The 140,744-nt window shown below is 33.1% G+C and overlaps 14 protein-coding genes, 1 long non-coding RNA gene and 2 pseudogenes across 22 annotated transcripts; 11 read left to right on the forward strand and 6 right to left on the reverse strand.

Moving 5' to 3' along the window:
* Nucleotides 1–19,260: 19,260 nt before the first annotated feature.
* Nucleotides 19,261–21,031, forward strand: LOC105770879 (2-oxoglutarate-dependent dioxygenase 19). Its single transcript, XM_012592240.2, has 4 exons — nt 19,261–19,562; nt 19,676–19,911; nt 20,007–20,340; nt 20,439–21,031. Exons 1-4 carry the CDS (start codon nt 19,341–19,343, stop codon nt 20,685–20,687), a joined length of 1,041 nt encoding a protein of 346 aa, XP_012447694.1. The 5' UTR covers nt 19,261–19,340; the 3' UTR covers nt 20,688–21,031.
* Nucleotides 21,032–21,931: 900 nt separating this feature from the next.
* LOC105770881 (putative clathrin assembly protein At4g40080) lies at nt 21,932–23,490 on the forward strand. Its single transcript, XM_012592241.2, has one exon. The coding sequence runs from the start codon at nt 22,261–22,263 to the stop codon at nt 23,227–23,229; it is 969 nt and encodes a 322-aa protein (XP_012447695.1). The 5' UTR covers nt 21,932–22,260; the 3' UTR covers nt 23,230–23,490.
* Nucleotides 23,491–24,565: 1,075 nt separating this feature from the next.
* On the reverse strand, nt 24,566–25,365 carry LOC128041326 (uncharacterized). The gene is made up of 2 exons (XR_008196146.1): nt 25,118–25,365; nt 24,566–24,848 (listed from the first exon to the last, which is right to left on the reverse strand). It is a non-coding gene; the product is annotated as an uncharacterized LOC128041326 (long non-coding RNA).
* Nucleotides 25,366–35,249: 9,884 nt separating this feature from the next.
* LOC105770908 (transcription factor bHLH96) lies at nt 35,250–37,458 on the forward strand. Its single transcript, XM_012592274.2, has 3 exons — nt 35,250–36,246; nt 36,551–36,958; nt 37,068–37,458. Exons 1-3 carry the CDS (start codon nt 35,737–35,739, stop codon nt 37,161–37,163), a joined length of 1,014 nt encoding a protein of 337 aa, XP_012447728.1. The 5' UTR covers nt 35,250–35,736; the 3' UTR covers nt 37,164–37,458.
* A 6,723-nt stretch (nt 37,459–44,181) lies between these two features.
* On the reverse strand, nt 44,182–45,634 carry LOC105771066 (RING-H2 finger protein ATL54). The gene has a single exon (XM_012592472.2). It carries the CDS (start codon nt 45,614–45,616, stop codon nt 44,387–44,389), a length of 1,230 nt encoding a protein of 409 aa, XP_012447926.1. The 5' UTR covers nt 45,617–45,634; the 3' UTR covers nt 44,182–44,386.
* A 5,972-nt stretch (nt 45,635–51,606) lies between these two features.
* Nucleotides 51,607–53,065, forward strand: LOC128041340 (uncharacterized). Its single transcript, XM_052631516.1, has 4 exons — nt 51,607–52,061; nt 52,153–52,235; nt 52,328–52,527; nt 52,801–53,065. Exons 1-4 carry the CDS (start codon nt 51,793–51,795, stop codon nt 52,915–52,917), a joined length of 669 nt encoding a protein of 222 aa, XP_052487476.1. The 5' UTR covers nt 51,607–51,792; the 3' UTR covers nt 52,918–53,065.
* A 2,185-nt stretch (nt 53,066–55,250) lies between these two features.
* Nucleotides 55,251–58,608, forward strand: LOC105766846 (uncharacterized). 2 transcript variants are annotated; one of them, XM_052631518.1, is made up of 5 exons: nt 55,251–55,556; nt 55,645–55,728; nt 55,820–55,902; nt 55,984–56,186; nt 58,341–58,608. In XM_052631518.1, the coding sequence occupies exons 1-5, from the start codon at nt 55,354–55,356 to the stop codon at nt 58,425–58,427; spliced, it is 660 nt and encodes a 219-aa protein (XP_052487478.1). In that variant the 5' UTR covers nt 55,251–55,353; the 3' UTR covers nt 58,428–58,608. The 2 variants fall into 2 exon arrangements, with proteins under 2 accessions (XP_052487478.1, XP_012441855.2); XM_012586401.2 differs by having other exon boundaries at nt 55,259–55,556; nt 55,639–55,728.
* Nucleotides 58,609–59,194: 586 nt separating this feature from the next.
* On the forward strand, nt 59,195–61,346 carry LOC105770539 (spindle pole body protein pcp1). Of its 2 annotated transcripts, XM_012591784.2 has the most exons (6): nt 59,196–59,656; nt 59,753–60,025; nt 60,405–60,562; nt 60,642–60,747; nt 60,834–60,959; nt 61,052–61,346. In XM_012591784.2, exons 1-6 carry the CDS (start codon nt 59,465–59,467, stop codon nt 61,169–61,171), a joined length of 975 nt encoding a protein of 324 aa, XP_012447238.1. In that variant the 5' UTR covers nt 59,196–59,464; the 3' UTR covers nt 61,172–61,346. The 2 variants fall into 2 exon arrangements, with proteins under 2 accessions (XP_052485962.1, XP_012447238.1); XM_052630002.1 differs by lacking the exon at nt 59,753–60,025 and having other exon boundaries at nt 59,195–59,656.
* A 364-nt stretch (nt 61,347–61,710) lies between these two features.
* On the forward strand, nt 61,711–65,820 carry LOC128040996 (GLABROUS1 enhancer-binding protein-like; annotated as a pseudogene).
* A 3,042-nt stretch (nt 65,821–68,862) lies between these two features.
* Nucleotides 68,863–69,828, forward strand: LOC105770962 (blue copper protein). The gene is made up of 2 exons (XM_012592343.2): nt 68,863–69,090; nt 69,171–69,828. Exons 1-2 carry the CDS (start codon nt 68,925–68,927, stop codon nt 69,569–69,571), a joined length of 567 nt encoding a protein of 188 aa, XP_012447797.1. The 5' UTR covers nt 68,863–68,924; the 3' UTR covers nt 69,572–69,828.
* An 817-nt stretch (nt 69,829–70,645) lies between these two features.
* LOC105770808 (uncharacterized) lies at nt 70,646–72,377 on the reverse strand. Its single transcript, XM_012592152.2, has 2 exons — nt 71,998–72,377; nt 70,646–71,043 (listed from the first exon to the last, which is right to left on the reverse strand). Exons 1-2 carry the CDS (start codon nt 72,318–72,320, stop codon nt 71,034–71,036), a joined length of 333 nt encoding a protein of 110 aa, XP_012447606.1. The 5' UTR covers nt 72,321–72,377; the 3' UTR covers nt 70,646–71,033.
* A 9,501-nt stretch (nt 72,378–81,878) lies between these two features.
* On the reverse strand, nt 81,879–92,733 carry LOC105769570 (isoamylase 3, chloroplastic). Of its 5 annotated transcripts, XM_012590283.2 has the most exons (24): nt 92,183–92,727; nt 91,813–91,870; nt 91,652–91,720; nt 91,073–91,230; nt 90,613–90,706; nt 90,203–90,439; nt 89,798–89,902; nt 89,088–89,192; nt 88,525–88,659; nt 88,307–88,393; nt 88,124–88,181; nt 87,291–87,354; nt 86,573–86,672; nt 86,127–86,227; nt 85,527–85,578; nt 84,436–84,498; nt 83,850–83,939; nt 83,677–83,749; nt 83,381–83,460; nt 83,052–83,156; nt 82,878–82,976; nt 82,733–82,794; nt 82,382–82,490; nt 81,879–82,147 (listed from the first exon to the last, which is right to left on the reverse strand). In XM_012590283.2, exons 1-24 carry the CDS (start codon nt 92,290–92,292, stop codon nt 82,037–82,039), a joined length of 2,325 nt encoding a protein of 774 aa, XP_012445737.1. In that variant the 5' UTR covers nt 92,293–92,727; the 3' UTR covers nt 81,879–82,036. The 5 variants fall into 5 exon arrangements, with proteins under 5 accessions (XP_012445737.1, XP_052487285.1, XP_052487284.1 ...); XM_052631325.1 differs by lacking the exon at nt 83,052–83,156 and having other exon boundaries at nt 92,183–92,729; XM_052631324.1 differs by having other exon boundaries at nt 82,878–83,156; nt 92,183–92,729.
* A 7,340-nt stretch (nt 92,734–100,073) lies between these two features.
* LOC105770322 (homeobox-leucine zipper protein ATHB-6) lies at nt 100,074–101,684 on the forward strand. The gene is made up of 3 exons (XM_012591468.2): nt 100,074–100,485; nt 100,578–100,951; nt 101,043–101,684. The coding sequence occupies exons 1-3, from the start codon at nt 100,425–100,427 to the stop codon at nt 101,439–101,441; spliced, it is 834 nt and encodes a 277-aa protein (XP_012446922.1). The 5' UTR covers nt 100,074–100,424; the 3' UTR covers nt 101,442–101,684.
* Nucleotides 101,685–119,053: 17,369 nt separating this feature from the next.
* Nucleotides 119,054–120,873, forward strand: LOC105769507 (uncharacterized; annotated as a pseudogene).
* A 196-nt stretch (nt 120,874–121,069) lies between these two features.
* LOC105769505 (serine--tRNA ligase, chloroplastic/mitochondrial) lies at nt 121,070–124,710 on the reverse strand. 2 transcript variants are annotated; one of them, XM_012590191.2, is made up of 10 exons: nt 124,145–124,710; nt 123,917–124,065; nt 123,709–123,802; nt 123,441–123,589; nt 123,252–123,344; nt 122,656–122,835; nt 122,186–122,352; nt 121,915–122,049; nt 121,744–121,837; nt 121,070–121,555 (listed from the first exon to the last, which is right to left on the reverse strand). In XM_012590191.2, exons 1-10 carry the CDS (start codon nt 124,377–124,379, stop codon nt 121,280–121,282), a joined length of 1,572 nt encoding a protein of 523 aa, XP_012445645.1. In that variant the 5' UTR covers nt 124,380–124,710; the 3' UTR covers nt 121,070–121,279. The 2 variants fall into 2 exon arrangements, with proteins under 2 accessions (XP_012445645.1, XP_052487162.1); XM_052631202.1 differs by lacking the exon at nt 124,145–124,710 and having other exon boundaries at nt 123,709–123,809; nt 123,917–124,064.
* Nucleotides 124,711–124,859: 149 nt separating this feature from the next.
* LOC105769506 (histone H3.3) lies at nt 124,860–125,966 on the forward strand. Its single transcript, XM_012590192.2, has 5 exons — nt 124,860–125,006; nt 125,143–125,214; nt 125,319–125,395; nt 125,468–125,558; nt 125,663–125,966. The coding sequence occupies exons 2-5, from the start codon at nt 125,143–125,145 to the stop codon at nt 125,831–125,833; spliced, it is 411 nt and encodes a 136-aa protein (XP_012445646.1). The 5' UTR covers nt 124,860–125,006; the 3' UTR covers nt 125,834–125,966.
* Nucleotides 125,967–128,395: 2,429 nt separating this feature from the next.
* On the reverse strand, nt 128,396–131,879 carry LOC105770052 (cytochrome c oxidase subunit 6b-1). Its single transcript, XM_012591090.2, has 5 exons — nt 131,711–131,879; nt 130,521–130,796; nt 130,309–130,391; nt 130,125–130,206; nt 128,396–128,717 (listed from the first exon to the last, which is right to left on the reverse strand). Exons 1-5 carry the CDS (start codon nt 131,750–131,752, stop codon nt 128,664–128,666), a joined length of 537 nt encoding a protein of 178 aa, XP_012446544.1. The 5' UTR covers nt 131,753–131,879; the 3' UTR covers nt 128,396–128,663.
* Between the last annotated feature and the right edge of the window lie 8,865 nt (nt 131,880–140,744).

The raw sequence follows: 140,744 nt of genomic DNA on the forward strand, positions 1-140,744 counted from the left end.
TAACTTCATCTTATTAAACTCAAGCATGCACGATATAACATATTCAATATTTGTAAAATAAAATTTCAACATTCCAATTTCTACTTGTATATCCGGTTAACAATATGAAAATAACAAAGCTAATTCAACTTATTAAACTTAAAACATACATTCGGCTAACAATTTATATAATTCATAAAATCAAATTTAGCTTATAGAACATAAAATTCAGCTTATAGAACATATATATATTCTAATTTAATGACATACATTTGCTATTAGACTTATTTCGGATATCAGCGGACACGATCGACTATTCGATTACTTTCGTTTTTCCCCGATCCAAATTCGTTTTCTTCGTTTCTTGATCTAAACATAATCAAATTTAACCTTTTATTCATCAAAACATTCAATTAAGTTCAAAATACATAAATGGTAAAATTACCATTTTGCCCCTAACATTTTACACTTTTTGCAATTTAGTCCTTTTTGCACAAAACACAAAATACACAAAATTTGCCCATACCACACAAGGGCTAAATATTCATGGTTCTCATACAAGTCCACACATTGCATTTATTTCACACTTTAGTCCCCCAAAAATTTAATTTCACAATTTAACCCTAATTACTCAATTTCATCAAAAATTCAAAAACAATACATGTTAATCTAACAAATATATTTCATATTTCACCTACTAGCATCATAAAATTCAAGCATTCATCAATGGCACATTTCAAAATTATTCACAATTCACAAAATTAAGACATGGGTTTTGAAGAACACGAAACAACGATCTTAAAACGTAAAAATTTTTAAAACCCAACAAAATACATACCTAAATTAAGGATTACAAGTGCGAACCAAGCTTTCTTTTTTTTTCTTTGTCTTTTGAAGTTTCGCTAAAATGATGAACCTTTTGCATGTTTCTTTTATTTTTATGTTTTATTATAACATATATTATCAAAATTTTTAGTTTACCAATTTAACCTTAAATAATTAATATACAAAACATATAATATAAGGTCATTCTTGACCATTGGCATCCACTAACTTATATAGTGGGCTAATTGCATCATAGAACCTCCAAATTATAAAGACAACAACAATTAAACACTTTCATATTTAACCACTAAATTTTCATTTTACGCGATTTAATCTTTTTTATTTAATTAGACACTCAAATGACAAAATTAAAACACGAAAATTTCACACAATTAAATTCACACATAATAAACACACAAAATAATATTAAAATATTTTTTTAACTCGGACTTGTGGTCCCGAAACCACTATGTCCAATTAGAGTCGAAATCGGGCTGTTACAGATACTTCGACTTCGAGTCGTTGAGACACTGAGTGTCAAATTATTACTTCGGATAAATTCGATGAGGTAATGGGTACCAATTTACTTCGGCATGGCCGATGAGACACTGAGTGTCAACTTATTACTTCGAATTATCCGATGAGGCACTGAGTGCCAAACTGGTGTGTTTTGGTTGGATCCGTGTATCCGTCCGAGTCCGTGTCATGTTAATAGGGGTTATTGAATAAAATAGTGTTATGATTGATATTGAGTGGTGATTTGAGATATGGTTAGAGACATATGATTTGTGTATTTATGAATTGAATATGAATTAACAATATTGTTGTTCAAATGATTTGTGTTCATATTGTGAAAAGCTATCTGGGATAGCAAATGATAAAAATTGAATGTGTTAAAAATACCTTATTTATGAAATGAATAATTGTATGAGTACAGTTATTGTATGTTATATTATTTCACTTTTAAGCATTCAGATTATAGAAATATCACTGAGTTTATACTCAGCGTAAGGTTTGTTTTCCGTGCGCAGGTTAGGTTAAAGTCAGATTGTTGATTCAGCATCCATCAACAATCCCGAACTCAAAACGTGGTGATGTATATTTTTTTTGTGTCGGCATGTACCTAGGATGTCTTATGCTTGTCATTTTAGGATGTGAATGTAAATGATGTTATTAGATGATACTGGTTACTTGTATACATGATCATACCTGTTAAGTTGAGGTTTAATATGACATGTTTAAGTTGATGCATAAGTGAGAGTGATATAGGCAAATTTGGGTTGAAATTCGTATGAATTTAGAATTAACTTAAATGGTGTTTTATTTGATTGTTTTGATAATATATGTGAAGTACCTATGAGGGTACATTGGTTAGGAAACTAGGGTGATTGTTTTGACATGTTTTAAAGGTATTAAATCATGTTTTAAAGTGATTGATCAATTGGTTTTTGAGTTGATTGGTGTTCAAGGTTGTAGGGACGGTAAACTTGATTTTTAAGGTTCATTTTGAGTCCACACGGCCAGACACACGGACATGTGACTGGATCGTGAGAGACACATGACTAACACATGGGCGTGTGTCCCATGTACCTAGGAAAATTTTTAAAATTTTACGAAAAATTCCTAGAGTATCGATTTTGTTCCGATTTGTTTCTAACACATTTTTTGAGCCTCGGGGCTCATAAAAAGGGACAACATGATTAAATTATGATGTGTATGCTAGATGATTATATAATGTTCATATTTGATCTGAAAAGTCTGGTACTGCTCCGTAACCTTATTTCGGCGACGGATAAGGGTTAGGGGGTGTTACAAAATTGATGTTAAATTTATTTATATAGATCTGGATAGATCAAATAAGGAGTTAGATCGAGAAATGGAAAAAGTGTCAGGTTAGTAGAGTTCCATATACGGGTAAGTGACGAGGTAAGTTTGTGTAACCAATTTGTGTATATTTATATGTTTGAATTGAATGTTGTGTACATGTGAATGTATAAATTCTATGAAAATATGAAATTGATTACATGTTCAATAATGCCCGATAAGTAATAAGTCCCGTTTGAATAAATGAAATTCGATGGATACAGGATTTCCGTATTAGTTTTGGTTCTGGATATGTTGCGAACACACCATAGCTCGAAAGAACATCCTGTTATAAGTCCTCTCGAGCATCCTATTACATGGTTACTGCAAGCATCCTAATCGGTATTAATCCTGCATATGTTGCAGACATACCATAGCTCTTTGTGAACGTCCTGTTATATGATCGGTATTGATCCTGCATATATTACGGACATACCGCAGCTCTTTATAAGCGTCCTGATATATGGCTACCCGGAGCTTCCTGATAATAGCTCTTCAGAGTTACTTGTTAAGCTCACATGAGCTTTCTGTTTCAATCTCTTATGATTTTCCTGTTATAGCCCGGATAAGCTTCCTGTTACATAGCTCATATCGAGAAGGTCGGAACTTGGTCGGAGACACATCACACTATCCCTCGGACTTCTCGGTATATAAAGCAAGCTAAATTTTGGTATAATGGCATGTATAAGCTAAGTTAGGTATAATGATGAAATATTTTGGTTGTAACTAGCCATTGGAATGACTAGTGTAAGGCATATTTTAATGTAATTATATAAAGCCTTATCAAGTTTGATGTGTGATAAAATTGTGAGATGATGGGAAGTATACAAACCTATTGATGAATGGTTTTGAATTATCATAATTGATAAAGTATACTTATAAGGATTAATGTGTTTTTGGTAAGTTTAAACACTTGCACATATGAGATAATATGTCATGCATAAAACTTGGTATTGGCATTGATTTGAGGGTTATGAATTGGCTTGTGAATATGTTTGGATGATGTTGTTGGTGAAAGGCAATTTGGGTGAGAAAAGTGGCCAGAAAATGGCCTATTTTTCGTCCACACAGACAGAGACACGGGCGTGTGTCTCAGCTGTGTGTGATACACGACCATGCGTATGGGCGTGTGGTTAGGCCATATGTCCCCTGCACCTAATTTTCAAAAATTAAATTGTCTACACAGCCTAGCACATGGGCATGTGGTTGGCTGTGTGACCCAAGTCAGAGAGTTATACGGGTTTGGACACGGGCTGGGACATGGCCATGTGCCTCACATTGAATGTCAGCACGGCCTAGGATACAGGCGTGTCACTTAGCCGTGTGAGCCACACGGGTATGTGTCCCCTGCACCTAAGGAAAATTTTTAAAATTTTGCGAAAAATTATCTGAGTTCTCGATCTAGTCCTGAATTATTTCTAATGCATAAATTGGGTTTCGAAGGCCCATATAAGAGACATTATGATTGATTGAGTTAGATTCTGGATATGAATATTAAATGATACGATTTAATTATATTTGATGTGTAAACTCTGATAATGCTTCGAATTTGTGTTAGGGATGTTACAAAGTGATCTCTTGACAATAGCCTCGAATAAAACCCAGGAGTTCCTGCATGGAGAACATAAGACCTTCATGTATCATTTTATTCTTTCGATGCCATAAAGCCCATAAAAAAGTAATTAAAACCTGTTTGTTGTTTTCAGCTGCTGCATGAAAAGTGTTTACTAACCAGTCTTTGCAATTCGAGGTAATCCCAACTGGAGCCATTGTGATATTTAAAGAAGCCTAGAGCTATTGTAAAACACCACAGGACCACATCAAGTGGTTAGAATCCTCCGGAGCCTCCTTACATAGTGGACAAACTACATCAACATTTAATCTTTGCTGAAAAAGATTGCTAAAATAAGGCACATAATTATTGAATAGCCTCCACATATGTACTTTTACTTTAATTGGTATGTGCATAGTCCAAAGTGTGTTGCAAAAATCCTTGTATTTGTCTACTGTAGACAAATTCTAGTCATTGTTCTGTAATTTTTCTGTAACTAAAGCTCGATACCTACTCTTCACGGAATACTCCCCAGTAGCCTCGTGTTTCCAAACCAACATATCGTGAGATCTGGAGCTGGCAAGAGGGAATGGTAAAAATTCGGTTCGCTTGGTCTTATCAACGAGTCTGCTGATCACCTCTTTATTCCAGGTATTTGTCTCAACATCAGTTAACTGGTTCACTGTAATCTAGGAAAGATTTATGCTCTGAACTGATAACCTACTATTTCCTGGACCAGGCAGCCATGGATCATTCTACATATTCACACTACCACTGCTACCAATACACCGAAGTAACCATTCTGCAACCATATCCCTGACACTACAAATACTCCTCCAAGTAAATGAAGGGTAAGAACCAACCTTAGCTGATAAAATATCTATGAATGGATAATAACGAGCTTTTAAAACCTTCGATAACAGGCAATTGGGAAAGGAAAAAATACGTCAAGCTTGTTTTGCTAATAAAGCTTTATTAAACAAAAACAGATTCCAAAATCCCAGCCCACCAACAAACTTAGGTTTACACAACGCATTCCAATTACTCCAATGAATGGCTTTTGCTGATTTATTATTAGACCACCAGAATTTATTCAAAATACCCTCTAACTTGCGACATAAAGTTTTTGGCAAAGCAAAACACTGCATAACATATACAGGGATTGCTTGTAGAACTGACTTAATGAATACTTCTTTTCCTCCAATCGAAAGATAACGCAAACTCCACCCATCAATTCTTTTCTTGAAATGGTCAACAAAATTAGCAAAAGCCCACCTCTTCTTTCTTCCAACCATCATTGATAATCCCAAGTACTTCTCAAGGTTTGTAGTTACACGAACACCTAAAATGTCGGTAACTGTCTCTCATACATTAGATGCCACATTTGCACCAAAATAGATAAGCGATTTATTGAAATTCACCCGTTGCCCTGAATATTGTTTCGAACAGCATTTGCTCCCTCACGCGAGGCATCCCAAAAAAGAATACAGTCATTTGCAAAGAACAAATGGTTAATTAAGAGTCTTTCCCTTCCAATTGGACCACCCCGAATTAGACCTTTCTATTTAGCCTCATAGAGTAGAGTAGAAAAACCCTCTACACATATTAAAAATAGATAAGGGCTGAGCAGATCACCCTACATCAATCCTCTTGAAGGTGAAAATCACTCACTAGTATCCCCATTGAGACCCGCAGTATAGGAGACAAAACAAACACACCTCATAATGAGAATGACCCAATCAGTATGAAAACCCAATCGGATCATCATTCCAGCTAAAAAATCCCACTGAACATGATCATACGCTTTACTCATATCGAGTTTAAGCGCAAAATTCCCTTTCCACTTCTCTTTCTTATTTTAAGGGAATGTAAAACCTTATATCCGATTAACACATTATCCGAAATATGTCTTCCTGGGATAAAAGCCCCTTGAGCTTCATTAATACAACATCCCAATATTGCACTCATACGCTCTTACAAGACTTTCGCAATAATTTTGTAAACCACATTACAAAGACTTATAGGTCTGAATTGTGAAAGATTTTTTGGTTTCTCAACTTTATGAATCAAAACGATATGGTTTTTCTTAATTTCAACCATTTTAATTTCAACTTTAAAAGCAACTAAATAGTAGCTAGAAATTTCAGGTCTAACAATATGCAAGTACTTTTGGTAAAATATTACTTAAAAACCATCAATCCCGGGGCCTTCAGGGGTGTCATCGTTTTAACAACATGCCCAATGTCCTCAGTGAAAGGTTTGAACAGCTCGTTATTCATACTCGTAGTGATCCGTTGCTTCATTAACCCAAACAACCATTCATCATCACCTGTCTCAGAGGTCGAAAATAAATTGTTGAAATACTTCAAGGCAAGCTGTAGCATCTTAGCTTTCGTTGAAAACCAACGTCCATCCTCCACTTTCAAACCAGTTATCCGGCTACGATTTTGGCGATGAACAGCGACTTTATAAAAAAAAGCTTGTATTTTGATCCCTATTTTTCAACCAGTTGATACGAGCTCGTTGTTTCCAAACAATTTCCTCTTTATCAACCTTCAAACTAAGGTCTAACTGAACATATTTAATTTCAGCCAAAACCTCATCAGATGGATCCCTACTATAAAGCTCAAGTAGTCGTTCTTCTAAATCCAAACAAGTTTTCCTTTGCTCCCTGTTCCGTAAACAACTCCATTGTTGGAATTGCTGCCCCATTTTCGTAAGCTTAACCGAGATACTTCTAGCCAAATCATCTCAATTTCTTTTTACCTCCTCAAAGGGATGTTCTAAACACCATCTGGCCTCAAAACGAAAAAGCTTAGCACCATATCATTGAGCATCTCTTCGCATACTTGTCGTGTCCAAAAGAATCGGTAGTGGTTCGAAAAAGTACGACTCAAATGCTCTACTTGGTATCCTGAAAAGAGATTCATCCAATCCAACGACGAAACTCCCTTATCAAGTCTTTCCCGTATATTAGTTGACAAAAATCTTCTTCTCTCCCACTTAAACCACCTACCGATGAAACCCAAATCATTAAACTCGCAATCATCCAACACGCTTTAAAACTCAATCATCTGTCGTTTTGATCTAAGACGTCCACCCTTCTTCTCAACAGAATTCATGATCTCATTGAAATCCCTAATCACAAGCCAATAGATCATTTGATCATGTCCCAAATGTCTAAGCAGCTCCCATGACCCATGCTTACTCCGTTCATCAGGATTCCCATAAAACCCTGTTAAACACCAAGCTTCTCCACATTCATTGTCATGAATATTACCATCAATATGATAATAAGAATAGCTCTTAAGCCAAATCAACGAATTCCCTTTCCAACCCAAGGATAAACCACCTTTTGAACCTATCGCCCCAATATCAATACCGTTTTCAAAACCACATTTCAACCTAACCATTTTCATCTTTTTTTAACTTAATTTTGTTTCTATGAGAAACAAAATCTTGGGATTAATGGCCCTCAATTTTTTTTGAGCCTACTAACAATCTGTGGTCTCCCCAAACCACGAACATTCCAACTTAGGATTTTCATTGCATTCAGCTACTCTGCCCTGCAGAGCTAGCCGTTAAATCGAAAGAACCTCCTTCAATATTATTCCACGAAGAATTTATTGAAACACCCACTATCCGTTGTCGTTTCTTTCCTTCCAAAGAAATTAGAGGATCATTTTCCTCAGTCAACACCACATCCATGGGCTCACCAGCACTAACGACCCCATTCAAATCCCTACTGCCCATGTTACGCCAACTGTCATTCCCCCTAAGTAAAATATGTTCAACAGATTCTAAAGGAATAAAAATGGGATTTAGAGACGTTTTCTCCATAACACCCATTGTATTACGCCCAACATCATGCTCCTCCCCTGAATTTCTATTTTTATTATCTCTTTCCATATCCACCCTACTGCACTCTGAACCGTCTGCTTCACGGAGCCATTTACTCATGACTGTATTTTGTCAGCGCACCACTGCACGCAAAGAAATATCCTATCAAAATACTATTTTTTATTGTTCAATTAGGGTCCGAAACAGGTAAAAACTCTCCCCATAACTCAGTTTACCACAAATGAAGCAAAATAAACTCAGTTTCTCGTACTGAAAACGAGCATAGACAGTCCTCTCCTTTTCGATTAGAATTTTTTTCTTTCTTTTCAACGAAAGTGACACATCCAAGCGAACCCGAATGCATATAAATTTTTTAATTTCTGTTGTCAGAATAGAAGTATCATACTCAAGAAACTGTCCCAAAAAATTACCAAATTGCTTGGCCATCGTTTCCTTCATCAAACCTGGAGGCAAATAATGTATTTGGACCCAAAACTCAGATAAATATAACAGAACTACTAACAGATCTTCTTCCATTTGGATTTTGTGAAGAATAACCAAATGATTATTGAAAAACTATGGGGGTACCAAAAAGCACTCTTTGAACATCAAAATCATGGAAAAATTGAAAAAGAAACCTTTTGTCCCCTAAATCCAAAATGCAAATCCCCCCAATAGGATGCCAAAGATCAGCCATGGTATTGCATAATGAAGGAAAATGAACAACACTATCAGTTAAACATCGCCCTACCAAACAAAATTGATAATTCTGATCCACCACCGTAGCCTCCTCATGAAACGCATCCTCTTCCTCATCAAGTAAATTCAGATTGGCTAATCCCTCCTCCATCACTCAAAAACAAAGAAACTACCACACCAAAACTAAGAAAATTCAAAGGCAAAAAAAAAAGAAGGAAAAGAATAACCCCGTGTCAAAAGAAAAACAAAACCCCGTGTCAAAAGATAGAATTTTTAAAAAAAATAGATAAGATTTTAATTATTCAGGAGGTTACACATTTCATGCATGTGTGTAAAAGAAAGAAAAGGTGGATGACAATAAAGATTGATATTGAGAAGGCCTATAATCGAGTAGAGGGAAACTTTATGGCGGATACTCTACTTTTTTTGGAGACTCCTACTCGTTTATTTAGGCTTATGAATTGTATTTCTTCGTTGACTATGCAAATTTTATCGAATGGGGAACCGTCAAATGTGTTTCTTCCAAGTAGGGGCTTACAGTAAGATGATCCTTTTTTTCATATCTGTTTGTTTTGGAAATGGAAAGGCTTGGCCATATGATTGATAAGGAAGTACCTGGGAAATCGATTCAATTTAGATAAAATGGACTAAGCTCATCACATTTGTTCTTTGCAAATGATTTAATTTTATCTTGCCAATTTGAACTAGATTAGATGGCATTAGTTAACAATGTATTGAGTGAGTTTAGTGTTTTTTCTAGTCATAAAGTTAATGCTATGGAAACTCAGGTGTTTTTTTCGAGTAATATTGTCAACGAAGTGGCGAAATCTCTTGCCCAAATGCTCGATTTCTAAAAGTTTAATGATTTGGCAAGTTACTTGGGAATGTCTTTGTTCCATAAACATGTCACTAGAAAAACCTTTCAGTTTGTTATTGATAAAGTGAGGAACCATTTAAATGGTTGGGATGCAAAACTCTTGTTAATGGCTAGTAGGGTCACTTTAGCTAAATCAGTTCTGATGGTTATCCTTAATTATTTCATGCGAATAACTTTGATATTTGTTGGAGTTTGTAACGATATTGAAAAGGTTTTTAGGAATTTCATTTGGAGTGCAATGAACCGAGAAAAAGAGGTGGCTCTTGTCAGGTGAAAATATTTATGCCAAGCAATTGATAGAGGTAGTTTAGGCTTCCGTTCTGTAGTCTTACAGAATCAAACATTTCTTTTAAAATTGGGTTTCCATCTTCTAAAAAATGCAAATGAGTTTTAGGTTAAAGTTTTGTACTCCAAGTATGGAGTCACAGAGGAAGTTCCTTTGTCTATTGAACGATCAAATTGCTAATTCATTTGGAAATCAATTGTAAAATTTTGGTCCATGTGTTTCGTGATTGCCCAAGTGTTGGGTAAATTTTGAGTAGATTAATCCGAGGTGAACAAGCTAAAAATTTCTTCAATCTTCCTATCCAAGATTTGCTAGCTGTAAACTCAACTAATAGATTAGAGGTAAAAGTGGATGTGGTTGAGTGAATTACCTTGTTTGGGATGTTTTTTTGGCTTATTTGGAAGCATCGTAATCAACTGGTTTTTAATGGTTTAAACTTTAGCTGTGATGATATTTATGCTAAAGGTACGGCGTGGGTGAAGCATGTGATGGAAGCAAAATTGTATAACGAGGTGCGGAATCCCTCGATGTCGAAACATTTAGTTTGGATGGCACCAAATGAGGGGTGGGTTAAGCGATGGTTCGGTCAGGGAGGAATCAGGACATGCGACAATGGGAGGTGTGATACGGGATCAAGTTGGTAACTGGCTATTAGGCTACTCTAGGCACTTGGGATCATGCTCTATTCTTGAAGCCGAATTATGGGGGATTTTTGAAGGGGTTAATATGGCTTGGAGTTTGGGTGTTCGTCGAATAGAGGTGGAATGTGACAGCAAAATGGCTTTACAGCTTGTTGCAGATTAGCAGCGAAACAAGAGCAGCAACAATAGCAGTTTGTGATTGGTATAAGATATGGTCTCGATGTGTGATCCGCCTTGAGAAGTATCCGTTAAACATGGGTATCGAATGACGAATCAGCTTGCAGACGGCATGATGAAGTTGGCTTATGGTCAACCCTTGTGGGTGGAACAGTTTGGAAGTCCTCTGGAACATCTATAGAGAATTTTTCTTAATGACACCACGTGTATTATAAATGTTGTTGATGGTAGCTAATATTTTCTGTTACGTGCTTCTATTACGAAAAAGAATAGTTGTAAACTAAACTGAGCCTCTAAAATTTCACTTGAAGTCTTAAAAAAAAAACTCAAATAATTAATCACTGCACATTTTGGCTATTTTACCAAAATAATCTAAAAAAAATTATATTTACAAAAATAACGCAGGTTTAAAAATAATTACCAAAATAACCTAAAATGAACAGTAAAATGGGGTGGTGGCCTGTCAATGGCCGGCACCACCTGGTATTTTGGACCCATGATTGCTTGATAGTTGTGTCAGACTTAAAAAAATAATTTTTTTGTGTATTTTTTTTAAAAATCGTATCATACTGGTATACAGGGAAAAAAAAAGGAAAATTTTTTTTGGGTGCTGGCCTATCAATGGCCGGCACCACCTTTACGGGAAAAAATAATATTTTTTTACATTTTGGGGTGTCATTGGCCGGCACCAGTATACAAAAAAATTAAAAAAAAAATTTTGGTGGTGGCCTGCCAATGGCCGGCACCACCTTTATGTAAAAAAAAAATTATATTTTAGGGTGTCATTGGCCGGCACCAGTATACGAAATTTTTTTAAAAAAATTTTACTTTTTTGGTGGTGGCCTGCCAATGGTTGGCACCACCTTTATGTAAAATTTTTTATTTTTTTTACATTTTGGAGTGTCATTAGCCAGCACCGGTATACGAAAAAATTAAAAAAAATTTGGTGGTGGCCTGCCAATGGCCGGCACCACCTTTATGTAAAACAATTTTTTTTTACATTTTGAGGTGTCATTGGTCGGCACCAATATACAAAAAAATAAAAAAAATTTGGTGGTGGCCTGCCAATGGCCAGCACCACCTTTATATAATTTTTTTTTTTTACATTTTGGGGTGTCATTGGCAGGCCATCACCAAATTTTTTTTTTATTTTTTCGTATACTGGTGTCGGCCAATGACACCTCAAAATGTAACATAAAGGTGATGCTGGCCATTGGCAGGCCACCACCAATTTTTTTTTAATTTTTTTTTAATTTTTTCATATTCTAGTGCTGGCCAATGACACTCGAAAATGTAAAAAAAAAAAATTACATAAAGGTGGTGCCGCCATTGACAGGCCACCACCAAAAAAAATTTAAAATTTTTTCGTATACTGGTGCCGGCCAATGACACCCCAAAATGTAAAAAAAAAATTCCTGTAAAGGTGGTGCTGGCCATTGACAGGCCAACACCCAAATTTTTATTTTTATTTTTTTTCCCTGTATACCAGTATGATACGATTTTAAAAAAATACACTGGTTCAGGCCATTGACAAGCCAAAACCAAAAAAATCATTTTTTTTAAGTCTGACACAATTATAAAACAATCATAGGTCCAAAATACCAGGTGGTGCCGGCCATTGAGACCCCAAGAAAATGTCATTGTCTTTCAAAATTAAATCAAAGATACAAAGAGGGTTTTAGATGGGGAGGAAGACATGGTCCAACATTAAAAAATGGACCCTCGGAATAAATTTCAGTCATATTTTCATGATCTCTTTGTTGTGACTTTTTTATCAGCGTGGCACTCGTGGAAAACTAATGTACTAACTGTTACAAAACTCTCCACCGCCAAAATAATCAGCTGTGATGTCAAAATCAAGTACAAATTATTATTTGTCCTTTTTAAAGCAAAAGTACCAATTATTACATACATATATATATATATATATATATATATATAAATTGTAAAGCACACCTAATTATTTATGGTTTTTCGAGACTCGAGTTGATGTGATATATTATAAGAGTAAAGTCACTAATTTTTTAGGAAGATCGAAATTAAATTATAATATTTATAATAGTAAAAAAATAATTTTACAATTTTAATAGTCTCTATATTTATAATTTTTAAAGGATTAAATTAAATTTTTATCATTTTTAGGGGGTCAAAGTACAATTTTATCTTTACTAATTTAAAATTTTAAAATAAATGGCCTAAATGAAAATTTTTTTCATTTTAGGAGGGTCGGGGTCTCTACCTGCCCCTGGTTTCGCCCCTAACTTATGATGAATTTGACGTGTTTAGTAGAAGTTTTTTCCACGAAAAATGACAATAAACATTTTTAAATTTAAAAATTTAACTCCAATTGTTATTTTTGTATTAAATTTATTGACCTAATATTCTAAAATTTAAAAAAATCAAATTTAATGTCATATTTCACATTAAAATCATCAGATCAAAATCAAAATTCATAGAACATATATTTAGAAAGCAGTTTTGAAATATACCACCAATTTTTATTTAAATAAATTCAATATTAATTACTCCTTAAAGAAACATTAAACTTGCAAATACTGTTTCATGTCATATTTAAGGGTAAATATTTTATTAAATTCTAAAATGAGATAAAATATTTTAAAATGCTCATTTTAATTTGTAATTTTTGCCTATATTTTAATATAGTTATTTAATTAAATCTCACTAAATCAAACATTTTGAAATAATAAAATTTCTATATCATTTTGAAAGAGTTTGCACACAAATAACGAATATTTATTTTACAAATATTATTTCCAAAATAAAAAGTATAAATATTAAATTATCAAATTAGTGCATTGTACAAGTATACAAACTAGTATTATATATTTCAAGGTCTTAGATTCCGGGAGATATGGAGGCTTAATTTATTAACTCGTGACATCACACACTTTGCTATAAATGGGTTCTATAAAATTGATAAAATTTTAACAATTTAAAACATCATATGAATGGATTAAATTTTAATTTTATAAAACTATTAAATATTTGAAACAATATTATTTCAAAGATATATATTATTTATAAATTTAAAATAATTAGTTTTATTATTAGTTAAAATTATGTAAGTGAAGATATCAAAACAGAAATTATTATTTAATTATAAATTAAATCCAAATTTTAAATAATAATAATTAAAATCAAATCTTAATTACATATATTGTCATCATTAGAGGATTACTTTCTTAAATTAATGGTTCGTTCTATATAAATTATTTATTTCAATCACAAACATTGTACTCATTTATTTAAATGAATGAACTTGTTTTTAATTTTTTGTTAAATTAATAAATGTAAAATTATACTTTGGCTCCCTTAAAAATATAAAAATTTGATTTAATTTTTTTTTAAAATATAAAGATATAAAATATAATTTAAATTCAACCCAAAACTTTTAAGTAATTGAAGTATGCGTAAAACGCGTGATATGCGCGGAACAATAAAGGAATGAGGTTGTAGTTTGAGTAATTGAAAAATGCGTGAAACGCGTGATATGTGTGGAACAATAAAGGAATGAGGTTGTAGTCACAGACACGAGCATTTAGAAAAAGGAAACTCTAAATATGGGTCCATTGACCAAATTGTTGGTCCTTCATGGCAGCAACATAACCATAAATTTGTGGGTCCATTTTGATTTTGAGGACTCCTAGAGGGAATTCCCGCATTTAAAATTGAGGACGGTTAATTTGTAAACATTTATATTGTGACAAAAATAGTGTAAAAGAAAGGACAAAACCGAAATGCCGAGAAAAACCTTAAAGAATGGACGGAGACAAAATTGGGCAGTATCAAGTATCAACCTTAAACTAACAATAGAAATTGGGATACCAATGAAAAATAAGTGATAAAATATATTTTGGTGGTTAAAAATATTTTTATGAATGTTAATTAAAGGATTGATTTACAAGGGTTTAATTGGGTGTAAGTTTTTCATTAGTGTTTAATTGATTTTTATTTTTCTATTTATTACTATTAAGTAAATATGTATATCAATCAAACACCATTAATTTAAAAAAACACACACACATTCATTAATTACATTAGTATTATTGTTATACTCTTATTCCAATAATTATTTAATGGTGTCGATATTTATGAAATAGTGTCAAACTTAAGTAAAAATCGATACCATTTTAGCATTCTGCTTATTTTTAAAATTGTTCATTTGGTCTATTATCGATACCAAATGCCATTGTATTGATACTTTTCTTAGAAATGGTAAAATCTCACCTCATCAATATCCAATTCACATCAAACTCACCTGCTATGATAGGCATTAATAACACACATTCAAACAATTAATATCTAACCAATGTGTCTTTATTGACACCACAAGTTAACTACCAAATCATTAACATTCAAACCAAGTCCAACTTATTTCAACTCAAGCAATCAACAAATTATTACTTAGTTACTTCCATACCATCACATTTGACTATTCTTAGCAAACATATAAGTTAACACTTACCATTTGATACATATAACCATCACTTGAACCTAGATAGACACCATCAAAGCATGCATCAAAGTTTAAACTACAACTATGTATAAGTAAGCTATCTACACAAACAAGCCATTAAATCATCACTACACACAACTTAAACTCCTATTACATGCCATATAAGCCAAGATGTTTACAAAGTCTACCAAAAGAGTTTCTGAATAGTGTGATTTCTCGAGTTGACCCAATCTCTCGATTCCACAAAATGTATTCTACAAAGAAAACAAGAACATGAGTAAGCCTACATAAAACTTAGTAAGTTCGTCGATAAAACGATATAACTTACTGAATTTAAACACAATAATTCAAATAATAGATTAATGAATAGAGTTCTAGTCACAAGACTAATAACAAAATTCCTGTTAATCACAGTTAACAATAGGTAAAAACTACTCAAACGTTAAAATGAATTAATAATCAATGCCCGATGAACTATACACGGATAAGAGTACACGGTTAACCACCCGAGAACACGCCAAACGCTCATATGAGCTAGTCCAACTGATAACACAACTTGGCACCAAGTGCTTAGCCCGTAGGCTAATGTCCGCCCCCAGTAACACACCAGAAAAACACTGAAATATAACACGATAGTCCGCAACAAATGCAGGACTTCGATATATTCAGTAAACAGAAGATATACAGAGTCATTATCACATCTCATATCAATCCCGTACCGTGATCTCATATTCATACATAACAGTAATATCCAAGTCGCAACAAATTAATTCATCCAAAAATGCAATTAAAAATATTAGTTTTAAACTGAGCGAACTTACAAGACTAATCCACAATGACAACGAAGGTGTAAAGACTATTCCACTATTTTCTCTTTTTCGCCGATCCCAACCCGTTCTTGATATAGAATAATAATTTCATTCAATTAACTATATCAGCAGAAAAAATTAAATCATTTCATGCAATTAAGTTCTTTTTGATATTTTATAAATTTACCCTCAACATTTCATTTTTATTCAATTTAGTCCCTAGGCCATAAACATGCAAATTAACCATTTTTATTTTAAACCCACCTTGACCGAATCTCTTAGGGCCTCTCTACAAATCCTATTTGCTGTTATTTCACAACAAATCCTTGTAATTAATTACCTTTAATAATTTAGTCTTTTAACGTTAAAATCATCAAAAAAATACTTTATAAAATAGTTCAATCTAACACCAAAGCTTAATAATCTTCCACAAACATTCAAGAAAAAATTCAACTCTTCAATGGAAAAAGTTATAATGTTTGATAGTTTTACGAATTGGTCCTCGGGTTAGCTAGATTAAGCTAATACAAGCTCAAAAACATAAAAATTACTAAAAACGATGAAATTTCACTTACCAAAAGGAGATTAAAGCTTGACCGAAGCTTTCCCAACCCTAAAATTGGCTATTTGGGTTTTCTTCCACGAAGAAGAACAGAAAATGTTCATATTATCATTTAATTTCTTTAATTTTAACTTAAATTTAACTATTTACTAAATTACCCTTTTTATTACAACTTATAAAATTACTAAATCATGTCCATAATATAAGTATATGGTTTAATTAGCATCTAAGGAGGGTTTAATTGTGCAATTAGTCCTTCAATTATTTTAAATTATTAGTTAATTAAACTTTATTTTAATTTAACCCTAAACTAATTAGGACTAAATGAGCAAATAGCCCAAAAGCTAGTGGATTATCATATCCACCACCGCTTGGACTTCTTGACCATGGTTTAATCATCATTTTGATCTCTTTACTTTTTTAAATCTATAGCGATTACATTTTGCCTCTTTTACAATTTAATCCTTTTACCTTAATTAAGCAACTAATCGTCAAAATTACCGTACCAAACTTCAATTCACCTATAATACGACTCTGTAAATATTTAATAAAAAAATGCACGAGCTCGGTTTATAGAAACGAGGTCCCAATAATTTATTTTTCGAAACCACTTGACTTCCGGAACAACCATTCATACTAACCATTAATTCAATTAGTTAAAATTCATTAAATCAAAATTCAATATAAATTTATTATTTACTCATGTAATTTAAATGCTAATTATATGAACTTATTCGTCAGATTTATGATTTTAGAATCACTATTTCTGATACCATTGAAAAACGAATTGTTACATAGTTACCTTCAATCTACAATAACATAGGCTACCCATGGAACCAGTGTGCTATTTCAAAGTTCTGGTGGACATTGGACAACCTTTAGTACTAAATCTTACTTCAAAAAAATCGACCAAGAGATGAAAGCATCTAGATGATTCTTTCCGGCGGGCAAAACCTTAACTTTAAAGAAGACGAAGAAATCGTGAGAAAAGAAATTACTCAAATTCAACATTTTTACATGATGATTTCACGTAGGTTAATGAGATGGAAAAAATTTGCAACTTGGCAAGATTTTATTAGTCCAATTTTTTTTAAAAAAAGGATTTATAATTTGAACAAAAATAAATTTTAAAAAATTAAAGCGAAAAAACAATATACTTTAAATACCGATTTATACATTAAGCCTCTTCCAACCCAACACAGTGCGCTACAATCAATTTTATGAGATTCGGTTCAGTCTTTCTTTTCATTTTTCTTAATATATTTCACTTCCTTTGTTTACAATGTTTTCTCTCCACCTAAGAATTGCAAAGATAAACCACAACCCAAGTTGGATTATAATATATGCTCATATCATCATTAGCCTTATCTATGAAAAGCAAGGCAGTCCAATTTCGTACCCCAAAACTATTCATTTGTGAAAAAAGTAATACTATCTATCTATTATCATTACAATACGAATTTTGTAAAATGCAATAATTTTTTTTAGAGTATTGACTCCCCAATACAATTTACAAAACAAGTCTCATTTCTCTTATTTTCTTAAGCGTCTATATAGACTCATAATTCATTTGTAGTTTATTTTTAGACAATGTGGGATTACTTACTTTTTTAACTAACAACATAAAATTAAATGCTATACTTGATTCTTAAAATTAAAGACAAAACTTTGTACAACATTAAACTTAATTCTTAAAAATTAAATGTTATTCTTTTGTTTGAGATTGTTCGATTACAATTTGAGGAGGTTGGTCATTAGACACTAATTATTATCTTTAAATTATTTTTTTGGTAATTCGGTAAAGAATATATGTTATTTATTTTATAATTTTTTATTTTCTTTCATTTTTATCGTGAAAATTTTATACATTTATATCGCATTTGTGTTATTTTTCGTTTTATAATCATGTATTAATTTATATTTAAAATATTATTTGCACTTGCAAGTTTTTTATATTTTTTACAAATAAGAAAAATAAAAATATTCTCATAATAAAATATATTTTTTCAAATATGTAAAATTATTTAAGTAATTTTCTTGATTGATTTAGTCTCAACTCGACACTAGATAATAATGTAAATTCTTTGTTATCAAATTATTTATTAACTAATGTACTTTTTATTTTTAGAAATATAGAGAAATGTAAAATAAACATATTAGGTTAATACAATAATATCTATAATTATTGACAAAATAATATCTATATTTAACATATTCAAAAATAAAAATAAAATATGCATCACTATATTATCTCGTATAAAAATAATGTAGAGTATTTAATGTACTCTCGTACAAGTTTTATACGCTATTAATGAATAATAACGTAATACCATCATTAAATAAAATAAAAAATAGTGTAGGACTTATAAATAAATACTGATAACTTTTTTAAATATAATTAATTATAAATAGATGCTAAATCTTGAAGCCCTAAACTATAAACTCTTAAACTTAATATTCTAAACTCGAGAGTTATTAATATTTATTTTTAATAGTTGTAATTAATATTAAATTATATTTAAATAAATTTATTAGTATTTATTTAATTATTCATTCATTTGATGATAAACTTACCCTTAAAATGGGGTAGGAGATAAGGTTTCTCTGACTTGATTTTTATCAAGTCACTACCAAGTACCAACATCTTTTGATGGTCTATATAAGAAGCCAAACGGGAAGTGAATCACTCACAAAATACAAACTTATCTCAGCCTTCAGATTTTTAGTTATATCAACTCATCTGAAACTGGAAAATGTTTTCTGTAAAAGAACTAGTTGAATCAGTTCCCCTCACTTCACTTCCTTCCAACTATATCTTCGGTAATACAGAATCTAATCGTCATTGTTTGCTCATGGAACCAGAAGAAACAGTCCCCATCATAGATTTCTCTCTGCTCACATCTCATGATCCTCATCAACGATCCAAAACCATTACTCAACTCGGCAATGCATGCTTGAACTGGGGATTCTTCATGGTAAACTGATCGGTTCAATTACATATATATACATATAAATATGTATGTATGTATGTTTTCTCTTACGCACTGATGAAAGGTCTTAGCGTGGGTTATCTTGTTGTTTTGAGCAGGTAATAAATCATGGAGTGGCGGAGACATTGAGAGACGAAATGGTAAGGGAAACCGAAAGTTTCTTCGATTTAAGAGGGGAGGAAAAGAAACAGTATGCAGGGAAGAAGCTGTTTGATCCCATAAGGTGTGGAACCAGTTTCAATGCTAATGTGGATAAGACTCTTCTTTGGAGGGATTATCTCAAGATTCACGTTCATCCCCATTTCAATGCTCCTGCCAAACCTTCTGGCTTCAGGTACTTCATGCTCCATTACTTTTTTTGTTTTTTAATGATTTCTTTGCCAACTCATGAACCGGGAGATGTTTCTTTTTGCTTGCTTTGCTTAACAGCAAGGTTCTGCAGGAATACTGCGAAAAGACTGGAGAAATGGCAAATGAGCTGCTTAGAGGGATATCTGAAAGCCTGGGACTGGAAGAAAGGTACATAAATGAGAAACTGGGAGTGGAATCTTCGGAGTCTCATCAGCTGTTCGTTGCGAATATGTATCCGCCTTGCCCACAACCTGAGCTTGCAATGGGTCTACCCCCGCACTCGGATCACGGGCTCCTCACAATCCTCATGCAAAATGGGATTCAAGGCCTTCAAGTGATGCACAAAGGAAAATGGGTTCTTATCAATCCCCTTCCCAACTCTTTCCTCGTCAACACAGGCGATCACATGGAGGTACTTATGGGTTTCCTTTCTTGTATGATTTTTGATAGTTGATTAAGACGTTATTGGTTGAAAAATGGATCCCAACCCTTTTGCAATGTTGATTTCAGATACTGACCAACGGCAAGTATAAAAGCGTGTTGCACAGAGCTGTGGTGAACAACAAAGCCACGAGGATATCCATTGGAACTGCACATGGCCCACCGCTTGACACCCTCGTAAGCCCAGCAAAGGAGCTGGTGGCGGACGACGCCGGCCAAGCATATCTAGGTATCACGTATAGGAACTACTTGGAGCTACAACAGAGCAAAAGTCTCAGTGGAAAATCCTGCTTGGATCGCCTCCGCTTTTCGATGTGATCTCGTTCTAGTCACTGTGTTCATCATTTCGTCACTTAATATCAGGTGTGCCATATTTTAATCATAGAAAAAGGAAAAAGTTGATTGGTGTGGAGCTACAACAGAGTAAAAGTCTCAGTGGAAAATCCAGCTTGGATCGCCTCTGCCTTTGAATATGATCTCGGTCTAGTCACCGTGTTCATCAATTCGTCACTTAATATCACGTGTGCCTTATTTTAATTCATAAAAAAGGGAAAAAGTTAATTGGTGCTATGTTGCTCGAGTCAACCATGGTAACATGTACCTAAATGATTGTGCAAAAAACAATTATCCTGCTATATCACTTGCAAAAATTATTGTCTTCATATAGATGGTATATAATATTTTGTTGAACCATGCTTTTGTGACTAAATTGTTGGATAAGGATCATCAAAAAGTAATCATGATTATTTTCAATTATGCCCTAAAATCAATAACTATATACAGAACACAGAAACAAGCATCGCTATGGCAGTAAGAACAAATAACCATAAGGGGACATGATGCAAAACACATAAGTAAATCATAAGCAAACAAAATTCACCAACAAACCTTGAACATCGAAGTTCTGTCAACGCATGCCTTGGCCAAAGCATCAGCCCAACAATTCATCTCTCTTGGTATATAACAGAACTGAACAGATGAAATGGCAACCAACACTTCCCTCAGTTTCTAAGGTCGAACTCGAGATGCCGGATTATGACACCATGATACCGTCGTAATTTGAGAATCTGATTCAAGTAACACCCTCACATCATCTTTCCAATCAGCAAGCGAGCCAAGTTCCAATGCCACCTTAATAGCTTCAAGTTCTGCATCAATAGTTTCCAACATTCCTAAAGGCCCTGAGAAAAGAATCTTCACTCTACGGTTATCATCCCTCAGAACTCCCCCATAAGCACCAGTAAGCTTCAGTGAAGCGAGTTTAATTAACTCCTCTAACTGGACTGGTGAAGACGTTTACTTCTAGTTCACGATTAGGTAGTAAATAATATTGTCGAATATTAAGTGATTGAGTTTATATCATTAGCCAATTAAATATAAATTTCAATTGGATAATAATAAAAATATTCTTATTTTACAAAATAAATTATATTATTTTAAGAAATATAATTTTTTTATTTTATATCACGCAAGCCTGATAACTTTAAACATTTATACTTTATTATTTATATTAATTTTTTCATACATATAGAATTATAGAATTTTGTTGTTTACTCGCTATAACCTAGTACAGAATTAGCAGATTGGACTTTTCTACCCAAAAATGAAAAAAGTTGATTGGATTTAATGAATGCCGGTGCAAGAAACACGGGGATACCAGTCTATCCAGTTACCGAGAGACTTTCCTTTTCGGGAAAATGACGGATAATTACCGACCAAATGCCAAATATAGTTCATTTTAGTAGCGAAAAGCTTGATAGTTGACAAAAGAACCGTTGGTTTTTTTACTTTATCCATTCGTAACTGCATAAATTAACCTCCTTTTCCATGAAAGCTAACTGTTATCTTATCCTCTTATCTCTTCCATTCTTGTTATTTTTTCTTGAATTCAATGGGGTATCGGAAAAACCTAAGAATAGTGTGCGGTAACCTGAAAGATAAGGGTTCATTGATCAAGACCGTCTTATCATCAAAGCCCCACAAATCTGCCGTTCGTTGCGTGATCCTACGCGCCACCACCCACGGCTCCTCCTCCCCACCATCAAATCATCGAATTGCCGCCGTCATCTCCCTTGGCCTTGAATCAAAAACCGAAGCATGTTCTTGTATCCAAGCTCTCATGGATCGACTGCATAGCACGAGCAATGCGTTGGTTGCACTGAAATGCCTCTACACCATCCATAACATCATAGGGAAAGGGTTCTTCATCTTGAAAGACCAGCTCTCAATGTACGAATACTTTGGGGGTCGAAATTTCCTCAAGTTGTTGACGTTTCGAGACGATTTGGATCCAGAAACAAGGGAAATGTCCAAATGGGTTCGATGGTACGCAGCCATCTTGGAACAAAACTTGCTGGTTTCCAAGGTCTTAGGCTGTCACCTTTACAGTAAACGTGCCAAGAATGTTATCGGTAAGGAAAAAGACAATTTCTCGAGTTCGTTGAACTCCGATTTACTAAATGATATCGATGCTCTCGTTGAGTTCGCATGCCAGGTAGGTGACCTTCCCGATTCGCTTCATCTTCAACGAAAAAGTTTGGTGTACGAGATTGTAAGATCCGTCGGCGAAGATTACAGATTGGTCCAACGTGAAATCGGTACTCGAGTTGCGGAACTCGAAGCGCGAATGATGAGTTTGAGTTCTAGCGAGTGGACTCAGTTCCTGAATTCGTTAACCAAGTTCGAGGATTGTAAGGAGGGAATATCTTTGTTGTTTAGAAACAGAAACAGGAACGATGAGTTGTGGGATTTAGTGAAGGAAACAAAGGCAAAGCTTGTGGCAGTGATGAAAGAGAGAGGAAATGACGGCAAAAGGACGTTAGTGGTTAGATTCTTACAACGAACGAGTGGAGCGAGTTGACTAGGTTTACTTAACCGGTTGGCATATGGTGTAGAACCGAGTGGTGGTTGGGTGGGGTTTATTTGACCGGTTCCTATAACTCCACTTACAATGATTTTCTTTTAAGGACATATACATTGTGTGGTTTTCTCTTTGTTGGGTACATGTGTGGCATTTATTATTTTTGTTGACTTGAAAAAATAATAATGTTGAGTGAGGGTTGTTTATTTTGTTTTTTAATTGTATAGTCAATATAAGGAAATCAATTATTGCTATTGATAATGGATTGGTTACAATCTAAATTTTTTGAATTTTTTTATTAGTTACGAGATTTGATTGTTTTAGTGCACAATTTTAATATACTAGTTTCTAATATACGTTTAATTTTTTATTTGAATTATTAAATATAATTAAAATATATTAATTTAATTAACAAATCACCTACACCATATAAATTACAAACAAATAAATAAAAACAGTTCCATCCCAACCTAAATTTAAAAAAATAATATCATAATATTATTACCTCATCTCTCTCCGGTGTGATTGGTTTTCCGAATGTGATTCAATACCGTCTCTTCCAATAACCATGGTTTTAATGTTCAATTCTTTTTATATAATTCTAACTTATGCTAATTTTTACTTGATTGACTGTGCTTAACTATCAAATGTTACTTATAAAGCTAAACTTAATTTTAATTGATATACAATTCTAATCTTAATTAAGCGATTTACCATTCTATTCAAGTTGTTTCAATAATACCAATTCTAGAAATGAAACTTAATTTAAATGCGAATAAAAGAAATTAGTTTGATTAAGACAAGTCACCTATAATTTATAAAGTATATTAAACCAACCATTCATTTACAATTATTTAATCGTATCATTCTCGAATCTTATATTATAATCTAAGTAATGTGACAAAATGGAAATTTTGATAAGTGGATCTGTTGATTTTAGTATAATTGCAAATGACAACAATCACAATTAAAATATAATAAAATTCAACACAGCTCGCACGTCCCATTGAAAATTTGAAGTATTTCTATTCCACTCAAGCCCAACATTTCGGAATGCTCGGCTCGTAAGCAACACCCAATCGGGCTCATCTATTTAATTATAACTTCACTGCTTCTGGGCCATATGGGCCCTTCTTTTTGCACCTACAAAACTTAAAACGCTATCATTCAACTATAATTTTAAAAATATGATCACGCAAAACAAACATATTCTTTCAAATTTGTTTTTTAAAAAATTAACAAGAAAATAACACAGCAAATTAATTTATAAAATATTAAAATTTAATAAATTACCTTAAATTTTTTATAAAACAAACTTGAAAAGCAGAAAAACAAATACAAAAATAGTTTTTTTCCTTTATAAAGTAATTGTTTTTATTAATTTTAAATATTATTGTAATAGCCAATCAAATCCAATAAAACTTGGGTCAATCCTGACCCAATTGCATTTGGCCCAATAAGGCCCAAGTGTGCTAACCCTAGCCTAACCCTAAGCAGCAGTTAGCAGTAGCCACCCCACGTCGCAGCAACCTCCAGTGCCGTGCACGCCCCACGTTCGGCAGCCTCCCAAACTGTCCCACATCTTCGCTGGCACGTCCACTCGCACAACGCTCACACATCTGCAAGCCATAAACAACACTAATAGGATATACACACAGCAAAACAGTTGTAAAAGGATTTAGGGAGGGCTATATAAAGGCCAATCATTTTCTGTAACTGGGTTAGCAAAAATTTTGTATGAAAATTAACAAGAAATACAAGAGAAAGAAAACGATTTTGGAAGGTAACAGATTTTGTTCTGTTCTTTTACTGTTTTCACTTTATTTTGTTTTTCTTTTGTTAGCCTAAAACAAAAATAAATAAAAAGAAGAAGGAAAGGGGTTTTTACCGGTGGTGGCGCGCCGTCGTGGCGCCGTCGTCGTCGTTGTGGCCGGTAAAAAATGGGTCTGAAATGGTGGAAGGGAGGCTGCGGCAAATACAAAAATGGCAGAGAAAGGGTTTTGAAATGGGATTTTATAAGGGTTCAAAAGGGGCCATTTGCGCGATTGGTCCTTTTCTTTTTGGGGTTGTTTAAATTAAATTTATTATTTCTTTTAAATTTTACTGCATATTTTAATATTGTTTCAATCCGGTCCTCATTGCTGTGCAGTGTTTAGGAGGTTTGGGTAAATTTCTTTTTAGGTCTTCCTCATGTTACGCGCGTTTTAATTTGCTCCTTTTCACGTTTTCAATTTTCGAATTTAGCCTTTAAATTCTATTTATTTTCAATATTAATCCTTCATTTGTCATTTTAAGGTTTTTTTTTTATAAATACTGTTAGATTGTTATTATTAGTGTATTATTATTAGTATTATTTAATATTATATTAAATATTAATATTATTATGCCTATATGTATATACGCATATGTATGTTAATATATATGTACATACTTTAAATGGCTTTAAAATATATAAACGTGTCTTGTATATTTTATTATTACTATATTTTTCTTAGTTTTATATGCATTCGTACATATACATATGTTTTATGAATTTTATATCATTTTCCTTTTTCCTTTTTTAATTCTATATATATATATTTCTTTTATAATGTACATATTTATACACTATTCAAAGTTATAATAAAATATTTTTCGCATTTTATATATATATTCATATTTTCATAATTTGCTAATATATTATGTTTATACATTTTATGTTTATTATTTTTAAAATACATGTATATTTTATTATTGATTCATTTTCGTGATTTTTGTATACGATATATGCACGAGCATTTTATCATGTTTTTAAAGAAAATATATATATTGGTTCCATCAAAGTATTAAAATCATTTTTAAAAATTTAAATATTTGGCAATCCTAACTTACTGGATCATGATCATTTTTCGATGAATTTAGAAAGCTAAGTATTTATTTTACAATAAATTCGTAATTTTCAAATAAAAGCTTATTCTCGGGAATCAAAAATGTCGGGTCCTAACTTACTGGTCGTGACATTTCGTCATCTCGAAATAAGAATTTTTAAAACGAAAGGTGCTATTCGGTATTTGAAATTCTGAGAAATTGTGCCCTAATTTACTGGGTTTCGATTTTTCTTTATTTGATCTAAATAATCGAATACCCTTTTAGATTTAATTGTGTGAGTTTTAAAATTAAAAGACAAACTTAATTTTAAAGATTTAAAGGTATTGTGCCCTAACTAACTGGGTGTGATATTTTATTTCTTTGAAATAGGAATGTTTATCTTTTTAATTCATCCTCGAGTTAAAAATTTTTATTTAAACTCTTTTCAAATTTTCGACATCAAGACATAAAATAATCAAATTTGGTACCGATTTTTGGGCGTTACGAGGGTGCTAACCCTTCCTCGTGCGTAACTGACTCCCGAACCTGTTTTCTCAAATTTTACAGACCAGAATTGTTTTTATGGTGAGCCGATCACACCTTAATAAAGGATCGGTGGCGACTCCAATTTTTGTTTTTAAAGTCAATAACTTATTTTTGTTTTCAAAAAAATGGTTTCGACAATTATATTAATTTATTATTATTAAATGTTAAATAAATTATTGAAAACATCTTCTTCTTTTTTTACTAAGTTTGGTCTTCAAAATATTTTAAATTAAACTTATATAACAAAATTCAATCAAAAGTCAAAACTTAGTGATAAATCTCAAAATCCACTTACAGTACCGTCAAGTTCATTTTTCTATCGAAAGGGCATGGACAATATCAAAATCAAAACAAATACAATTCAAAATTATTAAATATTATTACAAACATTATAAAATATTATGGATTATGCCTCACATTTCGGTCAAATTAAAACACAAACAGATAGCAACATCGCGACGACAAAAACAAGGAAGAAGCAAAAATGACGTCGCAATGTCATGATAGGGGATGTCACGACATGGCGACATGTCATGTAATTTTCTCGGTTTTCTTCTTTCAGTCAAATATTGATTATTAGTCTCAGTCGAACTCTAATTAATGTCGATTATTTTAAGAATATTTGACCTATGAAATTAGCTTACAAATAGACCTTCTACAACCTTAGAAAAGAAAACCATGACACTTTTAGGTATTAGCTTTCACAAGCTTTCAAAGAATTTTGTGTTTACGTTTTTCGGGTTTCAAGGTTTAGTTTTTATCTCCATCTTTGTACTCTTCATTTTTGCCAATTTAGTGAAATTATCTTTGCCCGTGGTTTTTTATCCTCTTCGAAGGATTTTCCATGAAATATTTGTGTTCGATCTTTTCCACTTTCATGTTATTTTACTTATTCATTGTTTACACGGGTTTATCCCCAATAATTTGATATCAAAGCTAGTTCAATTTTCGCATTCAACTCATTTAGAGATGGCAGGAACAATGTTTGACGTTAAGAAGTTCGATGCCATCAAAACTTTCAATCTGTGGCAAGTTCGGATGACAACAATACTGGTCCAAAATGGTTTGAAAAAGGTCATTACAAGGAAAAAGGTCGCAAATATGGAACAATTAGAATGGGAAGAGCTTGACGAGAAGGTCTTATCTGCAATTCAATTGTGCCTCACGAATAATTTATTGCAGGAGGTGTAGATGGAAAAAACGGTATCCACATTGTGGACAACGTTAGAAAATCTTTATGTGACAATGTCTCTGGTTAACCGGTTGGTCTTGAAACAACATCTATACACATTTCGCATGGACAAAAGTTAGCACCTTAGAAATCATACTAGTCAATTTATTACTCTTTTGAATGATTTAAAGAATGTTGAGGTTCAGATTGACGACGAAAGATCAGACTATACTATTATTGTGCTCTGTACCCATTCCATACAAGTCTCTCAGGGGGACATTGGTTTATGGTAGAGATAAACTCTCGTTCGGTGATGTAAAGGATCATCTATTGAACAAATACAAACTCGACAATGAGTTTAGTTCGAATAGCAAGTTAGATACGCAAGCCTCAGTTTTGGTAGTATCAAGGAAGCGAGACAAGAGATGTTACTATTGTAAGAAGTTAGGTCATGTTAAGGTAGATTGTTACAAACTGCGAAATAAAAGGGTTGTTGGGAGCAATGAGAAAGATTTAGTTGGTGCGAATTTAGCCGATGAAAAGAGTGATGATTTCTTGTTGGTGTCAACAAGCGAAAGCTCCAAGCTTAAGTCCAAGTGGATCCTCGATTTGGGGTGTTGTTTCCACATGTCTCCCAACAGGGACTAGTCCTCCACATACAGTTCAGTTGAAGGTGGAGTTGTGCTTATTAGGAATGATTCACCCAATAAGGTAATTGATATTGGTATTGTTCAGATCAGGATGCACGACGAGACAATCAAGAGACTGTCAAGTGTCGGGTATGTACATGATTTAAAGAGAAATCTCATCTCCTTACGAAATTTAGACTCGAAGGGTTCAAGAATTAAATTCGAGTCAATCAGTATTGAGGTATCTCGTGGGGCTCTCATTTTGATGAAAGGTAAAAAAATGACAATCTTTATGTTCTGGAAGGATTAACGGTGATTGGTGAAATAGGACGTCCATCGTCTGTTAAGGAGTTGAAGTCGACTCGTTTGAAGCGGAGGCAACTTGGTCATCGTAGGAAAAATGTATGACCATGTTGTATAAGAGAGGTTCTCTTTTTGGTGTAGGTTTTGAAAAGATACGACATTTCATTCGTGTAAATTAGACATAGGTCAATTTTGATTTGGCAGTGCACAAGTCGAAGATTAGAAGTCTTCTAGCTTCAAAGTTCAAGCACAACTTTGACTCAATTAATATCCTACAAAGTTCCAGATAGGTTTGTGAAGGGCTTTGGCAAAGAAGGCATTGTAGAAATACGAGTCAAGATGGAGATTTGTGGAGTATGCCTCGTATTTCAGTCAAATTAAGGCACAAACAGATAGTGACATTGTGATGATGAAAATAGGGAGAAGTAGAAATGACGTCACGATGACACGATAGGGGACGTGGTGACGTGTCATGCAATTTTCTCAATTTTCTTCTTCTAGTCAAATTCTTATTATTTGTCCTAACCGAACTCTGATTAATGCAATTTTTAGAATATTTAACCTATGAAATTAGCTTATAAATAGGCATTGTATAACCCTAGAAAAGATAACCCATAACACTTTTAGGTATTAACTTTTACAAGCTTTCAAGGAATTTTGTGTTTAAGTTTTTTGGGTTTTGGAGTTTTATTTTTATCTCCATCTTTATTCTCTTTGTTTTTGCTGATTTAGGGAAATTATCTTTACTCATAGTTTTTTATTCTCTTCAAATGAAATTTTCCTGTTCAATTTTTTTTTAATTTCTACGTTATTTTACTTATTCATTATTTTCTCGGGTTTATCCCAACAAATCCAAATAAAAAAAGAATGGAGCATATATTCCTACAATTGAAGAAGTGGAAATAAAACCTAGTATTTAACATCGAATTTATCGACAAAATATAATATAGACCGACAAACATTAAAAATAAAAAAAATGAAAGGAACAAATTTGTGGGATTGGTAATCGTGTGGAATGCAATCGGTGATGTTGTAATAAGAAGGTGAAGATTGAGGCGGTAGCCCCTGGTTTTAGGTAGGGACCGCGGTTACAACAGCTCTGACAAGAATCATGTGGTTGGGCTTTGGACCACGTGTACGGCTCCTATTTACCCCCACAACTTGTTCCTTGTTCCATTCGAATCAGACGATTTCGATATTCATCATCCCTCGTTTCCTATCATTTTCTGTTGACTCTGGTTGTACTACCACTCTCACATAATATTCCCACGTTATTTTTTTCTTACAGGAATATAGAGTAGGGATATACAGTAACCCTAGATTTCATTTTAATAATTTAGTTTAATATGTACGTCATAGTATTGATTTTGCATGCTTTCACTTGCAGATAAGTTCATGTGATTTTCTTTAAAATTTTACAAAAATATAATCTGTTTAATTCTCAAAATTCATACATAGAAACTTCAATTTTTGTCAGACTTATATGTGAGTTTTATTTTTTAGATTTAATTTCTAAATTGAGTTGAATGTAAGTGGGGTTAAATTATTGGATGCTCTGTAAATGGTACAATCCAGCAAATTATAAGTAATCGAGCTTACAAGTTGTTCTAAGCTGATACCCTAGGTGGAGGACATCATACAGATCATTATAACAGGGGTATCGATTTAATAATCTTGCAATGAAGTGCATCAAATTAATATTCCAGCCGTAACATGCTTCTTTTTTTATTTGTCAGGTATTATATATTTAAACAAATTTTAATCTATTGATATTTTGCTATTATTTCTTTAAGTGTTTACATCACATTTATTTTTATCGTGTTTCATTTTCATGCATGCAAGAGATTTGTCAAATGGGTAGAAGCCTTAAATGTGTCATCTTCTTCGGCCCATACATACAATGGGCTATAACACTCTAATAATTTGTCATTTTATAACAAAAAGAAAAAGAAAATTAAAGCTATGAGAATAATAATATCATTTTATCAAAAAAAAACAAACAAGCACCAACAATTGAACATTATTTTTTATTAGCTAACAACCACCTAAAAATGGAAGAAAAATAATTGGGGGGAGTAGGGGGTCTAAATCTTAGGCTGAGGCCATGGCAACAAAAGACGACAATAAGGTGCTGCTGTTTCCCAGAATTTGAGGTCCCTGGTTCCTTGAACCCATATATACTTCTCTAATTACCGTCCTCATTTTAATTAAAATTAAGTTGAGATTCTGATCAATGCTTAAACTTGTTAAAAACATAATTATGATTAATCCAGTTGGAATAATGGTGGCAACCATGTAATTCCCACATGCGTCATGGTAAGAATTTTTGGAAGCGAGCTTTGCGCTTGAAACACACACACACACACATATTATATATATGTGACGAAAACCAAGAACAAAGTAATTAATTAATTCAGTAGCTAAGCCTATGTTTGATTTTTTTTTTGGTGTTTTCTTAGGTAATGAGCTGTATTTATGAGTATCTCCGTACGGTTTGCTTAGTTTTCCTGCTTAATTATTAAAAAAAAACCCTAGCTAGTTAATTTGAATCGTAAACTCTATAGTTTAGCTGTTGAAGCACGTATTCGTGGTTTGGTTTTTACATTGTTAGTTGCGTTAAGCAAATGAAATCAGAAAGAAGCAATATTTAATGTATCATGGTGTACGATCAAAATATTCACCTCACGTTTTTCTTCAAACTCTCAAGTCAAAACAATGATCTTAATTATAAAATCAATAAATGCTTGGTGGATGGATTCCATATATCAACCAAAATCAAAGACCAGTGGTGGCATTTAAAAAAGGTTGCATATAAAATATTTAGTTGTGCTGATGATGGTAATGGAGGTTGGTGTCGATAGTTTGTTTAAAGTTATTTTGATGAGTTCAGAGAAGAATGAAAGGTTTGGGAAAGTGGTGGTTTGGAGTCAGTGGAGAAGGCTTATATAGTCAATAGGCTTGCTTGATGTGAGTTCCCTAGACGTGTGTCTTGTTAATAGAGCTAGTAGCTGAGTTATGGTGAACTTTCTGCATTTATACTTGGATGTGATTGGAGTAATTGTAGTCCCTGTTATAGAACGCAGGAGACAAGTACTGGTGAAGAACATAGCCTAGCCATTGAGAGCTTGAAGCATCAGGCAGGATGGTGTCTGGTGATAAGGTCTTGTAGGCGAGGTAACATATTGGCCATAATTGGGTCAAAACTTGAAGGGTGCATCACTCTTTGACTATTGATCTTCAATGCAACAACACCTAACATAAGCAATATTCTTGTGTATATATATTAACATCATATGCTTTATCAAGTTGTATATAATAAATTTTATATTAAAATGTAAATTTTATTTCATGTATACTAAATGTAAAATTCAAAATATAAGAAAATTTAATTAAGTATTATATGTTGAATATATGATGGTTTATTGAATGCTTTTTTAGGAACTTTTAATTACAGATTTGTTGAATAGGATATATAATTGTTGTTTTTTCAGAATAGGAGATATATATATATATATATATATATATATATATATATATATATATATATTAAGTAACCTTGTATAACAACATTTCACATTAAATTCAATAAATTAAGTTCTACTATTTTCAAATTCTTATATCACAAACATATTATCATATGTGTGATGTCCTGTTACCTTATTATTTCCACATATTCCTCACATTTACTTCAAGACTAAAATTTCAAAATTTGAAAAGTACAGGATTGAAAATGATCAAAATGTAAAACATGGACCAAGAGTGAATCTATAAAATTTTTAGGAGGGACCAAAATTGAATTATAAATTTTAGGGATCAAGGTCAAAATATAATTTTATCATATATTAGTTTATGATTTCATCAATTTTGAAAAGGACTAAAAATTTATTTTTTTCATTTTGGGGTTCAAAGTGGAAATTACCGTATATAAATTTAATAATTCAATAATTTTCAAGACTAATAGTAGAATTTAACTATTATCGTTTGAGTCATGAATAAAAACTAAGATTAACCGATTCATAAAATAAATAAAAACTCAAATTTACCAATTAAAGTATATAAATACAAATACTAATAGTATAATTTAGCCATATTTTATCCTACTTATTAAATATTATTTTAGATAATTTCTATTTTCATTTTCCTTCTAACCACCATAAAGTCGCGAACATCCTTTTTAAGAAAATATTAATTTTCGTTCAACATCTTTATTCTGTCTTTTCCTTGGTTTTTATGTTGATTACTCGATACATTCAACACTCCTACCTAACAACTTAAGTTATTGATTTTCCAATAATAGTTATTTCATATTGAAAATTGAGACGAGGTGTTTTAAAAATAAGATTGATGTACGATGGATCATGATTTTGTCAACTTCAAGGTTAGTTTATTATATATTATTAAACTTTTAACTTCTCATCTATCTTTATTTATCTCTTGAAATATATCGTGTTGTTAGAACGAAAGTATTGTTTTCTTTAGGTATTATTACGGTCAAGAGCAACGCACATTCAAGATTTTATCCTCCAATTCAAAAGAGAACCTAGGCCGCTTCTTTGAAAACATTGAAGAATGAGAATCTTACCATCGAAGAATCAAAACATAGCGAAAATCCATAGCATAACAAGGCATTAATCAAACCTATACCTTTGGACTCCTTTTAGAGTTGAGGGACAAAACTTTAAGGTGATGTTTGGTTCCAGTAATTTTACATTTATGTAGTAATGTAAGATCTTGGAATAACATTCCTCTCTTTGGATTTCAAAGATTACCTTAACCTCGTAATTTTATATTTCCATTAGTGTCAACATTCCGAAATTTACATAATAATTTCAATGTATCTCTTCCTTAGGTAATTTAAGATTGATTTATCATTTTACCTTCTTTTTTTTAATGTTTTTGATTCATTTTACTTAAACTGAAACAAAATAATACTAACTAATGAATTAAATTCTTCAACTCGCAAATATATTTTTCAAGTAACATTTAAACTATTTATAATTTTGGTCAAATTTGTCCTTGACAAATATCTTGTTTTAAAATGTAATTTTCTTTGTTTTTCTTTTCCTATCACAAGCCCTAGTAGGGATATAAAATTAATTTATTAATAAAATAAAATATTATAAGCTTAAATTATTGTGTAGTAAAAAAATAAAAAAAATAAAAGCAAATTATATGGAGATGTGTTTAATAAAATGTATTTGTAAGTAATGAATGAAATAGAATAATGTAATTATAGTTTAAACTTTATGATAAAAAAAAGAAAAAGAAAAAAGAGTAGGACTTAGAAAAAGCGGAAAATAGGAAGATAGACTGTGAAACGGCGCCTTGCTTGCGTGTTGTGAAGGTCAAAAATAGTTAAACGGCAACATGTCTTGTTTGTAAACAACAAATTGCAATAAAATTATGAAGTGATTAGTTTAGAAGGAGAGGAAGGCAAATTGTATATTGTTAATGTGATAAAATTAAAAGAATGCCAGTTGTTCCATTGGGAATACAGACTTAAATTCCGACAGTAGAAGATTAGAATATTGAGATGGAGTTAACAATATTCCATGGGTAAATGAGGGGAAAGGAACCATAAAGAATTAATGTCTTATTGAAATTGATGTGCCTACCTACCTACCTCATTAATATGTGTTTTATAAAAAAAACCTCCCATTCTTGTGCAAAAATGGACACATTTTTACTTGTGCACTAAAAGGAATATGATGAATTCATCAAATCTATTTGCGGCTTTTCATTTTACTAATATAAAACCTATAAATATTGTGCTTAATCTTTAAAACTTCATAAATTTTCAAATTTAAGGAATTTAAAGATTGAGGTCGATGAGAAAGGGTTCTAAAAGGCCAAAAAAACATAATGCAAAGTTTCAATTTATAATTGGAAATTAACATTAGGAAGTAGAGAATTTTTTGGGAAGAGAGAGAGAGGAGAAGCATGGGTTTTTTTGTTTTAGGTTAAAAGCGTAGTCTTGGTCGTAGATGATTATAGAGTGGCTCTTTGTATGGTCACATGGATTCCTCTGGACATTTACCAGACACCTGAAATATATTTAAAATTAAAATTAAGATAAAACGATAAGCTGTTTTTATTAGGGGTTTTATTTTTTTATATATATAGATCTTTGATCAGAATCTCTGGTTTATCGTCAGCTTTTTGTCATCTTTCTGAGTTTAATGTCCAAGTGTCCGACCACATTATTACATAATGAAGCCATAGTCATATCTAATTAGGCGCCTCTGTTTTGTTTGGACAATTTAGAAAAACTATAATACAAAATTAAGAGGATATTCCGAATTAGTCTAAAGACGAAACAACCCTTTCCTTTTAATTATTAGTTTAATGTCGTTGGCAGGAGACATGACTGTTCCCTTGATATAAAATAAAATAAACAACAAAAGGTTACCCATTTCACGATATTAGATATGCCCCTAATTTGGAGTTTGGACCCTTTTCTTACATTGGTATTGTTATTTACTTCGGGACGACTATTCTGAAACAGTAATTGCTCTTTCTCTCTCCAACTGCCATAGAGAATCTCTCTGTCTCTATCTCTATCTCTCCATGGTCTGCAATGTAATCTCACGTGCACCATGCTGTAGCTTTTGTTGTTTTTTTAAGGATGAAACCATCTTTTAAAAAGTTGATCAACTTTCTTTCATGAGGGAGAACCAGGGGATGATAAAAGGAGGACTTTGTTTGGTCTTTTGGATGTGTAGTGCTTTCTTTCTTTCATTTGGGGTTCTTTGTAGGGAACAGTTCCACTCTCTCTCTCCCTCTCAATTCTCACCTTTCAGTTCTTATAATTTCAAGAGATTCCCTTTTACGTATTTTATCTCTTCCTTCATCTTTGTCTTTCCACTTTCCTTTTAGGAAAAGAAAAAGAAAGAGAGAATAGACAATACAAACGTGTGTCTCTTGTGTATGTGTGTGAAACAAAGGACCAACTTTAGAGGGGGAAAAAAAAAGATTGGCAGTGTGTAATAAGGATCTGAATTCTTGCAAAACATGGCATTAGAGGCAGTGGTTTACCCTCCGGATCGATTTACTTACGGTTTCAAGGACATCTTCCCTGTTGCTGGTGGAGGAGGAGGAGCCTGGGGATATGATTTTTGCTTTCAAGATGAAGATAAAGTTCTTCCTGTGATCCTTGAAACCAACTTACAACAACAAGGGAGTCATGCAAATTGGGACTCATCGTCTACTTCAGTCATGCAACAACAACATGCAAAGGAATTATGGGATCCTTACTCTTCTTCGCCTGAAACTTGTACTGTCGACCAGTCTCTCCCTGGTCCTGCAGCTGGTTTCCAAGCTCCAATAGAACCCCCACCAGCTTACACGGCGACCAACGGTGGTGGTAGACGAAAACGTCGTCGCACCAGGAGCAGTAAGAACAAAGAAGAGCTAGAGAACCAGAGAATGACTCATATTGCTGTTGAACGCAATCGTCGGAAGCAAATGAATGAGTACCTTGCTGCTATTAGATCTTTGATGCCAGCTTCTTATGTTCAAAGGGTCAGTTTTTATTTCTCTCTCTTCCGTTTGGACTAATAAAGTAACGATTAACCTTTAGAACAAGTTTATACAACCCTAATCAACGCTTTCGCTTATTAATTAAGTAATTAACATATTATGACCATTACTTTTTCGATTCTCAAATGTTTGAAGAATCGTAAAAAGGCATTGGCTGAAAAAAGTGTAGAAATTCCTGATTTTCATGAAAGATCATTCAGATTTGTAGCCTAGGTCAGCTATATTTATATCTTTGCTTTGTCTGACAACTAGTTTATACTAACAAATGCATTAACCCTTTTCTCAGGGTGATCAAGCTTCGATTATTGGGGGAGCCATTAATTTCGTTAAGGAATTAGAGCAGCTGTTGCAGACCATGGAGGCTCATAAGTGGACCACTCAACACCCAGAACACAATGGCGACCCTTCACCCTTTGCTGAGTTTTTCGCCTTCCCGCAATTCTCGACTCGTGCAACGTCTCACTGCAACAATTCCCCGTCGTCCATGGCAGCTGATCAGCCCATGGCCGCCGAAAGTGTCGCGGATATCGAAGTGACCATGGTGGAAACCCACGCTAACCTTAAGATACTCTCCAAGAAACGACCCAGACAACTCTTGAAACTGGTTGCTGGGTTACAAAGCCTAAGCCTCACCATTCTCCACCTCAATGTCTCCACTGTTGATGAAATGGCTTTGTATTCAATCAGCGTCAAGGTAATTATTTAACAAACATTTCACTACAAATTTCATTAGTTTAATAGCAAAAAAAAAAAAAAAACCATCTCAAATTATGGTTGCTGATTTAGAGTGTTAATGGGGACAGGTTGAGGAAGGGTGCCATCTGAACACTGTGGATGAAATTGCAGCAGCTGTTAATCAAATGCTGCGCAGTATCCAAGAAGAAGCTGCTTTTAGCTGAGAGAAAACTGAGACGTATAAAGCTTCTATGTCTGTTGTGTCCCGCTGTAATTTTTTTTTCCCAAAAATCGATGGATCGAACGGGACTCCATTGTTGTTTTGCTATCTAATTTTCTCGCAAGGTCTGCAAATTTAATATATATTTTACTTCAATGTATTTTGGAGACATACAGTGTAAGTGTAGCGAAGTGAGTACAATATTTTTCCTAATGTTGGGCCTGCTAATGGAGGCAAGAATTAATCAAATTATATGTCTTATTATTACTACTTGGTAAAGAAAAAAAGTTGCCATCAAACTGTGTCCCATCAGCCACAGTGCAGTCGAAATAGACAGAACCCTGTTACCTACCATTGCGTCTCATGTATAAAAAAGAAAAAAGAACATCAAATAATTAAGACACTTAAAGACAGCCATAACCATATCTTCCGGCCGGTTCTTTTGACAAGATAAACTTATTTTGTACTTATTGTGACAAACTGCCGAATTCATTCATGCAATTCCATTAAAAACAGATAAGATTTATTTAATCGTTGTAATGTTGGAATTAGGACAATTTACCATGTTGTGGTATAATGCCACTGTTACAGTGTTACCTAGCTATGCGCCTTCGAGGAAACAACAGAAAGAATAAATGCGTCTTTTTCCCAACAATATATTGCAGTTTTTCTTTGTCCTACTTTTATATGAAACTCCTTCCCCTCCTTCTCCAATGTCCATTCCACTTTCTGAATTTAAACTATAGCTTGACAAACTTTTAACTATGTGTGGGTGCCACAATCACTTTTTTTCTCTCTCAAAAGATTAAGGCATGCAACAGTGAACTCCAGATTCGATGGTCTTACTTTACTTTTTTTTTTTTTCTGAATCTGTTTAGAGGTTTCTTTGATGATTATCTTCAGCCATTACGTTATAAAGTTTATTTGATTCTTTATCCCCTTTTGGCCTTTTGTTCTCCTTTTTTGTCATTGAATTTGTTTGATTGAGTGGAAAATAAGTAAAGGGGGTTACTTTTTTTTTTGTGCTGCCCATTCAGATGTTTGCTTTTTTTTTTCCAATTTTCTTTTTTCTGTTTTTTGAGATAATAAATTATTTTAATGTTTGTAGATGATCATGATCTGGAAACCATATGCCTAAAGTACCACACATGCAATCGACAGAATGTGGAACTTGGTTTCCTAAACTTTGCATGATATGAAGAATGAAAACAACAATAATAATAATAATCATTAATCAAGCTTATCTTTATAAAGATCCATTAGATTTTTGTCGTCCCTTTAGGGAAAATAAAGGAAAGCTAATGAAGGGGACTAGATGTAGCTATAGACCTGCATCAACAAACTTTATAAACAGCAAAGTTTATAACTATCATTTGATTGATTGTAATTTTTTCGGATTTGAAATTTGAGTTGGCCCATATATAATTTTTCTTAGCTCTTTTTAACCTTTTATTAAGGTTTTAAAATTGACGTGGAATCATTTATGTTGGTTTAAGTTATTATTAGTACTAATTTTTTGAAAATTAAAATAAAGGTAAAATTAAATGCAATTAGTATGATTCGATTCCAAATCACACTTGAAATGGTAAATATCCTGACCATTAAACCAACACACGAAAATATTATGATAAAAACTCTACAAATCACATTAATTAGATTCTCCCCAACTAAGCATGTCAAAAAAAAAAGAATTCAGCGAATTCCTCCATTATTTTGGATCAATAATTCATATAGATATGCATTAAAAAGGAACATGTTGTTATAAATATTGAATAATAAAATGGAAAAGACAATCTAATTCATGCTCACATTACATGTCTTGATATGCGAAATTCATCATTCCTTTCGTTAAAAAATTCACAACTGTTTATTATAAATTACAGATTATCATAAAAAAAAAGTGGGGTTTTTTCCAGTAAAAAAAGGTTTTCCTTAATCTGCAGGAAGTTTGATTATAAAAACCAGAAGGTTTTCCTTTAGATTTGAAAGTAGATTGCAGGAAAAAGGGGGTTGTGAAAAAGCTTGGGAGTGGACAGGAGATTCTTTTATGACCCGTAGAAAAAGAAAAGGGGGAGAGTTTCAGGAAAGATCAAAGAAGTTTCTTTAAGGAAATGATTGTGATTTTGAATTACAATAATAACATCATCATGACTTCCTTCATATTCCTCTCGCATCTTCTGTTTTCCTCATTTCTACGCTTCTAATAATTATGAAATGCCAATAGCTACTGAATAGTTGCTACCAATGTGATGATATAGAAAACATCAAACCTACATTTAGCTGCAACAGTAAAAGTCTGCAATTCCTTTTTGTCCCACAACCACACCTCCCTCAACATTAGATTTCTTATATATTTAACCTCATTTAATTTATGCTATATGATTCAACATTTTCAATCACACTTACTCCTTTTATTTAAGGAAATTAATGATTTTTAAGTTTTTTTAATGTTTCAAAATCAAATTATTAACTTTTTCCCCATATTTCCATTTTTATCTTTTGCAAATAAAAATGTGCATTATGATATGTTTTTTTTTAAAAAAAAATCATGATATAGTAATACACTTGTCACAATAAGTGTGGGTTTGGATGGGCAGTGTAATGCATTTAGCTTACTTTTTATTTCACGCTATCATATAGCCACAATATTTAATCTCGTCGCCACCGCTGTTTTTACACTAACAAGATTAGTTGAGGAGGCCAAATCACTTTTTTAGGACGCTAACAAATTAGATTTAAATATATAATGATTTATATGTTCGGAGGGTAAAAAGGTAAAAAATTACATTAAACTCTTTTAAAAGAGTTAATATATCATTTAAAATCTGAGTTTAATTTCATTGTTCAATTTATTGTTTGGATTCAATGTTTAATTTGAGACTCAGACTAAATGATATCATGTTGCCTAATAAACGCTTCACAAATGTGCTCTAGTAAACAAAACATAAGTCCTTAATTGAAACAAAAAAATAAATAAATTCTAAGTACCAAATTAAATATTAAAATCAAACTCAAATACCAAATAGTATATTAAATTTTTTAAAAGCATTAGCCAGCGATACCTTCTAGAGTTGGCATCAAGAGTTTGAATGCTTGAATTTGAGCTTCACCTTGCACAAATCATGTATGAGCTTTATCCGAATTTATGTTTGAATTAAACTCCGTTATATGTGACTATATAGGATTGGTTATATTCGAATTGCGATTTGTACTGTTTAATTCTCCATGTAATAAATTAGAGATTAACCTTTGCAATTGTCTATCGGCATTCTTTTACAAGTACCTGTCCTTCAATAGAGAAAAAGAAAAACATTAGAGAAACGTCGTCGTATAAACCATCAAGCCATTATCCTAAGTATTACGTGAAAATGCTTACATACTAAAGAAATCAGGATTTAATAATCAAAATTGAAACAAATGAATGATTAAAAGGAAAGAATTTTGAAGAAAATCATCCCGTATCGAAAATAAGGATAGTGTTTGACTCCTACTTTTTCGATAATCCATCCAATGGAAAAATAAAGGGCAATTTGACTGCACCGGTGTGGCAAATGATTGAGCTGGCCTCGTGATTACATGTATGATGTATGTATATATAGGGACAACAATGTAGGTGGACATGTAGATATTGTTAAATTTATTATAGTTTTATAATTAGTATATTTTTTTTATTTATCACTTATCTTGTTCATATATAATTTTGAAAATTCTTATCACATTCATAGGTGTTGGAAGCATTCATCGCTACTTTATCCGCACCGTTTTAATCTAATTTTTGTGACTTATTTCAATTTTTTAAAGTCAAGTAAAATATTTAAATATAATTCTTCAAAAAAATATTTAAACATAAAATATATGATTTTTCATATATTATATATTACACGTTTACCTTTTTAATAGTTTATACATGTACAAGGATATAGTAGTATTTTTATATAGTGAAGCGGGTCGGGCGGGGGCAAGCAATTATGGTAGCCGCTCTATACTCATTATCTAAAAGAAAAAGTCCACCTTATCTCATTGCGCATTCATTTTTCAAATAAAAAAATCTGCTCCATTCAAAGTTGAACCAATTCGAAATCGACGAAATATTCTAAATTTTGTCACACATAAATATATACGCTTGCATTTGAAAAATTAAATTTGTCAATGTCTAATTTTGGAGCAACTTGTTCTTAAGGAACACATACGACACAAGTAAGTCAAACTGGAACAAGTCTGAAGAGATCTTAGATTGATGAAAGGATTTTAGTTTTAAAATAACAAAGGGAGTTGGGAGGAACAAAACCATGTAAGACAATGCATGCATGGTTGTTAGTAAGTAGATATTATTAACTCCATGAATCTCGAAGTCGATCTCGCCAAACAAAAAGATTTCGCTACGATCGAAAATGTTTTTTTTTTCTTTGTTTTAAGGATAGATATATATAAATTAGGTATTAAACTGCAAATCGATTCAAGTGTTTGTCTTTTGTGCTGAGCTTATTAGGTTTGACCATCGTTTTCTCTTTCCGTTGGCGTTGCTTGGTGTTTATTAATGGCATTTGCTGTCCATAATGCACCAACTTGCCCTGTTTTTTTTTTGGTGTAAGACTAAGCAATACAAAAATGGCGGATTTGAAGACGACAAAACAGTGTTTTTTTTAACTGAAGGGATTGGGTCGAGAGATGTAAGTTGATTAAATCCCTTAATTACACTGAGCTGTCTGGGCCTGCTACTTCAAGCTTCTCGAGGCTCTAGCTTGGTGTAAAATTTCATTCTTTTTGTCTTGCCTCGTGCATTAAAATCGAGTTAATTGAATTAAATCCATGCAATTTGATTAATTTGATTTTGTTTGTTTATTTTATTTTTATCTGGTTTATCTAATTTACAATTGCATCAGACGAATTAATAACTTAATATAAATATATTTTATTTAGCTGTTTTAATATCCTTAAACTTGGTAATTAGGTTTATTTTGGTACTTATAGTTTTTTTTTTGTTCATTTTGGTACTTCAACTTGACCACTAGGTCCATTTTAATCTCTAAACTTGAAAAATATAAAAATTTGACGATGCGACACTTTGGGATTGCGCCACATCATCATTTGAAATTTATATAAATTTTGAGGTGATTATGTAGTACAACCATATAGTGTTACATTCAGTAATAACTAGATCGATGGCTGAACAAGTTAGATCACTAGTTTCCGATTCAATCAATTCGATCGCCAGACCAACAATAATTAAAGAAATAATTAAAAATTCATAAAATCTAAAAAATCAAATAAATAAAAAAATTTATTATACCGATTCAACCTGTTCAACTATCGATTTTGTCATGATTTTCAATTTTCACCAATTTCAAGCAGTTTTCAAGTCAACCGGTTCAACACATTTGTTCGGACCATTATATTGATAAGTTCTTGGTTTGTGGTTTGTTCGATCCGGTTCTATTCCAATACCATTGGTTATATCATCAAATCTTGAGAGAGTCTAAGTTCATGGACCAATATATCTAATTGTTAAGTTTAGGGTCAAAAATTATATTATCATTGAAGTTTATTACATTTCATCTTTAAAATATATATATAGAATATATATAATAATCTAAGATGAAAAATAAATTAAAAATAGAATTTATATATATTATTTTAGTTTTTGTCCACCACTTTTTAACTTTTTTATTTAATTATTTAATTTTATAATTAAAAATATATAAATAATTAAACATAGAGGACTAGTTTCTTTAACCTACCGGTCCACTGCACCTTTATCTTTGTCAAGTTAAAATAAAAGAATTTGAACAATATAATATTTTAAGAAAAATGTTATACAAAAAATTCAAAACATAAATATTAGATGAAAAATGTTATTTGGTAATTGGTTTGGTCTAAACCTGTTCATGAGTTGAGTTATCTGTCCGAACTCGAAGGTCCTTCCAAAATTTAAAAGGGTTTGGGCAAAAATATTAGGCCCAAAAAATGAGCTTGAGAAAAAAAAATAGGTTTATTTAAAATATAGATCAAGCTTAGACTTGAACATTCAAGGCCCAAACCTGGCCCGACCCATTTTAAGTTTATAATAATTTATATTATGTTATTTTTAGATATTATGTAATTTAGAACACATTAAAAAAATAAACATATATTAAATATATAATACTATTCTAATGTAAACATTAGAATAATGTTAAGATCACTATATAAAAAATTTCAATAAATAAAAATATATTAAATATTAAATATTAAAATAATATAATATAAATATAAATTTTTTTAAATAATATGGGTGGGATTAAAATGGACTTGAGTTAGTCTTTTGTAAATATAGGCGGGTTTGAATAAAATTTTAGGCCTAAATTTTGGGCCGGGTTTGGACAAACATGAAGTATAATAACATCATGCTTAGGCGCAACCCAGCCCATGAACACCTCTAATTTGGTCCCTCTGCCACGAAGACAACTCGAATCAGAGAAATTGGACATGGTTGGGCTCTAAACACTGGGCTTATGGCTGCAACCATATGGACCCAAAAACTGATAGGGCTTTGGATCAGTTACTGAACCAGCATCAGTACCAATTCAAAATCGTGGCTGGTTGAAAAAGCCCACATCCAAATTTGTTTAGGACATGAAATATTAGTTATAGGTATATAAGCTTAGATCATCATCTTCAGAGTAAAGAAAAATGTCGATTGATTAGATGGAAATTAGGCCATGAAGAAAACCCAAGTCACCAAAAATTAGGCAAACCTTTTGACTGCTGATGAAATTGACTGGTTTTGGTTAGCCTGTATACTTGGTTTCAAGCAACCTCTAAATTATGACTTTCTCTTCTTCTTGACTTGAAAAGCAAGAATTAAAGAAAGATTGCTTCATTTAAACTAAGAACTATATTCATTTTATCCTCCATAATCATCAATCATTGAAGTTTACCAATTCAACATAAAAAAAAAAAATCAAAATCAATCAATTCATCTCTCAGCTGAAACACACTCTTAGTTAACAGCTTAATGAGTTTCTCGCATATACAGATATCAGTTGATATTAAACGTGAAGCTTCAATCAAGTTATATATACTTCTGGATTTGAGCCCAAGGCAAAGCAAAATACATGGAATTTATTCTTGTTCCTCTCTTACGTCGTGGGGCTTCATCAACTATCGTGCATACAATTTCTCTGTTTTTAACAAATACCGCACACTGTAAACCAAAACTATAATCTAAAAGAGGGAAAGAACTTTACTTTACAGGGGAAGAATTGAAGAATTCATGCTTCGGTAACGTTTGGATGAAGAGAAAAACCTTCCACCACATGAGAACGATCTTTTCATTGTAACTGGGCTTAAATGAAGATGCTGAGATATGGATGAATTCCCCATTACCCTAACCTCGTTTTGTGTTTCAACGATGCTTGAATCTGGGTTTTCCACATCCTCTTGAACGCCCAGAAACAAACTTGCAGCTGATGAAGAAGAAGAAGAATCCATGGAAACGCACCTTTTGATTTGTGTCATCTCTTTAGCCACAACACTGCTTCTTTCCATGCAATCACTTTCTAACAAAACGCCGTTTTCATCGCCTTCCTTCAAAACCCTTTGGTCATTAGCCTCTGCCAATTCTCTTTCAGCCCTGTTTTCATCAGAATTCATACCTCCAATCTCAGAAGTTTCTGTCTGATTATTATCGATGATTGCATCCATGTTATCGGGGTTTTGATCCGCTGAAGTTGGAGTGCTACAAAGAGCATCAAAGACGATATGTGCTCGGCACAAGGGACAATTAGTGTGAGCCCTCAGCCAAGTGTCGATACACGAAATATGGAAAGCGTGGTTGCATTTAGGCAACAACCTCACCGTCTCATCTTCTTGGAACTCATTCAAACACACCGAACATTCCGTCCCTTCAATCAATCCATCACCCTTTTTATACTTACAAACAGTGATGGAATTTATGATGGATTGTTGCAAACCAACGGTGGTGATGAACCAAATAGGATGATCAATTCGGTTCTCATCGAGGAACTCTTCGTCTGAAGCATCGGTTAGAGTTTGTGATTGCCTGTTATTCCTCGAACAGCACCAACCAAAACACGACTTCACTACAACCACGTAGTAGCCAACAAGAAGGATCAAACTGGCGAGTACGGAAACCAAGATGATCACATAAGGAGAGATGTAATGGTTTTGGACCGAGAAGGGAGGAGGCGGCGGCGGCGGCGGCGGCGGTAGGTAATAGTAGTCGGGGTAAGGGTAGCAGTTGTAAGGGCAGGCAGGGTCACAAAAATCGGGGCATTCTATGGTTTCATTTGTTTCAGTCACAGCCGGAAAAAGCTTTCTGGTTTTCATTGCTATATGAAGAGAGAATGAAGTGAAGAAAAAAGGGAAAGAAACAAAAAGACTCTTAAGCAGCTGTAAACCTACTATTTTCTTTGAATTCGAAGAGAAGGAATGAATGAAAAATGAAACATTAAACATGTCACTTTCAAAGGTTAGTAAAGAGTAAAGACATATTTATATGTAACCATTAGTATTTTAGGACCACGATTTCCCATTAGGCCTTATTTTACTATGTTGGAAAAAGCTTAGTAATGCAGTCTTCTAGTTATATAAATATACAGCATATTGACCTAAGATGTTGTCACTCGTTATTGGATTCTCATATTTTATTGTGATTTACTACTCTATGAGAGATACAAATTTTCCACAATTTTTTGGTAGGCGGTCTTAATCATGACGATAAAATTATAATTTAGATTAAGTGGATATTAAGTAGTGTTTAACCATATCTCTCATCAAGTTGTCCTAGGGTCATAGTTTAGGGGATATTGTGTAGTTGTCGACTGAAATGGACCTCGTATCTGCAGCTATAATCTTTTTTCTTTTTTCTTAATTTTATGTTTTCTTCTTAATCAACCTTAAACCTGCCTTTCATTGATGGAGAGGCTGATCAAATCACAAGGTTGTAGAGATTGAAAAACGTATATACACGATACATCTATTTCTTTATATACAACTAAGATACAGTTCTGCACTGTAGAGCTACTGCCATGAACATCTCACACGTTTCTCTGTTTGTACGTGTGGTAAAAGAGAAAGGACCAAGGAAAGGAAAATATTTTTTTAATGTTTTAAAGTATTATTTTATTTTTTTATTGTATTTTAGTTATTCTCCCTAGGGACGTCAATGGGGCGGGTTCCGTGGGTCTTGCCCCACTTCGCACTCAATTGAGTAGGGATGGGTACAAGTTTCGCAGGTGGTGAGGCGGGAATGAGGACAAAAAATTAAACCTGCCGTGAGTGGTAGGACAAGCGTGGGTATGACCTCGTACCTGTCTCATCTCCACCCGTCCCGCCCACATCATATAATAAGCATATTTAAAAATAAACATAAATAAAAATTTAATTTTGATAATGGTATTTAACTCACATTCATTGCTTTTTTTTTTTTAGAAAAAAAGGAGAGCACTCCACAGTTCCTCATCCAATTTAAAAAAAGAAGAAGAGGAGAGTACTCAACACAGTTTCTCATATGCATGTTTAGGTGAAGTTAAAGAGATACAATACTCACAATTGATAGAATAATTAGAAGATGAATGTGATACAAAAGCAATGGGAGTGACATGTATTGACTGATTTTTGGATATTATGTAGAGATTTTATTTTTTACCTTTTTTAAACTCGTGTTGAAGTTATATTTTATTTACCAATTAAAGGGTTGTGAAGACTTATTTTCTTTTTAAAATGGTGATAGTAGGAATAATGTCACATATGTTGTCGAGTTCAAGGATAGGTATTTCATATTTTTTCATAAAAATTTGGTTTATATTTATTTGGACAGTATGTCCTTAGTTAATTTAAATGCTTTATTTAAATTAAAATGTTGATGTAATTTTAAAATTATTAGCATCGTTAAAATTCTTTGATAAAGTAGGTTCAAGACAATGTCGTCTTTTTTGTCGATAACTACCAATTGAAGGTTTTTTTTAATTTCAAACTGTCACACTAGAGAATTTAACCAAAATTTAATGACTTTAATAGGTAGACCTATATTTTTAAATTTGAAAAGTATAGAAACTAAAAGGACTAAATTAAAAATATGGATTAAATCCATAACTCTTGTGAAGCATAGGGACTAATAGCGGCATTTAACCTAAAATAATAAAATCCAACTAAATGCATTAATAATAAGAGCTAACCCTAAACACTAAACTTATCAAACAAAGTAGTAAGAGATAAAAAATCTAAGCAAATAATTTTTTATAAAATATAAAAATTTAAATAATATCCACGTAAATAAATATCCCAACGCTTAGATGTTTTGGGAGTCACCACCAAACTCATTGATTGTTCACATACAGTCAATAAATCATGTTTATTGAGTTTTATTAAAAATTGAAATCACTAAATGCGTTGCCTTTTAGTATCAAATACTTGCAAAGTTTAGAAAGAGTTTTTAAAGTTAAAAATTCAAACCTTTAAGGGTTTTTTTTTCCTCTTGAAACGTCAAACTTAAAACATTTTTCATGTTGTTTCAAGTTTAAAGAATAAAATGAACAAATATAAACGTTGTTTTAAGGCCAAAATAAGTGTGGGATCATGTTTAAAATAATAAAATATAATACTTAATTATACAAATGAGAGGAAAAATGTAATTTTATCTCCGACCATATCTATAATTATAACTAATACATATTCGAATTAGTTATAATCTATTGAGCGTTCTGATACACACTTGAATAGTTATAGAAAGGACACAAATATGATGGGGTTTAAGCTAGAATAAATTTTGACGATTAAATTTATAACAAAACATGATTGATATGATGGGGCATGACATGTGAAATTATATTTTAAATATATTAGTTAATTTATTAAAATATAAATCATATAAAATTTTATTTAATAAGTGATAGTTTTGATACCCTTTGAAAAAGTTATAAAAAAGAATACCTTAAATATATAAAAATAAAAATATGAAAATCCTTTATCATTATTTAAACTGGAAATTAAAAATAAATTCATCTAAAAAAACTACACATATCTTTTAACCATCAAAATAATTCTTTATTTTTCGATTGTTGATTAGTAAATCGTCTTGTTCCGAAAATGCAAGATTTCGACTCGGCCATTAATGGGAAAATGGATGTATTCAAATTGTTTGGGCTTAAAGTACAGGAAATGCCTTGATGGATACCACAAAGTGTTAAACCCATGCTGTGTTTGGAAGATTTTTATAATCTAACCAATCAAATCAAATCAAATCAAGAATGTAATTTTCTGATAATGTTTTTTTAACACCTTCATTTACTCAAAAAAAATAAGTGAATTAGTTCTTGCATATTATATAAAAGGGTAAATTGATTTTTTTATTAAATATTTTATCCATTTCTACTGTTAAAAATTGATGTGGCTAGCAGAATAAAATGATAAAGAAGAAAGCAAACCAAGGATCGTATTCAAGTTGTTCGACTCGAGAAAGAATGATTCAAATTTGGCCTGTATAAAAGAAATAAACAAATTTGGGAATAAAGAAAACGAAAACACTAAAAGAATAAATTTGAGGACAAAGAATACATAAAAATAATAAATAAAGAAACAAAAATTTATAAAATAAATAAAATGGAGGATGGAACGAGTAAACCGATTATATGATGGATAGATGGATAAGTGCCCAATTAAACCCTTTGAGATATAAACTCCCAACAAATTCAATTAATGACTCTAATAAACCCTCCAAGAAATAATTCATTTACAAATTGAAAGATGAAGAATGAATTCTCACGACCCCTTAAAGAAAATCAAGAAGAAAATTACTTCTAAAAATCACAAGAAAGGAATCTTGCACAAAGAAATTAACCCCAAGAGATGAAAACTTTATTAATAAAAACAATTGTGTATCTAACTAACAATAAAGAAGCTTTTATAGAGGCTAACTAAGTACATCTAAATAAAACTATAAACTGAAACTCTAATTAATCTAAACAAAAAGTAGTTTTAAATTAAACTTTCTTTTTAGTAAGAAACATAAAACTTCTAAATAACTTAAAAATCTAAATTTTAGAATAAGTAAATAATAAAATAAGAAAACCTAATATATATAATATTGGGCTTATATATAATAAAAATTAAGCCTCAAAATGGAGCCAAATTAGATTTAAACTCGAATTAAAAGCTTGAAACTTGTAATTTTCGTAATAATTCGGTCCAAAAATTCTGCTCGCACAGTTTTCACCAAAATGATCATAACTTGAACTCCATAACTCGAAATCGAGTGATTCAAAGTGCGTTTCGAAGTTAATAGATAGGTATTCAAACGCTATGAAAAAATCTCAACCTAGATTTACTTGGATCCCATCCAAAAAGTCATCGCAAGTCGACTGATTTTTCAAACTTGAAAATTGACAGCTTCGGTGAATGAAATTTAATAAATTTCAGCTCATCTGTGTATGTATCAACTAGACAATTATACATGGTGTGTACTTCATTTTAATACTTTTAAATTCTTACCAAACTAATGATAATTAGAGAATATCAAAATTTATGCTTCAAATGCTTAAACTTCCGTGATAGAGAAAGCAAAAAGTATGAGCGGAAGAAGATAATCCCCGTTGGAATTAATAACCGTCGTTTACTCTTAGTCCTCAAAATTGCTCTCTTGTTGGCTGGTCTACCATGTGATGCCATTGTACCGTATTGGACAAATTGACTTATGTAATTACTTTTGGAAAAGGAGAAATGCCAGGGAAACTTATTTGAAATTTGCAGAGGAAAACAGTTCATTAGGAATTATGCCTCGCTTACTATTTGCTATACTTTAAGATCAATCGTTGCATTCCGTCTCAAACTCAATGCTTTTTTTAAAAACCTTTTATTTTTTAAAATCATGTTTAAAATATAAATTGAAATTTTTAGACAAATACTAAAATATGCTTTTAAGTCTTTGTGGTATTTATATATTTAAAATTTAGTTTTTTTCAAAATTTAGTCTATTTTTCAAAATTTAAAATTTAGGTACAATTATTAACATCGTTAAAATTCTTTTATTAAATCATTGTGACAATTTGGAAAAAAAACTTATTCAGCAGTCTTGTAACAAAAAGAAATGACGTTGTAATAAACATTAGTTTAATAGAAAATTTTTAACGACAATTGGACTTGCATTTTTAACTCGACAAAGTAGAGGATTCAAATTCTTTAAAATAAAAGTAAAAAATTAAATTTTAAATATATAAAGAGTACAAAGACTTAAATTAAAATTTAACTATAATTTTTTGAAACATAACCTTAATTCGATTTTACTCAACCCATAAATATCTCTTGCCCTAATATTGTTATTGAGCCAAGGCCTTATTAGTTATATTTTAATATTTTAATTCAATATTTCTTTTCTATTAATATCAAGACTTGATTGAAATGGTAATTGAAGCTTTCGCTTGGCACTTAAGGGGCACATGTTCAAACTCTATCATTCCTCTTTCCCTAATATTATATGATAAAAAATACTATATATAATACTGTTGAGTTGGTTTCACCAATCAATCGAGCACTAGTTTAGTTGTGAATTTACCAAAAACTAATTTATTTAACAAAACAACAAATATGATTTTAATGATGTTTATGTTTTTTTTATTATATATTTTTTGATAAATCTAGAAAAATTTATACATGTAACGAAGTTTAAACTTAAGACACCTTAATGTTCACTCTCTCAAGTTTACCATTTTAACCAAAGTCATATTTTGTTTTTGATGAGGGGATGTCAGACTCGCTTTAGAGAAGTTTTCGAAGTGTCGATTGTTGGGAGACAACAAATCCTTTAGCGGTGCTCAATTTTGTGCCCGGAGTGTCTATACTCAATTTTATCCTTCGGTTTTGTCTCCCGACTTCACGGAGAGCCTCAAGAGGTTCACAGGGTAGGAGTGCCACACCCACCAAGGAAATGTGAGCATTTGCTCTTAGTGGGGTTTGAATTCATGATCTTTATATGGCATTTTTGGATAATATGAAAGAAGTTTTTGTTTATTAACTCTGAAGACAACCTCAAAAGATTTATGGAGTGCCCACACCGTAAACCCCTTCGAAATTACCTACAGAGACGAAAGACAAGACTGAAAGATAAAATCCAACATAGTTGCTTCAAGCACTAAGGGTCCGTTAGTACTTTAAGAACTTTGCTAAGAGCTAATCTGACCTCCAATAATTTTTATGTAAATTTTTAATAAATTTATTACCGAGTATTTCTATAAGCCAGTATAATATAAACCATCTCTTTAAACTTTTTTTTTTACGCGATTGATGAGTTATTAACTAAGAAAAGACGAAACTGTCAGATCTACTCAAACGAAACACTGCTCACACAAGTAAAACGATGGGAAAAAAACAAAGACGATATTTTCTTTTGGCCATAACAAACACACAATTTCAACTATGAAATTCAAGGAATATAATAAAATAAAACGTTTCTTTTTATCTTGGCCATCAAATTCATCGTACACAAAAAGGAAGATTATAATATTGTCTTCCTTACCAATCCAGGTCCATGTCTATAATATTTTGTTTCCCCGTTTCTCTACTTGCCGTTCCACACTTTTTTTTCCAACCCTTTTTCTAGACATTAAGGAATCTGTTCTCATCACAACTAACAAGTACTTATGTCGAGTAGTTCAGGTTTTATCCTTCCATGCAAGGTTCCCATGGAATCCCGCAAATCCCACCCTTCTATTGTTTGTTTCAGTGAAATCTTGGTGGAACCAAACCACAAGGGGAAACATCAGATTCTAAGAAACTCCAAGTTTCAACCTCTGGGCAGTGGTCTTAGATTCCAAATTACTGACAGACATAGTTACATGGTCTTCTGCAACAGTAGTGTTGAACAAGGACCTGTAATCCCTTCTAGCCCTGCTCCTGCTCCTGGATCCTGGTTTGTCTTTTATATATGTATTTGAAAGGAAAATATATCTTTTAATTTTGCTCTTCAATGAGGTTTGTCACAGTCATTTCTAAATTTCCAGGAAACCTTGGATTCTGGGATTTCTGATGAGTATAATCCTACCCTTTTGGAGGGGAAACTGGCGGCCATTATTAAAACTCAAACGTGAGCACTACCCCTCAATATCGTCAATAATTTCTATATATATATACTTCTTGAGCCTAAATTTAGATATGTTGCTGTATATATGTCTGTAGAGGAAGCTGAAACTGTAATAGACACGGTGGAAACCGTGACGGATATCGTAGAAAAAGTAGCGGAGCAAGTGAAGCAAGTGGCGGATAAGGTTGGCGATAGTCTACCAGAAGGCAAACTTAAAGATGCGCTTGAAATTGCTGAAGATATGGCCGAAGGAACAGTCGACGATGCACGCATAGTCGGAGAGTTCATTGACAAGGTATTGCAATTAACTAAATGCCTTTGTTTTTACCTTTATTTTAATTCTTTATTAACAATTGGATAAGAAAGCTGGTAATTCATTATCCTGTATATATTATGTAGACTTTGCGCATCATGATTGGTTCCAATCAAATCCAAGAAATTAAAGATCAGCAACACCTAATTCCTGACATAAATGTTTTAATATATTTCTAATTCGAATTAGTACACTAAAACCCGCAACTCCTATAATCTATATATTGAGCCTACTAATAAACTAAATATAATGCAGGTAGAAGATATGGTAGACCAAGTGGAAGAAGAGTTGGAATCTTTAATAAAACCAAACAGTGGTGATGATGAAGAAGAAGTCAAAGAGAAAAACCAAAAGGGCAAGGGGCATGTTTAGGCAAAAAATTGGTACACCTCCACCACTATTCAATTGCAATAATTAACTTGGATGAATGGAGACTACTTGAATGAATCTTATATATTTTTTAAATTTTTTAAATCTCTAAAACTTTTTTATGAAAAAGAAAAGGGAAAGCTTTGCTTCACATATTCTCACACCATAATTACCAACTATTATCGTCTATCATCGTTTTAACGAATCAATTTGGATCTCTCAATGACCTAGTCCACGAGCTCACCTCACTCAAAAACCTCACCAGTCGTGACTTATGGTAGTCCACTCTCAACAGAGTTTCTCGAGCCTGTTCCCTCAACCTCCTAACCAACCCCCACAACCACCTTATCTACCTTACCTACAACATTCTCGCCCTCTCGAAACTACGTTGTTTCATAGATTCTTCAAACGAGCTTGACACTCGCAATGACTAAAATGACCACCATACGAAACTTGCTCTCAACTTTACCAAAACTAGTTTGGTTCCATGCTCCCTCTCTCTTCGGTTCACCCATACTCGGCTTCCAATCAAGCTTTTTTGGGAATATCTAAGAAGGTTTAGATTAATTTTATTGTTTGTTTAATTTTATTCATCAGAAAATGAAAGAAAATGAAAGGAATAATCTACACGATTATGTAAAAATTTGGAAATGAAAAAAAAAATATTTTGAATATAAATAATTCAATTTATGTTTAAATTTAATTAAGGATATAGTTTTTCTATATTGATTAGTTAGATCCAATTTTAGTTTCAAAGTTAGGTTATATTCAAAATTAGATTTGATTAAGAATGATTGGTATTCGATTTTGAGTGAAATTCAATTTAGGAATCATGTGAAAGAAATAAGGACTTGGTTTATTTGGTGGGCAAAAATCATGTTTCTGCAGTGAAGAATATGAGAAGAGAGAAAAACAAAGGGGAAGAAGAAAAGGAAAATAAAGAAATAAAAAAATTAAATTGTTCAAAAAATAAAAGTATAGGGATTAGTTTTAACAAATGGAAAACATAAAAAAAATTACGTTAAAAAAAATGGAGAATGAATGAAAACATAAGAAGTAGAAGAGAATGGAAACTAAAGAAAAAAAAGTTCAAAAAAAAAGAAAAAATATTAATTTACTCAAACCGAAAAAATATAGGACCAATTGTATAATTTAACCTAAAATTTTCATTTGGAATAATGGTTTAACGTGTCACGTCAGCTTACCGTTACATCGTTAATGGCAATTAATGATTCAGCGACTAAAATATTATAACATGATAACGTAAGTGACTAAAATGTAATCAAAGGCAAATAAAAGTGACTATTTTAATAGGTTACCCTGCGACATATGGGCCCTATTTTTAAACTTCTTTATATAATATTTATATTATTTGGACGTATTTTTTAAATTTCTTTGTTTTAATAATGAAAGGGAATAATACACATCCATCTAAATTATTGTTGCTTGATAATTAAAAAGATGTTTTTACTTATAATGTGAAATATTAGCTATTCATTTTAAACGGAATGTTTAAATTAATTGATATTAATTTTTGAGATTATTAAATATCTATTTTTATATTTTTATTTTTCAATCATATTATTAGATATTACATTTTATTTTATTTTATTAATAAATAAATAAAATAAATTATAGTTAATACATTAATCAATAAAAAGAAAATAGTATATGAATGTAAGAGTCAAAACATATTCGAAATGAGAAAAATGCCTCAAATTAACAACTTGCATTCTTTGAAAAGGAAAAGGGCAAAGGGTTTGTTGCGTTTCAAAATTGAACACTAATATCTAGGTTAAATTATGTTATTAGTCCTTATACTTTACAAAAGTTGTGGATTTAATTTTTATACTTTAAATTGGTTATTTTAGTTTTGTACTTTTCAAATTTGAAAATTTCAGTCATCACCAAACAATAATTATAAATTCATTAAGCCTTTTTATTTCTAAAATTTGACACGACAAATATTACCATGTGTAATATCATGTCGGTTTGTTATTTTCATATATTACTAACTAAAAATCTAGTTAATTGATTAACAACTGTCATTTACGTCAAGACTGAAATTTCAAAATTTGAAAACTACAGGACTTAGAATGATTCAATTGAATAATATGGACTAAATTTAGAACTGTATGCATAGTACAAAACTACTAACTGAATTTAACCGAACAAATTTAATTGCTACAATTTGGGTCAGGACTAAAATATCAAATTTAAAAAAGTAAAAGGACTAAATTTGATCAATTGAAAAAGTACAAGGACTAAATCAAAAACTTTTAAAAAGGACAGGGACTAATAGCAGAATTTAACCTAATATTTATATTACCATTTTGCAGTACCATATGTGGAAAAATATTGTGGTGCATATCTAACTGGGTTTGATCTGAGAGAGGTAAATTAGGTTGTTGAACAAGGCTAATTTCATAGCAGAAAAATATGTTGACCATCGGATCAATTGTTGTTCTTGGTCCTGGCAAAGCTGAGTGCCTTCATCAGGAGCCCTTATGCAGATCACAACTCAAAAAAAACACTGCTCTTTGTTTGCCCAATATCTCAAAGCAAAACAACGGGCAGCTGTTTCAGAGAAATCAAACCTTCCCATCACTCATCAATGGAGGTTGCAGAAACAAGAAGATGAAGTATAACTTGGCTTTTTGTTTTTCTTCTTATCTCCATATGCTAATGCTAGCTGTTTTGATTGCTTTCCTTGATTTTGAAAAGATTCAGGAAAAATATGCAAGTGATCAGCTGCAGTTTGGAATCAGGGCAACCATCATTTCCTTTTAATCTTATTCCTGCCGGTTCCAGTTGGTAATTAATTAATAAAACATGCAAATAATTAATACATCTTCATTATGCTATTTGTATTAAAAGAATTAGCACTGAGATATTGACAGTGCAGGCAACTGTGGGCTCTGGGAACGTTAGTACCACTTCTCCTCTCCTTCACAACGAGCAAATGGGGGCCATTCTTAAAACTGAAAAGTAAGGATCTTCTTCTTTCTTCTTAAAGTAACCAGGCATTTCATTTACTTATCTTTATTTGTTGGGTTCATATATGTGTAGATGAGGCTGATAACATGCTAGAGGCAGCTGAACAGATAACGGATGTGGTGGAAGACGTGGCGGGGAAAGTGGAGGAGATAGCAGATCAGGTCGGCGAACAGCTGCCGGACGGTGGAAAACTTCGGGCTACTCTTGAATTGGTTGAGGATTTAGCCGAGGAAACAGCTAAGAACGCACATCTCGCCGGAGATCTCATAGACAAGGTTAGCACTTAGCATTCCACCTAATTATTTTGATTATAAAATTAACCTCGGGTTTTTCTTTTCATGAGAAACATGTTATTTTATTCCAACTCAATTATCACATACTTTATCTTTTTGCTCAATTATTGTACTTCACACTGCAATTTCAAAAGAAAATTACGGCTTTTTTTCAGAAATAACCAAAATAAATTATTTATTTATAAAAATATCTATTTGTGAAATTATATACGAAATAATCTGTTTTGAATAGTGAATCTCGGTGTCACTATTGCCATTAGCGGCACCACTTTTCATAATGGGCTAATCATATACTAATTTTTAAAAAATAATAATTTTTTTGGGTGCTATTGTTGTCATTGGCAACACCAGATTAAAGTGATTATATAAAATGTTCAGGGACTTATTAAGCAATTACAGATTGGATGAAAGCAAAAGGCGCCGCCATGACTACATGCGGGCTCCCAATTAAATGCTTTTAGCCTATTTGCATGTTAGGTCTGTTCTATTTTAAAATTAAATTTAAATAGTTCCTAAAAATATAAGAATAATAAAAATAAAAATTTTTCATTTTTATATTTTTAAAAAATAATAAACTTAAAAGTTATATAAAATTATTACTTAAATTACCCAAATATATCCCTAATAATTTTCAAAATCTTATATTTTTGAAGGACTATTTGAATTTAATTTCAAAAGATGACAAACCTAACATGCAAATAAACTAAAAATTTAAAAGCATTTAATTTGGCAGCCGGACTAGTGATGGCAAGCATTTTTTTTCCGTCAAATCTAAAAAGGTTATTATTTCATTAGGTTCCTGAATGTTTTATATAATTACACTTCAGTCTGATGTCACTAATACCAACGATGACACCTAAAAAATTATTATTTTTTAAAACTAGCCAATGATTGGCCCATTATGAAGGGTGATGCCGCCAATGGCAGCGACGGTATCGAGATTCACAGTTCAAAACGAGTCATTTTTATACATAATTTTACAAATGAGTCATTTTCGTAAATAATTAATTTATTTAGATTATTTCTAAAAAAGCCAAAAATTACAGATATAGGCATCATCATATTACTTATTTATTAAATAAATAAATTATTTGTTTATTATTTTAAAAATTAATGATGAAGTTATTTGTAATTTTCCTTAATTATAATTGTTTTACATTTTATACATCTGATATTTAGTTTTTTACTCTTTTTTTTAATATTAAGGCCTACTTTTATTTTAACGAATTTAGACCATATTCCTCGTTACATTTGTGAAGCTAGAAGTATTTTTTTTACCACAAAAACAGTGAAGAATAATTGGCTTTTTGGAGTCAAAATTATGGTGGGAAAACATTTTTTTTTTATCAAAGCAATTTTCAACCACAAGAGTAATGGAGAACTAGCCCTTAGTTCCTCTAGTTTCATTTAAAAAATGTAGGTCTAATCGTTAATATTATTAAAATTCTTTTGACAAATTTTTGTTCATTACAAATGTTATTTTTAGTTACATGGATATCATGTGATTTTTTTTAATTTTGAAATGTTACACTAGCATATTTAATAGGAAAATTTTAAGGATGTTAATAAAACTTTAATTAAAATAAAGATGGAGAGATTAAATTCTAAATTTATGAAGAGTACATAAATTTATTAGATATTTTAATTTTAATTTTATTACATTTTAAAAGCACGAGTCACTTTATTAAATTCAACTTGCAATTATGCGAAATGATGGTATGAAACATGGATATTATCTATTTCCAATAATTTAATGCCACGTTAGTAATTTCATTCTAATTTTCAAGATTCTCATTTAAATTTTATTTTTTCAATATGAAAACGTTGATATGACATTAAACTATTAGAAAAGGATATAAATAAAGTGGTGTCACTTGTTTATACAATCTTTTTTACAATTATTGATCATCATCAATAATTGAGTGATTTATTATTTATTTAAAATATACAAATATATACGTATTATTTTTATTTAACATTTAGTTATTAAAAGCTTTAAAACATAAAAGATATAATGTATTTTAAATTATATAATAAGAGTATAAAAAATAAATCAAATGTTGGACGATATTTCTATGTTTAGACAAATACCTTTTTTGATGCTTAAAAATTTTCTTTTTAAAATCTAAAATGCAGGTGCAAGAAATTGAAGATAAGATGGAGTCTTTAATGGAAGCAGTCGACACTAAGGACAACAAGAAACTCAAAGACGTGCAGGATTGATGGTGTTAATGTGGATAGTTGGGAGCTGAATCCTTTAAAATAATAAATATAATTTAATTTCTAACCCTCTAAAATTTGTTTTGTTTGAATGGAAAGTATCAACAAATAACTAAACTACTTGTCATATAATGAACTACTTTGTATAAGATCACCTTATAATATATAATAGGATACATTTACATTTTTGTTTTTTGCTGCAAAAATCTATTCCAAAATGACACAAACACAACAAATATTTGTTATTTGGGTTACTGGCCCAAATAGAAAAAAGTAAAAAGAAAAGATATTGCCAGGTAAGCAGTAGGGCCACGTTATAGATATTTGGAGTTAAATATGGCATAAGTCCTTGTGCTTTTTAAAAATGTGGAATTTAGTTCTTATCTTTCTATTTTCAAGAACTTAGTACCTTTACTTTTCAGATTTTAAAATTTAAGTCAATTTGTTAATCTTGTTACTTTTTTAGTTAAATTCAAGTTAACTACAATTTCATTTTTAATTAAATGGATTGTAAGTGAATCTATATATTTTTTAAAAATCATACCAACAAATTTAACAAATAAATTTATTAGCGTTGACAGTTGGTCTTGAATTTTGAAATCTAAAAAGTAAAAGACTAAATTCCTTAAAATATTTTGCCAAAAATAAAAAATATATATATTGTATAGGGACTAAATTGTAAATATTTAAAAAGTATAAAAACTTGTGACGTATTTTCACCATATTTGGGCTTTTAAAACGCAGTCTAACGGCTAGTCACGGCCACTTTTCATTCAATTTGAAACAACTCAGCGAAAGTGAAAACACTCAAGAAAGAGAAAGACAAAAAGGGAGGAAAAAAAATCTCCTTCCGAAAGCCCCCCAAATTCCTCCATTTTTGTCTTCTATTTCAAAATCCCTAACTCCAGTTCCGAATTACTTCTAATTTGTTACCCTTTTTCCCCCTACTTTTGACTCCACAGTTTCTCTACAAAGATTATCTTTTGGATTTTGTGATATCTTGTGTTCTTCGTCAATCAAAATTTTGAGTGATTGAAAACATGGGGATTCCTCAAGAAATCGATGATTACATGAAAAGAACCATAGATGATTCCTTAGGTCTTCCAATCTCCACTGAATCTTTGCAATTGAAACTCCGTTCCTCCGAAGAAACCCAGCGCCGCCTCCGTGAGCAGTATCTGTTACTTCTCTCAAAACTGAAAGAGAAAGACCAAATCATCGAGCGGTCAAAGGTGGGTCAACTTTAAAACAAAGCCAAAATATATTTGTATTCAAAATGTGAAATTATTGACATTTTTAATGGTCCTCTCCCCCCCCCCCCCCCAAAGGCCGAAGCGAATATGAACGCAGTGGCGTTGAAGAGATTCGTGCAAGAGAATCAGAAGCTTGCGGCAGAGTGTGCAAATTTGTTAAGTCAGTGTAACAAATGGGAAAAAGAGTGTTTACTTTATGATCGTGATAGGGAGGCGTTGATGGATTTTGGAAATGAAGCTGATGAGAGGGCAAAGAAAGCTGAGATTAGGGTTCATGAATTGGAAGAGGAGTTAGGGAAGTTAAATGAAGAATTAAGGTTCTACCAACACCGTTATGAGAGCCAAGGAGTAAATTTGAATTCTTTTCCCACTAATTTGTTGTTACTAAGTTCTTACTTCTTGTTTATTTTTTTGGACGGATTGATTAGTTTTCTTTTCTCGTAGTAAATAATGCGATTTTGCTGGATTCAATTGCTAAATTATGGATATTTAGCTTATAAAGAACGGGTTAAACATGTAAACGTAGTTGAATATGCATTGTGAAACCGTTCTTCTTTGTTGCTGATATCGTCCTAGACAAAACATAAGTTGAACACTGTAAAACTGCTTTGGGGAGATTAATTTCAGTTTTTGCTTGTCTATGATTGATTAGAAAACCTGCAATCATATATAGCTTAGTCAAGAACTATTATATCTCCATACTGACAATCATAGATCGCACTTGTAGATCGATTCTTCTTCCGAGGGCGCAATTGAGGAAGATAATTTACTTGAGCCAATTCTAGCAGCATTGATTTGTAAAATTGAAGTTACATCTGGACGTGCATTCTTGGAGGCAAATACTTCCCTTGAATCATGCCTAAGGTTGCTTAAAATGTGGAACAGGTGATGGTTTTCTTCTTTCACTGCTAAGGGCTTCTTCCATATTTCTGAATCAGTTGTAATGACCTCTGGTGCTTTGCAGGTTGAGGCCTTCAACTCAAAAAATTTTGACACTAGCTGCTGAAGTAAAGACCCTTAAGAAAGACAAGGAACATCTCAGGATAAACCTTAGTAAAGCTGAAGAAGAGGTGAGAGAACCAAGGAATTTGGACATTGGGTATGCTTGTCGAAATTTGCTTTTGCCTTGTGACAACAAGATATTTTATCTATATAGGTCAAAATTCTGTTTGAAGAAAACAACATATTGGATGAGGCGAACAAAAGATTAGTGAGGCAATCCCGTGAAGAAAAGAATCTCCATGATTCTGGTCGGAAGCATACTGGTAGTGCATCTGCAAAGGTGAGGAAAGAGAACAACATCTTGGATTCTCTGTATTTGTTGGTCAGCACATTCATTAGTTTAATGCTACAATTTGCTTGATTGTGTCACAGACAAACAAACGAAAATCAAGTCCCAAGGTATGCAGCCCGATTGAGAAGAAGATTAACTTCACTGAAACAGATTCAACAAGAAAGCCTCTGTCACCCTTCCGATATAACTCCCCGATTTAAAAAATGCACAAGATAGGACCTAACTTCTTGTCCATCGATAATCTTTGTATCAAAGATGATGTTTTAAGTAGATTTACAGATAGCTTTTCTGAAGCTACAGTGTGTGTAGTTTGCGAGTAATATCTTAGTTTCAAGCACTGAAGGAAAATCTTATCTTCTTTTTGTTCTCTTATAAGTAATGTTCATTTTCTGCTTTTCTTATTATTCAGAAACCTCCATAACAACCTACCAGCAATTTGCCCATCACCTTCAAAGTACTTTCTATACAATACTTACATATATGCTAAAATCCCATCTTTCTTTTAGTAAATTGCATTCAGTTTAAGGTATTTCTATATGCATGCTTGAATCCCCAAAGCGCACCATTCCAAATGCACACAATTAATACCATCTACCACAAGACTTGAAACAACAAAAGGAAAACTGGGTTTTGATACAATTATCAGACCGGTTAAACCACTGATTTCTTATATAATTAGTTTTTTGATCTAGTCCAATTTTAACAACTTTGATCACGAATAAACTAAATTTACCTCGACATTCTTTGGTTCAAAGTTTATGAGCCAAACACTTGTTTCCAAATGTTTCTTAGCTTTGCCTGCACACGAAGGTTTATGTTATTACTCATTACATCCTTAAATAAATGGTCAAATTCTACTATTAGTCCCTGTATTCTCTAATTTTAAAATTTGAGTCATTACTATTAGTCTATGACTTTTCGTTTCTCTCTTTGGTTCTTTGTAACCATAGCATTCAATTTTAAAAGATTAAATTACAGCCTATTTGATAAGAAAAAGAAAAGGATGACTTTATGAAATCATCAAACCAGCAGCACTGCATTGAAGCACAATCCATCAAACAAACCAACAGTGCCCCCCCCCCCCTCTTTTTCGATGGCACCAAAGCGTTCAAACCCCATTTAAGTCCAACCAGCTGCTTCTTCCTCTGAGGAGGTGACTTCTTCTGAGGAAGAAGAAGGGTCTTCAACTGAAGAAGATGATGAGGAAGACCCCAAAACCCAGTCTACTCCATTGATCCAGAAGAGCCGACCAACCAGAAAGCCTGATTCTGAGTCTGAATCCGACACCGCTGTACCGATTATTAAGCCTATTGCTATTGCGACGAAACCCATGAAGGGGATTTTGAGTGCGAAGAAATGCAGATCTAGTAAGCCCTTGGCTTCTCTCGTTAGGGCTTCTTCATCTAAACGGGCTGGGGAGTTTGCCAAAGAAGTGAAACTGTAAATACCAAGTTCTCATTGGTATCAGAAATTTCAGTGTAAATATTAAATAAAGATATTTACGAGTCATTATATAAGTGAATTAAAATATGGATGGTCAATTTAATAGAAATTGTGATTAATTAGTGTCTAGACATTAAATTTTAAAGTAAAATCGTTATAAATTTTTAATTAAAAAATAATTTGGAGATTTAAATTGCAATTAGTCAAAAATTCAAACAACAATTAAACCATGCTTAAGTAAGAATTAGTGGATGGTTGTGATGATAGTTAATTAATTAAACAAATTGTGATTAATTAAGGTGAAAACATGATTAATTAAGTTAATTAACAAATTAACCTTAGTATAAAAGGAAAATTAGTGGAATGAGAGATGGAAAATCTTCCTTAACTAGCCAAAACAAAGAAACCAAGGAGGAGGATGCCATAGCTAGGTTTTTAAGTATTCAACCCTTAATTCAAGTAAGTCTCTAATCAATTTTGCTTTGATTTTTATAAAATTTGAATCATGAGAACTTGATTTACTTAACCCATGTACTAATTTGTGAAGCTGTTAAAGTTTTAGAAACTTACCATTGTTTAAAATTAGATGGAATTGGTGTGAAATTGCTAAAAATTAAGTTTTGATTAAGAAAAGACCAAATTGTAAATCTTAATAGTTAGTTTCGCAATTTAGGGACCAAATTGAATAAAATGTAAAACAACCATGAAATTTTAGTAGGAATAGAAAATAAGAGGTCCCTAATTTGTAATTGTGAAATCGGATTTCAATTTGAAGCTTTAGATTGAAAGTTATGTTTGTCTCGGATTTTAGGGACTAAATTGAATAAATTGTAAAATATGTTTGATATTGTAATTTATTTCGATTTGAATGAAATTTAATAGTATTATATGTTTTGTGATTTTATTTAGCTAACATTGATACGAAACTGTCGAGAGGGAAGGGAAAATCGAAAGTCGTCGACAAGTGGCTCGAAATTTTGGTTTGTATTTCTATGATTCGGGAACCATTTACTTTTTTGCATGTCCATATTATTTTGCATTATATGGTGTTGATATGAGTTATGAATTGAAATAGTATGATTTAATTTATGTGTTAATTAATATGAAATTGAGTTGAAGCATGTTGTGTTATATGATAAATTGATGATTTGATGATAAATTGAGATTGAAAGAATATGAATTGAACTATATATATAATGAATCGAAAATTGGTTACCCTATTAGTTATTTGGACTAAGTCGGATATAGTTAGCATGCCATAGGGTTAAATTATTGATTGAAAACCATCGTTGTTGGGCAACCCAAGGTGGTAGATTGTACACTTTGAGTCATCATTGTCGGGCAACCCAAGGTGATGAATCCGTGTATCTATTTTGAGCCCGCGTTGGGTTAATAGGGTTATAAACATATGAATTAACTAAATGATAAAGTGAAATGGTAAATGTAATGGAAATATGATATGTGATAGAAAGTAAATGAATCGAAAACGAGCCCTAGGGGTTGAATGAGTATGAATGAGCCAATAGTCTCGAAAATGATTAAAATGTGAAATAAAGTGACATATGTGTATTTATATAGTAAAAGTGATAAATGAATTAGTATGTGTGAACTAGAGTTGAAAAAGTGAGATGAACAAAATGGTATGTGAAGTTGTATATGGTTGGTAATCTTGTGTAATTGCTCAAATGATTTGGTGTAAGTTTGATTATATATATACACACACTTAACATTGTGAAAATGACTGTATTCCGGTATGAAATGGCACGAGTTTAAATTATAAATTGATTTTGAATTGTATGTATGAAATTGTTTAAGTTCATTTTATATTGACTTAAATCATAAAAATATCACTTAGCGTATTTGTTCAGCGTACGGTTTGTTTTCTCTGTGTGCATGTATAGTAAATTTCCAACAGTTTATACAATAGATCCTGCATCTCGGAAGCAATCCTCGACTCAGTAAAATTTGTATAAATCTCATTTTGTTTTAAGTATGACATGTACCTGGGTTGAGTCAATTTTGATATAAAACTATGTTTATATACATTTTTTATTTAGAAGTTTAATGTATGAATTTGGTCAATGGAATACAATGTGTGAATGGATTCAAAATATGAAATTGAATGGTATGAAATATTGTAATGGCTTATGGCATTGATGAATAGGTATTTATGCTTGAAGATAAGAATGATTTGTGTTTAATGGTTGAATTATAGGAAATGTGATATTGGTGTATCATAGAATGTGTTATAGTTCAATAATTGGTTCATTTAAATATCATCTTTTAGTTGAAACTATATTGTGTTTAAGCAAATTGATACATTGAAAAATTGCAGGTTGATGATCACTTAATATTTTGCAAAAACAGTTTGTCACATCGTGACGTTGAGTGTAGGTCTTCGCAATGAGATTAGGCCACCATGTCACGATGCGACGTCGAGCATGGATCGTTGAGATGAGACCTACTTAGTATGTTGCGTCACGACAAGAAACTCTCTAATGTCGCGACGTCAACTTGAAAATTTGAAAACATTACAATTTAATTTTAATTAAATCTCGAGTTAGCATTAGAGCTTTTGTAAGCTCGTATAGGACTTAGAAATAAATATATAACATTTATATACTTAACTTGTTTGCAATTGAATGTTTAATGATGTGAATTAGATTATAAATTATTCGTAGTTGCTGCGACAATGGATGTGACACCTTATAGTTCAGACCTAGTGATGGGTCAAATATGGGGTATTACAGAAAAGACCCAAGAAGAAGGTTAGAAAAGAAGGGTTGGCTATTGCACCTGTTGTGGAGGAGGTGAAAAAGACTGGTGAAGATGCAAAGAAGCTACTGTTCCAGCGGCTGTTCAGTGAAGATGATGAGATTGCTTTGTTGAAAAGCATGTTGGCTTATTCTGCTAAAAAAGGGGCTGATCCTTGTGCTGATATGAATGGATTTTATGATTTTGTTAAGAAGCTGATCCATATTGATGTTACCAAAGCACAAATGATGGATAAATTAAAAGGTTAAAGAAAAAGAAATTCAAAAACAATGCTGGTAAAGATAAGGGTGAGGATCGAACTTTCTCTAAAGCTCATGAACAAAATGCTTTTGAGTTGTCGAAAAATATTTGGGGCAAAGAAGGGATTAGTGGAAAAGTTGAGTCTTCAACTGATAAGAAAATAGACGAGCTGTCTAAGAGTTTTAATAGTTTGCTTGATAAGAAATTTGGTGTCTTTGACATGGAAGTGGAAGTTGTAGAGGTCGGGTTGGATATGGTTGATGGTGAAAAGAAGACGGCTTTGGAGGCGAAATGGAGAAAATTGCAAATGGTGCAGTTGGCGGGATTTGTGGAGTGAGCTGAATTTGTGGCTGAGCAAGCTAAGATTACAAGTCCAAAGAAATGTTTTTAAGTTTTGTGCTTATTAGATAAGTAACTGCCTTTGGGATAATATTTGTCTCTTGCATAGAGAGGGTCGTTCATTTAAGGCTCAATTATGCTGATACTAAGAAGAAGAAACTCGCAAAACCTGAGAAAAGCCAAAGCAGTTGTAGAATTCAACTTGTTTGTGGCAAATCTTTCATATGAAGCAAGAGCTAAACATCTTAAAGAGTTTTTTTCACTTCAGAGGGTGCTAATGTTGTCTCTGCTGAAGTTATATTTCCTCATAATCCAAGAAAGTCATCTGATTTTTCGAATCGGGTGTGGCCAAGATATGCATTTGTTTGTTTAGTCAAGAAATGACAGGTTATTTACTCTGCAGATGTTTATGGGAATACCAATACGGGTTGTGAAAGTACAATCAGAACAGAGTTCATAGTCTGATGATAATTCAACCGAGTTGAACATTATTTTGAAACGAGCAACCGTTGAAGAAAGTTGAATGAGACACAGAGCAATGAGATTTCAATATTTGTCATTATGTAAATAAGGTTCTTAAACTCAGTGATGATGAAAGGAATATAGCTGTAACATTATACACGAATGTTTCAATCATTTGAGCTCTGTAACATTATACGTACAGTAAGTGGCTTTTTTGCTGGGTGCTTTAACCTTTTTGGAACTATGTCTGTTCTTTCAGATATCCACATTCAGGCTTCATTAAACTGAGGTGCATGTCTATCACAGGGTTTGGACTTTCTAGTTTCCTTTTTCCCCACTTTGATGACAATCCCAATATTCTGAGAAGAACTTCAATTTATTAATTTGATGTGACATCTAGCCATTGGGTTTCTTTCCTGATGCACAAATCTACACACCCTTTGCTTAGAATGAACTGAGATGAACTTTATCACATCATTTGAAAATGAAACACTTGTAACATCTCAACAAAACTGTGAATACATGTAGCCAAAGGAAATCCAATTGATTTTGAAACTACACCAAATGATTAGGTGTAGCATGCAGATGCAGCTTCTAAATTTTACACAAAATTTCCCCGTCTTTTGTTAGACTGAAAGGACAGTATCCTAACCAGGAAAATTTGGCTTCTAGACCTTTGTAGAAAATTTAACAGGTTTAGATTAGAATAAAGTTGATCTCTCCATTATATTCTTCCTTTTTCCATTTCATGATGTTGAATTTGTTTGTTTTAGTGAAATTAGAATGATGATTCTTTTTTAGTATGCTTATGTTGTGGAAAATGTATGTTTCTTTTTCACTTCTTTGCCGGCGTTGGTGTCACGATCCACCTGTGAAGTCTCGGCAAGTGACACCTTGCGGTGGTTGGCCGTCCTTGATGCTGAAGAGCAAAGGAATTATTTAGCTTGGGATGGTGGGGGGATCCACAAAAGGTTGCGGTTGGTGAAAGTGATGATAATGCACAGCAACAGATAAGCTGACCAGGCTAGCTAGCTGGAGTCCAATCTAAACAACGGTTGGCCTAAACCAATTGAAAGCTTAAAAATAATTAAAATAAATATATTAAAATTTGTATAGTATAACAAAGGTCAAAATGAGCCACAAGTCCCTCTACTTTTTGAAAATTAGGAATTTAGTCTTTGTACTTTTATTTCATAGAATTTAGTCCGTCTATTTTTCATATTTCAAAATTCAGGTCTAATTGTTAATATTATTTTTTTGTTTAATTCAAGTTAAAAAATCATTTTTTAATTTACATAGTTATCAAGTAAATATTTAAAAAAAATGTGACAATAACAAATTTAGCAAGAAATAAAATTAATAGCATTAACAGTTGGGCCTGAAATTTAAATTTTAAAAAGTACAAGGACTAAATTCTTAATTTCTAGAAACAACAAAGACTTGTATAGTATATACGAGCATGTTATAAATATGCCAATTAGCAGTTTCAATGAGCCAAAACATTTTTTAGTGTACAGATAATTCTCATCCATGCCCATCGAGACCTTTAGTCTAGAGGTTGGTGAAATGTTTGATCAAGATGTGTGCATGCTACAATCATTCTCCAAAACCTATTTTTGGACAAAAAAGAACATTACTTTATATTATAGATTAATTAAAGAAAATAAAATAAGAAATTAAAAGGTATCAAATCATTTCCATTTTAAGAAGTTGCACATGCATTATGTCCATGTGTTAACCCCCTACATTATTACATAAATGTATTGTAATGAATTCCTCGTTCTTATTATTTCTTGGCAAGCCAAACACTAAATGCTTGCAAATTCTTGTTCTGTATTTCCAATTTCCATCTAGCTACTTTGATGACCAATTTTAAACTATTAACCCTAATTAAGAGTACAACTGAGAACCCTTTTTTTCTCTGTTTAGGATTTTTTTTTTACCTTCTTGGTAGTTGAATCTCCAAGTTATCATATAATGAAAATTGGCCTTTATGAGGTTGTTGGATCCTAGATTGAGTTTCAAAAGATGGGTTTAATCTGATCACATATTATTTGAGTAGAGTTCAAGCATGTTTGTTTACCTGTTTGCATTACTGTACTCTCTCTTTTTCCATTAATGATGATTATGAGCTTTCTTCATCAATTTGACAACAACCTCTCATAAAACACAATGGTTGCAACAGCACATGATGACAACAAACTAACCTGTCTACAAAGAATCTAGAAGGAAAACAAGAAACTTCATTTTTCCATGCTTTTTTCTTTATTCACAATCCATCATTCTAGGAGTTGAAAATGGATCCCTTAAAAATGAATTAAGAATGGTAGAGTTCCTTTACATGAATGCATAATTGATGTCTTTTGAACTGGGTTTGTAGATAAGAACATTATTACCAAGTAACCACCATTAGGGTCCCCACTTAACAACCATTGTTCAAGATAGGGTTAAGGGACCCATGTTCCTTTTGCATTAGGTATAGGACCTGCCGCCCACAAGTCATCCTTTATGGAATGAGTTTCCTTTTCACAAATATTGGTTTGTATGGCATTAAGTGGACCAATTTTACTCCTTCCCATCCCCCCTGGCCACCCACTTTCATGGCATTATATAAGGATTTCCATTTCATAACATTGCTATCATACAAAACTCCTCACTATTCTTTTACATCCCCTGTTAATTTTACTCTCAAAAATGGCGAGCTCAAGTGTGGGAATGGTCTGTCTTTTGCTAGTCTCGTGGATGGTTGTGCCGAGCTTGGCCAAAGTTTACACTGTTGGTGACACCCCTGGTTGGACAACTGGTGTAGATTATAGCACTTGGACTAAAGATAAGACATTCAAAGTTGGCGATAGCCTTGGTGAGTTCTTCAATCCATATATACTTCCTAATGTTGGGTCCATCATATTGACTGACATAGTTAAATTTTGATGAACCTAGTTTTCAATTACCCAACAAGCCACACAGTGGATGAAGTAAGTTCAAGTGACTACAGTACATGCACGGTGGGCAACGCAATCACAACAGATAACAGTGGAGCAACCACCGTTGCTCTCAAGACCGCCGGGACGCATTACTTCATTTGTGGTGTGGTGGGTCACTGTGCGAATGGAATGAAACTTTCAGTCAAAGTGGAGTCAGGTTCATCGGCAGCACCATCTAAGTCACCATCGTCTTCTTCGTCATCCTCGCCAGCTTCCACCGATAAACCATCGACCAGCACACCATCTACTACAACAACAACAACTAAAGCCCCAGACTCCTCATCCTCGTGGAGTCTCTCCCCATTTATGGCTGTTGTCACAACTTGTCTTGCGTTGTTGGTTTTGGTCATTTCGTAATAAGCTTCTCGGCAAAGAGTGTCGGCCAGCCATGGTCAGGATAGAGGCAGTGCTGCTGATCTTATCTTTTTCCCTTTTCTTATTCCTTTTTATTATATTGTTTGTGTTGAGGATCATTGTATCTTCATGAATGAGATGGTTGGGCTTCCATGGCGTTAGGTACGTACATCAAATATGTAAGTTATATTGTTCATTGTTGTATCATGTTCTATGTGAACATTGATTGGAATTTTCAATAATCCATCGCCTTTTGGCTACACCGGAAATTAGAGCTAAAGTATATATGACTAACAAGGTCTATAAATATTCAATTATAATATTAATAATAAATGTTATATGAAGATATAAAAAATAATGAGAATATATATATAATTTATGTCATACTAAAGCATTTATTTTCAACCGTGTTTGAAATGCGTGATTTTAAATATATATATATATTAAAACTAATCAAGTCGTATCAATGATATTAAGAATTTTCTATTGAAAATTTAATCAAAGAGAGAATATGGACTCTTTTACCTACAGAAATTGGTAGTCAATATTTTATGCTTTAGCTACAAATTAGACGGTGGTTGCCAAATATTTAAACAAAGAAGGATTCACTTGTATACATTTAAAATTAAAAACTTAATGATTTTATATATGATTATATTTTTATAATTGTTGAATTTAACAATATATTTACGCACATAAAACTAAAAACTTGTACCTACTTGATTTTTTCCCCTTTCCGGCTGTCCTTATTTCCTTGACCTAAGGGCCATCTCATAAATCTAAGCTTGAACCCCCAACCTCTCTAAAACAACCAAATTTGCCTCTTCAATGCCTAAATCAAATCCCTAAACTCCATCTAACTTCGTCTTTGTGAACATGTTAGAATGTCTTACGAATGGCATCAGAATGCTCATGTATGACATCCAAATGTCCTGTGAATGGCATAGAATGTTGAATGTCTTATGAATAACGATTGAATGCTTTTACCGAAAACGGCCATATCTGAATGTTCTGGCAACTATTTCCACTAACCTATGTTACTTGGACTGATATGTAAGAGTCGGATACGGGGATGTGTTTGACAGAAGTATGTTCTATATTTTAAAGTTTTTAATGTATTTGGAGGATTATATCACCATACTTACACATGGGATAATGTATACACAAACATTTCAAGAAAAATTAAGAATCGCAACAACATAACACCATGTGATCCAGGCTCCAGAGTGATTAACAAGTCATGTACTGTAGCTCCGTTTAAATCCAAATGAGCCCCCAATCATCATGTTTCATATGTATCATCATTCATCAATTTTCAACCATGAACTAAGGAATGTCAAACCAGTGCAAATGCCAATGCCCAATTCATCTAGTTGAACTAAAAAAAGGGTAATAAAGTTTTGAACAATCCTTGAATTCCCTAAGAAAACAAAAGTTTACCGAGAAAACTACACCAAAGCTGCCCTCACAGACCCCTGCATAACAAAGACAACAACATTTTCATACGTTCTCACAGAAGGAAATGCAAAACAAGAAGAAACAGAGCAAAGATTCACTGACATAAAACAGATTCAAACATGGTAGGGGATGATAATGCACGAACAATTGGATCTTTCTTTAAAGAACTCAATTTTGGCTCAATCATAATCGATTCAAGCTAGAGCTTGAGAAGATCAGACTATTGGGTGAGTCAAATTCGTGTATCCTAATACATGACTCAAATAACTCGCAAACCTAATTGATTAGAAACCTAATACAAACTCAAGCTCAAACATAATAATCTGATTAGAAATCGAGCATGAGAATCAAGCTTACCCTTTACTCAAGAGTACCCAGACAATTGCGAATAATAGTATAGATTCAACACTGTTGCAGATGATAGTACACAAGACAATTATGCTTGCAAGCTAATCAAGTTCATCTTGAAAGAACTCAAACTCGGCTTGATCATTTTCAAGTCAAGCTAGAACTTAAGCAGCAGCTCAAGCACTTGAACTAGCCGAATTTGAACATATTAATACTTGACTGAAATAGCTCAAGAGCCCAGTTGACTTTTTAATTTTTATTTAGTATTGAAAAACCTAATTTTAACTCGAACTCAAATAAATAATCCAGTTTGAAATCATGCAGGATAATTGAGATTATTTTTTACTAGATACAGAAGCTTAATGGAGTCTACAGTAAGTTCTAACAGTTTGATTCTTATCTCGAATTGAACTCAAGTTATAAATATGAAACTCAATCAAACTCGAATTTCATGTTGAATTCCAGTTCGACTCAGTTCAATTATATCCTAGTAAATATATGTGTGTGTGTGTGTGCTTGGCATTCTGTTAGCATCATTCAGAATTTTAACTATGGCTATCTAAACATAGAGTATCAAGAAGACTGAAATTCAAAATTTATGAACTGATGAACTTCTCAAGTACCTGACTTTCTTGATGAGGATGGTCTGCAGCTTGCGAGCGTGGTCCTGTGATTTGATCTTACGCTCCAAAATCTTGCGTGCCAGAATCCGTTTCTCCGAATTCTTAATGTGATGAGTTTGTTCCTGCTTTATCAGCCGTTCGATTCCGCTAGATTGCATCACCCGCTGCATCACCGCCAACGCTTGCTCCAAGTTGCCGTTCCTTACCTTCACCCTTATCCCTCTCATTTGTTGAACCTGACTCAGATCATGACTCAATAAATTGATCCCCTGTCTCGCTGGAGCAAAGATTCCAGTAATAGCTCGCCTCGATATAGCGTTCATTTTGTAATGGATTTTTGGCACAATTTTGGGTTTGCTTCAATCTGTCTGCATTCTCATTAGGGTTTATTTCGTTTAATTTTTAAAACATTAAATTACTAAGATGCCCTTAATCAATGAAATATATTCCTCTGCGTTTTTTCATTCCCCACTCGCCTAGACCTGCCTACGTCCCCCGGCCCAATTGAGTGTAAATATTTTCTGTTTTGAGTTGATTGTAGTGGTTCTAAACTATATATGACTTACCCATCGAGTGTAAATAATAAAGGTTTTCAGAATGGATGGATAGCGGATTTGGTAAAATTATCACTTCATCCATTTAATTAATTTAATTAATTAGTTCGTATGGTTTGATTAAATAAATTATTAAAAATTAAAAAAAATTAATTTAATCAATTTTTTGCTCATTTCAATCAATCCGTACCAATTTCCAAATCCATTGATCTAATGACTTTCTTTAGACTGATACACCAACCAGTTTCTAGTCCAGTCTGATTCAAACATATAATTTTATTTTTCTATTTTAATTTTCTTTATTTATAATATCTAAAAGCATGAATTTTATAAAAATGAATTAATAAAACTTTTATTATTTATTATATTATTACATTGACATTTACATAATATTTTATTAGGTAAACTACATTGCAGGTATTCTAAAATAGCGTTGTTCTTAATTTGGTCACTTTATTTTTTTTGTCAATTTAATCACTCTAATTAATATAAGTACCCGAATTGGCCATTGTAGTTAAAAATCCCATTAATCTACTGATGGGTTGTTGATGTGACAATTTTTTTTACTTTTTTACTAGAGCTGGGGATTTTTTTATAATTAGTCCAGAACATTTATTTTAGAGTAAAGTACACCAACAATCACTTAACTTTTATTTCAATAACAAAACAGTCACTCAACTTTCAAAAAATAACAAATCAGTCACTAACGTTAGTGAAAAGTGACAAATTAGTCACCCACTAACATTTTCCATTTCAGGTCTAACGGGATAGGTGATGTGGCCAATTAACTTGCCTCGTTGATGAGGAGCCAAAGGGTCTAAGGTTTGGATGGGTTTAGGAAAAAGAAAAGATGGATTGGGATTAAAGAAAAAAAAAAGAAAGGATCGATTGGTATTAACATTTTAGGGTTTAGTGTTAGATGATTGAATGATTGAAACTTTTAGTGTAAAAGTAAGATTCAACGATTGAACGATTGAAAGTTTGAATGATTGATATTTTGAGTTTTGAGTTTATGGAAAAAAAAAAGACAACAAAAGATATCAGTGGTTAGGGTTTAGGGCCACAATTGTTAATAGGATAGAAACAGCTGATGTTGTTGCATCCATTGTAACGAGTAAGTTTCTTTGTTAGTTTATGCTTTTTTGAATTTAGGGAGATTTGGGTTTAGGGTTTTTTTGGATTCCTTTCTTGGAAAATGTTGCATTTGCATGGGGTTTATGTACTGTGTATGTTTATTGGTTGTATTAAAGTGTGGCAAGTTTTGATTTCTTTTGTTATTTAAGTGTATAACAGGTTTGGATTGTTCTAAAGTTATTGTTTGTCATGTGCATACAAATAGCCTTAGGAAAGAGACAAATCAGTTCCTATTTTTATGACTAACAATATCAAGCTTCTTTGGATTCAAATATGACAAATTAGATCCTAGTTGTCAAGAAATTTTTTAAATGTTGAATCAAATATGATAAATTAATTCATAGTTGTCAAGAACATTTTTAAATGTTGATTCAAATATGATAAATTAATTCATAGTTGTCAAGAACATTTTTAAATGTTGATTCAAATATGATTATTGTTTGTATCAAAGTATATGGCGTGTTTGGATTTTTTAAAGTTATTGTGCGCCATATACATACCCTTAGAAAAGAGACAAATTAGTTCCTATTTTTATGTATAACAATACAAAGCTTCTTTGGATTTAAATATGACAAATCGGTTCCTAGTTGTCAAAAGCACTTTTTAAATGTTAATTCAAATATGATTATTGTTTGTATCAAAGTGTATGGTGATTTAGATTTTTTAGTTATTTTCTATCATGTGCATGATAAAAATGGATTTGTTTGTATTAAAGTGAATGACATGTGCATGATAGAAATGATTTTTTTTTGTATTAAAGTGTATGGCATGTGCATGATAGAAATGGATTTTTTTGTAATAAAGTGTTTGGTTATTGTCAGCCACAACCTTTATTGATGAGTACTCGAATTGATCATTACCGTTAAAAATTTAGTCACCCTAATTAAGATAAGTACTCAATCATTATTGTTAAAAATTTTGTTAATCTACTAACAGATTACTGATGTGGTTTTTTTTTTAGTTTTTTACGAACTCTTTTATAATTAGTCCAGAACATTTATTTTAATTTAATTGTTTCCATTCTCCGATGCCTCTATCCACTGTCGCCCTCCCAAACAACTCACCGTTTCCTTTCCTCTTGCTCAGCTTCTTCATTGTCACACAACATTTAAACCTTTGTGCTCCAAAATAACAAATCATTCAAGCTCGCAACGACTTCTTGCGTTGTAACTTCATCGTTCCCCCTTTATGCTTCAATAATTGCATGAATAATTGCAACAAATGTTGAAAGCTGGAATAATAATCAATTCCAACATGAAGCAGTTTCACATGTGTAACACCCCTAACCCTTATCCGTCACCGGAACAGGGTTACAGAGCATTACCGAACCTTTGTTACACATATTAAGAATCAATCATATAACACTCATATTGTCCCTTAGATGGACCCTCGAGACCCAATATTCACCTTAGAAGTGAATCGGGACTAAATCGGGTACTCAGGGTATTTTTTTCAAAATCTAAAAAATTTTCTTAGAAGCAGGGGATCCACACCCGTATGGCAGGTCGTGTGAGCCACACGACCAGGAGACACGCCCGTGTCTTAGGCCATGTGGGCATTTGATATGAGGCACACGGTCGTGTCCCAGCCTGTGTCATTACCCTTGTAACTCTCTAACTTGGGTCACACGGCTAACCGCACGTCTGTGTGCTAGGTTGTGTGCAAGGTGTAGGGGTTACACGGCCAAGCCACATGTCCGTGTGCTAGGCCGTGTGTAAAAACCTGGGTATTCTGTTTTGAAATTCAAGGTGTAGGGGACACACGGCTAGACTACACGCCCATGTCTCAAGCTATGTGTCACATACGGCTGAGACACAAGCCTATGTATCTGCCCTTGTGGACGAAAATAGGTCATTTTAAGGCCATTTTTCTCACCCATTTTGACATTAACCTGCACTCAACATTCACATACACCAATATATTCCAACCAAGCAATCAATACAAGCTAAAACATGCTCTCAACATGACATAACATCACAATATTTCATTTACTTATACCTACCTATTTAACTCATTTCATTGATTTATCAAATTCTACTACTAATTACATACATACAAACATTTAAGATTCACAACCACAATTTAAACTATTTCATTGCCAAACCAACCCTATACATGCCATATAAACCAAAATTTACATTGCAAAAACTATCGGAATAAACTGGATAGTATAGCTTGATGTGTTGATCCGATCTTCCGACTACACGTTAATCTACAAGAAAATTAAACAACACGAGTAAGCTTAATGAATCTTAGTAAGTTCAATAGGTTAAACATTAATCTTACTGAACTTAATATAATAAAATAAATTAAATTGTAAATAAATCATATATTTTCCCTGTCAAATACAATATAATCAATAAACACTTCCTTCAGATCAATATCAATAATAATCTATAAATCTTTCAATTCAATCACATAAGTCTCTTACCATTTCTTACTGAATCGAAGAACGGCTTACGGATATGAGTATATCGTTCTTTTTGTGCTATAGTCTAACTATGGTCTTACACATGCATTGTCATGGCCCTGCCATGGTCTTACATTTGTAGTGCCATAACCCAATTATGGATCTTATCATCAGAATGCCATAGCCCAGCTATGGTCTTACACATGTATCTATACTGCCATGGTCCAACCATGGTCTTACGTTCAAGGTGTCATAACCTAGTTATGGTCTTTTCATTAAAATGTCATAGCCCAGCTATGGTCTTACATTTAAAAATTTTCATGATCCAACCATGGTCTTATCCGTCAATTCATTCTTTGCCACGGAACAATCGTACTCAACCTTGCGTTCTATTTGTTTTAAACATTCAATTCAATTTTCATACTTTTACAATAATCTTAATTTCAACAACAAAATATGAATAAATATATTATATCATTCCTAAATTAACAAATAATCATGAAAGTTTAACCATATGAACTTACCTAGGTTGGATTGTAAAATTGGTAGTAGTTTAGAGACTACTCAGCTAATTTTCATTTTTCTCGTTGATCTACGAACTCTTGATCTAGAATGTAAAATTTTTCATTCATTAGCATATATTTCAATTTCAGCCCACTTCACAATTTATACCCTTCAAATTTCGAAATTACACAATTACCCTAACTTTTACAGTTTTTGCAATTTAGTCCCTCACAAATTAACTCATCAAATGAGCTAATTTTTCTCAATTAACACTTTATCTAAATATTATAAGCTATTACACAGCCTTTAATAAATATAGCTATTACACAGCCTTTAATAAATATACTTTAATACCAAACCCTAATATTTAATCTTTTTGAATTTGGTCCTAAAATCAATTTCTATTGAAATTACTTGATAAAATCTTCATAAAACAAAATTAAAACTTCAAATCCATGTTAATTCATCATAAAAATCCAGAAATCATCAATGGTAACTTTCAAAATTACCCATAGAATAAAAACTAATGAATTAAATAGTTGGGCCTAATTGTAAAAGTCTTAAAAATACAAAATTACAAGAAAAGAGCAAGAATTGAACTCACATGATGCAAAAATATGAAAAACCAACTTATAGGACCTTAAATGGCATTTTTGGACTGAAAATTAGAAGAATAATAGCCTAGAAAAGTTTAGAATTCAATTTATTTAAGTTAATTTCACAAAATTTACAATTTTGCCCTTTAATCACATGATTTTTGTTTTCTTTTCTGCTTATGCCGCCTCATGCCTTTATTTTAGGCATAATTGTTCCTTAAGTCCTCCTTTGTTCATTAATTAAGCAATTTAATCACTATTTCTTTAATTAGCAAGTTTTGCACCTTTTTCAATTTAGTCATTTTTAGTTAATTAACTATCGAAACATTAAAATTTTCTAACGTAACTTTAATACTACCTTAATGACACTCCGTAAATATTTATAAAAATATTTACAGCTCAGTTTATAAAATCGAGGTCTTGATACCTCGTTTTCAAAACCAATTAATCTAACAAATATTTCTAAAGCATAATTCACTAATTCATAAGCCTTCCTAAATTCACAATCGACTCATAAACACTATATAATAAAATTTACGAGCTCACTTTTCAGATTTAGTAGTCTCGAACTACTGTTTCCGACACCACTAAAAATTGGGTTGTTACAACATGTTTAGAAAACTAGTTAGGAAGATGATCCAATACCTTCTTTCCCGTTACTTTATCGATGATATCAGCTTTGAAGTTGAGGAAGCCTTTTCGCTTTCCAAACATACCAACTCCCTGTTATCAAAGAAAACAATCAATCTAAAGTTCTGTCATCAAAGGGAAAAAAGTGAGTACTATAGGAGATATTTGACATGTTAGAGTTGTGTGACCCAAATTCTAAGAGATTGCTTGTAAGTCAAGTTAAACAAAATATATTTTCTTTCTAGAAGATTTAGTATTTATTAGTATAATATATTTAGCATTTATTAGCATAGTTTATTTGACCTACTAATTTACCCTATAAATAGGTTCTTTTACAACCTTAGAAAAGACACTCATTAGAGATTAGAACTCATAACACATTTAAAGAATTTTGTGTTTACGTTTTGAGGGTTCTTTGTTTTCGGGTTTTTAGGGTTTAGTTTTTATCTCCATTTTTTGTACTATTCGTTCTTTTGCCATTATAGTAAAATTATCTTAGCCTGTGGTTTTTTATCTTCTTTGGAGGGATTTTTCCACGTTAAATTTGTGTGTTCAATTTCTCATTTTATTCTGTTATTTTTTTACTTGTTGCTTAATCGGGTTGATCCTAACAAGTGGTGTCAGAGCTAGTTCATTTTTCATAGATCAACCCGTTTAGATATGACAGCAGCAAGGTTTGAAATTGAGAAGTTTGATGGTGAGACAAATTTCAATCTGTGGTAAGTTCGGATGATGACAATTCTAGTTCAAATCGAATTGAAAAAGGTTGTTACCGGGAAAAAGCCTGAGATTCTAAATCAAACAGAATGGGAAGAGCTTGATGAAAAAGCCTTGTCTGCCTTATGGAAAAGGTTAGAAACTCTTTATGCGGCTAAGCCTCTGGCTAACCGTTTAGTGTTGAAAAAATGTCTATTTACGTTTCGCATGAACGAATGTGAGCTTCTTAGAAATCACATCAGTCAATTCATTACTCTTTTAAATGATTTAAAGAACATTTAGGTTCATATTGACGATGAAGATTAGGTTATGTTATTATTGTGCTCTTTACCCCATTTATACAAGTCTTTCAGGGAGACCCTAATTTATGACAGAGACAAACTCTCGTTCGAATATATGAAGGGTCATTTGTTAAGTAGAGACAAACTCAACAATGAGTTTGGTTTGGATAGTAAAATAGATAGACAAGCTTCCGTTTTGGTAGCATCAAAGAAACGAGACAAAATGTGTCGCTATTGTAAAAAGTTAGGTCACGTCAAAGCAGATTGTTATAAATCGCGAAATAAAAGAGTTGCTGAGAGTAACGAGGAAGATGTAGCTGATGCTAATTTGGCCGATAAAAGTGGTGATGATTTCTTGTTAGTGTCAACAAGCGATAACTCTAAGCTCACGTCTGAGTGGATTCTAGATTCGAGATATTCTTTCCATATTTGTTTCAATAGATAATGGTTCTCCACATATAGTTCGGTTAAAGGTGGAGAATTGTGTGCATGGGAAACGATTCATCTAGTAAGGTAATTGGTATTGGTACTATTAAAATTAGGATACACGATGGGATAATTAGGACACTCCTAGATGTGAGGTATGTACCTGATTTACGAAAGAATCTTATCGCTTTGAGTATTTTAGACTTGAAAGGATACAGAATCAACATCGAGTCGAGCGACATTAAAGTATCTCATGGAGCTCTCGTTTTGTTAAAAGGTAAAAGAACTGGCAGTCTTCATATTCTGGAAGGTTCTACAGTGACCGGTGAAATCGGACGTCCCTTGTCCGTTATGGAGTCGAAGTCAACTCGTTTGAAGCAGAGGCAACTTGGTCATATGAGGGAAAAAGGTATGACCGTTTCGTTGAAAAGAGGTTCTCTTTCGGATGTAGGTTTTGAAAAGTTAGGGCACTATGTTCGAAAAAATCAGACCCGGGTTAGTTTTGATTTGGAAGTGCACAAGTCGAAGGCTAGAAGTCTTCCAGCTTCTAAGCACAGATTCGACTCAGTCAATTCCCTACATAGTTCAAGATTGGCCCGTGACGGGCTTTGGCAAAGATGGCGTTGTAAGAATTCTTGTCAAGGTGGAGATTGTTAGAGTTGTGTGACCCAAATTTTAATAGATTGCTTGCAAGTCAAGTTAAACAAAATATATTTTCTTTCTAGAATATTTAGTATTTTTTAGTATAATATATATTTAGCATTTATTTGCATAGTTTATTTGACCTACTAATTTATCCTATCAATAAGTTCTTTTACAATTTTAGAAAAGACACTCATTAGAAATTAGAACTCATAACACATTTAGAGAATTTTATGTTTACGTTTTGAGGGTTCTTTGTTTTCGGGTTTTCGGGGTTTAGTTTTTATCTCCATCTTTTGTACTCTTCATTCTTTTGCCATTATAGTAAAATTATTTTTGACCGTGGTTTTTCATCCCCTTTGGAGGGGGTTTTCCACGTTTAATTTGTGTGTTCAATTTCTTAATTTATTTCGCTTTTTTTTTTACTTGTTGCTTAATCGGGTCGGTCCTAACATGACATTTCCTTTTTTGTTTAGCAAATTCAGAATTTGCTTAAAACCCACAGCAACATCCATCAGATGTAGCTTCCTATAATTTATTTAACAATTCTTCCATGATTTTCAGTACGAGAGATAAAAACAAGTAAAACAAAAAGCACCCATACCAAAAGGCTCAATGATGAATGCAAGTATTATGAAGTGAATAAGTACTTAAAGTCACGTTCCCATTAGCCAAAATCCCATTTTCACTCTCCAGATTCTTTAATCATGGTCTAAACAAAGATGACTCAATAGCAGCCCTGTAAAATTTACGTCATGAATGATCAGACAATGGGTTCTTACCGAATTCCGAAATATCAAAGAACTGAAATCAAAAAAGAAAAAAGGCGATTCACCTGAAGTCTACTATGAGAATACTAGTTGAGCAAAAGAAACCAAAATATAAAATGTTAGCCATAGAAAAAATATATATTCTTTCAAAGTTTTGAAAACAATGTTAATCATTATTCTAAACCTTTCCCACATAAGATTTTATTATGATAATCTCTAAGATGCATGCATGCATGCATGTATCTGTAATGATTAGATGCTGTCCACTATCATTAGGAAGGATCAAGTAAAAATATCCCAACAATCAAGTAAAAATATCAAATTTTTTGGATTTTTTCTTATCAAACAAATTATTTTAATATTTTTAAAAGGCATGCAAGATTTAACTGTAAAAAAATTTCACACTATATAAAATTAAATATTTCTTTTCAATATGCAAAAAAGAATAACTAATACTATACTAAAATTTTCATAAATATCATTTAAATTAAAAAAAACTTGACCTTAGTCCTATTTCTCAATACTATGCATCCTAAATTGCACTATCCACTTTTTTATAAAATCGAGCTCATCAATGATAGAATCTATTGAAAATTCTTAAGCTATCTCTTTTTCGATGTACCACCAAGTAAGTTGAAAGAAAATCATCTCCATTCTATTGCGAAGCCTTATCTTCACAATTTTCATGGTTGAAAATGCTCATTCCATTATTGCAGTAGACACGAAAAGAGTTAGCACAAGACGAATAATTCTATTAAAAAGAGGATAAATACTTGACTTATTTGTCTTAGCTAGCACTTGACACAACTCAACAACTATAAAAGCTTTTTACAACTCCGTGTTTGGATGAGCATCAAGTTAAAAATGCTCCAATTAAATCTTCATGTGTAGTTCTCCTTACTCCGTAAAATCACCAAGATAAAAATCATTCATAAGCTTGATATTTTAAGTTACTGATATTTTAATAATATAAAACAAAACTTGCGGCTATAAAATAGCTACTACAAAATAGATGCATTAATGTTGAAGCAATAGTTAAAAAAGCAAAAAGAAAATTGAATTTCATTATTAATTTTAATATTTTAATATTTTAATATTTTTGATACATTTATTATTGTAAAATATTACAATAATATAAATTTTGAAGCATAATAATATAACCTTACAATTTTAATCATTACAACGCATTCTAATTAATCAAAGAAAATGTCAAGATGTAAATATGAAAACGAACTATTTATCGCTTAATTATATTAGTTTTCACATTTGCTAAGATGTTTCAACTTTTAAGAAGATTTAACAAAGCTTTGCAAATAGTATAACAAATCTGATCGTCTTCTAACCCAAAGTCCAAGGGGTTCAGGTCAGCTCATAATTATTTAGCTTCAAGAAGAATGGAAGAGTATGGAGCCACATTATAGGTGCTGCCAATTCCAGGGACTCCTTCACCCACAAAATCATCCGGCGACGCAAGATTGGTGTCCACCTGCAGTTTCAATATCCATTCCTAATCTCAGTTCAAGCTATCAACAACACAACACTGTTTCTATATTAACAATCAAAACATGCTTATTCCCAAACAGGCTTTGTAGCTTTTATAATATGGAAAATTGCAGTTAATAATGCTAATAAAATCTTCATTTCCTATGAAAGTGCATTGGTGGAATCATAGATCACTAAAAAGTGCCAAGTGAACAGAATCAGGTAGTTTGAGACTAACCACACGGAACCAACGCCTCTTTGGTGGCGCTGGGGGTATAGAAACTTTAACGAAAAAGTCATGAGCATTGAATGCGAGATAGATTTCTCCACCACCTTTGTCATGAAGCCTGCAAGAAAAGAAATCGATCATGCACACACATAAAGGCACATCGGAGCCCCCAAGAATATTTACAGCCATGGGATGGATAAAGATAAAGCAAACAAAATTGTTGTTTCTGAACAACATAATCAGTCGATGAAGCCAAATGTGGATATACAAGGAACGTGGTGAGTAATGTCAACACATTACTTAAATCACAAATGACTAGGGGACATCAACAACCTATTAAGAGACATGTAAATTTCTTACGTAAATGCGAGGAATTTGCTGTCTGGGTTGTCCCAGTTATCCTCATGCCAAGTCACATCACTCTGCACACATAAAGCACCCATTGAGCTTCAGAGGATGTCAAAGCACAACGTAGTTTCACCAAGACAAGTGTAAAGAAAAATACTCTGTCGAGAAAATTCTCATGGGAAAATACTCGATGCTTTTGCCGATAGTGTATCACCTCAGAGAAAAACCTGAAGTGGTCACTCTTCCTTGCATTCAACTGTTTCAACATAAATAATACCATCAAGCAAGTACTATTTAGATCAAAGTTATTTAAAAAATGATAAATTTTAACCTGTTGCCACTGGAAATTATTAAGAGCAGTATCATGCCCGTAACTGTTGTTATTACCGTATCGTGTATGCCCATATTCATCTCCCATTAGCATCATAGGAACTCCCTAATAATGATGCACTCAATGATTATAGTTTCTACAAGTTCAATCGCAGTATAAAGCAAATAATAGAAATCTAAGAGCAAAAATCAACAGAGCTTATGGATACACAAAATAGACACTGTTTAAACAGATAGTTGGGGGTATCAAAGGGGACAGTTCCAGGACCTCTCGAGACCTCTCACTCCATGAAGCATATGACGTGCAAAATTAGTGTCTAATATCTCTACCTGTGATACCATCAATGCCAAATGGAAGTTTTTCATTTGCCGGAAACGCAGGGCAATAATATCAACATTGTCAGTTTCTCCTATCAAAGAAATACAGGAAAAAGGAGTTTAGATGGAACAAATTTTAATAAAATGATACAATTGAACATATTCACTTAACTGGAGACTCAAACCATGCAAAGAAATGAAAGGAAACAAGCTAAAGCCACTAAGGTAGTCCAAAACTATCATTATGCATGCTTAGAGAAAGAATATAAAAACAATTTCGAAGGGGGAAAAAACATTTTTTTACATACCTTCAAACCCGCAATTCCAACTAAAGTTGTCATTGCTTCCATCATTTCCACCTTCTCCATTGGCTTCATTGTGCTGTCAAAACAAGCAGTAAGTGCAAATACTTCATACCCCCCACCCCCCCCCCCCCACACACAAAGGAATTACTTTAATGGATGCACCGGACATCATATACCTTAAAATTGTATGAAACAAGATCACGGAGGGTGAAGCCATCATGTGCAATGACAAAATTAACACTATGGTACGGCTTGCGTTTATTTTTCTGTAGAATGAGAAAAAAAATATGTTTTACAACCATTAAAATGGAAGAAGTTAAAGGTGACTGTATCAAGTCAAATTTACAACTAAGAGCACGGAAAATACTCCTAAAATAAAGACAAATTCCAAATATGATCAATTACAACATAACGCATAAATTATAACAAAAAGCAATTTAATAACATCTTAAACAATTAAATGCTTCAAGTGCCTTCTTTTTGTCCCACATTAATGTCTAGGAATGATACGCAGACCAAAACCAAACCATGCAACAACAGCTTCATAATTTGAAAATTTGGACTGAAAATGTGGCTGGGATTCTGTTTAGCATTTCTAAATTTTCATCTATACTCTCCAAGCTTAGTAGTTAATAATATTTAAACAAGAGAATTGGGGCATAAAAAGCGCAGATGCTAGTTAGACAGCTATGATTTTCCTTGATTTTAGTATTTAGAGTGCTAATTTACAAGTACTAATATCACTGCACAAATAACACTTACCCGGTACAGGTCAGCAGATCCAGAGACGCGAGTTGCAAATGCTCCTTTCATACCAGGATCGCCCTAAATTAAGGAAAGTTCATAATTAGATACCAAACAGAGATCATCATATCATAAATAAGAAAGGATAATTTGAAGTACCCATCAAGGCCTGAAAATAATTTCAGCATCATGTAAAATAATGGTTTAGAGTATCAAAAAATTGAACTCAATACATTCCTACTTGTTTAATAAAATACAAAACTGGAAAACCCAACATACAATCTCAAGCAGTTCATAAAAGTTAAATACTACATAAATTCTTATATAATGCTTATGTTAAAATTACTTTGATGATAAACTAGGGATTCTGAAGCATCAAGCAACTTCCAGTGCAGTGTAGCCAAGAAGAAACCCCAAGTGCTAAGATGCAAGACAATCTAGCAAGTGCCCCACTCCAACCATCACTACCACCACCAAACCCCAACCCCCAAGGCGAGGTACCTTTATTCAGAGGCAAATGGAGCAAAAAACCTAACTCAGTTAAGTTTGCTTATCTTTTCTTAAAATTTACAGTTTCTATTGTTACATTCAACCGACAAAAAAGACAAATTATGTATCTTTAAAATGAAAAGGTTGAATGGTCTATGCATAACCTCTCATCAGATTTGGAACAGCAGGAGCCTACAGTGCCATTTAATAGCATTTGGGATTTGTTGAATACTAGGCAATTGAGGAGAGTTAATGCTTAAAGTTTAATAGAGTGATCTATGTTTCCTTAGTTCATGCTTTGCTTCACAGTTCATACATGTGAATCCTTGGTTTGCACCTTGCACCTCAGGATTATGCTCATCCTTGCACCTTTAGCATGCCTCAGACTGCACTGGTCTTGCAATGCCATCAAGGTAAACTTAATACGGCTAGAATCCTTTTATGCATAGCCAACCAGTCAATCCATTAGGTAAGAGTAAAAGATCCCTTTCAATCACAACAAATGGGTCAATGTTCTCTTAGTTTCCCATTGACTCTGTGTTCACTCTGAAGTTAAATCCGAATCAATGTGAATTACTTGTATGTTCATGTAACAAAATATTTGTTCCATATGGTGCTACCTTTATAAATCTTCTTAGATCATCACGGTACTTTCCATTCCACTCAGCCCACCTGCAAAACAGAAATTGAAAGTCATAGAGGAAAGGTGCACTGTGCTCTTAGAAGTGAAATTTTCCGGGAAGAAAAAAAGAACTATTTGAAGTAGAAAGCTAGAGGTGGAAACCTATGATTAATCACACAATCATGCAACTAGGAGATAATAAGTGCAGACTCCAGAAAAGAAAACCAAGAACTGCAGGCAAGCCATAAAAATCTTTTTGTATCCAAAGAAAACTAAGTGATGCCATCCTCGCTGACATATACAATGGCAAAAAATAAAGAAATCTTACATAGAAAAGTAGGGAAAATGCCAAAATTGCATGTATCTTTCTCAAAGTTCAAAAATCAAAAGAAAACACTCCTCCCTCGAGGTTTCTATAACTAGATTTACTGCCAACTAGGGAGGTTAGTAACAATGACTGCACTTACAAGTTAAAAGTATTATTTGAAAATGAAATAGTGAAGAAGTAATTTCAGCCAGAGCTGGTCTTACGTGCTCTAAATGCTCTAGTTCCTTAAACAAACAGAATGAAGATCAAATGTTTTTTTAAGCCAACTACCTGTCCCAGTTAGGAAAACTGCCAACAAGATAGAGCCCTCCACAATCCCAAGGTTCAGCAATAATTTTGCACCTTGATAAGGTAGCATCTTTCGCAATAGCCTGGTTCATAAAGAATGAGTCAACAACTCACAAAAGGAAACAGCAACTTGACAGTTCCCCCCCCCCCCCCCCCAAACAAAAAGAAAAAAAGGAAAAGGCAAAACTCTTAAGAATAAAAGAATTGAGAGCAAAAACTTTAGCAATGCTTTGATTATAATCTTTTAGAATAGGAGAATAAACCTAACAAAAAATATCCTCAGTAGATCTGGCTGTTAAACCATAATAGTATGTTGCCCTGTTATCGTACCATGTTAGATCAAAAGGGACTTTAAACCACTGTACTTTGAATAAAGCAGATATGCAGCGTGTAGCAATTTATAGTGAAAAGGCATTTAAGCCACCTACCCTGATAAGTGGAGGAGCACCAAGAGGAGAACCATCTGTGCCTCGACAAAGAACACTGGCAAGGTCAAACCGAAATCCATCTATGTGATATTCAACAACCCTACATTTGGTAATAGCAAAGAATAGGAAACATGTCAGCCAATAAAAAATTGTTGGTTTCACCATATGTTAGGGTTTTCTGGTGTCCAGTAAGAAACTCTTGAAAGACTGAATTTTGTTGGTTCAAAGATAATACACACGCATAAAAGGTAAGAAAAATAAAATGTTGAACATTATTGATTATTCTCCAGGTGTAATTAAGTATGTTGACTGACTTAAATACAGATTATCCAACTGATTAAAAGTGTATCATAATTCAGTTAAGCCAATTCTGTTTTTCCTTCTTGAGTTGAAAATTATCCAACTGCAGAACTAAGTGTGTATGCTAAAGCCCATTTAAACTTTCTTGAGTTAGTAGTAATTCCCATCAAAAGGAAAACCACAACAGCACTACATCTCAAATTATTTGTACATGAAACAATAATAAAACAGGACTTACAATTTAACGAACAACCCAGCAAACACTTAAAAAAAAAAGGGAAATAAGGAAGGAAAGAAAACAATTCAGGACAGGATGTTAAAACCAAAAAAAAAAGGTTTCAAATTGCTTTAACTAAAAAGAAATATCTATATTATTAGCAGAAAAAGGCATGAGTTCCTATAGGATTCGTATCCATACCAGTGTCTTAAGCTGTCAATTATGAGCTCCATGACAACAGGATGATTGCAGTTGAATGTATTCCCTGAAGAACACCAAGTTTGCATCTCAAAAATCTTTATATTAGATAGAGGAAATTATAAATCTTCGTAAAAAATAATATAGATCCCAAATTCATCCTGTTTTGCACTCTCTGAAATAATTGTTTTAGACGAATTCTTAACCGCCCAGCAATTGATTCATGAGAGTGTAAACACCAGAAAAAGAAGCTAGATGTAAAACTAATGCCTGAGCTAAACCACTATATTTATGAAAGATGAATAAAGTGATCCAAATGTTGAAATATTTTACATCTTTATCACAGAGAAGACAAATTCAAAAGACATGCCTCGGGTCATACTCTGCACCAAACTTATGCAAACAGCAAGATCTTGACTTCAGTAGCATCACAATAACAGATGAGAAACAGAAACATAAGAGGTTGAAAGTTGAAGAAAGATGCTAAATTCTTAATCAGACAAAATTATGGTAGTTTCTTTCTAAATTCGAGTGACTTAAGATGGGAATTATCTTTATAATTATCAAAGCAGGCAGAGATCATATCAATAGCTATGTAGACCTGGAAAGAGAAGATATAAGATTCTGAGAAGTAAGTTAGAAAACAAAACAATCTCAAAAGCAGTCTTGATATTCTAACAAGAGACTAGCAATGAGTTACTTTTACACATCTGCAAGGGAATAGCTTTTTTAGGGAAGAAATTTGTGAGTCAACTGTTCTACATCTAGAAAAAGAATAATGGAACAGATTCCTCAAGAAAACCGCAAAAAAAAGCCAAGTAGGAAACTCGGATTACCACAGCCAGAGAAGTTTAGCAGTTGACCTTTGTTGTTTAAGTCCACCATGTAATAAACCTGCAAATGAATTAGTAGGATACAACACCTGTGAGGGAAATATGTTGCATCAATAAGGAACATGATTTCTAATGCTGAAATGCCTTACTACAGTTATGGGGGAAAAGAGAAAAAAGAAAAACCACCTTGTTATCTATGCCACGAAATGAAGTGGTATAAGGATGCTTATCATCAGCTTCATTAGTGTGATTATAAACAACATCCAAAATCACCTGCATGAAAATAAAAAGTCAAGAAACACAACAATAAGCATATTTCATACTTGCAATGGAACAACAAGAAGGAAATTATCACCAATTGTACATTATGTAGTCTACTAACCATAGTGATAAAAGACAGTTACCTCAATTCCAGCCCCATGCAAGGCTTTAACCATTTCTTTGAACTCCCGAGAAGCACTAACAGCTCCTCCACCACCACTACCATAACGACTCATAGGAGCAAAGAAATTTATCGTCGAGTAACCCCATGTATTGATCTTAAATTAAAAAATAAAACAAACAGGATTCTCAGTGTTATTAAAATTTCACTACAATTAACATATACAAATTATTTAATTTATTTTTAAATAGGGTCACTGTAACAGAGCAGGTGTGACAAAAGAGCACACTATAAGACCTTGGTCCAAGAAAATTAATCCAGATAATCACAAACTGTTGTAACATGTTATTAATGGGTTTGGCATTTCATTAAGTAGTTGGAATCCTATGAACACTATCCACAAGGTGGGATCAACTACTTCAAACTATAAATAGAACCTAAACTTTCAAGTTCAGTGCAAAATATATACCAACTTATAAATTGATAACAAACTGAGCAACTGTGAAAAGAGCAGTGAAGTTAGTAACATTAAATACGTTTTGAGACCCAAAAAAAGTGTGCGTGCTTATTGAATATTCTAGTTACCATGTGATCTCTGGGATTGGGGCGCCTTTGAAACTCAAACTCGTCAAACTCAAAGACAGGAAGCAACTCCACTGCATTGATTCCAAGTTCTAGAAGGTGTGGGATCTTTAAAGAAAATTCAACAAAAAAACTGTCAGATAAATATTTGAAAAGAGTCCAATCATTTCTCTACAGACACAAATATGTAATCAACTCTCTGGAATAAGACATCCATGCAGAATGAAAGAAGTTACTCTTAACAAAATTTCCTTTAGCATGTTGATTGTCATATGGAGCACATGGCAGTTCTCTAGAGATAACAACATAATACTATGGCTTCATTCTCCCCAACCATTCTCATGCTTCTTAGTGCATATATTATCTTGCTAAGATTAATAGGGACAACTTAATTAGTTTGCATAAAAAAGTTGCTCTTCATTCAAGGAAGAGAACAACTGATGTTACAAGCATTGCAAATCCATCCTTTCAGGATGCCCTAACCCTAATGCCCATGTCTTAAACCAAAACCTGTGTTTGTGTCAATGATAAGTATCTATGTCATATGCTCAACTCTCAGTTATCAGTCACAGAGTTAAGATTGAATCAACACATCACCATGGCTTAATTATGTTAAAATGCAAACTGAAAGCACTATTAAATCTTGTAACTAATACATTATCCAAATAGCAATTTCTTAAAATGTGATGGAGCATAATGCAATAAATAAATACCTTCTCTATCAGACCAGCATAAGTGCCCCGTATATCTTGATCCAAGCAACTAGATTCGTCAGCTGTAAATGCACGAACATTCATTTCATATACGACAAGTTCTCTCTGCAATCAAGTGGAAAGTGTCATAAAAATTGAGCTGCAGAAATATTCACAGATGAGATGAACCACAAACTCAATGACTTTGATTCTAAACAAAAAAAATAGAACTTGAGGAGAACTTAATATGTGGCATAAGTGACATGGGATCCATTTACAAGATATAAAAGATAAACTTACTTCAGATATGCATCAAACAAAAGTTGCAAAACGTGAGAAAGAAAGAAACAACAAACAAACGAATGACTGATCTACCCAATAGGAGAATTGGCTGTGGGCCACAAAAACAAACTTTCTTGCCCATACCTCGGGGATATTTGGGAGCTTGTAGTCTTCTCCCCAGTCAAAAGGCAAGCTATCAAAATCATATGTTCCAAGAAATTTTGATAATTTATGCTTTGCATCTCCAAAATTTCGACGACCTTCTACTAGCTTTGCATAAGGATCTATAAGAACATTGTTGCTGTCAAACCGATGCCCTTTGTCCCAATCTTTGGGACCATCAATGCGATAACCATAGAGGACATTGCTCCGAGGCAAATCCTACATTTGGAGAGTCATTTTGGTGCAACCAGAAATCAGACTACATCATGGCAAGAAAATTAAAGAGTTGCTTCCACTGTTCAAGTATGCATATTAAAGACAACGAAATAAGAGAAGTTGATTCTAATTCAGAAACAAAGAAATTATTTCAAGAATCTTGCTAGAAATACTACCTCAATGCATATGTGCCAAATATCTCCAGTTTTGTTGAGATTAGGGTCCAAAGAAAATTCGATCATTCCACCAGCCAGCATGTCAAGTTCTCCCCTGATATACATTACCACAACAACAATGAATTACTCATCATCAACAATATTGACAAACACTACAAATATAAAGGAAGAGCAAACTTTTATACACATTTTTTCGTGAACAAAGAAATATCTGAACATATTTTTTCGTATATCTTTCCTATTTAGGAGAAAAAAAAAGCCAGTCATGAGATATCAATTTTACATGTATGATATAAAATAACATGAAGTCCACGCTAGAGGATAATAAGTTTACATAAGCTCACAAAGTAATTTAATTAAAAACAGACAAAATGAAAACAACGAATCAGGTTAACTTATCCCAGAAGAATAAGTACACAGATAATATAATGTATAAAGCAAAAAGAGGCAGTATTGTTACCTCTGGGGAAGTGATAAGCAAAGTGTAACTGCAGTCGCATGCTGTGAAAAAATGGCAAAATTGATCCCATTATCAACTTCTGATGCACCTAATGGAAATGCCTGACCTGGAAAAATTTTAAAGGATGGTGTGGCTTCTGCCATTTCAGGGGCCTCTTCCTGAAATTGCAGAGAGTGAATAAATAATGGTTTAGATCAATATATAGTGTTAGTATACATACATTGCTTCTTAGTCAGGACCAGTATCATATTTGCAAAACAAGCAAACTTAGAAAAAAAATGCAAAAGAAGTGAGCATAATAAAAGACAGAGTACTAATAATAGCAGGGCTTTTTTTTGGCTAAGCTACTAATAAAAAGCAGGTGCATGGAGCAAGTAAGGATTTTTGCAATTTACTATCAAGATGACATTTGGCCACACATCATGCACTATCCATGCAAGTTTACATCTTAAACGTGAGTAAGAGAAACAGAAGAGTAAGGTCAACTTCATTTACCTCCCTAGTCCCTTATAACTCCCACATTTCAATATTGCAGAACAAACTCAATGAAAGAGAAACAAATTCAGGAGATTAAGATACCTCAAGTACACGTTCTCTTGCCTGACGCCCGTAGACGTTTGCTGTCCTATGCTTGACACGGCTCCTTGCCTTGCAATATGCCCAAACACTCAATCACATTGCCCCTCTTTTTTTTAGTCAAATTGGAAATTTTTATGGCATCATTATAAGCATAGACATGCCTTACTTGAAAGTCGTTGCCCGCTGCTGCTACTGAATGCAATTCTACTCCACTTCAATCTAAAGTATCACTATCATATGTCAATAAATTACCCAAACTAACTGCTAAAAAAAACGCAAAAACAAGACATCCCATTTCAATATACACCATTTTCACTAGCTACCCTTAATAATTTACCGAAATAATAACATGAAATTCTCCCAATTGAGACCCGATCGAAACTTTTTCACCATTTTTTTAATTACAAGAGCTTAACAGAATATAAAAATTGAACCCATTCATATTAACTTTTTTCCTGTTTAACCCCAAGACCTGAGAAATAATATATATCAGAAAACACCAAGGTATGCATTTAAAAAAAAGGAGCATACCCCATTTGAAAATGAGAAGAAGCTCGGAAGGAAGAAAGGGTTGCATTTGCGGAAGCGAAGGAAGGAAACTTGGTACCATTTGATTTGGATATAAAAGATGAGTGTAGCATCTTTGCTTTCCTATATTTCTATCCTTATCTTATTATTCTCTTTTCCTTTGGGTAACGAAAAGACCAAACATGGAATGGATGAGATACTTGATCCTAACCCCAGACCAGAAGTTAAATAAGGATTCCAATATTAAAAAAAAAAAAAGAGGGCAGAAAAGAAACAGCTCGAAGTGAGTGAGTCTTCCGTATTCCTCTGTGTTAAGCAACAGCAATAATAATCTATGGGGATTGGATAGGGAAGAGACGAGAGATCAGTGAAGACTGATTAAGGTTTGGAGAGAGTACTGAATATGGAAGCGGGGAAGTCTGGTCTGCCACGTGAACGGAAGCGCGAGTTTTCCATGGAAACTTTCATGCGACAGTTACACGTGTGTTTTTTTATTTTTATTTCTTTTTGCTAATGCAAGCTTGCTTAGAATATCATTCATTCATTCATTGAAATCATGAAATCCTTGGATCTAGCTATCTTTATCTTTCAAAATATCTCTCTTTTAAGCACCCTGACGTGATTTTTTTTGTGAGGTCATGTAGATTGAGCGATGGACCCATACCCAACCCATAGGCCCAATATTCACAATTTGCCTCTTATTCTTCATTTTTGAAGCAAAATCTCATGCTAAACTGCGACCCACAATTATAAAACAGAAATTGCTTTATTTAGCCATCATTGTTTTTAATTTTATCATAGAGCTCCATGTGGTAGAAGCTAATATAGAAATTGTAGTTTCAAAAGCATTAATTAGGAATTGAGTTTCCAAGGCAAAAAACTGGTACCAAGGCATGTATTTGTTAAATTTTTTGACACTTGGATGGTAATTGTTCCATTTTTTTATTAATGATTTATTATCCCGGTTGCTTGGTTGACCAGCATTGAGATTATGGTTCTCCGTAACTGCTACAACACCCTAGTGTCGCGGGGCTAGACCTTTCGTCTCGCAAACCGTGCGGCCTTAGGCGATCCGTTTGCTCCAAACTCGCCTAAGTCAGCCTTTACGCCCAAAAGTGAGGATTCCTTAGAATTCCTCCAAAGCACCAATTTATATAGCGGAAGCGATTGTGCCAAAAGAAGCTACAAAAGAACAACAGAAAGAGCGCTCGCAAAGTGTTTGAGTAAATGCTCTCAATTCTTATTCACAAAGAATAATGAAACAATTCAAGAATGAGTACAAATGAGGGGGAGGCTCTCTATTTATAGTTGAGCTCCCCCAAAACCGATGGCTACAATTAAAAGCTGTATTCAATTAGGACTCTAAGTTTACAGAACTAGAAGCTGTGTACAATTAGAACTTCTAAGACTACATAGTCCTATCTTCATTATCGAGCCAATCAGGCTTCAATCTGACAGGCCTGTCCAACAGCTCTTTGAATCGGGCCAGTTCTCGTAGGCCAAATGATCCCCATCTGAGCAACAGACCTCCATTGGATGCATTTGGTGCGCTGGTCACGGGCTTTGAACTGCGGCCCGTGACATTCTCCCCCTACTTATTCTCGCAACGCCCTCGTTGCGACTTCTGAATGGCACTGACCTGATTCGCCTCGGTCTTGTCTCGTCGCCTTAGCCTTTCCCTTTCTTCGGGATTTTTGCCTCGGCTTCCGTCACTTCTTAACTCGAGCCGTCCTACTCGTCGCATTTACTCTGGTCAACTATCCCACATGCATCGCTTCTTTTCCTTTGAAGTCTGATGCACCACCCACCTCTCCCATAGGTGGAAGCCTTGTCGATGACTCGGCCAACTCCGACGCTTCACTCAACTTGAGCCTCATTGGTCTCAGCTTCAGTGTTTTCATCGCAACTCTTTCCTCTAAGTTCGATGACAAACTCACCTCTTCCTTGGGTGGAAGCCCCTCCGATGACTCACCAAGCTCAGATGTTGCCTTCCTTTTGACTCCGGCTTGCTTTGGACAGTTCCGCAACTCATGCGGACTATGGCACAAGAAGCACTTTACTCGCTTCTTTTTGCTCCTCTTTACCCTCTTGGCTTCGGCTTTTCCCTTGCTCGAACCAAGCTTCTTGGGCTCATTGTCTGCTCCATCGTTCCCCTCGATGACAGACTTTCTCGAACACTTCCGCAACCTATGCGGACCATGACACAAGAAGCACTACACTGGCTTCTTCTCGCTTTCGGCCTCCTTGGCTTCGACACCCCTTTCGCTCAAACCAAGTACCAAGGCCTTACCCACCGGCTTCTCCTTAAGCACGGATTTCCTCGGACATTTCTTCAACATGTGTGGACCGTCACAGAGAAAGCATTTTAGCTTGTCCCTTTTCCTCTTGAGTTTTTTTCTCCCAACTCGTGGTTTCCCATTACCACCATTGTCGCCGTTGCCATTGCCATTAACACTATCTTCCTTGTGATTCATTTCACATACGCCCCTTCTATCGGACTTGGAAGACCCAAGCTTGTCTTTCCCTAGACCAAGCTTCACCACGGACTCAACTACCGTCATGGCTTTCGATAGCTTTTGGACACCTCTTTGTTCCACCTCCTGTCTGACCCACGGCTTCAATCCATTCTGAAAAGCAAGCAATGCCTCTCTTTCGGTCACCTCTGAAACTTGGAGCATGAGTTCCTTGAACTCTCGAACATACTCCCCCACTGTGCCCTGTTGCGTTATTCCTTGCAACTTTGTCCGAGCTTCTTCCTCGGCAAACTGTGGGTAAAACTCTCCCTTCAACTCGTATTGGAACTCTTGCCACGTCCCAATCTCACCTTGCCTTTTATCTGTGGTCCTACCTCGCCACCATAAAAGCGCAATGTCAGTAAGAAACATTGAAGCAGTGTTTACCTTAACCGCATCCTCCATGATGCCTTTGGCACGGAAGTAGTTTTCCATCCTCCACAAGAAATTGTCCACATCACATGTAGACCTTGTCCCCACAAACTTTTTCGGCTTCGGGACATCCTCATTACTGAGTGCTGCATTTGCCACTCCTTTCCCCACGGCTGCTCGACACAAGGCCAGCTCTCCCTCGAGCTCCTCTATTCTTGTGCTCAGAGCCCTCGTTGTGACCATTGTTTCCTCCTTCAAAGCCCTCATCATGGTCTCGAGAGCATCATTCCTTTCCGACAGTTTATCCCTGTGTGAATTAAACAACTCGTTTACCTTATCCATGGTGGAACCAAGAGACATCTTTACATAGTCTCTGAACTGCTCCTTCCAGTTAGCTATGCGATCCTCGACCCCATCGAGTGCCTCCTTTACATCCTCCATGGATCCCTCGAGTTTTTCCACACGTTCCTCTACTGCCGATAATGTCTCCCTCAAAGACTTCATCGCCCACATTTGTTCGAACTCTTCTTTCGACATCCCAACGGTGCCTTTGAACCAACAACTCAGATATCACTTGGTTCAAAACTTGGCTCGGATACCACTTGTCACGGGGCTAGACCTTTCGTCTCGCAAACCGTGCGGCCTTAGGCGATCCGTTTGCTCCAAACTCGCCTAAGTTAGCCTTTACGCCCAAAAGTGAAGATTCCTTAGAATTCCTCCAAGGCACCAATTTATATAGCGGAAGCGATTGTGCCAAAAGAAGCTACAAAAGAACAACAGAAAGAGCGCTCGCAAAGTGTTTGAGTAACTGCTCTCAATTCTTATTCACAAAGAATAATGAAACAATTCAGGAGTGAGTACAAATGAGGGGGAGGCTCTCTATTTATAGTTGAGCTCCCCCAAAACCGATGGCTACAATTAAAAGCTGTATTCAATTAGGACTCTAAGTTTACAGAACTAGAAGCTGTGTACAATTAGAACTTCTAAGACTACATAGTCCTATCTTCATTATCGAGCCAATCAGCTTCAATCGACAGCTCGTCCAATGACTCTTTGAATCGGGCGGCTTCTCGTGGCCAAATGATCCCCATCTGAGCAACAGACATCCATTGGATGCATTTGGTGCGCTGGTCACGGGCTTTGAACTGCGGCCCGTGACACTAGCAAGCTGCTCGAACTTCCCAACATGGCTTAATTTATATACAAATAAATATATTTACCAAGCCTACATTATGGCCCTTGGACCTTATGAATACTTTGTTGTCTTGCAGTTTCCCAAGTAAAGGAACTACCCCCTCAAATGGGCCTAGTTGCAAATCCCTTTCACGTCTTGTTTCACGACACCTTCGTTGCGTCAAAGTTGATTCACTTTGGCCGGTGGCACGTTGCTAATCTTCATAATTTTGAATCTTTGACTTAATATTTACAAAAGGAAACTAATAATAAACAGTGGTGCAAAAGCTGGGAACAGGAAACTGATTTATTCGTTGTTTGATTGAGGGGAAAAAGAAGAAAAAAAAAGGTGAAGTAATATGCTCCTTTACATGCGATGAGTCGGAGCAGATAAAGTTGATTGGCTAGTGGCCCCCCTCTGGCCTGATTGGTGGTTCTAGCTTTGACTCTCGGCTTTCCTTTCTGGGACCAAAGTTTACTCTGCTTCTTTCCAGGGTTTCATAAACTCCAATCCATATGGTTTGCTTGTCTTTGTTTGCTTCCTTGCCTATTACTTTAGCCATCCCCAACTCTAAAATGGCAGTGGCGTGAGTGAGTCAGTTTTCTCAACCCGCATTCCTTTCAATGACCGTACTCATTACTGTTGAAACTTGTGCTGATTTATCTTTGTTTTTGCTGTTGATGTTAACTATTAATACCCAATAATGCAGGTCGTCATGTTTCGTGATGTGAATGGCCATCATAATCATAGCATAGGTTACCATGAATTTATCAATTAAACCCCATGAAAATGATATACTTTATGTAATTGATGGCTCACTTGCCAAAATACGACAGTTGTTTCCACCAAGAAAAAGGGTGCAAGAATTGTGAAACTCTATTGTTGTTTTCATTTTGATTTTATATGCACTTAGGATAGCCATAGTACATAACAAGGAGGGGGGGGGGGAATGGTACAAATACACCTTTAACGCCAGTTGAGCAAAATCCGAGCTTCATTGTCCCTTTCTTGAAATGCACATTGCTGATAAGCCAACACCCAGCAAAGTGAAAAAGAAATCTGGAATATGGAAAAATACAAGAAGGAAACTTTTCCAGTTGTAAGGCACAGATCTTTTGAGCAAAACAATGTCGTTTTTTCTTTTCATTTTTTAAATTCGAAACTTTGAAAAACATGCACCCGAAAAAGTGTGAACTCTGCCATGTTCACAACACTTTTTCTTTTTTTCAATAGTTCACAACACTTTTTGAAGCAAATATGCACACCCTTTTGTAATATACTTAAGCAAATATATGTCTCAATCCATAAAAACATCAATCTATATATTATATATCATATGATTAGATTAAAGCGCAGGAAGTCAAGAAAGATTCTCTGGGTCACTTCTTCCCTCACCTATCCTTTTGGACATGTCTAAGAATTAAGAAATAAAGCATAAAGCAAAAGCTGCTTTCCCTCTCCCCTATAGGGTTTGTGAAAGTCATTAATTGTCCTGAAAACCTAAAGCCCACTTCTTTCTTCTTTACCTTGCCCATGTAAAAGGGCAGTATGGCACTACTCAATTAAGGCTCTAGCCCTACCTACCAGAGAATCCCCCATTTTTTCAAATCCTTATCTTTATTTACCCTTTTAATTACGACTTTATTCATATGTTTATCTTTATTGTAGGGATTAGTGTCTTTGTGCCTTACACGAAACTAAAGCATGCCAGCACTTTCCTTTCTAGAATTAGAAATCATAAATAGTACATGAAAGTTTTGTCTGTTAGCCACAGTTTTGAGATATCCGATTCTACCCATTTAGCTAAGCAAAGCTCCTTTCAGAAAAATACACTGATAAACAAAGTTCCTAGAAATGCCATGTGAACAGATACACTTCTTAAATTGATGGTGGAGTGATCATCAATTTGAGATTTGGACTGCAACTGCTAAGATCCTGGCATTGCCATGATCCTCCCCCTTGGAGCTGAAATAAAGTGATATGTAATGTGCCCACAAAAAAGTTGTTTATCCCATTGCTTATTTTTGGCTCCTAAATTGGATACCCTGGAATCAATGAAGATCTTTGAGAAGTATGCATCCACCATACCCTGTTTTTAACTAAGTTGTTCAGCTTTAAGCTTTTTACGACTGATAGCAATGGTGGTGGCTGGTGAGGGGGTATTGATTTTGAGCTTGACTACCGACCTGTTTCAAACTTTACATGTGTCAAATTCTCAAATTAGCTGTTATTTACTACTACAGAAAGGTCGGTGACCATTGACATTTTTCTTTTCTTCATCTTTGAAATAGTTTTAAAAAAAAGCTTAATTATTAGTGTATTAGCTTCTTTTAATAAGTCGACATATAAAGTAGATGATGCATCTTTTTTTCATTTTTGGGAGCTTGGAAACTTGTTGCAAATATAAAATCCAAAACGGCCTGCAAACCAAAATGAAATTCTTTTAAATAACCAACAAGCTATTGATTGAGGTAATAGCAGTCTTATCTGAGAATACAAGTACTCTTATTAAAAAGACTCTTTAAAGAAGAGGACTGTTCCACAAGGCAAGTTGTTTCTTGCACAAGTTGTTCATGAAGTAATTAGGTCTTTTAAGAAACAAAAAAGAAAATGTTGTTTCATAAATCAAGAATGACAAAAATTGTGAAAACCCTTACTGAAAACATGATTTAGGAACGTTGTAGGAAGGTTCAACATCTACATAAAATAATTATTCACTTTCACAACATGCAAGGCAAAACAAAAGCAAAGCAATGATGGGTTTGAAAGACATCACAAAAGTCAGGACTCCTTTTAAGGAAAAGAAGATAAAGAAAACCATATAAATTAGTGCAGCATCCGTACAAACCGATGAGACGAAAATCCCAGAATCCAAAATCCAATGGGACATTGACACCTTTGAAAGTAGGAGGGGGCGGCTACCCCCATCTAAAGCCCTCCAATCTCTTTACAATTACTTATTTCTTTCATGGCTCTATAAGGAAATGCAGATTAAATAAGTCATCAATCCATTATTATTACTAACAAAATAATAATTCTAATGCAATTTATGCTATTATTTTGAAAAAACAAAAATATAATTATTGTTACTAATAAATAATAATTCCTTCATTTTTATACACAAGAATATGATATTGGCAGCCAGGTTTGGGTTGCTATAGAGTCCACTGCTTACACTTGTGTAGTGTAATGGTTCACCATGAAAGACGAGACAAGTGTATGTTGCAACTTGCAGACAATCAGATTACATGTTGTCCAAAATAGATAATAATAGAAGAAGCAGTAGCCTCCATATTTAAGGCTTGGCAGCTAGTTTATGCAAAACCAGATAGCCACATGTTAATTCAATGGATTTTTAGATTTGATTTCTTCTGGGGCAGTTTAGTCTTATTTACTTACTATTCCCTTTTCTTTTACGGGAGAATAATAAAAATAACCAATGATCCAATTCATTTTGCAATGTTGGATGTGGCAAAATGACAACCTTACATATACAGACACACACACACACATATATATATATATATTTGTAGGCTATATTATTTATGTGCCTGCATTTTTGCCAAGAATAAGTTACAAACTAACTCCCATGTGCAGTTGATCACTTATGATGGGCTCTATCATGGATGTTTATGTAGCCATTTATAGATAAAAAAAAACTAAGATGGTCCATAAAAACAAGTGAAATTCACAACCTTTTTTAAATAAAAATAAAGAAAAAGGACGAAATTTTCCAACTAGATGTCAAAATTTTCAAATCACTTCACCAATTCACATCAACTCAATGCCTTTATATAACAGCTCTCAAAGGAGCAGGCTCCTTTCAGAATTCTCTCTCTGTCTCTAAATACTGTAGTTTAACTTTAATTAAGAAAGAGGTTTTTTTTTTTTTTTGAAAGTTTTTCCTTGTAATTCTCTATAAATTCTTAGCAGGCCAATGATTTAGCCTTCATTTCTTTCTTCCAAGTACTTGCAGTTGAGAAGTGAGGATCATTAAAAGAAAGAAACATCTCTGTCTCTCTCTTTTGTACAAACATATTGTTGTCAGCTTTCAGTGGCTCAATATATAGTATTGTTTGTAAATTAGGGCCTCCCCAAATTAAGAGACCAAAAACAGCAAACCTGCTTGAAACTTGAACCCTCCATCACCAACACAAAAAACAGAGTTCCTTTAATCACCTAAATCATGAAGCAGCTCACTTGTTCAGGTTCCCTGGATGCTTTGAATCCCTTCTTTCCACCAAAAGGTAACACAAAAAGCATTCAATCATTACTCAAATACATACATTCTTCAATATAACTTGTTACTGAGTTGAAATTGTTGGTTTGGTTTATCTAGAGGAGAAGAATTCAAAGAAGAAGCAAATTTATAGCAGGGAGTTCCAGGCGATGTTAGATGGGTTAGAAGAAGAAGACAGCTTGGAAGAAGCTGATCAAACTACAGAGAAGAAAAGACGATTATCCATGAATCAAGTTAAGGCCTTGGAGAAGAATTTCGAATTGGAAAACAAGTTAGAGCCAGAGAGGAAGGTGAAATTAGCTGAAGAATTAGGGCTTCAGCCGAGACAAGTAGCTATTTGGTTCCAAAACCGCCGTGCTCGTTGGAAGACTAAGCAGCTGGAGAAAGACTATGGTGTCCTTAAAGCCAATTATAGTGCTCTTAAGCTTGACTACGACAATCTTGAACAAGAGAAACAAGCTTTAACTGCAGAGGTATAGAAATAGATTATTTATTAAAATCCCATCTTTTTAACAAGTTAAATTTCTTGAAGCTTAATATGATTTTTTGGGTGCTAAATTGCAGTTGAGGGAACTGAAAGCTAAGCTAGAAGAGAATTCAGAGAGCAGCCACTCTGTTAAAGAAGATTCTCCAAAATCTTCCCAGCAGGTCAAAGACCAAGGTTTCTTCGACAACGATGATGATTCCAACGAGATTGTCAAAGAAGAAAGCAATGGAAATGCTCAGTTACTAATTTCACCATCATCATCTTCTTCATTTCAGTTCAATGGGTATTCTTCATCTTCAGATTCATCAAATCATCTCTGGTTTCAACCATTTGACTCGAGTTTGATTCTGGGTAACATGTATCAGCCCCAGTTAGTGAAAGTGGAAGAGCAATGTGTGTTTACCACAGAGGAATCTTGCAATTTCTTCTCGGTTGATCAAGCTCCAACTCTTCAATGGTACTTCACAGGGCAGTGATAAAAAAACAATGCAGTCCCCAAAATCAGAAAGCTTTTTAAAATTCTTGCAGAAGGAATAAAAATAGCTAAAGTTTTGTGATTTATGACTCGACTAGACTCAACTAGTGTTCCTATATTGTTTTAAATTTATATATGATAATTAGTTTATGGCTTTATGCTTCAACAATGGACATTGGACATCGCTATGTCAGCTGTAAATTTATATAAATATAAATAACAAATGGAAGTAGGTATCTCAAAATGTGGCCTCTCTATAAGCTGCTAATTTCATGTCATATAGGAGATTTTCTCTTCTAAATTGCATGTGCTTTAGCTTGAGTCAAGTTGCAAAAAATGAAATTTCAAGTCGTTAAACTTTTTTTCATTAATAAAATCAGCTAAAGGGTGTTAGAAAATTGAACTTGCAGCGGCACAAAAGGCCGGCCAGCCAATGTCCATATCTGATACTGGAAAAATCCAACCTTGCTGGTCCTACCAAATAGTCCCCTTTCTTTTCATTTTTGGGACAGCCGCTGATTTGACTTAAAAACCGGAAGCTCTTGAACGTAGAAATAAATAAAAGATGACCCTTTTTCAAAGTTTTTGTGATATTTTTTTTTTAAAAAGCTGGTGGCAATGACCATTGTTAAAATACAAAATAGGACTGGCTAAAGCTGTTTTCCATTTAAGAAAGCCAAGCAAAAACCTGTCCTCGTAGGTGGTATAAAACGAAGGAGAAACCCTCTTTAGTCCAATCTTTTATGTTTTACTTTCACTTTTGTTTTTTCCCCCATGTGGTTGGTAAAAAATAGATCCTGACCCATAGCTAAACAATATTGAATGGCGAGTCTTTTGAGTTTAGGAGGGGAACATGAATGCTGAAGGACACTTAATTACAAACAAAGTGGCAAAGGCCCAATGGCATGAATCACAAATGTAGTATTAGACCTGGTTTATCATGTTTGATTGGAGTTGATGATTACTGTAGCTTGTTTAAGAAGAGCTTTCGGAGCTGCAATGGAACGGAGGCTCCGTGGCAAGGCTAATGCTTAGCCGTTGAGGGATGGAACATGTGGAGGAGGAGAGGACGGTCGTCCCTTTCCAGTCTTGTAGTTTGGGTGGGAAAGAGACTGACCACAAAATGCAAAAGCTGCTGCGACTCTTGGCTCCTCCAAGTCCCTTTCATGTCAGTAATGGGTCCCGTATGTCATCTATATTTGACTGTTAATGCCCCCCTATGGAATCTAGCTATAGCTTTTCCATGACGTTTGTGGCAATCCCTAGAACCCACCAAATCTTTCACCTTCCACTTTACTGTTCTGAGGTTAGGAATTTTGTTCAAGGACTGAAATAAAATTATAAAACTTCTTAGGGTTAGAAATTAAAAAATATATATTAAAAATGTTCAAATTAATTTTTTTTAAAGGAGTAAAAAATATATTTTTTTCATTTAACAAAACGCTTAAAAAACTTAAATTACATGTTTGAATCAAAGGGTTAATAATATTCTCTTTTAGTTAAATGAGACCAAAGCCCCTGCTTACGGCTTTTTTACCTAAATAATATAAAAAATAAAAAATGATATGCCCATAAGATTATTTATCAAAATGGTATGGTTTTATTGGTGTCGTCTGTCAAATTGGCAGTACTGAACTGAAATGTAATGATCTAAAGTATTCAGGGACTTGATATATAAATTTACCCTTTTGAGTGGCTGCTGAAAAAAGAGTGAAAGGGTGCTGCCTCACAATGCGGCGGCATCAATCCTTAAATATAGCTAATTGTCTTCTAAGCCCTCCTTATTTATTATTTTATTTTTATTTCCCTTCAACTCACTACATTAGGTTTAACCAAGCCCTCAACCTATTTTTATAGTTAAATAAGCTCTTAACCTATGATTTTTACTCATAAAAGCCCTTTATTTTAATTTTAAAGTAAATATATTTTACCCAAAGTAAAACTATTTGAAAAAATATAAACTCCCTCACATTTTATTACTCTTAACTAAGAGCTTGAAATTCAAAATATATTTACTTTAATATTAAAATAAAAGGGTTTTTATGAATAAAAATCGTAGGTTAAGAGCTTATTTAACTACAAAAATAGGTTGAGGGCTTGTTTAAACACAATGTAGTGAGTTGAAGGGGAATAAAAAGAAAATAATAAATTAGGAGGGCTTAGAAGACAATTAGCCACATTTAAAGTTTGGTGTCGCCACACTGTCAGGCGGCACTCTTTCACTTTCTTTTCAGCAGTCACTCAAAATGATAAATTTGCATATTAGGTCCCTTAATACTTTAGATCATTACTGTAAAGACCCAATAGTCACAGGTGTCGAAAAGTGCATTTCTGAGACTCTGTTACCGTAAATCGGACTCTAAATATTTATTAAAAATATTTACAAAGCTAGTTGTGTGGTTAATTAGGTTTTAGTTAGGTGAAATTGCATGAATTAAGAGTAATTAGGTAAAATGGCTAAATTGCATAAAGGGTGAAAGTTGAATTATAGATTAAAGAAAATTTTAAGTGACCAAAGAAGCAATTATGCTATTGCTTATAAATAAGGCCGCATAAGCTTTAAAACATGTGAAAATTTATTATATATATTATAAAAAACCTTAAATGTTAAGTAAATATATTATATTATTATATAATAATATATTATATTATTATAATAAAACAAATAAATAAATAGAAAAGGAAATAGAAAAGAAAGAAAGAAACAGAGAAATTGAGAAAGCCAAAACGAAACAGGGAGAAAAGAAAGAAAAGAATGAAGGAAAAATTAGGGTTTCAAAGTTCCAAGCTCAATTGTTTAGTCAATTTAGTTCCTTTTCTAATAATTTTATATTTTTAGAATTTCGGTATTAAATATTACTCGATCCATGTCAAAATTTTAGAAACTATTGAGTTTTTAAGTGTTGTTTATGTTGAATAATTTTAGTATTAGGGATTAAATTGATAGATTTTAAGTTGGAAATGAAAAGGATTGAATTGTAGAATAAATTATAAAATTTTTAGTAATAGGGACTAAATTGTGAAAATTCAAAATTTAGGAATTTAAGTGAAAATAGGGAGTTAAAATTAGTTTAAAGTGAAATTTGTATGAAAATATAAGATTAATTGTAAAGAAATAAAGTTAGTCTCGGTTTAGGGACTAAATTGAAATTTAGGCAAATATTTTTAAAATACTTTTTTTAATTTTAAAATATTTTTAAAATACTTTTTTTTAATTTTTTAATTTTTTTTAATTTTAAAGTATTTTTAAAATACTTTTTTTAAATTTTTTTATTTTTAAAATAAATTTTTGGTGTTTATTAAAAAATGGGCTGGGAGGACAGGGTTCGGGCTTAGAAATTTTTTCTCGAGTCGGGCCTGGACAAAATTTCAAGCCCATATTTTAGGCTGGGCCCGAGCCTAGGACGCGGACCAAAATTTTTTTCTAGGCCCGACCCGAACCCAGCTTGGCCCATGAACACCTCTAGTCTGGGGCTTGTGCCCATCATAGAATCAGTTTGGGCCTCAGCTCATTTAGATACAGTCTCAAAAATACATTAAGGCCTTGGCCCATATTAGATACAAAATGCAGATACAGTAAATCAAAATCCTACCCACCAGCCTCTACACACCATCTCCGTCCAATCCTACACACCATGTGGGGATTAAATCAACCCACCTATCCCTACACACCATGCTGTACTGAAATGCGGCACATAATCAGAAGGTTGCAGTTGAGCTGCGAGATAACAGGTTTAATAGCCTTTCAAACACTTCCTTCAAACATCATCAACCTACCCCGATGCAATGCAACATACAAAATATGTCATGCCATTACGCAATTAATAGTATGTACATTCAGATTTCATAAGTCATGCTCGGTATAGAAGCCAGACAGACAAATCACACATATAGGGGTTTAAGTAAAGCTTATCGACCCTACAGTAGGTCCACAGTCGACTTGGGCGACCCGTGCAACCTTACAGAACTTTTCAGAAAAATGGGCTCACACGCCCATGTGGCCCACTCGGCCCAAATTGGCCTTGGCCACATGATCCATTTTTAATGTAACTTATGCTAGTTGATTATTCATATATGTTCTCACTATTTACTTATATATTCCTTCAAAGTTGTCTACTTGAGTCACTGTTACTAAATTATTTATATCTTGAGCTACAAAATTCTGAATTAAGATCTGTTTGATGTCTTTGAAACTAGACTCAAATACTTTCTACCATAAATTTTTAAATTTTTTGGTTTAGCCAATAAGTACAGTAAAATCTTCAAACTTACCCCTGTTCTGTTGTTAGACAACTTCTTCCCTTCTTTGCTAAAAATTAATTATCTCTTAGTAAAAAATTTGGATGATGTTTCCATTTGTTTCTATTGAAAATAAACTCATTAATAATTTAAACATGTAAATTTTAACCCCTAATTATTTTCCTCCAATTTTTGATGATTTTCCAAAGTCAGAACAGGGAAACCCGAATTCATTCTGACCTTGTCTCACAAAGTTTGTTCTACCTCACGATTTACAATTCCATTACTTACACCGTTTCTTCTATAAGAAACTAGACTCAATAAACTTTAATTTCATATTTTGTTCATCCTCTAATTCGATTTCCACAATTCATGGAGATTTTTCAAAGCTAGCCTACTGCTGCTGTCCAAACAACAAGCAACTTTGGCTTTTCACCGAATCCTTTTTTTTTTTGCGTTTCGGGTACATATCTGGTTTTGTTTGATGCTAAAACAGTCCCCGAGCATTCCAAAGCCTATAATCAAGATACTCAACATCAATTTAACGGATTTACAAGCGAATTGACAACCAAGAGCGAACAGAAACCCAACTTACCACCAACGATAACCCTCCGTTTAACTATTGTTAAGACGAGAACATTGAATTCACCAGTCTGAGCCTCCCCCTACGCCCAAATTGTAGAGAAAAAACATTACCACTTTAGTCACTAAGAGGTTCATGACAGAAACGAAAAGAAACACTTGCCGAAACTAAGTAAGTACTAACTGTGTGTGAAAACGAAGGAAAATAAATGGATTAGGGAAAAATCAAGAAGAAGAAAAAGAAGAGAAAAATGGAAAGCCTCAGAGAATTTCGGCAAGAGGAGAAGGAGAAGAATTGACGGCAGAATTTTTTTGGAAAAGAAAGTCAAAATTCGGTTATGGGAAAAAATAAAATAAAATCCCGATAACCCCCAAAATCCCTTAATCTTATCCCCTAATTCCCACTACACATCCACTACTCAGAATCCCCTTATTACACAACTCTATCCCGAAATCTGAGCAAAAAAATAATATTATTGCCTACATAAGAATTTGAACACAAGACCTCCACCATAATAACACACCATTTAACCACCAGACCAGCAAGCCCATTCTAATGTAATTTACCCAACAATCAAATAAAAGCCTACTGAACAAGAGTAAGGCCTAATTCATTCAAAATACCAAAATTTGCCCAAGCAAAGGCTCGAACTTGGGACCTCCTAAACACTCACAGAACACATAACCACTAAAATTGACAGATATTTCTGTCATATTTTCACAATAATGAAATTAGAAATTTTGGAGCGTTACACTTAGGAAAAATTTTAAAGTTTTGCGAAAAATTCTCTAAGTACTCGGTTTAGTCCCAACTTGTTTCTAATGCATATTTTGGGTCTCGAAGGCTCATATAAGGGACATTATGATTAATTATGATAGTTTCTGATATGAATCATTTAATGATTTTAAATGTCTGTATTTGATTTGTAAATCCCGGTAATGCTCCGTAAACTTGTTCCGACGACAGATATGGGTTAGGAGTGTTACAATTAAATTAGAAAACATTATTCAATTAATTATGAGTTTATTCTTACGCAATTGAAAAATTAATTTTCTTAGCAATAAACTTTGAAAAAAATTCCTCTCTTTCGACTCTTCTTACTTTATTCTTTCATACTCCTTCAACTATCATGGCTTCCTTTAGTAACCAAAACTAACAAACAAAACATTCACTCTCCATTTTTCTAAAAATTCAAAACCTTGAAACAATAATGGAAAGAAAATCTTCATGTCCCTTTTTTGCATGGTTTCCTTCCATTTTCCAGATACCCACAACCTTCTTTGGTGCAAAGGTCTTGAAACTCGATGAAAACCTATATTCATTAGAGGTTATTGTAACACCCCTAAAATCATTATTTTATAAAAGTAGTATTAAGTGAGGATCATGCATAATGGATTATTCAGTAAAGTAAAATAAGAAATATAAATGATAAAAGAGAAGGTTGATGGATGTCAAAGAAAGTTGAATTAAGAAGTATATCATGATATATATTAATTTAAGGCATGGACTAAGTTGTAAAGAAGTAAAAAATTTGTGACACAAGTGTAAATATTCAAAATATGTGAGGGTAAAGTATAAATATAGAAAATTTAAAGGACCAATCATGCAAATGTCTTAAGGTTGGAAAGGACTAAAGAGTAAAATAAATTGGTGAAAAGGATCAAATCAAATAACAGAGAAATTAGAAGGACTAAATTATAACTTTTCCAAAAGTGGGAACTAGCCTAAAAGTGAATATTGAAAAATTCAAGGGTAAAATGTTCATTTCTAAATTTGGATAACTATTAGAGGTAATGATTAAGGATAAAAAGTGTTGAGAAATGATTGGTTGAAATAATTTATGATTATTTTATTATTAGATATTTTATTAATTAATTAATGGTTAAGTAATTAGAAAAAATGAAAAGAAAGTCATCTTCATCCTCTCCATCATCTCACACCACTCTTCATGTCCATTCCTTGAAATTAAGAGAGAAATCCTTGAAATTCCATTAATTTTTTAGTAAAATCAAGCCTTTAACAATCTAGTGAATTTAGAGTTCAAGAAGAAAGAATGTATGTTCATGTTGGATGAGAGAGAAAATCAATCTAAGGCTTGAAATTCAAGAAACAAGGTTTAATCTTGTTAGAAAAGTAAGGAAGTGATGTTAAAGTAGAGAGTTATCACGAAAAGTTTTATGTACATGACATGTTATAGAAGAGATAGATAGAGGAAGTGATTCAAGTGATAAAGAAAAGACAAAAACAAGTGATTTAAGGTTGAAGATTGGTAAGGACCCTTGAATTCTCTTGTTACCTAAGGACTAAAATGTAAATGTTATGGAATTTGTGGTAAACTAGTAAAATAAAGTGTAAAATATTTTGATATGTAAAATAAAGTATTATGATGGAAGGCTTAATTGAAGTGTAATATGGTAGTGGAATAAACATAAAGTGATGTCAAAGTGAAATCTTAGTAAATATTAAATTTTCATTATGCTAAGGACTAAATTGTGAACTTTATGAAATTTATAACTGAAATAAGAAAAGTGAAGTGCATACAGACTAGACATGTGAAATATGATATTATGATGAATTATTTGATTAAAGTGTTACGTGACAATGAATATTAAATTTCATGGTTAAAGGGACTAAATTGGAAAGTATGTGAAAGTTTTAAGTGTTATTATTTGAAAGTGAAAATGATGTAAAGAACATGAAATATAAGGTGTATTGTGTAATAATTTACTACATAAAGTTATGTGATTTTTATAAATGAAATTGAAGAAGTTCAAAAGTGTAGTTAATTTGTGAAAATCATTAAACATATATTAACATGAATAAAGATCGTGGACAATCCTGAAATGGAAATGAAAAGGTAATGCTTTTGAAAATCTTAAAGTTTGAAATTATATGTTCGTGTAATGTTAAATAGTAAAGCTAAATGAAAGGAAAGAGAAAGTGTAACGAAACTGTATAATCGTGAAATAAACCATTTGTGATTGATTATGGTAAATCTGGTATCGTGAAACACCCATGTCGACTAGTGTTGAACTTTTGTGGGTATGGTTGGCTTGCTATAGGAACCTGAGAAAAGGTAATGCTTTTGAAAATCTTAAAGTTTGAAATTATATGTTCGTGTAATGTTAAATAGTAAAGCTAAATGAAAGGAAAGAGAAAGTGTAACGAAACTGTATAATCGTGAAATAAACCATTTGTGATTGATTATGGTAAATCTGGTATCGTGAAACACCCATGTCGACTAGTGTTGAACTTTTGTGGGTATGGTTGGCTTGCTATAGGAACCTGAGCGTTCCCATATTAATTGTGATATGTACTTCGGTGCTACTTTGTTTTATTTTGATATTGCACTTCAATACCCATCCTCTCAGCACTTTTGTGCTTCTTGTATCATGATATGTTCCATGTATCCATTCGGTTCAAACATGTCTAGTAGGGGCTAAAAGTCGTGGTAAGTAAGTTCTGATAAAAAGTTCATGTTATACTGTGAAATGACAAGTAGTGAATCAAAGTATTAGTGAATTTTATTAATGTTGAATGACTATTTTAGTAATATGACAAAATTTATAAAGTATGATAGTGGTATTATTATTGCGGAATAAACTAAGTAATTGTAAGATTTGAATTCAATGGTGTTTACTAAGCTACAATGTAGCTTAATGCGTTGTTGTTTAAAGTGTAGGTCAAAGTTTGAATTGAAGCACTCGTGTGAAGTAACGACATCAACACATCTCATCACATCACCAAGGCTTGAAAGTGAGTATGAACTTAATCTTTTGGTTTTAGATGATGGCATGTACATAGGTTTAATAATGAAGTAACGAGTGTTTAGTTGTTTTAATATTCGAGTTAATGGTGTTTTGAATACAAAATACAATGTATTATATAGTATATATGTTTTGTTTACTATGTTGGATACAATTTTGATATGAATCAAAAGTTTTTTAAAACAGAATTTTCAGGTTTCCTATCCGAGGTCTCAAGATGTACGGAATGTCTCGAGATAGGATAACTTGGAAGCTAAAAAGCTATAGTATCAGGATCACATCTCAAGACATATTGAACTTTGTCTCGAGACATATGGCATATGCCCATTTTGTCTCAAGACATGCACTCATTTGTCTCGAGACAAGATAACTTTGAAGTTAAAGTTCTACAGTAACATGACACTATCTTGAGACATATAGACTTAGAATTGAAAATTTTTAGTTGAGCCAAAAGAGACTCGAAATGAGTTTGAAATGAAATTAAACTTTATTGTTAGTCTAATTAAATTCTAAAAAGGGTAGTGTGACCTTGATAAAGGTCCAAATTATAAGTATCTGATATAGAAAAGAATGTCCAGTGCTAAATGTAACATTCTTGACCCGAAGGCCCGCCTAAATTGTGGGAGGGTTTGGGCAAAAATATAGGCCCAAAAAAGGGGCTTGGACAAAGAAAAAGGCCCGTTTAAAAAACAAGTTAGGCCTCGGGTAAGGCATTTTTTGCCTGGGCCTGGCCCGGCCCAAATTCACTAAAGGACAAAAAAATGCTCTTTTTTTATGTTATTTTCTTGTTGCTTTCTCCTTATTTTGCTACCATTTTATTATTATGTTGCTACTATTTTATTTGCTATTGTTTGGATATTGTATAAAACTTATTTTATTGTTAATTTTGTTATTATTTTAAAGGCAGTTGTTAATTTTATTATTATTTTAGAGGCATTTGCTTGTTAAATTGCATTTATCTTAGTGTTATTTAAGTCTACATATTTTTAAAATTTATTTTCAATTTGTTGTGAATATTTATTTTGATGTTTTTAGTATTTTTATGTATTATATATATTTAAAATTATATAAAAGTAATATAAAATTAATACTAAGCAAGGTGGTCAGACTGGGTTTTATCATTTTTATTCGGGTCGAGCTTGGGCAAAATTTTAAGCCCATTTTTCGGGCCGAGCCCGGGCCAAATAAATGGGCCTAAATCTTTAGTTGAGCCCAACCCGGCCCATGAGCACCTCTATGTAACATTCGTTACTCAAGTTTCTCGGATAAGGGTATTACAATTATTCTCCATCTTTTTTGTGAAAAATAATTTTTTAATTCTTGTCTTCATTTTCGAAAAAATTTCAAGAACTTTACTTAATTTTTTTTGCTCAATGAAATAACCTCATGTAAACCAAAAAAGGAAGGAAAAAAAGTGAAAAAGAATTTTTAGTAAAAGAATGTGCATCTATTTCGAATGTCATTTAATTGATCCTCATTCAAATCTGACTCCTACTTCAATTTTGACTTCTAAATTTATAACACTCCCTAACCCTAAATCGTCGTCAGAACAGGGTTACGAGGTATTACCGGACATATCAGATAATCTACAAATAATTCTTGAACAAATAACAAACTTATTATAATATAATCATAATTTCATATAAATATTTTTGTTACTAATTGACTTCATTTTATTTTTTATTTTTTAAAAAACCTCAGTATAACCCCTTTATAAATATTTAACCTTCCCCGCAATTTCAAACCGCAACCAATTCAAAACTAATATCACAATCCATACAATTTCATATTCAAATACACCTAAACATATCTTAAACATCAACTTAGTAATTTACTAAATAAATATTCGCATATATTGTTTAAATTAATAAACTTCATTCATTCTATTTCAACTTGTTACCAAATATATCCAATATGTTACGATAATTATATTTCCATTTCATTACACCAAGCATCAAAATATTATTTTAGTATCATTTCCAACCAAAAGCATAAGACACTTTCAAGTGATCAATATAACATCTAAGTACATGCCACTTTACCAAAAGAAAGATTACATCACCAAATTTTGCATTGGAGTCGGGATCGCTCTGGATGCTGAGCCGGAACCTTAATTTCTACTAACCTGCGCACGGAAACAACCGTACGCTGAGTATATCATACTCAGTGGTATTACTATAATTCAAATTATAATATAATAACCAAGTAAATTAAATCATTTAACTTTAAAAATTTACCAAACTAATTCATATTTAACCCTTTTTTTTCAATATCTACAATTCAATTTGGCTTTCATTAGTTAATATCATATAGTCATTATTTATCTCATGAACATTTAGTTCATGCTTTCTATTCGCATTTTCATATTCGATTCACATTTTCAAATTATATTCCACAATCACGTTTCCTTTCAATGGCTCAACTGATTCATTTCGTTCGATTTAACTTTTCAATTAATTACCCCTATTAATAGGCTCGGACTTTGGCGGATACACGGATACGACCAAACACACCAGATTGGCACCCAGTGCCTCATCGGATAGTTCGAAGCAAAGTTGACACCCAGTGTCTTATCGGCCTAACCGAAGTAAAGTGATACCCAATATCTCATTGAATCTATCCGAATAAAATAGTGACACCCAGTGTCTCATCGACTCAAGGTCGAAGTATCCCTGAACTCTTCCAATCCTATGGCATACAAACTATATTCGACTCGGCCCGACTAGTTAATAGGGTTTCCAATTCTCAATTCAAATTCACTTTCATTTCAAAATTTACTTTCAATATCAAATTCACTTTTTCATTCACTAATCAAAATTCAATTCAATACTAACACATATTTCTTATTCAATTCAATTTTCTAATTTCAATTCAATAAAGTTATTTACCTCAATATTTACTTACCATAAATTAAATAAATTTAAAATTAATATTTAATAATGAATAACTTGAATTATAGTAATACAAACTCGAATTTCGCGATTACTCCTCGATAACTTTTTTCTTTCCTTTCGGTGTCGATGTCTCGAGTTCTTTGTTAGCTACGAAAATTAAAATAATTTACAATCATTAATATATCACCAATTTACAATAAATACTAAATTTCTATTTAACTTTCACTTAAATTCCAATTTTAGTCCTAACTAAATTCATCTATTTTTCCATTACAATTTATATCAAATTTAACTATCAAATTTTCATCATAATTTCATAATTTCAAATTTCTTTCAACTTAGTCCCTACAACACAAAACTTATAGCCTAGTTTACAATTTAATCCTTTAATCAATTCTAATCAATAATTCTATCAAATAAACCCTAATTCAATCATTTATTCAACACGAACCCTACTAAAAATCTACTAATTTTCAAAATTTCAACTTAAATTCAATAATATTCAACTCTAGGACTCCAAAACATCAAAATTATAAGAAAAGGGACTAAACTGACTTACAAAATTAAACCCCAAACTTTAAAAACCTTATTTCTCCTTTCTTTCTTTCCTTTTTCTTTTATTTCTTTTTCTCCTGTTTCGTTTCTATTCTGTTTCGTTTCTTTTATGATTTCATTTTACTTTAGTTTAATAATTATTATTTCTTAAATATTAAGTAAATAAATATGTATTTTACAATTGTATGTATATAATTTATTACATTTGTACTTTTTATTACCATACATTTCTCAACTTATTAATTTGCTCATTAATCTAATAATATAATATCAATTAAATAATAATAACAACAACAATAATAATTATTATAATAATAAATATTTATTTAATAACAATATAAATATTACAAATGTACACATATATATTTTACATTTGTATTTTATCATCACCATCCACTTGTCATAATTTCAATTTATTTATCATATAAAAATCTTTTACTAATTAATAATAAATAATAAAGTATCTTTTCACTGACTATATATAAATAATACAAATGTACTCATTTAAATTAATACACTTGTATTTTATTTTTACCTTACACTTGCCTTTTCTTAATTTATTTCATAATATAATAATATAATAATATAATAATATAATAACAATAATATATTTTATAATTAAACAATCATAAAAATCAAAGATTTTTATGCTTTTCTGTCTCATTCATTAGAATAGGCTTAATTGCCTATTTAGTCTCCCTTATCTTCTTTTAATCTATAATTAGACTTTCACACCTTATTCAATTCAGTCCTTTTTCCCAATATCTATTAACTAAGCTAAATTTACCCAATTTGAACCTAATTAAACACTCAACTAGACTCATGATTATTCTTAATAATTATTTACGAACTCGATTTACTAAGACGGAGGCCCTATAACTCATTTTTCCGGTGCCTGTGAATTTTGAGTCATTACAAAATTTATTTTTTTCATTTTAAAAATTTTGTTCTTTTTTTCAATTTATCTTTTTATTTTTATTTTAAATTATGTACAATAATAACCTAAATGATGTCCTATTAATTTTAAAGGAAACCCTAATCTAATATTAATCTAACATTAATCTCTAATGGTAATATAATATTTATCCTAATTTTGTTGTTGACACTAAGAAGAAGAAAAAACAAAAAATAGAAATTTTATAAATGATTTAAATTTCAATTAGTTATTAATTTGTTTACATGTTAAAGACACATAAAGTAGGAACGTGGATTCAGTTATTTCATTAAAACAATTTAATAATATTATCGTAAGTGATATAAGTTGTTACTAATTAAAATTAAATGTTCCTTTAAAAAATAATTGAAGTTAAATGATTTAATTTGATTAAATCAAATACTTATGATCTATTTGAAAGTTGAGGTTAGGTTCAATGATTTATCATTGTACTTATTATCGCTAAATGAGAATTACAAGTTAAAATCTCCAGTAATAATGATTAATAGTAAGTTTTGTTTTTCTATCTTTAATTTGTCGGTACATATGGGAAAATTTATAATGTTTTATTTTTCTATAATTTTTATAATTAAAGAAAAATAAAAGAATGGAGTCAAATTGACAAAAATCGTGAAAGTTGAGGGGCTAAATTTGTGTTTGTACCTAGTTATACAAATAAAAGTAGAGGGATCAATTTTGAACAAATAAAAATAGAGTGACTAAATTCATACAAATAGATAAGTATAAAGACTATCCTCAAAATTTAACTTTTAATTATTAAGGCCTTGTTTGGCATTGCTTATGGGTGCTAAAAAGTGCTTTCCAACCCTATATGCAATGCCAAACACTTTTGCTTTTGGAATTGAAAGTACGGTGAAGTGGTTTTCTACCCAAACATAAAAGGTAGGGTTTAGGTGGTTTTAAATTTTGCGTTTTGAAATTTAAATTATTAAGATACTCTTATTTATATTAACTATTTAATTTATATTTAAAATTTTAGACTAATTTATATTTTATCTATTATTATATTAAATTATGTCAATATTATTTACAAATACCTTTATTATCATTTTTAATTTTTAAAAATATTTCTTGTATCATTAAATCTACAAATAATTTATTGTCTACTTGAAGAGTATTTAAAATGTGTATTTACGTATAATTATATTTAAATATTTAAATATTATCTATCAGTGGTTGAGGATTCGATCCTCATTCTGGGTATAGAGCAACTTTAAAACTCGGAGTCAATAGTTACCACTTTAATGGGCCTACAAAATACGGATGAGTAGATATCTCAAAAAAAAAAATAGTTTAACCTTCAACTGCAATTTTTAACAGTAATATCAAACACTTAACATTAACAAACTACACTTTTTTACGGTACTTTCCCATGCCACTTTTCAAAAACTTTTTTTTTTGAACCAAACTTTTTAAAACACTTATCAACCACACTTAAAAAATTTCAATCATTCATTTAACAATGAGATTGCAAGAAATGGTAGTCTCAAGGTGGCCTATTTAAGCACTCCTTATTTTGCTTTATAAAATGACAAAATCCATACGGTATATCACCATAGTTGAGGAATATGAGATCAACACCTTCACTCGTTCTAACAGTACAAAGCCAAAAGCCACGATATTCCCCCCAAATAAAAAACACACAGTATTCTAATAATTTAAATGCACGTTTTATACTATTTACGGTAAGACAAATTGGCAGCCGACATTATCTTTGTTAACGTGGAAGAATGAAGCAAAATGCAGTGCAACCTACACAACCCAGAAAGCGACTAAACCATTATTAATTTGTTTATATATATAACAACATATCACCAAACAAATGTAAATTAATAATTAAATCCTACCATTCAATTTTACCTATGACTAAAAATTCCCATTACGATAATGCTTAGGAAATAGTCTTTGGAATACGTCAAAAGAGAATTAGGGTTCTTTGTATGTTCTTTTGAGTTTTCTCAGAGGAAATAAGAGGGTTTATTTGGGGTCCTTAATCTTTTGTGTTTACCTTAATGCCTTCTTTGAATGAATATTTATGAAAGAATTGGCCCAAGATGTTGGTGTATAATAATAAAGTAGGGTGATCTTCAGGGGCGAACCCAAAATAATTTTTTAGAGGGGTCGAATGAAATTTTAATTTTTTATAGTCTATATCGTTATAATTTTTAAAGAATTAAATCAAATTTTTATAATTTTAAGGGAGACCAAAGTGTAATTTTATTTTTACTGATTTAAAATTTTAAAAAATTTAAAGAATCTAAATGTCAATTTTTTTATTTTAGAGAGAGCTGAGCACATTCAAGCCCTCTAGAATCACCTCTGGTGATCTATTTATTTATTTATTTAAATTTCACCCACATTTAACATTAATTATTTGTCATTTCAACTGTTGATTTCTCACACAACTGCATGTGGCCCTTCACTTTTTCTTAATGGCTAAACTATCAAATAGTCACTTTTGTTTGGTTCATGTTATATTTTAGTCACTTATGTTTAAAATGTTACATTTTGGTCACTTCTGTTATCACGTTGTAACATTTTAGTCACTGAGCCGTTAGTTTACATTAGCGGTTAATAACGATGAATGATGTGTACGTTAAATTATCATTTCAAATAAAAATTCTAGGTTAATTTATACAATTGGTCCCCATATTTTTTTCGTTTGGAGCAATTTAATTTTTTCTTTTATGTTTTTTTTAACTTTCTTTCTTTTCCATTCTCTTATGCTTCTCTCTTTGTTTTCCTCCATTCTCCATTTCTTTTAACGTAGTTTTTCAATGTTTTATTTTTTTGAACAATTTAATTTTTTCGAGTGAGGCGAGCTTGTGGACTAGTTACAAATGGAAAGCATAGAAAAACTATATTAAAAGAAATAAAGAAGGGAGGAAAATAGAGGGAGAGACATAAGAGAATGAGAAAAAAAAGTTAGAAGAACATAAAAGAAAAATTTTAAATTGTTGAAAATGAAAAAATATAGGGACCAATTGTAGAGTTTAACCTAAAATTTTCGTTTGAAATGATGATTTAACGTACCACATCAACTTACGATTACACCATTGTCGACAGTTAACGACTCAGTGACTAAAATGTTACAATTTAAAACATAAGTGACTAAAATGTAACCTAAGACAAACAAAAGTGACTATTTTGGTAGTTTACCCTTTCTTAATCTAGTACTAATAGATCTTAAATGATTTTGTTGCTACTTTAAAACATGTTTTTATTTATTTATTTATCATTAACAATCGTATGATATGATTTTATATGACTTCATTTTTCCACCCATACCCAATCATTTTAAGGCCCTCATATTGATTAGGTTGTGGCATTTTTGAAAATTTGGACGTCTAGCGGCTGCCGCTTTATCATGTATGTTTTCATAAATAAATTATACCAAAAATATCTTCTTTTTTCTAATAACTCCTATTGTTTTGGTTTACAACAATTATGAATCAGCTGTACAAAATTTATATATTAAACAAGAAGTTAGTTCACCATATCTTATTCACATAAAATTTGTGATTTATGTCATTCAAGATTATTATTTGATCGTATCAGTTTAGAATCAATTTGGTCTCCACCTCTTACAAATACAAAAATGGCAGAATGGTTAAAATTTATTGTTTTCAAAATTATAATGCTGGGAGATGTACTGAATTTATTGTAGCTATCTGGGCCCTTTAGCATGCTAGGAACAGGTTCATTCATAATTCGATAGGTGAGATACATATTTCTGTCGCTTCATATTTGCTGGAACTAAAGCTAGTCTGTGAGACTACTACACCATCAAGGAATGACCACATTGAACTTGCGGGGGACTATTTTTTCTCATTTAGAAACTCAGTGCAAAAGCTCGTAGCAAAGCTCATGGCAAATGAGGGTTTTAAGGATGAGAACTGTACCTTCTCGATTGAGGAAACTCCGATGGTGATCTTTGCTGAGGTGGATGATTGACCCACCAAATTGATGTTGAGGAAGTGTTTGTAAATAATCAGCAACGACGGTGCATGTTGTTATCTCTTAGTTTGAACTGAAAATTTAAGCATAAAAAGGATATCTGAAATTTTCAAATCTCTTCTGATTGGCTAGAGAACCGAATGGTTTTAAATTGAAAAAAATTTAATGATAAAGAGTTGCATTGTTATTTACTATTTATAATTTCAAGTTCATACTTTGACAATATTTTATGTATAAAATGTATCCATGCCAGATTAAAACACAAAACATGTAATTTTGATAAATAATTTTCAAAATATAATAATTTGGTAATTAACTTTTTTATTTATATATTATTTTATGTGAAAAAAAAAAAGCCGCGGTTGGCACTTGGGATGGAAAAATCACTGAACAAGAAATGAAAATCATACCATTTGTCTTCAATTTTTAAATTTAGTAATTAATCATTGAGTCGAGAATTTAGGCTTGTTGGGCCACTCTCGATCATTCGCATTCTTATTTGGATTTTTTTCTTTTAAAACCCGCCATTTAAACCCTACCGTTTCTGCTTCCTTGATCTGATAAAGCCTCAAACCAGTAAGTTTCCTTCTTGTGGCAATAATGCTAATAATTATGATTGAAGTTATTTAATAGCACCGGCTTAATTATGGTTTTCAGGGTTTGGTTAAAAGGAGGGGGAAAAGAATGCCGCTTGGACTGATTTTAGGGATAGGAAGGACGGGAAGGAAGCGTACCTCATCGCTCGATATTCTATCCTCGAAACGAGCCCCTAGAGATTACTTACTACGAGGGCAAGAATTGCAAGTCTACCGGTTTCCACACTCGCAAAGGTTTCCTTCCATTCACTTGTCTATCTTTTTTATTTGCTCTTTTTTGGGGGGGTGATTTTTGAAGGTTTTAGTCATTATTGATAGGTTTTTTAGAAGCATAAGAATTTTTTTATAGCATTGGTTTATTGAGGATTTTCTAGGGCTTAGTTTTGTGATCTTTGATTGATTTTACTTTAAAGTTGGTTGATTAAGGGAATGGAATGGTTATTTTCGAAGTTTAGTATGTTTGGAATAGACTTTTAAAATTCTCCATTTTTATTCTTTTGAATTGGTTATCGGGATTCAGTTATTTTGGTTGGCAAATTTCCTTCTAAACTGTCGAAATTGAATAATGCATATTATAATTCCAATCTCTCATTGGCTCTGCTTATGCCTTCTAAATGCTTGAGCTGTAATTGATAAATATGCTGTAGGTGAAAAGTTGAAATTTAATTGCTTGAACTGTGAATGTATCTCCATATTGTTTGGTCTATAACTGAAAAATATGCTGTAGGTAGATATGTTGTGATGCAGGAGAAGTTGCCAAACTACGTTGTTCCTGATTTGACTGACTTCAAGGTAATTTTTATTACTTGCTTGACATTTTTTAGGTTTTGATTAATCTTTCAGGAGAGAACATTCTGTATATGGTTCAAAACACTGCTTGTCCGGGGTAGTTACTATTCTCTCTTTTCCTCATAGGAGAAGTTCAGGGCAATGTTATTCTGATGCTTTAGTAAACATCATGGAGGTGTAATGATTCATGACCCTAGAAGTTTGTTAAGGCTTGGGCTTGGGCTTGGTAAGTAGGAAGGCTCGGGTTGACTGTACTTGAATTAGGTCTGTTATCTGTGTGGAACCGCAATTAGGGCATTCTGTCCATGATAAAACCTTTATGTTCTCTCCTGATCCCAATGCCATTGCATTAAAAAAAGAAAATCCATTCCCTTTCTATCGTAATGGTCTTAAACTGTTGGTTCTTGAATAACCTGGGATTCACTTTTGAAGATATACAAATATAGTTCTGGTTTTCAGATGTGCGACCAAGTCCTGCATATATATATATATATAAAAGCCCTTTTGGTTGGGGGGTGGGGTGGTTGGTATCCTGACTATTTCAGATTTCTGATGTTGGTATTGATTACGTGCCAATTTATTACATTAGTTCTGCCTGAAAGGGAATGTATTTTGTCGAATACTAGGGGCTTATTTTGAATAATCATGTTCTTATGTCTCACTAAATTTTATATTTCGGGTGAGAGCTGGATGTCCCTAACATGTTTCTCAAACAGTTCAAGCTCTCTATTTTGTGATATAAATTGTCCACATCTATTGTTTATCGGGTGGTTGTTTTTTTTTGCAGCTCAAACCTTATGTATTTCAGTGCCCGAGAGATATCAAAACTGCGGAGGCTGCTGAATAAGCTAAATAATGAGATGGAGTGACAATTATTTCATCTCCTTGCCTTTCACCATCTAACGACTACGTGTTAAACAAGTTGGAGCCTGTTGTTGTGGCGTCCAATATAACTAGCTAGGATCATTACCATTTCTATGCTAGATTCTGAGAGATTAACCATTGTAATGCCTGCAGTATGGTCAGGTTAGGTTGCTTAAGATGAATGTATGACTTTTCAAAATAGTCTATTCGAGAGAACCATATTTGCGGAACGAAGAGACGACGATTGTTTCTAGATAGCTAGAGATTAGGATAATAATAACGGCTCAAACTTTAACAGTCTATAACTAAGCTAAACACTAATCAGGATAATAATAATACAAATAAAATATCAATATCTTATCAAACAACACAGTAAGCCTTAAAAATTTAATGCATCTTAGGGCTAAAGTGCGCATGTAGTAAAGCCAGCTTTATAAATCTACAATCTCAAAAACCTGATTCACTATCAGAAAACTAATGTTCCGCATTGTGCATACATCCAATTCTTGAACAAAAAAGGAAAAAATCTTTCGGTTTTTTCTTTGTTTTTCCATCTACATTAACTTGTATGCCCCTTTTTATTTTTACTTTTTTCACAAAATAATAGCTTAAGCTTGTGGAAAACAACTATGTCACCTTTTTATCTAGATTTAGGATATATAGCTTCAACCCCACCCATGAATGGCCTTAATGGATGTGGAATAATAACAGACCCATCTTCTTGCTGAAAATTCTCCAGCAAACATACAAGCATCCTTGGGATTGCACAAGCTGTTGCATTTAATGTATGAACAAATTTGGTTGCAGCCAGGTTTGTTTTACCCTTCTTGGAAGTTGTTGAGGGTGATTCCGATGGACGATAACGAATGCCAAGCCGGCGGCTCTGATAGTCGGTACAATTCGATGCACTTGATATCTGTTTACAGGAATGTGTTATTACCTAAGTTTAAAAGGAATTTCCTAGTCCAAAGGAAGAAAACAAAAATATTCAAAGGTATTTCAAAATACTCAGCAAACAGAATAATTTCATATACCAAAGTCAGAGATGGAAAAACTGAAAGAAAATTGAACTTGCCATAGGTAGGCAAAAGGTTATTTTAATACCTCGCCATAGCGTTCTAAACCTGGCATCCATGCCTCCACATCAAATTTACGATAAGCAGGAGCACCCAAGTCCCCTGTAGCCATATCTAAAATTCTGCCGAGAAAGCAAAGACTGTCAGAAATAACAGAACAAAACCACTAAAGTTGGTAAAAGTTAATGAAAGTCCATACTTGAAATGCAATCCTAGAGACGAAAAAAGGTCCTCTTCAATTTTAATAAGTTCCTCATGGTACATATCACTTTCTTCTTGTCTGCATAAAATAAACATTTCCACCTTGCTAAATTGGTGTACCCTATAGAGACCCCTGTAAAGCAAATGGCACCGTTAGTTCATGCAGAACTTGAGATTTTTCAGTGTTTTCAGATAGTCCATTACTCAGGTATAGGGACTATAGTGTGAGGCCTAGTAAAGTAGAAATGGAACATAAGATAGCTAATTACCTGGTTGCTGTACCAGCAGCACCAGCTTCAGTACGAAAACAATGAGAAAATGCCACATATTTTAAGGGTAATGCAGACTCAGCAACAATAGAGTCCATATGAATTCCCCCTACAGGAATCTCTGCAGTGCCAATGAGGCACTGGTCACTATCCTCAATGGAATAAACCTGTTTAGCATTTGAAATAAGTATCAAGAAACTGCAGTGAAATACTAACTATATTAACATGAAATTCCCAATTTTCAATGAGTTTCAGAACATGAAGACTCAAACAGTCCAATAAACGAGTTAATAGCTGTCAATTCAAGCAAAATCCAAGCTACTGCTGCAGTTCCGGATCAAAGTGATTCATTGTGTTTGTCATCAGCTTTCATGGTGAAATGGGCCGGGACAATAAGCACTTGATATTTGATGCAGCATGTACCACTTAGTTTTTCTGGGAACAGGACTACATCCAAAAGACATGCAAACCTGCGTATTTTCTCCACGGGGCTGGAATCCACATTTTTCGACAACAGATGACCTGACAATTTCTGGTGTTGTCAATGGTGTAAAGCCCCTTTTCATGACTTCTGTCAGTGTCCAGTTGACAAGGGCCATTTCCAGCATCACTGCTTCATTCTTTAGGTAATAGAATTTTGAACCACTTACCTATACAACGAGAAGCATTAGTACCTTTGGCATATGGGAGTCAAAGATGCTTCAAGCATGCAAGTTGATATATAATCCCATCTGATGAGAAGTAAAGAATTTTTTTTTAATATATAAGAAGGTTCCATGTAAGTTGCAAGTTTAGAAACTCCAGTGCGCATTATATTTCTTATTGCAATGTGAAACACAAATTTCAAGAGGCAACTCAGTTAACTATCAGGATTATCTAATCGATAATAGTACAGTCATAAACTACACAGGATCATGTTGGCTGAATTGGACAAAGGTAATGAATCAACTAAAAATAACAGCTAAACAACAAGCAAATGTAATTTACTTCACCGATTAAAACCCTCAATAGAACACATAAACAAATCAGGAATGCTTTAATTCCCTACACCAAATAGAAGGAATACCTCTGCAGCAGCATCAAAATCAAAGAGATCTAGTTCCTTTCCGATTTGAAGGTGATCCTTGACAGGGAAGTCAAATTTACGAGGGCTTCCAACCTAGAACAATACAAATTTAACATCAAAGTTCTATGCAAACGCCAGAAAACAGCATATAATGACTAAAAAGACATGATCAATCAAAGCAATATATACCATATTCCTCAACTTTGAACTATCTTCCCATCCAATTGGAACGTCCGGGTGAGTTAGATTCGGTATACATTGCGCTTCTATCTGAAGCTCGTCTCTTAATTTGACAAGGTCTTCTTCCAAAGTCGTAAGTGCTTCCTTCAGATTCTTTCCTAACTCACAAAACCACCCATAAAAATAAAAATAAAAAAAAAATAAAGGAAAAAAAAACAAAACAATTAGACCACAAAAATGACACCAAGAAACAGCAAAAAAAAGTTTGCGCAAATACCTTCTTCTATGAGCTTTTGACGCTCAGAAGGCTCCAATTTGCCTTTCATCTTATTGGCAACATTATTCCTTTCCCCTCGAAGCCGCTCAACTTCCTGCAATCTGTCAGCGAAAATTAGCTGACTACGCTATAAAATTTTTAGGAAAGAAGTCGCTTTCTTATTATCGGATTAATTTTGAAGATGAGTGACGGAAAAAAAGGAAATAACCTTTTGAAGATTCAACATTTTATCATAAAGTTGAAGCACAAGCTCCAAATTTGCATTGGAATTCCTATTCTTAATATTAACGGCAACGGCTTCTTTATTATCCCTTATCCACTTGAAATCTATTGCCGCATTCCACTGGGGCTTTACAACTACAAAGAATATATGCAAAATATCAGCAATAGAAATATATATATTTTAACAAAAAGAGGAAGAATTTAATGTAATTACCTTTAATATCAGAGGTTTCTGCGGCGGGAGCAGCAGCCACAGCCGGAGCTGAAAGGTTTCTAATGAGAACAGAAAAGGGAGGCGCTTTTGGAGCAGAATGGCGGGAAAATAAAGCGAGGTTTAGGGTTTTAGGAAGTGTTCGGAAGATGAAGCGCGACGATGAAGATGAGATTGGAATCGTCGCCAATTTTAGGGATTGGAACGTCGCCCCGCTTAAACGACACTGTAACGCCATGCCTTTCACCTCTGCCCTCAGCTTGCTTGCCTTCTATAATACGAGACCGTCTATGGTTTCCTTATTTCTCAGTGAAGTTATCTTCTCTACTCCTAGAAACTATTTTCTAAAAAAGAGAAAATAAATTTAAGTTAATCTAACCAATAGTATATGAACACGTGTTCATCTGCCTCGCGGGAATGGATTCAATAAGTAACAGTGACCAACGGCGTCGTTTTCACTGCCATTTTTATGTTTTTCCCAGTTAGCGGCGCAGAACGGCGTCGTAAAAGGATGTCTGCGCGACGAAGCGGAGTTGTTGAGAAAAAGGCGGCAAGGTTCAACTTTGTGGACCAATAGGAAGCGAGTATCTCTCCGCGTTAATCCAGGAACGAATCCTTAAATGGGGATCTAAACCGTTCACAGGAAGCTCCAAGAAACACAGCACAAGCAACTTTTAACCGTCCGATTTCGTATTCGTAACGTTATTTTCTTTTTTTGGTCCATATCCATCACCTATAAAATGGTCCACAATTTTTATTTCCCTATTTTAGATTCTTGCCTTCAAGTTTCCGAGTCGTATCAGACGCTTTTCTCCCCTTCTCTGAAATTACCTTGCTATCGTTTTCTGGAAGAAAATTTTTTGAGGTAAGCGTAGTCGTTATTTTTCAATCTCCGTCTATTGATTTTAGTTTTTGCTCATAAATTTGGTAAAACATTTGAGATTTTGTTTTTCTGATTGGTGATTTTTTGTTAATTATTTGATTTGATGTGGTCAATATAGATGGCCCGTACGAAGCAAACTGCTCGTAAGTCTACCGGCGGCAAGGCTCCAAGGAAGCAGCTTGCCACTAAGGTTTTTCTTTCTTCTTCAATTATTCTATTTTGCAATTTTTACCTCGATTTGATTTGTTTCTTCTTTTTCTTTATTTTCTTTTTTTCTATTTATGTGTTTCTCAGGCTGCTCGCAAGTCGGCACCGACAACCGGAGGCGTGAAGAAGCCTCACCGATATCGCCCTGGAACTGTAGCTCTGCGGTTAGTCATCAAATCACGTCTTCTTATTCTTGTTTACGCGAATTGAACTTATGATGTTTCCATTGGGTGCAGTGAAATCCGGAAGTACCAAAAAAGCACTGAACTCCTCATCAGGAAACTGCCTTTCCAAAGGCTCGTTCGTGAAATTGCCCAAGACTTTAAGGTAATACCATTAAATTCCAAGTTAATTCTACATAAAAGGATATATACATACATGTTCACTTTTGTTGATTGAGCTTATTGGACATTTTTTGTTTGACTTTGCAGACTGATCTACGTTTCCAGAGCCATGCTGTATTGGCGTTGCAAGAGGCGGCAGAGGCATACCTTGTTGGGTTGTTCGAAGATACCAACCTGTGCGCCATCCATGCTAAGCGTGTTACAATCATGCCCAAGGACATTCAACTTGCTAGGAGGATTCGTGGTGAAAGGGCTTAATAAATTCACCTCTCTGATTTGCTTGTTTGTTGTTAGGATATTTGCTTTCTTTGATGTTTAATGAATTCAGAATGGTCTGATGCTGTAAAAACCTTGACCTATAAATATAGTTTGTGCTTTTTATTACGAATCACGAAGAGATCTTATTGAAGCTAAGAACGAGAAGAAGTCGTATAAGATTAAGGATTTTGTTATGTTTATGGCACATGAAAAGCAACCGCCTTGTTCCTTTGTTAACTACTGCAAGAATTCAACAACTTACGACTTTGAGGGTTTGTTAGAAATTGATTAAAAGCCCATCCATCTTTTTACCTAATGGTTTTGTGTCTTGACTCCACCTCTTATTTTTAATTATGTTTTAAATTTTGATTTAAGAGTTTCAATATGAGTTTTGCAAATTTTATTTATTTTATATATTTATATGACTTTTGAGAGTCGGTCTTTCTCCATTTATGAATTGCCCTTAGCGTGCCTATTGCTTTCTTAGCACCGACTTCGTAGTAAAAACAAATAAGACCATGCTGCTTCTTATTCTTGATTTGTAATCAATCGATTCGTTTAAAAAGTGAACAAGATTGTGGTCGGCAAAAGAAGGAACCCTAGAAATTTTCTTGCTAAATTAGCGGACGATTTCGTGCTATCAAAGCAGACTAAAATCCGTCTTAACAATTATGGATTGCCTGAACCCAATATCGTCAAAGTACTGTTTCAACATCTAAAACATTCTTGAAAAGACCGACCGATTTCGAGAAGACGGTGGAGAAAGTGAAGGAAATGGGCTTTAATCCTCCAAGCATGTCATTCGTATTAGCCGTCACTGTCTTGAATTTCATGCCTAAATCTCCGTGGGATAGAAAACTAGATGTGTATAAAAAGTGGGGTTGGTCTGAAAAATAGGTAATAGAAGCTTTTCGAAAGAATCCTTCGTATATGATAGTGTCTGAGGAGAAAACAGCGAGGAGAATGGATTTTCTTGTGAAGGTAATGGGATTCCACCTCGGTTATTGCCAGGCGCCCCCGTGTTTTAACACAAAGCTTAGAGAAGAGGATTGTTTCGAGGGGTTTGTTTGTTAGAGATTTGTTGTCAAAGGGTTTGGTTAAGAAGGAATTGAGCGTGCAGGCACTGTTCGAGGCTTCAGAAAAGTCGTTCATTGACAAGCTTGTGAATCGCTACAAAGGAGACGCCCATGAGCTGTTGGAAGTTATATAAACAAAAATTGGAGCTTCCAATAAACGGAACCTGGAGCTGGAAGAGTGAGTCACTAGGCAGAGAATTTTAATGTCTTCCCGGTCCACCTCTACATATTTGGTAACCATTGGCATTAACCACTGTTCGATCATGGTATCAATTCTTGGCTTTATGGAGGTTCCCATTGTGGATATGTGGAAAAAGCCTACAGTGGGCTTTCCTAAGCTCGACGTGGATGCAGGGCGTGGGAGAGATGGGAGTTGCTTAGGTTACTCCGCAATCCTTAGAGATGCTGCTGGTGGTTTCATTGCTGCACGAAGCTGGGCCATATATGGTGGGGTTCGGATGTTTTCATAATGGAGACTATGGCAATGCTTTTAGGAGTCAAATGGCTTCTCGAGCTTCAGTAAGAAACGTTGAGATTGAAAGTGATGCTCTTGTTGGTATTATATTGCATTACAGTACAGGCAATGATCAGATCATTTCAAGCTTGGGCAATCTAATAAGTGAAATGAAGCCGAGTGCACTCTTCTCTTTTTTCCATGAAAAAACAAAAAGAATTGTATGCTTAACTCTCTTACTCTGCTCTTATATGTACTTTCGATCCTTATTCTGAGTCAAAAGAAAAAATCTCTATTTGACAGGACTTCTTCCTATACCTATGAAATCCATTAGACCCAGAAATGATACATTGGAAGAATCTTTTGGGTCTTCCAATATCAATAGGTTGATTGTTTCGCTCCTGTATCTTCCAAAAGGAAAAAAGATCTTTGAAAGCTGTTTTCTGGATCCGAAAGAGAGTACTTGGGCTCTCTTAATAACTAAAAAGTGTATCATGCCTGAATCTAACTGTGGTTCACAGTGGTGGAGGAACTGAATCGGAAAAAAAAGGGATTCTAGTTGTAAGATATCTAATGAAACGATCGCTGAAATTAAAATCTCATTCAAAGAAAAATGTATCAAATATCTGGAGTTTCTTTTTGTATATTATATGGATGATTTGATCCGCAAGGACCATGATTGGAAATTGTTTGATCGTCTTTCTCCGAGTAAGAGGCGAAACATAATCAACTTGAACTCGGGACAACTATTCAAAATCTTAGTGAAAGACTGGATTTGTTAGGTTTGGTTAATACGCACACTTTTCTACAGTCAGATTGCAGCAATTGTTCAAGTTCTGGATAAGGTCCATACTTACAACCTTCGGTGTTACAAGGAGCTATGGAGTCGTGCCAAAACGGTGAAGAGTTGATAACCATTAAAGAATAGAAAACTAAGGAATAACAATCACAAAGTTAACATTCTTTTTATTATAGTAAGAGTTACGCAATAACCTGAAACTGAATGACGGCTGCACCAGACAAAAAAAAAAAGAAATAAAACGGGTTCCAACATGGGAACCGATGAGCAATGAATTTCCATTTATGAGCAACACAATTGTATGGTCCATTGATCTAGTCTAAGCTAGGGTACACGCCAAATTTTATTATTAACTCATCCTTTTCAAATTGGATATTTCCTGAGAAATTCTGCTTTCATCCTGGAAATTCATCTGTGGTTCAATTGTAACGGTTTGATATAACAGAGGAAAAAAAAAGTCAAAACAGGGATTTTTCGGCTACAATAGGGGTACCATCCCATCTAGAGAGGACCTGGAAAAGTACCATTCTCCCTTTGCTCATTCCATCGATCTATCTGAGCAACACCAAAAGAGAAAAAAAGAGTAATTGTAAGCGTAAGAAGCCCACAAATGGTAAATAAACCAACTAATCAACTTTGCATTAAGGATGAATATTAAAAAAAACTACGCATTAAGGATGAAACTTCTACTGACATATGAAGATAGAATATACTAATACAAGCAGCCAACTATACAGCAGATTTCATTATATGATTCAGTCTCAGAATGTGGAACATATTAGACTAGTTCAAATAGTTTAAACAGGGACTGTAAGTGGATTAATCAAAGCATAATATCTTTTCCCCATGCCTCGTTAATTAGACCACCCATTAACGCTAGAAAGTAACTTTCTAATAAAATTGAATTGCCAAAGAGTAAATATTTCATTACTGCATCTTTGCTTTTTGGCTGAATTCTATTGTGATTCTTCTTGTTATTAGGTTGTAATAAAAATCTCTAAATCAACTGGCAATACACAGTCATAGGTCCTAAGGGTCTCCTTGTAATATAGCTGAGTTGAGTTGATCTAATGCCAGAGTCGAGCTTGGCTCGACTACAAACCTCAAGGCTTGAAGCTCAACTTAACTTAAACAAACATTGTTTTTCTTACTAGAGCTTGGCCCCTAATTTACTCGGCAGCTCAAGCTAGACTCGAATAAATAGAGAAATTAAAATTATATTTTTGTCATTTACTTATATGTACATATTCAGTATATACAGGCTTAATTAGGCACACGAGATTCTCAAATAGGGTAGTAAAATACTATAACTCAGGTTGACTTGTTACACAAGTAGCTCGAACGTTTGAACTCATCTAGATAATGAACAAGTCATGCATGAGTATTCACCAAAATGAGCTCAAATAGCTTGAGGCATTTACATTTTACACCATAGTACTTCCTATACTGGAACAGTTGATTTAGTCTTCTCTAATTCACTAGTTTTAGTTCAACCGAAATCAACCATAAGATTTAGGTCAAAAACCAATTAAAAGATTTGGACCATCATATTTTTAGGCTACCATAGAAGAACATACTTCTCTTCTCCAGTGTAATTTAGGAAATTTAGGGTGCATGGAAAAAACCACCAGTTACTACAATATGCAAGTTTGGTCTATATTTGGATTAAATCAAGTTGAGCTCAGGGTTCATGGTAGCTGGTAGGTTTTAACAGTTATACGTTAAAAGTGATTGAACTAATTCTCTCAACTCGTCTTTGACAGTCCTTCCAGATCAGATTATCAGTAACTAATGTTCACATTTTACAGTATTTATCAAAAAGATAGGGTTCATAAGGCATTTCCTAATTCATGCATGTAATAAGAGTCCCAAACAGAAGCCATGCAATAACAGTAAAAACCAATTACGCAACTTATCATAACAAAGAGAAATGTATTATGGTTCTTAGAAGAAAATACATACCCATTCTCCAGGACACAAGGCGCGATAATATTTTGCAAACTTATCACACTCTGGAGCACCTTCTCCTTTTGCAGCTACACAACTGTATAAGAAGAAAGGATAAGGACAGGTCAAGAAGCATTGCCAGAAGAAACAAACCCTTATACCTCCATAAGATACAAAATAATTAATAAGTTTAACTCACCGGTGGTACTCAATATATCGTGTGAAGCAATGCCTTGTTTGGTTCGTAGTTGGGAAGCGGAAATCCGCTGGGGCAGTCTCAAGCTGAATAAAGAAAATGCATCACTCTATGTTATTGAAGCAGTCTAACATGTAAAAATGAGTTCCCAATACACATAAAGAACTGGAGGGAGCAGATATGAAGTTCATAATAAAGATGTTCAGCAGGGTAACCTTTATCTCTGGAGTTTCCTCAGAGTCACCCGAGTTTTCCTCTGCAGCATCTTCACCACTGTTCCCAGTAGCAGGATTTGCTTCAGTGCTTTCTTCAGCAGCAGGAGGAGGGGCCTCAGTGCTTCCCTCAACTGGATCGGCAGAAGTCTCCTCCAATTTCTCAGTTACAACATCCCCAGAACCAGTGGCTGCATTTACAGGATTTTCAACCTCTTTTGCTTCTGCTGGTTTTGTAGTCACATCTGATTTTTCCTCTTTCTCCTGAAGTGCATATTGCTATATGTCCAAACATTCAAGAACAATAAGTTTCAAGCATAATCAGGTAATTGCTCTCACCATATACGAACAAATACACAGAATGAGAGAACTTAGTACCAGCTCAGCTACACTGAAGGTTTTACAAGCATAAAAAGTAGGAATTTCAGTAAAGTTATCTGTACAAAAACTTAGAAACCCAATTCACCATGTTAAGACATTACTGTTCACACACCATACTCATAAATGAATTTGCTTGCACTTCTGGCAACCGTGCTACCATGAATTGAGATCACCCTAAACCAGCAAAAACTATAGCTGTTCTTCGGATGCTTAAGCCACCGAAAATTTTGGTCAGAAATTCCAATCGATCCAAATATTCACTTGCTTAAGCACCATATCTAGTAAAAGACACATCAGACTTTGCCTCAAAATATTAGAATGAATCCCCTAAACTCAACAAGGCGACAAGAAAAAAATTGGTAGAATCTTAAGGAAAACTATAGAGTAACTTCATTGAGTTAATTTAGTCGAAAACTTGGAAAAGAAATTAGATAATTACATGTTCAGGATCATGCTCAAGAAAATTGGACGTCAATTATATTCGACAACAAAGCATAATCAATCTAGGTTTAATCAAAACCAGAGTCTCAAAAACTTAAAAAGCTAATATGTTTTATCCACCAAATTATTTTAATTTTCATCAGCACAACTCTCTCAGATCTGTTACATTTCAACCAAATTAAATTAAACTAAAGTCTAAAAAACGAACTTGAAGTGCCAGAAACAGCCAAAAAATTGTAAAGACAACAAAAGCAACGGAGATCGAAATTCGCAACATCTACAAGGATTAAAATAAAGTAATAAAATTGCATATTTCAAAGAAATGAGAAAAAGAGAGAGGTTAAATCAGAGAGAATAAAAAGAAAAGGTACCTCGGAAAGGGAAAGGGGTTTTTCAGTTTGAGCATCCGCCATTGCGGGAAGAGGACGATCGTCTGTTCCTTCAGTTGGCGAGTTCTAGTTTGGGGGAAATCCAAGCCAACGCAGGATAATATGGCGATAGATGGGCGGCTAGGTTAGGATTTCAGCTTTTTACTGCGGCAGTGAAAATTTTAAAGGAAATAAATAATAAAAGAGGAAAGAGATAAATGAGTTGACGAGCGTATGCCACGTATTACGCTCTGTTTACTATTTTGGCTGGCTGGCTGGCTGTTCTGTGGGTAGAAACTTTTAGAAGGTAGAAAAGGAGTTACTAGAACTCTGACTGATTTCTCTTTTTTTGACTGACTCAGCTGTTGGGCTGTTGGATGGCTGCTCCGCTCCAACATCTTGGGCCGACTATTATGACGTGTTAGGCTAGAAAGTTTAGCCCTTCTATTTTCTGACAATTAAAAAAATTACAAAAAAAAAACTTCCCAGTGAGTTAAAATTATTTAGTTTTTATTTTTTAAACAACTGGCTTCCATTAACCAAGGGGTAAATAACCGTTACATCAGTTGAAGATAACAGCAAAAGCAATAATGACAAAGTAAAACCCTAAAAGCAACAATAAATTACCACAAAGAAAAAACCCCCCAAACATCCCCTATAAACCAAAACGATGGTGGAAACCAGATGAATAATCTTCCTGAATTCTTCCTCAGCACTACTGCATGAAACTAGATGAACAAACTCAGAGAGAATCAGCTTTGATAACCTACAAGGAGTACAAGATAAACATTCCCCATTCCACAAAGCTAACTATTGTTACCCATATCCCTATGTAACCACCTACGCCAGTCAGCGGCCACTATTCGATCTACCGCAGCCGGCGCTTCCTCTACCCAGTACATTGGCTCTGAGAACCGACGTCCTTCACCCGCAAGTGTCACGGACTTAGGATTTTTGCCTCACAATCTGTACGGCCTTAGGCAGTTTCTTACTCCCAAAAACGCCTAAGTCAACCTAACTCCCACAAGTTAAGGATTCAATCGAATTCCCCTTTTGAAAACAACACAAACGAAAGCACCTCGAAGATCAAATAGAGATGATCGAAGAACGAAATAAGAACAAGCCACAGAATATCAAGAACACAATAGAGAAATTAGTTTGAGTGAATACTCTCAAGAACTCTTATTACTCCTCAAACTCAAGTGATTTACAATGAGGGGAGATGCCTCTATTTATAGTAGAGCCTTCCCAAATCCAACAGTACAGATCAAGTACATGAATGGCTAAGATTGAATGGTATCTACAAATCAAATCTCTAAGATTACAAAATTATATCTTCTAAGATTACATATCAAATCTACGATTGCATATCCTCGCAGATTATGTTTCCATATGTGACGAGAGCTTGTAGATGGGCCTTCAATCTCTTCAAGCAATGGGTTAGTCCGATCGGGCCAAATGACCTTCGTCCCACTTGATGGATCACACGAATGTGTCATGGTTGCGGGCTCCCATGCGCAACCCATGACATTCTCCCCCACCGAATCTAGTGACGTCCTTGTCGCGTCCTCCGCATGGTAACGATCCATCTTGTCTTGAAATTGCCATAAGGCTTCAGCGGGTTCCCAACTTGTCTCACTATCGGGGAATCCCTTCCATCGGACTATGTATTCATGTTGCGGTCGATAGTACTTCCGTCTGATCACACGATCCCCCTCTATGTTTTCAACTTCTCTATCATAGGCGGCTTTTACCCCTATCGATGCTCGTTTGGACTTGTTTCATTTTGGGTCTTCTCCATCTTTATGGAATGGCTTAAGCATATTCACATGGAACACTGGATAGAGTTTGAGTTTTTCAGGCAACTCAAGCTTGTAGGCCACCTTGCCTACCTTCTTCACAACTCGGAACGGCCCCTCATAACGTCGCACAAGTCCTTTATGCAACCCATTGTATCGCAAAATCAGGTGCAGTTTAGCAATGACAGAGTCACCAACCTGATATTGCACATCCCTTCGATTCTGATCCGCCCACTTCTTATTGCGCTTACTCGCCTTGTGAAGACAAGCTCTAGCCAAATCATTTTGCTCTTGCCAATCTCTCGCAAATCGATAGGCTGCTGGATTCGGTCCCGCATAACTAGTCGCAACAGCATTGGGTGTAAGTGGCTGTTGTCCTGTCACTATCTCGAACGGACTCTGGTTTGTCGCCCCACTTCTTTGCAAATTGTAAGAAAACTGAGCCACATCCAGCAACTTTGGCCAGTCCCTTTGTGTGGCACTCACATAATGCCGAAGATACATCTCCAACAACACATTCACTCGTTCAGTTTGCCCATCGGTTTGTGGATGCATGCTGGTTGAAAAAGGTGAAAGGACTAAACTAATAATTAAACCATAAAAAGTAACATGTGTGTGATAATTATAAATACATGTGTAATAAATATATGTATACATTTGTAATTAATATATGTACATACTTATTAATTAAGTAAAAGATATTTATATATTATATTATTATTAATTAAATAAAAGAAATAAAAGATAGAAAAGAGAATAGAAAGCGAATAGCAAAAGCAAAGGGGAGAAAGGAAAGAAAAGAAAAGGGAAGGAAAGAAAGAAAATTTGAGATTTCAAGGTTCAAGGTTTGATTGGTAAGCCAATTTAGTCCATTTTCTTATAATTTTTGAGTTTTGGAATCCTAGAACAAAGTATTATTGGATTTATGTTGAAATTTTGGAAGTTATTAGATTTCTAGACATTGATTATGTTGAATAAATGAAAGAATTAAGGGTTAAATTAATTTAATTTCAAGTTAAAAGTTAGTAAAGGATTTAATTGTAAAATAAAGTGTAAGTTTTGAATAGTAGGGACTAAATTGAAAGAATCTCGAAATTAGGGATTTATGATAAAAATTAGATAGCTAAGTTTAAGTTTAGTTGAAATTTGAGTAGAAATGAGGTAAAAATTGAGATGGAAAAATAAATGAATTTAGTTAGGGATTAAATTAAAATTGAGATGAAAATAAAATAGAAATTCAAGTATTAGATGAAAAATTAATATTGTATTAATGATTATGAAAATTATCTTAATTTTTCGTAGCTAATATCGCACCCGAGGCATCCACGAAGAAAGGAAGAGAAAAAGTGAACGAGGCGTAGACACAAGAATCGCGGTTTGTATTACTATAATTCAAATCTATTTATTATTAATTGTTATATTTTAATTAAAATGCATGGTAAGTAAAATTAGGTAAGCAATTGAAATGATAATAGTGATTTTGATTGAATCAAATTGAATCGAATGAAGAAAATACGAGAATTTGAAATGTATATTGATTGAAAAATAATTAGTGATTTGAATTTGATTGGAAAATGAATTAAAAATATGAATTGAATAACAATGAATTAAATTATGATTATGTGTGAATATGTGAATTGTGTATTGATTGAAAAGTGTTTGAAATGAATCGAAGTATATATTGATTAGAAAGTAGAAAGTGAATTTGAAATAGAAAAATGATTTGAATACCCTATTAACTAGTCGGGCTGAGTCAGATATAGTTGGCATGCCATAGGATTGGAAGTGTTCAGGGATACTTCGACCTTGAGTCGATGAGACACTGGTTGTCATACTGTTACTTCGGATAGAGTCGATGAGGTACTGGGTACCAACTTACTTCGGCTTGGCCGATGAGACACTGGGTGTCAACTATTGCTTTGAACTATCCGATGAGGCACTGGGTGCCATTCTGGTGTGTTTGGTTGGATCCGTGTATCCGCCAAGGTCCGAATCTTTTTAATAGGGGTAAATAATTGAAATGAGAAAATTTTGAATAAGTGTGATTGATTGAGCTATGGAAAGAAATGAGAAAGTGAAATTGTGAATTGATATGTGAATTGGAAATCCAGATATGAGATTTGAAGATATGAACCCAAAGTTCATGATGTGATTAAGAATAAATTTTTGTTATATGATATTAGTGAGTACAAATTGCAATAGAGTTGATATTGAATATAGTGATAAATTGAATGAATTGTATATGAATTGAAATGAACTATTTGAATGAGATGTGAAAAATCCAATGGAATCGAGATAGTGAAATAAGGTCTGAGTACAATTAAATACAAGATTTGAAATATTGCTTATTGTTATTAATTATCAAGTTGATTTAAAGTATGAGATAATTAATGAATAATTGTAGACATAAATTAAATGTATATAATTTATCGATTAATGTTATTAATTTGAATTATGGTAATACCACTGAGTATTCACATACTTAGCGTACGGTTGTTTCCGTGCGCAGGTTAGTAGAAAGCTAGTGTCCGGTCCAGCATCCAGAGCAATCCCGACCTCAGAGAAATTTTAGTGATGTACCTTTGTTTTGATAATGTGGCATGTACCTAGGTGATGTATAGGTTAAGTATAAGAGTTTTGTTATTACGGTTGTAGAATGATGTTTAAATTGGTTATAAGTATGAAATGGAACTAAAATGACATAATTTATACAAATATGAAATGAAAATGATTAAAGTATGCTATGTCTGTTATTTATTTGTGAATTAGTTATAAGTTATCCGATATGTCTGGTAATGCTCCATAACCCTGTTTCGGTGACGGTTTAGGGTTAGGGGGTGTTACAAGCACCCTGTCATCACCCCCTGTTTCAGAAGTCGTAAAAAGATCACCAAAATACTTCAAGGCAACCTACAACATTTTCTATGTTTGAGAAACCCACTGCCCATTCTCCTTTTCCAAACCAAGTATCTGATTGCGACTATGGCGAGACACAGTGACTTTGTGGAAGAAATTCATATTACGATCACCATTCTTTAACCAATTGACTTGTGCACGTTGTTCCCAAAAAAACTTCCTCTTTATCCGTCTCCAGGTTCAACCCTATTTGCACTTCCATAATTTCAGTCAAAACCTCATCAGTTGGATCCCGATTATAAAGATCAAACAATCTTTTTTCCAACACCAGACGGTGTCTTTTTTACTAATAGGTTCTTGAACGACTCCAGATTTGGAATTGTTAGCCCGCTGTTGCTAATTTAACAAGAATACTAGCATTTTGATCAACCCAAGCCTTTCAAATTGTTTCTTCAAAAGATTGGTCTAAATACCACCTTGTTTCGAAATAGAAATGTGTAACAGCCTGATTTTTGACCCTAATCGAAACAGTGATTTCGGGACCACAAATCCGAGTCTGAAAAAAATATTTTAGTATTATTTTCTGTGTCTATGATATTTTAATTTGATAGTGTGAAATTTTCGTAAATTAATTTGACTATTTGTGTGTTTAATTTGATAAAAGGACTTAATCGCGTAAAATGCAAAAGTGGCTAGTTAATTGTTAAAGTACTTTATTGCTATGGTTTTTCTAATGTGGGGTCCTTATGTTGATATTATACCAAATAAATTATAAGTGGACTATTATAGACAAATGTTAGTGGATTTTAAATGAATAAATAAAGGTTAAAATAGTAAATTAGTTATTTATATGTATTAAATAAAATAAACCATGAAAGTGGCCATGCATTTGGCTTTGTTTTGCCGAAAATTGAAGAACAAAGAACACCTTTGGTGTTTTAAACATTCGGCAGTTAGGAAGCTAAAATTTGGTATGTATTTTGCTTGGCTTTTGATAATTTTTACGTTTCTGAGATCGTTGCTTCGTATACTTTAAAACCCATGTCTTAATTTTGTGAATTGTGGATAATTTTGAAATGTGCCATTGATGAATGCTTGAGTTTTATGATGTTAATAGGTGGAAAATAAATATATGTTGTTAGATTTTCATGTTATAATTAGTAATTTTTGATAAAAATGTGTATTAAGGACTAAATTAAGAAAATATTAAATTGAGGGACTAGAATGTGAAATAAATGACATGCAAGGACCTATATGAGATTAGGAGTATTCGACCATACTATATTAAAATTAATTTGGAATATTTTGTGTTTTGTGCAAAAAGGACTAAATTGTGAAAAATGTAAAATGTTAAGGGCAAAATTGTAATTTTCCTATTTATGTGAATTTAGGCTAAATTTGATGGAATAATGTTTAAATAAGTTTAATTTGAATTTATTTAGATCAAGAATTAAAGAAGTCGAATTTGGATCGGGGAAAAACAAAAATAGTCGAATAGTCGAACGTTTTCGTCTATATCCGAGGTAAGTCTATTAGCTATTTAATGATATTAAATTAGTATATATGTATGTATATCGATTGTAGTTATTGTTGAGCTTTAATTTGAAGTAATTTGATTGAATAAATTAGAATTATAAATGGTATATATATGTGTATGAAGTGTTCAAATATATATATATATATGCTTATATAAATTTTTATTTAAGTTAAAGTAGGAATGCTATAAAAGCATATATATATATATATATATATAAATATATAATGTATTAATATTTATTTATGTATCTATATGAATATGTTCATTTAATTGATTGTTTGAAGGTTATATATATATACACATAAGATTCGAATATGAGAAAATAAACACATGTATAAATTCTTGCTTTGATAAAAGGTACGTATTATACTCATGTACACATAGGTTTTCGAATATACATATATATATATATATATATATGTAAAAAAAACTTTGGGTTTTGATTAGTGATATGTATATTGTAATTGTATAGGTAATTTTTTAAATAAGGTGATTATATGTGAGATGGAACATTTATATATATAATTAAGTATTGATTATATTATAAGATATGAATGTTAAGAATGTATGTATAGTTTTGAGTATGTATGGATGTACATAAATATGTTTTCATATTGAGCTTAGATACAAATATATATATATATATATTATGCTCAATTGGTGTGTATACATAAGTACATGTAAATTATTTGTATTAAATTTAGTTATGTATATTTATATATACATGAATAAGTTGTGAACTTAGGTAAAGGCAAGCATGTGTATATATAAATTCATATAGGTTCGAATATAAATAAACATACTTGTATGGGCTTTTAATTTTTATTTAAAAGGTATAAATGTTAAATATGTATACGGGAGTTTGAATATATATCTATATGTACATTTGTGTACAAGTTTTTAGATTGAATTAAAGACATAAAAGTTTATGTTTTTATAAATGAGGTTCGAATATATATTTATATGATTATAAGTTGTTAGTACTTGAATTGGATTGAAATATGATTTGCAAACTCATTTATGTTTGAGCATGGACTACGGTGAATATGTGTTTGCTGTTAATAAATATTTGAGGAATTATTCTGTATATGAGAAATTGAGATTTTCAGGTTTTAAAACCTAGCAGGCTAAGTGCCGGTGATCTAAATCAGGTTATAAGCCTAGCAGGCTAAGTGCCGGTGAACTGAATCAGGCTATAAGCCTAGCAGGCTAAGTGCCGGTGAATTGAATCAGGCTATAAGCCTAGCAGGCTAAGTGCCGGTGATTTGAATCAGGCTATAAGCCTAGCAGGCTAAGTGCCGGTGATCTGAATCAGGCTATAAGCCTAGCAGGCTAAGTGCCGGTGAACTGGATTAGGCTATAAGCCTAGCAGGCTAAGTGCCAGTGAATCTGTTTAAATTAAGTGATTATTTACATTAGGTATATATATTATTTTGGTTATATGTAATGGATAAATATACGAACATTTGTTTCTAAGTATTTGATGAGCATATAAACGTTCGAATCTTTGTGTTTAGTGAGTATATATATGTTGGTTATCATGAAATTGTTGGATATATATATGTGTATGCACTCGACATATGTGGATTATAGTAAACATATATATGTGCATTCGGCACATGTGGTTGATAAGTATAAGTATATACTTTTGGCATATGTATTTGAATAATATATATATATATATATATATATGCATTCGATGAAGTGCAAGCGATAAGCACATATATGCATTTAGATATATGCAGTGATAAATACATATATACATTTAGTTATAATAAGTGTATATACATTTGGAGCTAATATTTGTTAAGCATATATGTATATAAGCATTCGCTATTCATGTTACATTCGGTTTTAAGAGTTGATAATTAAGTATGCTTTTGACTATATGTCATAGTTAACATATATAGTATTTGCGAATTCATTAAGTGTTTCAAGAAATTACATAATTATTTTATAATTTCTATTATGCTATAGACTTACTAAGCTATAAAATCTTACTTTGTTTGTTTATGTCTTTCTGATTTTTAGATTTAATATCAAGCTTCAAGCTCGGGGATCGTCAGCAAGTTCATCACTCTATCTACTGTCTCGGTATTAAACTGTTTAAATTTTAACTTTGGCATGTACAGGCTAGATAAATGTTTTGGAAAGTCATACTTTGATATATTCTATATGAAATTAATAGCCATACGAAAATGGCTTATTTTCTTATGGTTTAACGGGATCAAAATGTTATGTTTTGTTTTAAAAAAAAGTTAAAGTAGAATTTATAATTATACTTACTTAAAATTTGGCTAAGCTTAATATATTTCCATTTATATATATATACAATGCTTATATTTTGATTTAGAAATAGTTGATTTAAACATGTATTCAAACGAATTGCATATCAATGTTAAATTCTTGAATTCTATTGAACGTTTGTATGGAGGTGTGTTTTGTTCAGTAATGTCTCGTAACCCTAGTCCGGCGACGGATAAGGGTTAGGGGGTGTTACAAAATGCGTAGACCCATGGCTTTTCCTACGTCGTAAGTTTCCAGTAGTATTTAGAAGAACCGGGCAATGGTCCAATATCGAATGACTCAAATGCTCTACTGAATATCTTGGAAAAAGGTTCATCTAGCCCAAACTCGCAAGACCCTTGTCAAGTCTTTCCCGTATGTTGGTAGATAAAAATATTCCTCTATCCCACAAGAACCACATACCAATAAACCCCAAATCATAAAAACGACAATCCTCCAAAATATTTCTAAACGCAACCATTTGTCGTTTAGGCCGAAGTCGTCCCTCTCTTTTTTCAAAGGAGCTTGTAATCTCGTTAAAATCCGTAATCACAAGCCA

This window comes from Gossypium raimondii, chromosome 5 (assembly GCF_025698545.1).
Source record: "Gossypium raimondii isolate GPD5lz chromosome 5, ASM2569854v1, whole genome shotgun sequence".
Taxonomy (NCBI): domain Eukaryota; kingdom Viridiplantae; phylum Streptophyta; class Magnoliopsida; order Malvales; family Malvaceae; genus Gossypium; species Gossypium raimondii.

Coding starts and splice junctions, on each gene's coding strand:
- LOC105770322 (XM_012591468.2), top strand. CDS start 100,425: ATGAAGCAGCTCACTTGTTCAGGTTCCCTGGATGCTTTGAATCCCTTC. Junction 100,486..100,577: donor TCCCTTCTTTCCACCAAAAG/GTAACACAAAAA, acceptor TGGTTTATCTAG/AGGAGAAGAATTCAAAGAAG. Junction 100,952..101,042: donor AACAAGCTTTAACTGCAGAG/GTATAGAAATAG, acceptor GCTAAATTGCAG/TTGAGGGAACTGAAAGCTAA.
- LOC105770881 (XM_012592241.2), top strand. CDS start 22,261: ATGGGGTATCGGAAAAACCTAAGAATAGTGTGCGGTAACCTGAAAGAT.
- LOC105769570 (XM_052631324.1), bottom strand. CDS start 92,292: ATGCTACACTCATCTTTTATATCCAAATCAAATGGTACCAAGTTTCCT. Junction 91,231..91,651: donor CAAGAGAACGTGTACTTGAG/GTATCTTAATCT, acceptor CTGCAATTTCAG/GAAGAGGCCCCTGAAATGGC. Junction 84,499..85,526: donor ATCTAAGAAGATTTATAAAG/GTAGCACCATAT, acceptor TCCTTAATTTAG/GGCGATCCTGGTATGAAAGG.
- LOC105771066 (XM_012592472.2), bottom strand. CDS start 45,616: ATGTTTAATGTTTCATTTTTCATTCATTCCTTCTCTTCGAATTCAAAG.
- LOC105770908 (XM_012592274.2), top strand. CDS start 35,737: ATGGCATTAGAGGCAGTGGTTTACCCTCCGGATCGATTTACTTACGGT. Junction 36,247..36,550: donor CAGCTTCTTATGTTCAAAGG/GTCAGTTTTTAT, acceptor CCCTTTTCTCAG/GGTGATCAAGCTTCGATTAT. Junction 36,959..37,067: donor TGTATTCAATCAGCGTCAAG/GTAATTATTTAA, acceptor TAATGGGGACAG/GTTGAGGAAGGGTGCCATCT.
- LOC105769505 (XM_012590191.2), bottom strand. CDS start 124,379: ATGGCGTTACAGTGTCGTTTAAGCGGGGCGACGTTCCAATCCCTAAAA. Junction 124,066..124,144: donor AGAAACCTCTGATATTAAAG/GTAATTACATTA, acceptor TATTCTTTGTAG/TTGTAAAGCCCCAGTGGAAT. Junction 122,836..123,251: donor ATTTTGATGCTGCTGCAGAG/GTATTCCTTCTA, acceptor CTCGTTGTATAG/GTAAGTGGTTCAAAATTCTA.
- LOC105770808 (XM_012592152.2), bottom strand. CDS start 72,320: ATGAACGCTATATCGAGGCGAGCTATTACTGGAATCTTTGCTCCAGCG.
- LOC105769506 (XM_012590192.2), top strand. CDS start 125,143: ATGGCCCGTACGAAGCAAACTGCTCGTAAGTCTACCGGCGGCAAGGCT. Junction 125,215..125,318: donor GGAAGCAGCTTGCCACTAAG/GTTTTTCTTTCT, acceptor TGTGTTTCTCAG/GCTGCTCGCAAGTCGGCACC. Junction 125,396..125,467: donor CCTGGAACTGTAGCTCTGCG/GTTAGTCATCAA, acceptor CATTGGGTGCAG/TGAAATCCGGAAGTACCAAA.
- LOC105766846 (XM_012586401.2), top strand. CDS start 55,354: ATGTTGACCATCGGATCAATTGTTGTTCTTGGTCCTGGCAAAGCTGAG. Junction 55,903..55,983: donor GCCATTCTTAAAACTGAAAA/GTAAGGATCTTC, acceptor ATATATGTGTAG/ATGAGGCTGATAACATGCTA. Junction 56,187..58,340: donor CCGGAGATCTCATAGACAAG/GTTAGCACTTAG, acceptor TCTAAAATGCAG/GTGCAAGAAATTGAAGATAA.
- LOC105770052 (XM_012591090.2), bottom strand. CDS start 131,752: ATGGCGGATGCTCAAACTGAAAAACCCCTTTCCCTTTCCGAG. Junction 130,797..131,710: donor AACCCCTTTCCCTTTCCGAG/GTACCTTTTCTT, acceptor TTGGACATATAG/CAATATGCACTTCAGGAGAA. Junction 130,207..130,308: donor CGATATATTGAGTACCACCG/GTGAGTTAAACT, acceptor CTTCTTATACAG/TTGTGTAGCTGCAAAAGGAG.
- LOC105770879 (XM_012592240.2), top strand. CDS start 19,341: ATGTTTTCTGTAAAAGAACTAGTTGAATCAGTTCCCCTCACTTCACTT. Junction 19,912..20,006: donor GCCAAACCTTCTGGCTTCAG/GTACTTCATGCT, acceptor TTTGCTTAACAG/CAAGGTTCTGCAGGAATACT. Junction 20,341..20,438: donor ACACAGGCGATCACATGGAG/GTACTTATGGGT, acceptor TGTTGATTTCAG/ATACTGACCAACGGCAAGTA.
- LOC105770962 (XM_012592343.2), top strand. CDS start 68,925: ATGGCGAGCTCAAGTGTGGGAATGGTCTGTCTTTTGCTAGTCTCGTGG. Junction 69,091..69,170: donor CAAAGTTGGCGATAGCCTTG/GTGAGTTCTTCA, acceptor TGATGAACCTAG/TTTTCAATTACCCAACAAGC.
- LOC128041340 (XM_052631516.1), top strand. CDS start 51,793: ATGTCGAGTAGTTCAGGTTTTATCCTTCCATGCAAGGTTCCCATGGAA. Junction 52,062..52,152: donor GCTCCTGCTCCTGGATCCTG/GTTTGTCTTTTA, acceptor CTAAATTTCCAG/GAAACCTTGGATTCTGGGAT. Junction 52,236..52,327: donor GCCATTATTAAAACTCAAAC/GTGAGCACTACC, acceptor ATATGTCTGTAG/AGGAAGCTGAAACTGTAATA.
- LOC105770539 (XM_012591784.2), top strand. CDS start 59,465: ATGGGGATTCCTCAAGAAATCGATGATTACATGAAAAGAACCATAGAT. Junction 59,657..59,752: donor AAATCATCGAGCGGTCAAAG/GTGGGTCAACTT, acceptor CCCCCCCCAAAG/GCCGAAGCGAATATGAACGC. Junction 60,748..60,833: donor TTAGTAAAGCTGAAGAAGAG/GTGAGAGAACCA, acceptor TTATCTATATAG/GTCAAAATTCTGTTTGAAGA.